At 48.7% G+C, this 144179-nt stretch overlaps 2 protein-coding genes across 4 annotated transcripts; one reads left to right on the top strand and one right to left on the bottom strand.

Moving 5' to 3' along the window:
• The first annotated feature begins 13027 nt into the window (after window positions 1-13027).
• On the top strand, window positions 13028-73841 carry LOC144152899 (solute carrier family 41 member 1-like). 3 transcript variants are annotated; one of them, XM_077684445.1, is made up of 9 exons: window positions 13028-13145; window positions 44165-45030; window positions 48658-48802; window positions 61193-61339; window positions 63317-63461; window positions 66251-66324; window positions 66720-66854; window positions 68950-69098; window positions 72601-73841. In XM_077684445.1, the coding sequence occupies exons 1-9, from the start codon at window positions 13109-13111 to the stop codon at window positions 72856-72858; spliced, it is 1956 nt and encodes a 651-aa protein (XP_077540571.1). In that variant the 5' UTR covers window positions 13028-13108; the 3' UTR covers window positions 72859-73841. The 3 variants fall into 3 exon arrangements, with proteins under 3 accessions (XP_077540571.1, XP_077540572.1, XP_077540570.1); XM_077684446.1 differs by lacking the exon at window positions 13028-13145 and adding an exon at window positions 23539-23946; XM_077684444.1 differs by lacking the exon at window positions 13028-13145 and adding an exon at window positions 43326-43520.
• Window positions 73842-111216: 37375 nt separating this feature from the next.
• On the bottom strand, window positions 111217-114696 carry LOC144151613 (uncharacterized). The gene is made up of 3 exons (XM_077682726.1): window positions 114619-114696; window positions 111534-111753; window positions 111217-111313 (listed from the first exon to the last, which is right to left on the bottom strand). The coding sequence occupies exons 1-3, from the start codon at window positions 114643-114645 to the stop codon at window positions 111228-111230; spliced, it is 333 nt and encodes a 110-aa protein (XP_077538852.1). The 5' UTR covers window positions 114646-114696; the 3' UTR covers window positions 111217-111227.
• Window positions 114697-144179: the final 29483 nt, after the last annotated feature.

Here is a 144179-nt window from a genome sequence, read left to right on the forward strand (position 1 = left end):
CACTTAGCCTACCCTAAAGTGCTGCGAGTGCAATGGCTGCCGGGTACCTTCAGATTGTTTTGCTAGGCACCGCAGAAAGCGGAAATTACACTGCGGGTCAATGTCGTGCAGAAGCGAACACACGTGCCGCCAGCCGTAGTACCAGCTCTTACTCTGATACTTAATGACACGTGCTCCATTAAGTAAATGTTCTCCCATCGAACAGTTTCACCTACATATTGCCGTCAACACAAAAATGAAAAGCAATTGCAGCAGTTACTAAGCTCTATCGAAACATATAGCGTTCGGTTCTCTTCGATGAACTACCGGAAATTCTTTCAGAATGAACGATCGACTTAGTATATTATAGGTGCGGCTGAAATTTGTAATACCTCTGATGGCTCCTTTTAGCTTGTCTTTACGGTTGCTAAAATCCACTACCCGTCTGTCGAAACGAAAACGATGGGGAATTTCAAAACCGGTCTATGTCGCGTGATCTACCGTGACGATGTCCTATTGGTGGAGGGTACTGCTATGTTCATACTAACGGCGCAAAAGCCATCGTAATCTATGGACGTAAAAAAACGGCGCGTCACGCATTTTGGTTGGCTGAGACGTGAAATGACGTCATTCTTTAACGTTATTACGACAGTTGCGGCAGCAGTCTGAACCCCGCCTAAGACGTAAGGCTGTGCGCTCTTTATGCGAACAGCTGTTTCTTATCCGGACGTTTTAATGCATTGCGATTGTGCTGTCTAGTGCCTTACTGATACGGGCATTTCATGACTTTCCCTAGCATTCAACTATCGCCGTCGTTAGACGGAGGGGTGAATTTTATCTCTAATTTTGCGCATGCGGGAACGGCGCAATAGGATAGAAGTCGGCTTCTAACACGAGGGACGCAGGTTCGATTTGATTGATTGATTGATTGATTGATTGATTGATTGATTGATTGATTGATTGATTGATTGATTGATTGATTGATTGGTTGATTGATTGTAGGGTTCAACGCGCCGACGCAACGCAGGCGATGAGGCGCGCCGTAGTGGAGGGATCTGGATTAATTTCGATCACCTGGGGATTTTTAACGTCCGCCGAAATCTCGTACACACGGGCGTTTTCGCTTTTCGCCTCCATCAGAAAAGCGGCCGCCGCGGCCGGGGATCGAGCCCGGGACCTCGTGCTCAGCAGCGCAACGCCTTAGCCACTAAGCCACCATGGCGGGTCCAGGTTCGATTTTGATTCCGACCAGTGGAAGCTTCGTAATTTTTCTCACCTTCAACCACGACCATCATCATCATCATCGTCGTGAAAAAGAGGTGCATTTCCTTCAGTGCGTTTAGCTTCCCTTTAAAAACCTTCTTCTTTCTGACCTTTCGGATCAAATGCCACTGTCACCGTAAGGGGGTGACCGCCGAGAAAATATATATCGTTAACTATGCCGCCCACCGGTGGCGAGAGTAACTCACCGTTCAGGGTGACGGGGGGTCGCCGTCTGATGCCCAGCTTTCGCCGGCAGCAGCGAGAGAATGAGTCGAGCCTTGATTGCACAAAGCAAAGAAACGATGTTTATATTTTACTAGGCAAGGTACAGCACGTGTGAAAAATTCACGCATCTCCACGAAGTGGATCATGACGAGTGGGCGAAGCACTGGGGATCGTTCTTACCGTAAATCACCCGTGGCATTGCCCACTCGCGCATGTAAATGAGTGACAACGCGTGTGTACAGCTTATACAATTCCCATCCAATCCAATCCAATCCAATCCAATTCAATCCAATCCAATGCAATGCAATGCAATGCAATCCAATGCAATCCAAATCCAATCCAATCGAATCCAATGCTCCTCACGCATACGCAACACTGTGTACACGGACGCCAAGGTACAAGCCACGGACAAAGCGAGGGTCATAAGGTGCTGCGCCCCTAAAATGCGGAATGATGCGCAAGGGGCAGCGTTGAGGGAATAAACACGTGCGATCGGCCGCGTTGAACAGGCCACGAAGACAAAATACAACCTTGTTCAGTTTGAAAGAACTAAGCCTTTGGCAACTCACGCAGCTCTCTTCCATCCACAAAAGACGTTTTTTTTTTAACCGAAAGAAGCACGAAATAACGAAAAACTTTCAAATATCGCTCTAAACTGGCGTAATATGGGCAGGAATGCCGTAATATGACCGAACACTAAAACACAGTTACCATGTATGTTGCGTGCACGTCAGCATTCTAGTGGTACGATCAAACGGAACTGGAAGCCCCCCTGCAGTCGCCAAGTCATGTTTCTTGGCGGTGGTTTAGTGGCTATGGCATTGTGGTGCTGAGCCCAAGGACGCGGCTTCGATGTCCGGCCGCTTTTATGATGGAGGTCAAAAGCGAAAACGTCCATGTGTTCGAGATTTCGGGCACGTTAAAGATCCCCAGGTGGTCAAAATTAATCAGGAGCCGTCCACCACCGCGCGTTGCCTGCGTTGCGTCGGGGCGTTAAACCCTACAATCATCATCATCGGCCAGTCATGCTTCTTGTATAGCTAGTACACTATACTTCTTGGCTGTGGCTGACGTCGGCGGCCGCCAATCGCGCAAACAAGATTATGTGACGTCACAGAAAAATCACCACAAAGTGGCTGAGAAATTACTAGTGATTCTGATGTTTTATTTATTATCTCTGTTATTTGTATGATGTTTGTGACAAAATCGGCGTCGTTGTAGTCCGCACAAAGCAGTTTTTATGTGAGCACCTTAAGACCTCGCTTTGTCCGTGGCTTGTCCCTTGGCGTCCGTGCACACAGTATTGCGCATGCGCAAGGAGAATTGGATTGGATTGGATTGAATCGGATTTAGATTGGATTCGATTGCATTGCATTGAAACGTATTGGATTGGAATTTGGATTTGGTTTGAAATGGCTTGGATTGGATTAGATTGGATTGTATCGGATTGGATTGCATTATAATGGTATATACTCTACACACGCGTTGTCATTCATTTACATGCGCGAGTGGGAAATGCCACGGGTGATTTACGGTAAGAACGATCCCCAGTGCTTTGCCCACTCGTCATGATGCGTTATTTTTTTTTAATGAACCAGCCTTCTGTGTTGCCTTCATAGCCCCTTTTACGGAAATAACACAACTGCTGAAGTTGAAGAACACGACAAATACCATTCGTTGGATATTCACGTTAACTTGAGTCCGAAAATATTCACTCTGCCGGTGCACCACTGACTCGTGGTGCACTGTGACCGCTCTAGAAAGGGGTGGTTTCTTAGCAGGGCTTGCCTTGCGGCGAAGAAAACGGTCATTTACGGCCGAAAGTTCACGAAAAATTCGTGCAATGCGATTAAAATACTGTCATTTCACGACAAACGTCCCTGAGATTTTGCTCGACCATCTCCGATTACTCTAAAAAAATTCACGGCTGATTCCTTCCGTACACTATTCGTTCTCGTAGCCGATTTTTGGCGACTTTTTTTTTTCTCTCTTAGAGCAATTTGAAAATCGCGGCGTTGATGAATACCTACGTAGCGCAAAAAAATCGCAAAACTAAAATAATATACAAAGCACAGTGAAATAAATCCAAGTGATAAAAAAAGAAGCCCGCTTTTTTGCTACACTGCACGGACAGTTGCTAGTGTGCTTGAAAATTCGCTTTCTGGCGTAGCAAAGCGACGTTTCAGAGCAATTTTTTTACATTTTTAGAACTGTTAAATCCTCTTTAGAGACAACACAGCGGCATACATTGTCTATATTGTTGACGGTAGATGTGGAAAAAATGCGGTAGCCGGGACGCGGGTAGGTTCAGCGCGGTAGAGACACGAACTTTGAAAGATTTGAAATTGTTCATAATCAGACGCATATCGCACTGTGTGGCGCTACATGCAAAAACACAGCCTTAGGTTCATTGGAAGCGGTGTTCAAAGGACATTGATTTCAGGAAGTTTAATTGGAGTACTTTTTGTTTTAAGCGAGAAAATGATGTTTATACTGAGCTCCCAACGGCCCAGATTGCCGGGCCGCAAGTTCTCCTCACTGCAACGAAAATACCTGCGCGGCAGTGCAGCTCGCGTGCGTTTTGAGTTTTCCCGCGGATAGCTGCTTTAAAGTAGTGCGGCTGGCTGGTACTGGATTTTGGAAGGGCGTCATCGGCAGATGATCAGTTGTTGGCGCTCCTAAATGGATTCCGCAACGCTGCGTTCATGCAGGTGATACAGATGCAGAAGTCACCCAGACCACGGATATACATTTAACGTTCGTTTCCGCACATGTAAAAAGCTCATGGGGTGCGAGTATTTGTCCCTGGTAAGGTCTCTGAAGACTGTCCCTGGTCGCCAATAGCTTAACGGTGCAGCCAACGCTGCCGCGAGCGCTCTTTCCATGTGTCGTTGCAAAAAAGTTACACTCAGTCGATAAATTGAAGTCGTTTTCATGGTAGCACAACTTTGGAAAACTGTTCTTGTTGTTGTACTGTGACGATGGCTCCTCAGATAAATAGCGAATTTTTCGGACAGAGTGGAATTCGTGTTTACGAACTTTTAACGCCTCAGGTTGGAATGTAGCCACCGCCGCTGTCGTGTGGTCAAGACAGTCCAAAATGATGGCAAGCGATTTTACACAAAGATCCACAGTCTCTTCTGAACGATGGTATGCCACGAAGGAGTGTGTGGTGGCTGGCGTATTTACCGAATGGTGCCATTGTGGATCATTTTGCACGAGGAAGCTACAGTTCTCTGCGAATTCTAAAAGAAGAACCATCGCCTCATCTTTTAGGCTGCTTTTTAGCTTTAGGAGGTACTTTGCTTGCTTTTCGCTTATGAAGTGGTGCTTCTTGAGATTTTCCACAATGCATAAATTTTTCAGAAAATTCGGCAGGACTTCAAATTATTTTCTGTAGCCTGCAGCGATCACCTACGATCCAGTGCTCAACATGGAAGTCCTAAACTTTGTACACATCCACAGGTTTTCCCGCTCAATTTAATCCAAGTGCCATCTAATTTAATCCAAACGCCATCTAATTTATTTCCAGGTGGCATAGAATTTAACACAAGTGTCAATCAATTAAATCCAGGCGCCAACCAAATTAATCCAGCTGTAAGAAGGTTGTTCAGGTTGTCAGCTTCCTGAGGGGGTGCGGACCCAGTCAAGCCGATCCTGCAAAGGCTTTTTGTCCGTGCTCCCAACATCTTGGTGAAAGATGTTGAATAAATATGATTTGATTTGATTTGATTTGATCAGGAGTGTTTAATGCGAAATTAGGCGCAGCTCTGCGGAGATTGTCGCGCGTGGTGTGGTGAAAACATGGTGTTTATTGATTCATTATGTGCAAAATACCTAATGCGCACAGCTTGATGAACATTTACTAACACGCGCAGACCAGGAGAGCGGTATTGTTTGATCCGTTGGTGCCGTGTTCTGATCGCCGACGAGGTAGTCGGAATTGACGTCTGCTCGCGTATTGTCACGCCAGCAGACTTGCCGGCGTATTTTTACGCGAGCAGACAATACTTCTGACGCGAGCAGACGATATTTATAACGCGAGAAGACGATATTATAACTTGGAAATAATACTTAACACTTCAGAAAAGCATTCATTGACTGAAAAACAGAATGCAGAGGCCATTTAAGTAATGTACCTTTATCAAAAGAACTTCTGAAGGTATTGTTACGCGAGGAGCAGACGATGCTTCTGACGTGACTTACCGACGGTGCTCTCGCAGACAACCAGCTCACAGCGCGCGGCACCAGCGGATCGAAACGGCCTCTCTCTTGGTCTGTGAGTGTTAGTAAATGTCCATTAAGCTGTGCGCCTAAGATATTTTGCCCCCAATGGATTAAAAACATTGTGTTTTCACAACACCACGCGCAACAAAGTCCGCAAAGCTGCGCCCAAGTTCGCAGAAAACACCCCTGAACAACCTTTTGACTTCTGGATTAATTTGGTTGGCGGCCCGAATAAGTTGATTCACACTTGGATTAAATTCTCTGGCATTAAATTAAATTGTTTGGCAGCTGGATTAAATTAGATGGCAATTATTTGATTAAATTTAGCGGGAAAACCTGTAGTACGCTCTCCAAAATGCTCGGAAAGGCATCATTGCCGGCACACGCCGGACAGCGGCTGCACATGCAGTCTTCGTCGTCGGTGTTGCATACAATTTCTGACATCCGTTTTTCTGTAGTTTGTCTGAAACCCGCGCATTAAAGCGTGAGTTTCAAGTTTTGGTGCGCCATGCACACGCGAAATATGTGGGTGCCACCTCCGCCGACCAGAACGCAGTGTGGCGGGCGCAGAGCTGCGAACGAAGAAAACCCGCACTTTAATGGGCACGGTTTTTTTCTTTTTTTCCCACTTCTCGTTCAGTTTTCTCAGATTTATCAAAAGCTATCGCTTTTGGTGAGCGCGTGGTACGTCTTCTCTTCTGGGCAAGCAGTACTAAAGGGAATCGCCCTCATAAAATCCTCTCATGGAAGATTTCGCTTCTTCGCTCTAGGGGCTTCCTGCTTTTCTTGGAGGTGCGCCAAGGCCCAAGAACCACGTTCTTGCTTCTAATCTGCAAAGTTTTGCGCGCCTGTCGCTCCAAATCTCAGAAGTAAGCCATATTTTTTTCGCATCACCATGAAATAGGAGCTAGTGTTAAAATTTGTATTTTTCTCTTTCTTCCTTCCCCACTGGCATACTTTTCTTTTATTTTTCCATTAGAGTTTTGTCTTTCGCCTGTCGGGAATTCGTCCGTGCATTGTGCAGAAGAAGTTGATGGTTGTTATAGGCCCAGGTAGGAGTATACCCGCTTTTATGTGCTTTTAAGTACAGAGCACTTTATGGGCTCGCCTTGTCGTCGTAGCTTGCTAACGGTCGATGTCAAGCGACTGCCGGAATCAGGCGGCGCAGCGTGATAACGGACCGAATTCGTAGAGAGCCTTCTGTACCGTCACCAGGAAGTCACGCTAAGGCTTCGAAAACCACGCGGTTTAAATAGACATAACCGTTCAAACCTCGTGAACCGCTCGCGCTTGTCACATATCCCCGTTGTTCAGCGCAAAGAAAACTGCAGGTACATTTCAGGCAAACTCCGCCTATATAACCGGCAGCCCCCGCGTTCATTTAGTTAGGAACGCTCGTTGGGTCGGTTTTTACGATAGTAAGCGAAAAAAGCGGCAGCTCAAGAAAAAATGGCGCATTCCAAATGATGCAGAAAGGCTCCAGCGGCGCAAGAAAAAAATTACGCGTTCAAAATGACGCAAAACGGCTCCAGCATACGAAATTAAAGCAAGCACAAAAGGCACAGAACTCCGGATGGCGCAGTTGCAAGCAGGGGGCGCGCGAGTGCAAAGGCGGGAAATTTGAATTGCATATTAATCAAGAGAGGAGTGAGACACGGCGGCGAAGAGCGTGATGGGTGGTAGCAGTGAGCGGATAACGGCGGCACCACCCATTATGTCGAATCACTGCTCTGCACTTCTGACAGCTTTCACATTGAGTGGAGCGGCTTTAATTTCTTTTTTTTTTTTTTTTGGGGGGGGGGGGGGGGGGGTTGCGTAGACTTCCGTAAACGCGAACATGACGCTGTTTCGCCGCCCTCTCCTGGTGCACGCTTAGATTGTGATGTGATTGCCTGCAGCAACCCTCGCCGCTGCTTTCTTATATATTTCTTTTTTCTTCTGCCTAGACACTCCAATAAAGTCAATCTGAAAACGGAACCCAGCGTTGAAGCATCTTCTGTTTAAGGCTCCTGCACGCATGGCGTTTGCACTCCTGACAATGCGTGCATCAAAGTCGTACCTTCTTTGCAAAAAAGAGTGTACCCCAAACAGGCTCTCCATACGTTCGTAATTCAAAGAACTGAGTGAAAAGACAACAAAATATTAACAGCCTTCGCCTACGGCACCTTTATTTTACCACTTTTTTTACCACTTCTTTACCACCTTTTTTTAATCACTTTTACCAAGCCGGCAGAATCATAAGAAATCATTAGAAACCAACCAAACATGCGGTATATCGACCTGCGCTGCCGCCGCACCTCTCCGCTGCCGCGCAGGAACCGTCATTGCAGTGCAGCGGACTTACGACCCGAGATCTGCGGCCGTGGAGTGCGCTCAATATAAAAATTATTTTCTCGTCCTAAACAGAAAGTACTCCGATTACACTTTCTGAAACAAAAATGCCCTTTGTACACCCTTCCAAATGAGCCAAAGCCTGTATTTTCACATGGACCGCCACACAGCGCGATAAGCATTTGAACCTGGGCAATTTCGAACCGTGCTGGAGCTACTCGCTCCCCGAGACTCATAATTTTTTTCCGCACTACCATCAACAACACAAACAAACTATGCAGCACGTTTTAACACTGCAAGCGTTGTGTAAAATTCGGCGCTTTGCTTCATCGCAAGACCCATTTTCAAATGCACTAGACACTATTAACGCACTGCACCAAAATAGTGCGCTTCGTGTTCTATCAACTGCAATTATTTCACTGTGCTCCGTATATTATTTTAATTTTGCGATTTTTTTTTGCAACGTAAGTTTTTGTCCCCGCCGCAATTTTTAAATTTCCCTAAGAGATAGAAAAAGTTTTTCGCCAAAAATCGGCTACGAGAATGAAGAGTATAAGGAAGTGATCAACCATGAATTTTTATAGTGTAATCGGAGATGGTCGAGCGAACTCTCCGGGTGGTTTGGCGTGGAATGACCCAATAATGAATATATTAGTGCGACCCGCCGCGGTGGCTCAGTGGCTAAGGCGTTGCGCTGCTGAGCACGAGGTCGCGGGTTCGATTCCCGGCCGCGGCGGCCGCTTTTCTGATGGAGGCGAAAAGCAAAAACGCCCGTGTGTACGAGAATTCGGCGCACGTGAAAGATCCCCAGGTGGTCTAAATTAATCCGTAGCCCTCCACTACGGCGCGCCTCATCGCCTGCGTTGCGTCGGCGCGTTAAACCCCACAATCAAATCAAATCAATATATTAGTGCGCCCAAAAGCAACCGTGGGCCCTGGATCTGTCACAAAGAACATTTTAGCAATAGAACAAAAAACACATAACCTAATGGCGGATGCCAAGGATAAAAAAACGAAGAGTGTTCGCGCATCACCACATTGTAACCATAAAATTGGCCGGAAGAAAAAGTAAGAAAGAAAAATAAAGTGCATATGCATAATATCTATACGGGATTCTGCAAATGTGATAAGAACGTGCGTAATGTACACAAGAGAGGCTATGCGTCCCGGTACTGGTGAACATGAAAATATCTCACATTGTCAGAGTAAGCAGTTATCGTTGAAATGAAACTGGTTCTATTAACGGGAAAACTTCATTGCGAACGTTAGCGTCTTTCGAAGGCAAGAGGCTACTGCGAACCTAGCGAGCGATGAGCAAGCATGGTAAGACTGCCCTCGGTATAGGAAGAATACTCACCGTTCGAGCGAGCCTGAGCCGCGAACAACACAAGCATAAAGTCTGGTCGCGGTGTGCGGCAGCGGTTGTTTTGGCTGCCGATACGTAGTATGTATATTTCAGTTCGTCCGTAGCAAAGAAAGCTTCGCAGCCCCTGACCACGGCCGTGCCCTGACAATATCTTCATAGCGGGATTGCTACCGAAAAGTGACTGGCAGCATTTTAGGAGTATAAATTTTGGACACGAAGTACCCACAAAGAGTAGTCGACGCACGACAAGTACGAAATAAGCGATCGCCATGTATGCTGCGGCGTGCGATTGTCTGCGCCGTCTATTGCGGCCGCGCACGGGTGTTTAAATTCCGCGCGTGCACGCATGCCTCCTGCATAGGACAGGCATAAGACAAACGTCGCTGCGAAAGAAAAGGGCCCATCTCCCCGCGAGGGGGACTCGAGTAAATGCGTCGCAAAGGGGGTGGGTGTATTGCGTTAACGTTTAGTGTTTGGAGAGTTGGTGGTAGTGAATGCGTTGTATCAGCAGCTTCTTGATGTAGTTTGAATGAGTCAAGGATATAAGGCGCGTTCGTAGCCTTTCATTCTGTGTCGGTTTTGTGGCGCAGTGGGAAGAGCACCATGTACCTCGCGTCCCGCCCACAGGTAGTGAATGCGTTGTATCAGCAGCTTCTTGACGTAGTTTGAATGAGTCAAGGATATAAGGCGCGTTCGTAGCCTTCCATTCTGTTTCGGCTTTGTGGCGCAGTGGGTAGAGCACCATGTACCTTGCTTTCCGCCCGCAGGGTCGTGGGATCGAAACCAGGCGCCGGTAAGTATTATTTTTTTCTATAGTGTAGGGGGAGGGGTGCGGACCTGTTGTTGAGAGCGAGGAGGGTAGCGTGATGCGGGAGAGGAGGAGTGGGGGAGAGGGCGCACCTGGAACGGCTGTTGCGGACGCCGATGCACGCCAACGCCGGGTGACATCCTGAGTTAAAGAAGAGCTCTGCATTTAAAAACATCCCCCTCGCGAGGGGCACGGTCAAATGCAGAGTATTTTCGGGGGGCGCACATACCCGATTTTATCTGGTTCGAAAGAAATTGACAGCGAGAGCGAACGCCGCGAACCGCCCCATCACGGCACGACCGCGCCACGACCACGTCACGACTACGTCACGATCACGCCACAACTGTTGTTGCTCCCGCGCCAAACTACGACGCATGCGCGCCCCACCTGTTGCTGAACGCGATCCGAGCACGCAGAGAACACGCGAGGAGCAGCGAAGAGCAGGCGAGGAGGAGTGGGGGAGAGGGCGCACCTGGAACGGCTGTTGCGGACGTCGAGGCACGCCAACGCCGGGTGACATCGTGAGTTAAAGAAATGCTCTGCATTTAAAAATGGGACGATCACAAAGCTGGAAGACCAAACCACAAAACACATAAGCCGCCTGGCATGCGGTCAGAGCGGCGTTAGTTCTATTACCTGCATTATATCATCTTTCCCGAAACTCGCCGATTTTTCCTAGCCCGTTGTTTTTGCGGCACTCCCTGTCACGACCACTACACCCGACTGACATATACCTGCGCGTATTACGGGTACCTGTTTTCTTCGCGACCTCGGAATATTTGTCAATCATACCCTCACTATGGTGGTGGTGGTTATGACGACGACGACGACGACGACTTTATTTTGTCCAAAACTGGGGCAAAGGACTAAATCAGCACTGACCTTGTGTGTGACTGTGCATACGAGTAGCTCGCGCATGGCTGAGTATGTACAGGTTTTTGCTCCTCTCTCATTTCGCGCGGTTTCTCGCATGCCACGCTTCGCCGCTCGTCCAAGCCTCTCGGGTCGCCGTAGCCGATAGTTGTGTGCCGCGCTCCCCCCGCAATATTACGCAGCTGACAGTCGACCTCGTATCCCGCGGCAAGCAGCAGTCTGGTTGTTTTTCAACTGCAGGTATTAACCTAGACATCTGAACAACTTGTAGCTCCACAAACCTAACGCCGCTCTATCAATGCAACGGTCTGCCACTTCACGACGGGACACAAAAAAAAAAAAAAAATTAATCTATCAATCCACACAATCATCCAATCATTAAATGTTATTGTATATTTACAGTGCCCATGAGCAGCTGGACGCCTCTTTAATAGTATATAGGTATTGCAAACAGGACGGACAAAGACAGAAAGGGGGAACGGAAGTCATGTTTGAAGATTCACGGGCTCGAAAAGTTCAAATAAATCTGAAGGCAAAAACCTCGCAAAATGTAAACGACGAAACTAATACAATTGATACAGAACCCGCAACACATAAGGTAACATATCACTCTGAATACATCAACCACAAATTGCTTTACCGTTCAAGATACGCATTAAACTATATTGTCACACAGATGAACAAGTGGTTATACATTTATGAGGATGCAAAATACGGGTTTTCCTTCTTTCTAAAGCGCTAAGTTGTGCAAAGAATCGTGAAGAATATGAACGGTACATGTCGAGAAGCTCATTATTTGAACTTCACAATTTATTGGCGTGACAGAGATTTTTCTCGGTGCCTCTAGCTGCAACATGGTAAGGGCAAGATACTGCTGTGTCGTTACGAAAAAGCACGAACGTAGGGCGTTCAGCAATTCTGCCCAACCTTTCGTAGCATGAAATACTCTAAATTAAAAAGGAGGTTTATCTTTTTGCGGAGGCAAGTCAGAGATCCTACAGCTGGAAAACTTTACAGCTTAGACTACAGGTTACAAGTCCTGTTTGACAACCGTTCTTTGCCAAGCGAAAGGAGATTCATCTCACGAGCAGCCGTTCTCAGTTCAATCGACAGGCTCCGTCCTGCGAAGCACGGCGTATTTTACCAATGTAGGGCCCAAAATTTAGCACTTAAAGTTTCATCTGGCTATTCTAGTTCTTCCGAAATACATATTTGTTTGCAGTGGCTGCGCTAACAATTTCTTGTTACTTCTTCTGCCTGCAAAATGTCAACCAAAGTTTAGTAGAAAAAAAGGCCACGTATCTGCTTGCTCCTTGCAAATGACGTCGAAAGCCGATATCATATCTGCCGCTTCCAGGTAACGCTTCAATTCCTAATTGGGTTCTCGATTTCATAGTTCGCAGAGTATACCTAGTATCAAGATTTTCTTCGAACTTCTTGTCTTGGCACATACTAGTGCAACAGCATTGCAACGCCCGCCTCGCTGTGCGGCCACAAAAAACATCACTATGTTTTCAGGGGAAAACAACTTTAATGTGCATGCACCCTTTTATAGCGCTCCAGAATCCCCGCTGCCTCTGTGCGTTTGATGGAACGCGGTTCTGCGAGTGGCCCCGACTCGGCTGACGCCAGTGACTATACGGCACGATGACGTTCACCCCAAACACCTGTATACTATGAACGCCGTGCAGCTACGCACGTGCGTGACTCAATCGACAGTGCTCTCATTTTCCACGCGTACGGGGCGTGCGTTGTTCGATTCTCACCACTGGCTGTGTCGAAATTTCGTTTCTGGCTGCCGGTTATTCGAATGACAGGTCTCATATCTTCAGCCTTTATATGAAAACATTATCGCCATAGAAATGACAGTGATGCCGGTCACTTCATATTGTCTGTTGAAAATATTGTCACGTGTGCAGCAACAGGCGTGGATGTAACAGGTTCTATACGTGTGTTACAACCTCAAATTGCGGGTTCCCGTGTCGCTTCTGAAGCTTCGTCCGTCCCTTTGCCTCCCTGCATTGGAACATGCTACCATGGTTTGGAACACCAATATCATTCACAATCCGGAAGGTAAGTTCTTGTGCATCTACAAACGCCACTTCTCCGATTAAAGTTTTACACGATCTAATTTATTGCTTAGTTTGAACTCCTCTGCATTGTGTGAGCTTTGAACGAACTAAAGTTGTTGTTATCGCTGCTTTTATAATTGTTCAAGCACTTATTTGTTGCTCCGACCCACCGCGGTGGCTCAGTGGCTAAGGCGTTGCGCTGCTGAACACGAGGACGCGGGTTCGATTCCCGGGCGCGGCGGCCGCTTTTCTGGTGGAGGCGAAAAGCAAAAACGCCCGTGTGTACGAGATTTCGGCGCACGTTAAAGATCCCCAGGTGGTCAAAATTAATCCGGAGCCCTCCACTACGGCGCGCCTCATCGCCTCCGTTGCGTCGGCGCGTTAAACCCTACAATCAATCATTTGTTACTCCGACATGCTCGCAAAAGATTGCCTCGCCAAATTCCCTCGCACGGTCCCCTTTACCCCATGACCATGACTCATGCAATCGACACTGCCCTTTGTTCCACCGGATTTAATTGCTATTAGCTATTACCATAGCCTTTATCCTTTCGATTTCTCATCCGAATCTCTGATTCGCCATCCCATTTATATATTCTCTCCCTGACTCTGTTCCTCCCACATAAAAAATCTGTTGTCGTTATATTTTTTATTTGCAATGTGTTCGGTCTGACACGCCGCTTTTAAAACAAAGCATGTCGGCTCATATCCATCTGCCTGCATGCTTTGGCTAGCTCCTTTGACCCTGGCATACATGTATCATGTATACACATCTATGCGATCGATCACGCTATTTAGAGTCTAAATCACGTGATCTTGGTTTGATGTTCAATCTTTTTCTTCACCAGCATTTTTGTTTGACATTGTTTGCTTACTTGCTGTTGTATTTCATTTTGGTATTCCTTCCTTCCTTTTTTTGCCTCAATATGCCAGTGCGAAAACTTGGTCACTGGTTAATGGGTACCTTAACAAACATTGATTAATTTATTGTTATTAGTCGCTATTATTTTTGTCATTAAAGTTTACCAGTAAAGCGGTCATCACAACTCAAAGGCAAAGTGTGCACGAAGCTTTGGGAACGTAAGACTTCGAGCGAGGTCTCGGCGCCATGTAGCAATGGCAGCTCAACTCTCGGTGAACTTCGCCGACTCTCTTTCCTCCTCGCACGTATAAGAAGAAAGACAATGGTCCTTCCGCTCATTCGGCTGCAACTGTCGTTATTTTCGCGCGCTCGAAACCCTGGCACGAGCGGAGACCCCTGCCATCCGGGGCCCGCGCCGCTCTTGCAGAGCCCAGAATAGTTCGTCTCCAAACGCCAGGCGTGCACTTCCAGGTGCAAAGAAGCGGAGGACGCCCGTGTGTTTCACATACATGCGGCCGTAGCTATAAGCTGCAAGTGTAGCGGCATATGCGAGGCACAGGCGCGCTGTTGCCGCGCCTAGCAGGTTACTGTTTCCACAGAGCCCCTGCGCGGGTAGAGAGGGAGCGGATATTTCACTGTCGCTGCGTGACAGTCACCGAGGTGAATGTATACGTTACGACCGTCGGAAGCGCTGTGTGAATGATCGCTCGAGCGAACATTCAGAATAAAGTTTAACGCGGAAGACCTAGGTGTCTCATGAAACGCGAAAAGTGCCCGTAGTCGATGGCGGCAGCACGAATGGTACCAAAATGGCCGCCCCCGTAAAGAGAAAAATAAATAGGGTCCTTGTGGGATTTGAACACTGGGTGCATTAAAAAATTGGCCGCTTATCTGCTCCTTTCGTTGCAAATGTCGACGAAAACGATAGTCGACTGGCGCCACACCTATCCCCCGAGGCTGCCCACATGTGGCGGATACTCCAAACGCACACGTTCCCTCATCGTAATCAACTAATACATACACATCCACATCAATTCCACACACCCCACTGCCCCAAGTGCGGTCAGCTGGATACTCTGTATCACTCTCTTTGCGAATGTCCTGCTGACCCATATTCCCCACTCCCCTCCTCATCCCACTGGGAGCAGGCCCTGGGCAGCTCCGAGGAGTCCAGCCAAGTGCTGGTCACCTGCCGAGCTCTGGCGGTCGCGGCGGACCTCTGGTCCTCCGCCACGCCCCCTCGCTAACCCGGTTTTCTTTTCTTTTTTAATAAAGTTTTGTTCTCTCTCTCTCTCTCCCTTCTCTTTCCCGCTCACCTCTCATGCTGCTCCTCTCTCGTCTCGTTCCTCCCAAGATAACGCGCTAGAGGGTTTCTCAAGTCAATTTAAATTAAACCGCGTTCCATTGCTCGAAGTCGGGTGCCTCGATGCCGGCGCAGCCATACGGCGGAGACGTGCGTGAATCGAAGCACCTATACTACAACGTTTATAGAACCACGTTGCCGTGCTCCACGAGCGTTCCAAGCGGAATGTGAAACCTATCTAGTGGAACCTTTCGTTGCTGTCGCCGCTTGATTTTTTTTAAATGCCGCCAGGTAGCGCGGGAACAGCAGGAAACAGTTTTCTACAGTTGACGTAGCATTTTATGTGCTATCGCAAAAATCCGTGAATTTTTTAAATAGTGGAACACTGCAAATACCACTTATGTATTGATTTGCTGCCTTATATTTGCATAATGTGTTGTTTTTGTTCAACAATGTTGACAAGTATTAACATTAACACCAGACTTAGACGTTTATATTTGGCTGTGGGTATATAAGACTATTGCGCAGTTCGTGTTTCACTTTGGCCGGATGGCTGAATTGAGTCACAGACAGACAGACATACAGGCAGATAGACAGACTAAAATTTTTGAGTTTAAGTAGCCCAGGGAAGACTATCGTCTTTGACCAACAGAGCTCTAAACCGACACCCTGCAATAAGTGGAAAAATATTTGTGCACGCTTGGGACAGGTGCACGTGGCGACACTTTGCGTAGACGGGAGCACGCGGAAGAAGGCTCTGCCCGTGGGGCGGCTGCGGCCTGAAGTGCGGGCAGTATGCCTGTCGGAGTTATTCGCGTCCTCCGCTTCTGCGAAGACAGCCTGACAGCTTTTAAGTGCGAATGCACTTTATAAGCGACCCTGAATTCCGTTGACCGCCGTCCGTCCACATAGCAACAGCTGCGGGTGCGCGCGCTCCTCGTCTTCCTTGGCAACGGGGGGAGATGGCACATACCCACGTGGGGGATTGGCCAGGAATCTCCTCGTCTTCCTTGGCAACGGGGGGAGATGGGCGCGCGCTGCCTGGCCGCTGACATGGCACATACCCACGTGGGGGATTGGCCAGGAATCGGGCGTGAGAAGGGCTAATGCACCCGCTTAAAGGAGTACTGACACGAAATTTCAAAGCTGAGGTCCGCTCTAGCAATCAAGTACAACGACAACACAAATAGGTGTCTGTGAATAAATGCATCTTTCTTCCTTTGTAGTTGTGTGTGTGTGTGTGATCTCTCTTTCGCGAACATTACCGAACCGCGCAAATTCAACTCCTGCATTCGCACTTTCACATTTTTCCCCTCGGGGAAATGCGGGGAAATTTTTTGCAAAATCTGTCCTCTTAACGAGTGCCACAGTTAAGGCATAAAGTTGGGCTAGTTGGTTATCTGACTGCATTTTACTAGCGAAAAATAGACACGGACAAAGAAGAAGTACACATGACACTCGCTAACGAGTGCGTTCTTCCAATATGAGCATAGCGTCCTTCCAAGCGTTGCTGACAATCTAGGTGCGATGCCATTGCGCAATTATTCAGTGTTCGGCAGACCGCTGAGGAAAACATTAAGGGCGGCACGCTCAGAGCCAGCGGAGCTCGTTTTGAACACCCGAAGGTCAGACTACAATAGACAGCCCATTGTGATAGAACGCGAGTAAAGTTTCCAGCGCGACCCGCCGCGGTGGCTCAGTGGCTAAGGCGTTGTGCCGCTGAAACCAAGGACGCAGGTTCGATTCCAGTCCGCTGCGGCCGCCTTTATGATGGAGCCGAAAAGCGAAAACGCCCGTGTGTTCGAGATTTCGGTGCACGTTATTAAAGATCCCCAGGCGGTCAAAATTAAATTGGAGCCTTCCACTACGGCGCGCCTTATCGCCTGTGTAGTTTCGGGGCGTTTTAAACCCCGTAATAAAGTTTCCTTCATGGGAACAGGTTACGCGCCAGGCACAACTGGAGGAAGGAAAACTAGCTCGCATCGACACATTAATAAAGTTTCCAGCGCGTGTGATCTAGTGCAGGGAGCCGTGATGTTAAAATACATGTTGGACTTATTAAAAACATTGATTGGTCCTAATAACGGTGCCAATCTTAGCGCAAACTTCGCACTAATAATATTGATTTCAATGAAAACAAACCCGCCACGGTGGCTCAGTGGCTAAGGCGGTGCGCTGCTGAGCACGAGGACGCGGGTTCGATTCCCGGCCGCGGCGGCCGCTTTTCTGATGGAGGCGAAAAGCGAAAACGCCCGTGTGTATGAGACTTCGGTGCACGTTAAAGATCCCCAGGTGGTCAAAATTAATCGGGAGCCCTCCACTACAGCGTGCCTCATCGCCTGCATTGCGTCGGCGCGATAAACCCTTCAATCAATCAAACCAAGGAAAACAAATGGAGCTGGGGCGAATAATCGATCACTTCCTCTCCGTATACTCGTGGACGTCACAGGGACCTGTTTTCGCTATTGGGAGTCACCGACCAATGCCATCACCACGAAACATGAGCGTGCGGACTATAGTCACAAAGTTACAGACTGGAACATCTTCCGACAACAAGCAACCGCATCCACTGTAGGTGACATTGATCAGTGGACCAGTGACCTACTTAAAGCTGCCGATGAAGCCACCACGACAGTGGTCACCGACAATACCATCCGAAGCGTCGATTCAAAGCTCGTCCACATGATCGAAGCCCGCCAATCCCTCCAGCGAAGATGGAGGAAACGCCGGCACCTCCGCTCCTTGCGGAAAAGGATTGCGCAGCTCGGTAAAGCGACTGAGTTGCACAGTCGACAACTCAGCGCACAACAATGGCATGCCCTATGCAACGAAATAAATGGACAATTACACAGCAGTAAAGCCTGGAGGTGGCTTAGGCATTTAAAGGACGAAGCGCAAAGCAAAGGCTACCAGCAGCACAGGCTCAACCAAATTATACACACAGCAACCAAAACGCTTGGCGATCAAGAGCTACGAAGACGACTGAATAATCAATACCTGCCAGTCACCCCGATCGTCACCCACCCTGACCCCCAAGGTCCGCGGAATCCTGAATTGGATGCAGAGATCCAAGAATGGGAAGTTCGCAATGCGGCACAAACGCTAAACTGCCAGTCAGCAGCAGGACCGGATCGAATACATAACAAGATGTTACGAAACCTCAACGACACGGCCATAACGGCACTAACGGCATACTACAATAAGTGCTGGCGTACCGGGGTACTACCCAAGCAATGGAAAACCGCCAAGACAGTCCTAATACCGAAACCAAACAAGCCTCCAAGCATCGACAACCTCAGACCTATCTCCCTTACATCCTGCGTCGGCAAAGTCCTGGAGCATATCCTTAACAACAGGTGGCAACGCTACCTAGAGGACCATGACATGTACCCGACGACCATGCTGGGCTTTAGAGCCAAACTCAGTACGCAGGACGCAATACTACAACTATGGCATGACGTCATCGAGACGCCAAGCAAGGTGGACTGCAGGGCCATCCTGGGCCTCGACCTTAAAAGCGCCTTCGATAATGTCCAACACTCCGCCATCCTCAAGCAAGTTAGCAAGCTGGGACTGGGTGAGAGAACATACAATTATATCCGGGCTTTTCTCACGGATCGAACCGCAAATATACAAATTGGCAATACACAACTAGAGGAGCGCAAGAGAGGGAGCACTGGCACCCCACAGGGATCTGTCATCTCCCCGTTCCTCTTCAATCTAGTCCTCATCCCAGGGGCAGAACGCCTAATCCAAATCCCAGCAGTCAGACATTCAATATACGCGGACGATATCACCATATGGATGACCGGAGGTACCAATGGACACATCGAAGAATCGCTACAACGAGCGATAAATGAGGTCGAGGCCGGACTGGCAGACACTGGACTCAAGTGCTCACCGCAAAAGTCCGAGCTCCTAATACTAACGCCGCCAGGCTCGCGCAGAAGAGAAGCCGCTGAGAGCGCCTCTTGCATCGCCCTCCACGCGCAGGACGGAACACAAATCCCACACGTCAAAAGTATAAGAGTGCTCGGATACCACATCGATGAGGGCCGGAATACCAACCGCACGGCCCTAAACAAGCTACTGACGAGCATCGACACCACCACACGGTTGATAAGGAGAATATCCACGCGCAACGAAGGCATGCGCGAAACCAACCTCCTTCGCTTGCTACAGTCCTTTGTAGTCAGCCAGATCTCCTATACCGGCTCCTACCACGCATGGCTGGCACAGGAACGCGGCAAGATAAACGCCGCAATCCGGAAAGCATACAAGGTCGCCCTTGGACTGCTACAATGCACCAGCAACAAAGCGCTTGACACTCTGGGAGTCCATAACACCCTGGATGAAATATGTGAAGCTCAGAGATCTGCCCAAATCGCACGACTCCAAGCAACACCGACTGGAAGAGAAATACTACGCAGGATTGGACACCACACCCCGAACCACACTAGAACGCATGGGAACCAAAGTACGGAACACGGGAACGAAGCCAAGCTATGCGAACGGGTGCCTAGATCAATGTGTGAACAACTAGTCATCACTCCCCTGCCTAGAAACATGCACCCGGAGAGGGACAAAGAAAGAAGAAAGGCGAGAGCCAGGACGCTGGCCGAAACCTACAACACTGACAACACTGCCGTGTACGTCGACGTTGCCCGCTACCCGCACAGGACCCAAACTTACGTGGCGGTGGTAATTCGAGCTAGGGACGGTGCCACCCTTAATGCCGCAAGCCTCATGGCCCGGGACGCCACACAGGCGGAGGAGGCAGCGATCGCGCTAGCACTGAAGAGCGATCCGAAAATCGCCACTATAATAAGTGACTCCAAATCAGCTATCATCAACTTCAGCAAGGGCGTCATAGGGCCGCCAGCCCACCACATCCTGCCAAGTCAGAAAACGAATACCACATACCTCAGATGGTTCCCGGCCCACGTCGGCCCCATACCCGGCGGAACGGCCAACCAAAACGAGAGGGCGGACGCTGTCGCGCGCGAGCTTACACACCGCGCGGCGCCCCCCCGCCCCTCGAACTCTCAGGCCGCAAGGGACGACCAGGAAGCGCAAGGAAAAGAAGACGAACACGAGCCTCTCCTAGAGTATGGAGACATACTCAGACACTACAGAGAACAGCGAAAGACACAGCCCCCGCCGCATCCTGGACCCAACAGACACGAACAGGTACTGCTCCGACAGCTACAGACGAGATCGGTGATCACACCCGTTATGTGTGATCACACCCGCTGGCTCGTTATGTGTGCCCAGGACGCTTTAAAGACTACATGTGCAGTGTGTGTGCGCGAGCGCCCGCCACCCTCTCCCACATCTTGTGGGAACACGGGAAATCAGGTGGCGGACAGGTGAACAGTGGTGCAGTGCGCGTGTTCAAGAGCAGTGACACCTTGAGTGACAATGTTACGCCGTGTGGGAACGCTACCCCGTCCGATCTACCGCCGGACATAGTGACAATGACTACAGCGTCGGACTGTGAATCCCAGAGACAAGCCATCCAGCGGCTCGAGGAAGCCCTGGCCCGGCAAGAGCGAACGGAGAACTCCGCTGCCGTCGCGCCTTCCCCCCGCACTCCGAGGGTGCCGGGGAGGGCGGCGCGGGTGGAGGAAGCTTAGTAGCTTGAGCTGGGCCACCGGCCGAACACCCCTCGAGGCCTAGACTAGGCAGGAGGGGGGAGAATACCCCGAAGAGGGTTTTCCTCTCATCCCTCCCCACGCAGGATCACGTAATAAAGTCTTTCTCTCTCTCTCTCTCTCTCTCCACTTGAGCGTACCACTTGGATGTTAATGGTAACTGCTTTTAGTATTCTCCGTATTGTGTCCCCGCTGGCATCTCGTAGCGCAAAACTGGGAAGTTCTTTCAATATTATTTACCGCTTTTCGGATAAAAAACGCCCTTCCGCGCTGGAGTGAGGTTACCAACGGCAAGTTCTTTAAAATATAACAAGGTTGTATTTTTTTTTTCACCAATCGTCACTTTCGCATAATCGATTGCATTATCGGGTGCAAACGCTGCAAGGGCAAAAGAGCAGTAAGCGTGCAACAAAAAATCTGCAGAAATACAGAGAATTTTCTACTAATGCGTAGCATTGTAATGCGCTTGTCCGGAGTGTGAGTTTTTTGGTTTTCCGAAATCCTGTCCGACCAATTAAAGTAATTCCTCGTTATAACGAAGCCAGCGGGACAGCAAAAAATTTCGTTATAAGCGGTATTTCGATATAGGCAACCACAGGAGAAAACTACAGTAGTTGAGCTTTATTTGCGGCACAACTGCGAGGAATCAAAGCACAATGCATTCAGTGAAGCACAACTTTTTTTCAGGTGCAAGAAGGCAGTGAGATGTTGCTGTTTCATGTTCTTGCCGGGCGCGAGCAAACCCGCTCCAATTTTACCCAGCAGTGACTGGCGTCCGAACACCTCGCAGACTGCAGAACGAATTAGGAGAAGAAGGCAGTGGCTGCTTTTATTCCACAGCTGCAATTTGAGGTCGTGTTTGCTGAGCTAAAAAAAACGATTACACACTTATTGTGGGTACACAGCACAGTCATGAAAACTGACCTTTTCTGCACTACGGCCGTTGCATGATTACTGGGCAGTTTTGTCCCGCGGTGTGCAGCCGTGAAGTTTGCAAAACGACTTTTTGGGCGTCCCGCTCTCGACAACACTTGTAATTCTACGCTTCGAGTGTCAGTGTTCGCGCACCGTCGCGTCCACGCCATTGAGCAATGTCTAGGAACAAAGTTCAATCACAATAACACGCATTTCGACCATTTGTCTTAAATCTCATGGCGCAAACCGAGTATGACCGGCTCGAGAAAATCGCCGGGGAAACACCAGCTTGTCAACTCGCCAATTCACTGCCTGACTCTCCGCTGGGTCGTCGCCGCTCGGCGGCGCCTCCGCTCTCCACTTCGCTCTAAGCGGGTCAAGCTCTTCGTGCGCTTCGAGTAATGCGGCCTAAAATGCATGCGTTTGGGTTGGGACCAAAAGAAATTTCGAATAAAGCGATATTTCGAGTAAAGAGATTTCGTTATAACGAGGGATTAATGTATCTTCATTTACGCTATTATAACGATTACAGGTGGAAATATTGCCCAATCTGCATTAGTGTGGAAATGCAGGGCGTTATACGATTTGTCATTGTCCGTATTTTTCTATATTTTTCTAGTTTTTCAAAAATTCGTTCGACCAATTATCTCAATTTACTCCAAATATAACGATTACAGGTGGAACTTCCGCGAAATCTGCATTATTGTGGAAATGCGGGGCGTTACGCTGTCCTGGTTGTGGGGGTACTGGGCAAACGATGCTACGCATTAAGAGATAGTTTGACCAACCGATACCTCGACCCCCAAGCGGACTAACTGGTGGAATCGCGTACTTCCAAACTGGAAACACGTTACCATGGATTTGTGTGCTCACATGGAAACTAGTGTGCTCCAAAGAGGTCGAAGCCAACGGCTCTGTACATGACTTCGGGAGATTTACTGCGCCCCCCCCCCCCCCGACCGCTGTTGTTAGCGGAGAGGAGGACAGAGTATCGGTAAGCTGAAAAGACAGAAAAGGTGGGTGAAGTAGATTCCAATTTAAGCAACACACGGGCGAAGTGTTTCAGGCTCGTTTTTTTTTTTTTTTTCGTTTTTCCTTGCTAGCATGTTGGGTTAGTTGGGCCTTGGGTGGGACAATAAAAGTAACTCATATAGTCACACAAACGGGGTGCACTTAAATGTGAATGGGAGTTTAATTTAGGTTGCCCCAAAAGCTTGCTTTTTCTCCTCGTTTTGATAATGGAACACGCAGAAATAAATACTGTTTTATTTTATAAGTCTGGTTTGTGGACGGCACCGCTACTGGTCAAAACAGATCAACAAAACATATATGATGTAGCACGAGCATAGTTTTCCTCTTTCGTTCGGCCTGTAATCAACACACCCGATTCCTTCGGATCGCAGTCTGCTGTTTAATGATACAATATCCAATACGCGCTCTTTTTCATAGCACAATTAGTCTCACTTCTACAACTCGCAGTCGGACAATTTTAGCACATCAACACCGGGGCGCCTCTGCGCATGTCGCCTCCACAGCCAATCAGCACGCATCACAGCACCCACGTCACTCGGACGCGGCCGACGCACCAGGGGCCGTAAACAACTCCCTCACACCACTACCTGCACCCCACCTGCGCTCGCGCGCATACACCTCGAGCTCTCGCCTTGAAACAGCACCGCTGATCACTTCGAGCGCGTTCGCCCAGCGGAGGTGAAAGCGATTGCCCGTCCCGAGGCAGTGCGACGTACGTCCAGGACATATCTGCACTGACAGCTGGCGCCTTCCGGGGATAGCAGCAGCCGCTGCGCGTTGCACACTGCGTTCGACGAGGCCGACTGACTGCAGCACTGTTGGAGGCGTCGTTCGTTATCGCGGGGCGTCCTCCGCCGGCGGCGGGAGCAACTGCAGCAGCACTGGCGAGCGGCGAGCGCCGTCGAGCCTGCAGCAGACTCACCTTGGCTCCCATGAGTAGGACTGCGCCCTCGACCCGACCAGCGGCGGAACAGCGGCGTTCGCCAACGGACCCGCGAAGGCTCGGACCGTACGCCCGGACGGGGCGGAACGCACGGTACTCCCGCCATGATTAGCCACTCTTGTTTGGCTCCTCCTTCTGCCTTTATTGGTGAGGGTGTGCGAACTAAAGCGGAAAGTCGGGCAAGTTGGTTGCCGACCAAGATGTTGAAAGCACACTTGCTAGCAGATTCTTCAGACATTCCGTTTTGCCAAATGCAACGTCAGCGGGCGTGACAGTGAAAATAGGGCCCTCTACAATTCTTTTAATCTGAGCACAGACTAAGAAATTCATCATGCTAGAGAACATCGAGCAGGACTAAGTGAGGGAGAGACGAAACACGCGTCTTAGTCCTGTTAGACGTTCTCTAACACGATGAATTTCTTAGTCTGTGCTAAAATGAAAAGAATTGTAGAGGGTCCTATTTTTACTGTTAGGCACATTGACGTTACATCTGGCAAAACGGGATGTCTGAAGAACCTGCTAGCATGCGTGATTTCAATATGTCGCAGAAAGGCTGGGAAGCACGATTTTGTAAAGCTTCAATTTTAGAAAACTCGGTTTTGCGCAATTTTGTCCAGCTGTAACGATAATACGAGCTTAAAAACCTGCACCGAAATAGCGAAGTGCGAAAGTTCGCGCATATCTATTTGTGTGTGCGGGAATGCGGGGCGGAGCGCTTCAACCGAGGCTGTCTGGCGCTGCCGGCCATAAATTATGTGGCCTGTCTGAGGCCGGCGGGGGAGACTACGATGAATAATTGTGTCCACACCGGACAGGGGAGACTCTGTCCTCTCGAAACCGAGTCTACGGCGTTAGTGTGCACTCCTAGGAAGAACCGAATACTGGCAACCTACTTACACAGCTATCCACTTTCCCTGGAACGTGTTCACGTTCTGCGTTATGAGGGCTGAAGGGGAGAGTTAATGTCATATGAGTACGGTACAGCTTACGGTAATTGGTGCAAAACCGCTTTCACTTATTGCTGTCGTCAATAATCTTGAGGCTGTTTGCAACACCTTTAATTCAGCTGCGGCCTTCCCGAAGCATGCGACACGTTAAAAGCGTCTTCGAAGTATTACAGATAGCGGTAAACAGCTCAAACGACTCACTTGCACTGGAGGTTACCTGTCAGTGTACGTATTCCTTCAGACGTGTCAAATGAAATAATCCGTCTGATAAAAGCTTCACTTGGTGCGTCATCTAATGGCTTCGGTAGCAAAAATTTCCACAAATTCCGCGGAAGCATTCCCACTCACGCCTCCACAATCCCATTTTTATCAGTCAACAGATACCCTTGCATGCAGTGTCTGCGCTGACGCAGGCAACTTCGGGATCAGTTATCAGCGATAACACGAGTGCATCACAACAGTCTACTCCATGCTGCGCTTTCCAATGGGTCATGAGTCGAGCACTCCGTATGTTGAATGGCTTGGTCAGAGTTGCTCGAGTCACTGAAAGGCAAATGATGAAAGGAAATGTACGGTATAAGTGCAACTTGATCATTTGAGCTTCATCAATGCTTATAACCATGCCAGCTGTTAGAAACGCTCTATCTTTAATTCAGACATATCTTGACAAGAACGAAGTTACGTGCGATATTTTATAAAAAGTCGTTTCAAAGGTCACGACTACGCCTTTATAAAAAGTCGTTTCAAAGGCCACGACTGAGCAGGCGTCCTCTGTCCTTCGCACTGCTTGCTCCACAAATGATTGGCCAATGAAACCAAGGCCCTACGCTTTATAATTCGTTTATTAAACTCCACTTGCGCGTGCATTGCTTTCATGTTGTGTGTTGCCGCAGGTTGCGCATGCTGGGGGGGCTCATTTCTGTTTTTTAGAAGAAACTCCGCCGCAAACTGAAGATGTTCATCGGTAAATTTTACTATATTTCTCTTAGCTGCCCGTTTGCGTGCAAGCCGCGATCTGTTTTCCCACACGAGAGGCTCATCTGTGTAACAAAAGATTTGTGTATTTCTTTAAAAAACACTGCCGACCTTTGAAACATTGTTTTTGGCAGGAGTAAGCGGTGCAACATACCAATGATATCGAAAAGATGAGAATATGAAAACAGCAACTGTCTGGGGCAGTGATGGTGGAAGATGCCGGGCTATTCATGCGAAAATACCCCACAATGAGCTACAAAAATATACAGAAGACAAAAAAACATGTAGCAAAAATGTTATGCCTGCTTCAACAACAGTGTAATAAGCGATGTTCCAAATCAATCAGTTTCGAGAAGTAATCTCGAAACACGCATACAGCAGCCACAAACGAGGCGACGTCATGGGGATAATGTAAACGGGGACTTATAATGAGCAACATTCGACTTCTGCACTCAAAAATAATTTTTTCACTTGAGTTGGAAAGAACGAAGGGACTTATATTTCGCAATATCTCTTCGCAGTTTGTTCTACTCACGGTTGCCTCTCACTAAAACAACATTATTAAAAATATTAATTGAGCGTGAAAAATCTTTCAACCTTTTCTATCTTCACAACGCGTTGACCGAAAAACTAAAAATGAAATCCAAATTAATTTTTCTATTTCGACATAATTACATGTGCCCACAAGGCAAAGCAAAAGAAGACCCAAACGTCCCCTGACGGGGCCAATGCCTCGAATTTGCACATTAAACAGCAGCGTATACAAAACTATTGCCAATCAACCTGATACATTCAGTCTTAACAACAGTGGTAAGGAATATACAGACATATATACAGTGCATCTCTTGAAACATGCACAATATTGGAAATTTGGGCTAGTAGACACAAGAAATAAACCACACCATTCGTATTAACAATAACTTTCATGAGTTAATTGCCTTTTCGAAATAAGGCTTGTTCGATCACAAAAAATGTGCATTAATAAAGAATTTTGTTCGATTTTCTATTGTCTGATCGCTATAGTTTGTTCAGGGCCTCAGTTCACAAAGGTAATTGTACGCAGATTGTATATTTTTGAGTAAGCAGCGCAAAGTCACATTTGATATTATGGCAGATCAACATTTCCAACGAAAAATTGTAAAGCTGAGAGAAAGTAATAGTTTAAAGGGGCACTGACACAAAAATTTTGCATCTTGTTTTTTTTGTTGCGATAAGTAGCTAGTGACCTACTTATAACCTGTAGAAACCTCATTTGCTTCAGCGTGTGACGGTTGTTTAATTAGAGGCATTTTCAATGCGGCCAGTCGCAGTTTCGGTTTCAGCGAGTGCCGCGAAACGATGGATTTTGTGGATTTTGTGTGAACTAAGCTGACCACGTGACCTTCGGAGGGATATCACAGAGCAGAGCCGCCGTAGCACTGTCGAATCCGCATCGACGGCAGTTTCTGCGAATGCCCCCACGTACTGATCTCGTGAGGCGCTTAATTAAAAAGCGACCGTGGATGTGACGCAGGCGCTGCGAGTGCAAATGCTACCGCGGCTAAAGAACGACGCGCGACGCTCGAGACGGTGGGTGGCAAGACGCGCGCTGGGAGCAGCCGGCCGGTCTGCCTACCGTATAAACCGGAATATAGGTCGAGTTTTTTTCCAAAAAAATCCGCACAAAAGTCACCCCTCGTCTTATATAGCGGTCATTGGCAGAATGTAAATCGTTGTCTGGCAACAATGTGCAAGCGTAGTCGTCGCCAATCGCCATTCGTGTCGGACTGCTCTCTCGCTCTGTCAGGCCTTTATTTGATTTCGCTTTTCTCTAGTTTTTCGTCTTTTACTCGTATATTACGCGTGCGTGCGTACATTTCTGTACGTTCCTGTTCCGAGATGAGTGGCGGCAGTCGACGCCAGTTCACCGCGGCGTTTAAGATGACGGCGATTGAGTCACCGAGCAGAATGGGAATATGGCGGCGTAACGCCAGTTAGGCGTTTCAGAGAAAAGTGTGCGGTACTGGCGGAGCCAGAAAGCTAAGCTGTGCGCGTGCAACCCCCGAAACCGATCGTTCTGTGGACGTCAAGCGGTGCACCCCGAGTTGGAGAACAAAGTGGCGGACTTCGTCCGTGAACTTCGCTCACGATCGCTTCGGAGGCCATGCGCGGACCGGCTCCGCGAACTGTACAATGAGTGGATAGCCGGCGACAACAAAAAGACCTATACGGGCCGGTTGCGACCGTGTCAAGCTGGGTGTCCTTCTCTGGGCAGTCGCTGCCCGACGACATGGTTACACGAGCGTTCAGGAAGTGCTCCATCAGCAACGCGCCTGATGGCATGGAAGATGACAGTGCGAAGCAGTCATCTTCGGACGACTTTGAGAGCTCGGACGAGTGACTTCGGCAGGCATAGTGAGTGGCAGTGACAGACGGGCGTCGAAAATAAATATCGACATTGTGAGTGCGCTTCTCTGCCAAATTATTTTTTTTGTCAACTTTTCCTACCTCAAGGTAGGGGGTCGACCTATATACCGGGTCGACCTATAATCCGGTTTATACGGTACATGTCCGCCTACAGATGTGTTCGGCTTAGCACTGCGGCGGATATTCGAGTGCTGCTCTCGTAAGCGGTGCAGATGACAATTTTTAATGCAACCCGCCATCGCATCATTAACTCCTTTCTCATGTAAGCCACCATGGTAGGGACTTGGGGACAATTTCGTGCAGCGGTAACAAGCTATCACTCGAGCTACCTGCGCCGGCCTGGGCCACTTCGCGGCCGTGGCCGCCGTCTGCATAGCGACCGTGCGGCTAGCTCAGTGGGCTTTTCGTGCCTCCGCCGCGTTTTCGCATCCAATGGTAATAAACAGTAATAGAAACAGAGTGCCTGGAATCGCTGTAGAACTTCGGTCGCGGCCAGCTGCCCGATGAGCTGACGAAATCACGGCGCCTCCGCCGCCAACGATCGGGTCGTTCGTTCTCGAGAGCAGAAGCTCCGCCCTCCGGCTCTCCGATTGGAGCGGCGAGCCGGGCGAGCCGGCGAAAAACGCCGGCAGTGCGGAAGCGGCAAACACAAACTCGTGACGTGTTTGGACGTTGTTTATTTACACAATATCCTCGGGATGTCGATTGCGCGTGGTCCTCTGCTGGCTGCTCGGTTGCGTTTCGCACACTTTAAAATTGATTTTAAATATGTTCTAGGCTGTATTCACCGCTGCTATTTTGCATATGGTGTATATGTGTTCCCACCAATCTATCTCCGAAGTTATCTCGCCTTCAAAATTTTGTGTCAGTGCCCCTTTAAGAAATTCGAACATAAAGGTTTTCGTATTGTGTTTGCGGTACACTGCAGTTCTTAAAGTTTTTTCTGAAGTGCAAACAGCCGGTCAGCATCTGTTGTGTTGCACAAGCCCCAGACCAAGTGACAATATAGAAGGCGAGAATGCACCAGGAAGAGTGTAATTCTTTTTTTACATGTACTGGTGCAAGGTGCCTAAGACGATATATGAAGGCTACAGATCGAGACATTTTCATACGGATAGTTATAACGTGTTCGATTCATTTTAGGTCCGACCTGAAGTGGACACTTAAAAATTTACAAGAGCTTACAAGGATTTACAAGGGCATGAAATGATTCTGATTTCAGCCTAGTTTGATACGACCGATTAAATACAATCGTTTTCGCCTGTCCTAATAGCATGTGTGTTGTGCATTAAAAACACTTAGTGATATTCTCCAAACATGCCTGTTATATACAAATCGAATAGCCTTTCTTTGACTATTTCCTGATTTAGTGTCATTTACCTGCGTGTTATGCTCCACTATAACCGAGGCGTAATCTAATATCGGTTGGGTGTAGGTTTCGTGGGCCGTATGGCTCGCATGAGCTTGTTTTGCATTTACAGTCTCTTTAAAAGTTCTAGACCGCGTCAAAAGTACTGTAACACAAAGAATTCAATGCATAAGCCTAATTTTCTAGTGTCACCGAATTACTTGATCTCAGTAAGAAAGGGCCGTTATTTGTTTAAGCTTTTCGGCCTAACACAGCCTGGCCTCACCAGTGAGGAAAGCTATTTTAGTTTCTGTGTGTCCTATTAACCTGCAACATAGCCCTGAAACCCCGACAAATACTGTACGTAACATGATCGTTCCATCTGAAATCTCAAGAAATTAGTACGCGAAAATATTTACAGGTATTTACGGATGATAATGTGCGATCGTCGATACAATACAGAACCTTTAAATTTCTCGCTTTCACTTTGCGCTCATAGCTACTGTTTTATTCAAATTAACTTTCACCTGCCAGGTTGCGAACCATGATTGCAATTTGGCGAGCGCCGAATTGAGACGAGCCAGGTCAGTATAATTTTCCATTTTCTGATAACGTGTGCAGTCACCAAAAACACACCCCATTTTAACCGAGACGTCATTCGTAACGTCATTAATATGCATGAAGGAAAAAAAAATAAGGCCAAAAACGGACGCTTTCGGCATGCCAGACTCTGAGCTTGTCGTGCGTTGGAACACTCGCCATCACTGACGACGCTTTTTTTTTTGGCGTCGAGAAGACACGGTCTGGATACAACTAAGCCTTCTTTAATTATGACTGGCACCCTAACAATACTTTTACAGGTGACACACAATCAAAAGCTTTATTTTTTTTCAAGATCAGGGGAAAGAACGTTGAATTGGTCTCATTTATCTCAACAGCTGCAAAGTCATGAATGGCTTTGACTAACTGTGTTAGACTAACCTTTCCTGAAACCGTGTTGGCAAGTGCTAATTGTGTAATTTTTCTGTAATAACTGTGGTAAGCGCTTCGAGACTACTTGCGCGAGAATTTTCGCTTTAGTGCGTGATAACAAAATTGGTCTCTGTAAGACAGAATTGAGTTGGTTGGTGTTAGTTTTTGGTGCTGGTGCAAATTTTCAAGGCTTCCAGGCTTCAGGAAGTTCTGACTGTATGTAATAGTCAAATAATGTGAGCACCATTTGGCGAATATTACAAGAAACTCATTAGGTAAATCATCGATTCTAGGCAATTTCTGAATCAAGATCGAGGTACACCTTCTTGATATATAGAAATATTGATAATAGAAACGACATCTTTAAGTGAACGAAATGGTGCTCCAATACCGTCATTACTGCTGAAGAAGAAACAAAAAGATTAATGAAAGACTCCAAAGCTGGTAGATTTAGCACTTCAGTGCAGGAAGTCACCAACCTCTCAGCGGTGCCACAGAAAACTCTGTGCTCAGTCGGGGACAAATATAAGTGAGCGCACAAGCAGCGGCGTCAGTGAATATTGCCGTTGAACGGATGCTCAGCTAGTAATTTTTATGTGCATGGGATTTCTTCATCCTCGGACGAAGTCCACCGTACAGCAGAAGAATCTACCATCGTCGTCAACATAGAGCTTGGTTTACATTTGTTCTCTCTGGAAATCTGCGGGCTAACTTGGGAGTTCTGACGGAGTCGTCGCCGTTTTCTGTTTACCTCGCTGCACGTTTCCTCGCTTCTCGAAGGCTTATAATCAATTAGCTTTCTCAAAAGCTGAGGATCAATTCTTTTGAAATTAGGACGGCCATTGTTCTGTAAAATCGCTTTATGCACACCTGCTTTCACACATTCTCTTCGTGGACAGCTGACGATTTTTACGGAGTGTGGAGGGCCTCTTTCAACTCGACACGAACTTGACGGTTATATTTTATTGCCGACTGCTTTCTTCGTTTATTTTCGTTATAGCGTGGAGACGTGGTCAGAAGGCGATTGAACGCTGTACAGATTTCCCTCATCGTAGTGGCGGAAGCATGTCAGTTCAAGGGAAATGACTAGCTATATCAGCCGCCGCCAAAGATCAGCCGCGATAAGATATTGGGGTAGGGAAAGTGATGCAGAAGCATGTTGCCGGTTGGGGCGTAAAAGCTGAAGCATTGAGATAGGCGTGAATCTGAGATGGACCACTCAATCAAATGTATATAGACTGGTGCGACAGGGTTTCTGGCAAACGCCGGTGGCCTTTGCCACATTACACGATCATTGATTTGATTATGAGATTTAGCGCACCCACACCACACAGGCGATGAGGCGCGCAGTAGTGGACGGCTCCGGATTAATTTTTACCAGCTTGGGATATTTAACGTGCGCCAAAATCTTGAACACACGGGCGTTTTTTTTATTTTTGCCTTCATCAGGAAAGCGGCCGCTGCGGCCAGGAATCGAACCCGCGTTCTTGTTCTCAGAAGCACAAACATTACCCAATAAACACTCAGACGAGTCACGTGTATTTGCTGCCGCAAAGAAATAGAACGTGAAGTTGATCTATTTTGTGAACATCCACGTGTGAACACCGTCGCAAATACACGGCAGCCAGAGAATAAAATGACGTTTCAGAAGAAAACGCCGCGTCGCCGTTTTCTTCTTTTGTCATTCTGTACTTGCACTGGCCTACAAAAAAAAGGCCTACAAAGACGGAGAAACAAGACACGCGCGGTATTTGAATGTTTAGACAGCTGTACGAATATATAGTCTTCATCGATTATCAGAAAGCATTTGACTTGGTCGAAACCTCAGCAGTCAGTCAGGCATTACGGAACCAGGGTGTATATCAGCATTATGTAAGAATACTAGAGGATATTTACCACAGCTACCATCATCTTCCATAAGGAGAGCACTAAAATACCTATAAGGAAGGCGTCAGACAAGGAGACACAGTCTCTCCAATGTTATTCACAGCATGTTTGCAAGAAGTAGGAACAGGTGCGAGTAGGGCTTAATAGATAATACCCCAGTAACCTCACATTTGTTGATGACGTTTCCTTGCTAAGTAACTCGGGGGACGAATTGCAAAGCATTCTTTCCGCGCTGGACAAACAGAGTAGAACCGTGGGCCTGAAAATTAATATGCCCCGCACGGGGCACCTTGAGTAATCTTGGTGATGGTGAGTGGCGACACCGCGTACCCCGAGCCCCCCATACTTAAGCTGTCACCTACCGTGGCTAGAAGTTGAAAGGTGAAGGGTTAGAAGCCGTGAACGGTGGCCGTCGGAGCCTTGGTCAAGCTCCGGCCGATGGGCTCTCTGCCTGTCTACCAGGCAGGGAGCTCCGTGACCTCTTTGACTACCAGGGTAAGGTCAAAGGAGAAAGTACCCCCGTCTCCCTGCTTTCCAACGTATCATATGGCATTTTCCAAACTCCCCCAGACGTGATCGGCCCCCGAAAAGGGGCCGCACCGAAGTTTCTTTTCCTCCTTTGCAATCGATCTCTCTCCCAAAGCCTGATAATTTCTCGCAGTTTTTGATCATGGAATCTGTTGACAAGACAAAGCCCATCACTTCCCAGTCCGTGTTTCCAATCTCCAAGTTTCTTGAAAGCCTTATCGGAAAGTCGTACAAGGCTAAGAAACTCACAACGGGAGAAGTTTTGATAGAAGTAGAAAACAAACAACAATCCTCTAACCTCCTCAAGCAAACGCGCATGGTAGATGTTGACATCAAGATCACGCCCCATCGCACCCTCAATAGCTGCCAGGGCGTGATCTCTGATCGGGATCTAATGAATGAGACTGAAGCAGATCTGCTCGAGGGCCTCTGAGATCAGGGCGTGACAGCAGTGAGGCGAATCACCATACGCCGAAATGATGAAATAATTCCAACCAAGCACATAATCTTGACACTTGACCGCTCTAACCTTCCTGAGTCGGTCAACGCAGGTTTCTTGAGATGTCCAATCCGACCCTACGTGCCGAACCCACGCCGCTGTTTCAAGTGTCAGCGGTTTGGGCACGGCACAACGTCTTGTCGTGGTAAATTGACGTGCGCAAAATGTGCAGCACATGATCATCAAACTGACAATTGTAAATCCGAGAACTTCACCTGTGCCAACTGCCAGGGACCACACGCTGCCTATTCTAGGAGCTGTGAAAAGTTCAAACAAGAAAAACAGATCATTGCCTTGAAAGTCAACGAAAACATCACCTTCCCAGAGGCAAGGAAGAGGTTCGCCTCCTTCCCTCTGGGCAGGTACGCCGACGCAGCTCGCCGGGGGGCGGAGCGGTGTCTGGTTTCGGCGGGTACCCAGTACCGCGAGTCGGACTTGGTCCCCCCCCCCCGCCCCCCCCCCCCCCCTGGGTTGCCTATGGCAGCCCAATCCGCCTCCGCACCGCTCGCTCACCCAGCAGCGGCTGTGGTGGCAACGTCTGTTGGGGATGCCGCTGCATCCACTGCTTCCTCTCCACCGGCCCAAAGCACACGCAAGGGCACGGAGATGGAGACGGAGGCAGTGGCAGCGACCCCCTCCCCCGCCTCACTGCCTGCGCCATCTGTGGTGCTCCCCACGCCTTCGGCACTGGTAGCGCAGGCGAAGAACACCCGAAAGGGTACCACGTCTAGGGGGCCCAGTCCGCTGGGCACCCCTTTGCCTTCAGATGACGACATGGACGTCGAGCCCTTCCGGCTTTCATCGCAGCGGAAGGAACGGGCTGCGACGTCCAGGTCAGTAGAGAAGGCCAGAAAACCCCTTCCAAGAGTCCAAGCCCCGAAAGACCCTACATAAATAGTCACACTCCAGTAGCTCCGAACACATCATAATGGGAAGAGAAAACATAATACAATGGAACTGCAGAGGCCTTCTGAATAATCTTGACGATGTATACGAAATACTGCATGCTTATCAGCCAAGTGTAATGTGTGTTCAGGAAACACATTTAAATTTAAACACACAAATTTCTTGAACAGTTACTTGATATACAGAAAGGACAGGGATGGCTGCACGCACTCTTCTGGCGGTGTGGCCATAATTGCCCAGAAATCCTTAGCCTGCCACCCTGTCACTCTGAACACTGTCCTTGAGGCTGTAGCAATTCGAACAATAATATTTAATAGGTTGATAACGGTATGCTCCATATACATTCCTTCTGATGTTTCACTTTCGAGCTCTGACTTCGAGGCGCTGGTTGACCAGCTGCCCGAACCGTACATCCTTACAGGCGACCTTAATGCTCACAACTCTCTTTGGGGCTCTTCTCGCACGGATGCCCGAGGTCGCCTGATAGAGAAATTCCTTACATCTTCAGGAGCATGCCTTTTCAACAATAAACAGCCTACATACCATAACATAGGACACAACACATACTCATGTCTTGACTTGGCTATTGGTTCTGCAATTCTCTTTCCATGTCTTGAATGGGGTGTGGGCACAGACCCATATGGTAGTGACCATTTCCCCACTTCATTAACGCATATAGGTATAGGCCCGAGCAGTCCATCTTCCCATAAAAGGTTTAATGAAGCAAGAGCTAACTGGAATACATTTACAGAGACATCCAAACTACACTACACGTCCATAACACACCTACACGTTGAAGAAGCTACCCAACTGCTCACGGCGCACATCCTCGACGCCGCCGATAGGTCCATTCCCCACGCCTCTGTTGCCCCGCGCAACCAGCGGAGGCCGTGGTGGAATGAGGACTGTAGGCGGGCGCGAGAGGCCCAGAACAAGGCGTGGGGTATCCTTCGTCGGTACCCCACGTCGACTAACCTCCTCTTGTTCAAAGGGGCCAAGGCGTTCGGAAAACGTGTGCGCCGTGAGGCAAAACGCGATAGTTGGCGTACATTCATAACATCAATTAACTCCTACACAGACACACGGAAAGTATGGACAGGAATACGCAAACTCAAGGGACATCAAACACACAGCCTGCCTCTGGTCAGTACAACAGGGGACACACTTGAAGACCAGGCTGACACACTCGCACAACACTTCCAACACGTTTCCAGTTCAGCACACTACACAAACACCTTCATGAAACACAAACTCGCGTCCGAAAAGAAGCCTTTACATGACAATGACAGGTCAGCCACCTCTTATAACTCCGAGTTCACGCTTCATGAGCTGAGGGGTGCTCTGAGCACGTGTAAACCCTCAGCTCCAGGCGCAAACAACATTACATATACAATGATAAAGAACTTACACAGACACTCTTGTAACACTTCTTCACCTTTTCAACAAGATATGGCTTTCGGGGCACATTCCAAAGACTTGGAGGGATGCCATAGTTGTAGCATTCTTGAAAGAAGGGAAGGACCCTTGTTCTCCCGCTACCTATCGACCCATTGCCCTGACCAGCTGCCTGCGCAAGCTTCTCGATAAGATGATAAGCCGGAGGCTCCTGTACTTTTTGGAGTACAACGGCCTTCTCGAGAGCTGCCAGGCAGGCTTCAGGGCGGGGAGATCCACAAACGATCAACTTGTGGCACTAGAGTGATACATTAAGGATGCCTTCATAAACAAACAGTTCTGTTTACTGTGTTTTCGACCTCGAAAAGGCCTATGACACCGCTTGGTGTTATGGGATCCTTACAGACCTCAAGTCATAATACTTTGAAGCTATGCTGGCGGCGCGCTGTGTGGTGGTCATTTGTGGGCATGCCTTACACCGTGGTTTGTTACAGGGCATGCAACCAGTAGTGTGTGGTCGGCTGGTACTGGATTTGGTGAGAACGTCACCGAAATATTTGTTCCGTGTATAAACAACACGTGGTGGCTATGGAAATATTCTTTTTAGGCGCTCACTTTCAACAGGGATATTGTGATGTTTCCTTAGTACGGATGCAACTTTCGGAGAAGAGGCGGAAAGGGTCAAAACAAGGTTTGTTTGTTGATTGGGTTGTGGAGCTTTTTTACGGTGAATGTCGGTGCGGTTCAACTGGTTAGCTCGTGTAAACGCGTCATCGATAACCTGGTCTGGGTATTTGTGATTCAAGAGCGCGGTTTTAAGTTCTGACCAACCCTGACCAAGTCCTACACCTCAATATCGCCAATACGATTCTTGAATCAAGAAATGGTACCATCAAATTACTTGGCCTCCAGATTAGCAGCTGCAATAGCCCCACTACATGGATCCGTCATCTTCGGGCAACATGGCGCTCCACCTTGCACCTCATTATCCGTCTATCAAATAAATACGGCGGCTCACACCAAGACGCCGGTCTCAAGCTTGCGCGTGCCGTTGCGCACGGCCGGCTGTCTTACGGATTCCCTGTATATGAATTCCGTCCCCGGAATCTCAGCGAACTAACCATATTAAACAGACACCTGATTCGTACCATAACAGGCCTACCACGCCACAATAGGACGGACATGCTGGAACAAGCAGTGCCACTTCCTCCGATCACCAATATAGTGGAAGAAGTCAAGCTGCGATTCCAGAAGCATCTCGAATACATGCCACAGGGACGAGCCATTCTTAAATGGGACACCTCGAACAGCAATTTCGACCCTGCAATCTTTCCTAAATCCATCCCACCTTGGGAGACACCTGCAACCGGCCCTATCGGACGACGACCCATTCCCCGACGTCAACGAGCAGCTAGGGAACAGTATACGTCCGCACTCTGGCCAATGACAAAGCCCACGATGAAGTTAATGTTTTCATCGATGCCGCTATCCAAGGCATAACAACCGCTGTTGCTTGGACTTTCCCCGAGGTTCCACAACTAGGTGGTTCTCGTAACATTATGAACACCTACGGCCTCTCGGATAAAGTGGAACTTTTTTATTGGAATTCTGGGTGCAGTTCAAAGCATCCAGACCCATTGTTCAACCATCCACACAAAGCAGTTCCGCATCATCACTTACTCGCACGTTGCACTCGGGGAACAGAATAGGACCTTCACACCTAACTCTACGGCCACAAACATCCTCTACATAGTACGGGACCTGTCTCATGAAGGAATCACGATACGCACTGTCTGGACATCTGCCCACACGTCTGGAGCGGACGGCACCCGAACGGCGCACAACGCTGCCCGGGAGTGTCTACTAAATCCTCCTAGTGTTCTCGACACCACTCCAGCGCAATCTGACCCACCGAGCACATCTGAACAACACTGGCAACAAAAACGTCGTCAAGCTAGAGCCCTCAGCCGGCACCGGCTAGCCGAGGCCTCACCTCCTGGTTTCCTCGCCCCACTAAAGACCCTTCCCAGAACAGGAGAGGTCTTCGCCAACAAAGTTTATGCCAACTCGGCCTATACCCCTGATGTGATATCGATGTGGACGAACCCAAGGCGTCCCTCCTTACTAAGGTGCCCCCACTGTAGCAGCAACGAGAAACCCAACCTTTTCCACCTTATTCGGTCATGTGTAGCCTTCTCAGACGGCCTTGCGCAGTTGCTAGCAAGCGCCACGGTTCCGACGTCGGCGTTAAAGCATGTCGAGTATTTTAGGGTGAACCCCCAAATGTCAGAAAAAATTACATACTTTTCCCTAAGAAATGCCCCCTATAAGATGGTTTAATGGCTGACCGACTACCTGTTCAAGTTCACCAGTCACAAATGGACACCGGTGCGCATCCATCTTGCCCCACCAACCGTAATGTGCCATCAAGAACTATGCCGCACACCCCCTCCCCTCAAGGGAAGTCCAGTGTGTGTGTGTTGCTCCAACGGAACCTCGAGAGACCGCTACAGTGACAGCTACAGTGAAGCTTGAACAATACTTAGATGTACTACAACTACTTAGTGGTGTCTTTCCCAATCCTCCTTTCCATTCCCTACCCACAGGGCTTTATAGCCTCCTCTCTGCAATAAAGTCATTCATTCATTCGAACAGTTTTTCATTTTGCGTCCCACGAATGTTGTGGAATCCGAGGTTTATTCACCGGTTTCGCCACTCAAAGTCGTCAATATCGAGTTGCAGATCAGCGAGCGCTTTGCCGTGATTCTGTGTCTCGATTTTTCTGAAACTGCTTTTCAAGTTCTTTATCTCGTCTTAGTTCTTCTTGTCAGTGGCTGGTATTTCGTCATACTTTTTGACAGCGTATCCGCGAACTTTTCAAAGTTGTCTACAGTTTTCTTCATGATTAAAAGGTCGTCTAGCTTCGTTAGTATTTTCGCGAGTTGCCTGTTGGAGGATTTAATCGTTCAGCTACAGAATCCTTAGCGGAACCTGTGACAGTTTCCTCCATTTTACAGGCTACACAGCCCCATTCTTTTATCTGAGGTTCGGACATTACTCTGTGGGACGCAGGCTACGAGCCGCTGCATTTTCCGAGGGTGGTACGAGCGTGAGCACTTGGAACATCTGATTGTACATGTATAAGGCTTTATTTCCTGCTCGCTTTCCGGACTTTCATCAGTCTTCGACATTCTCTCAAAGCAAAGGAAGTAAAAGAAAGGGCGGTCTTCGAGCTAGCAGACAACCAGCAAACAGCAGCGGCTGCAGCAGTGCACGCGAATAGCGCTAATTGAAAGATGCCAGAATTAGGACTGTAGCTAACCTCGAACCGATAAAATAGTGTCCGTACACGGAATGGCACGCCGCCGCCGCTGCCATTTGCTTTGTCTTAAGTCTTCTATTCACCTTGATATCGTGGTGGAAGGCTCGAGCAACAAAACGTTACCTCGGGCTGGGTAGGGGTGGTGTAGTTTTTAAACACGAAAGTGTTTTATTCCCGGATACACGAAGATTTCGCTGACGTCATATCCGTCACGGAAGTGACGCCAGTACAACGAAGCAAGCGGCCCGCACACAGGCTCTCCTTGCGGGGAAGCCACCTTTGGTACTAAGGAGTACGTTATGCTTACGGTTGTTCTTTTTTCGGGTTTTATATTTTAAACAAAAGTGGTTTATGCCGCGATTTCCCTAGATTTCATCGACATCATATTCGTCATGGAAGTGACGCCAGTACACCTTTTCCGAAGCGACTCGCCAGCAGTACGTCGCTCGCCCAGCCCACCCACAAGACAGCCGCCGACCCGCAAAGAATGCTCAGCTGCAGATGTCGCTCCACATGTTACTTTCGTGTTTTACCGATGCCTATGACAGAGGAATCAACCACAGTTTTTTTACGCACTTTAAATAACACCATGCGGTTCCATGCAGCTAATAATTAATGGGAACGATGTTGACGCGTCTCATCCTGGAACTAAGACACGCCACTGATGCTGCCCCGATGCTGCCCAACCGGATGTACTATTAGGAAGCCTGAAAACGTGAACGGTTAGGGTTGAAATAATAACATACGAAGAGAGTGAGAGAAAGCGTTCTTTCAGGGACCGAACTTTCTTCAGAGCCGGGATGTTCTGTTTGTGCACAGCGTGTCTCCAGAGTGATTGGCGGCTGAGACGTATTGGTTTACGTATTGTTCTTCCTGGAAGTAAAAGAGCAAGATTGCGTATTGGTTAACATAAGGTGTTTAACTCTAAAAAAAGTAGGGTTGAAGCGCTTACCGTCTGCGTGTCGCCTAAACTGTCTTCTATTCTTTTCTTTCTGGGTTTGGTACATGTTTAGGGCTGTTTAGGGCTGTTTTGGGTTTTGTACATTTTAGGGCTGAATGCCTTATGCGTTTTTTATTCCCATTGTTTCGTTGGCTGGAACGAGCCAGGAAACCGGGAGGCTAGCGAAGTCTACAAAACACGTTTTTTTTATTAAAACGTGGCTACGGTGCTAACACCTGGCAAATGTGGGGCCATATTTTTGAATTCGTAGATTTTTTTTACCTAGCCATACTTTATGTCAGCAGTCAGCGACGTTTGCACGTGAAGGTCTGACGGGAACATCGTGTAAATGAGGTTAAGCGAACTTAAATCACCACGAAGCTATCTGATTTTGCACGTATTCTGAAAATAAGGGCCCAAGTTAACGCTGACAAAGAAAATAAATGTTTTTAGTTGAAATTGGTTGAAATTGGCATCAGTACCACCATACCAACGAGTAACGTTTCCCCAAAAGCGAGCGACCCAGCGTTATGGGGACCTCTTCTCGACTTCGTTAGTTCTCCGTGAATTCGCCACATCGACCGGAAACGTGCTTCCGGCTGGCTAAGTGGCTGTGTGTGCTTTCGTCATTTTGACGTTTCGTGACTTTAACCTCACCAGTTCGAAGGATTTCTTTTCTTTTTTTCTTAATCGCCACAGGCGCATAATTTATGAAAGACTGCATGAAATGCAACGAACATGAAAACGTAACTTGCTTTTGGAATCGAATAAAAACGTACTTTGTAGGCCATGCCCTCTGTGATTGGCTGAGAGGACATGACATACAGTAAGCGTGAACGTCGCGAACGTAAAAGTCACACGATAGCAACTTCCGCCTGCGTAAAATTCGCGTGATTTTACTTAAAGTTACTCTGCAACCCTTCCTATAAACACTTTCACAGTATCTTTCGCGTCTGAAAGAAATCACTGCGAAAGCTATAGTTATCGCCAGCACGGAGTGGCACTGCGTGATTTGATTGTTGCAGCAAATACGCCTTCCGTTTCTGCTCTGCTTTTGTGGCTTTCTTTTCAAAGTGGCTATCGAATGAGTTCATTGCTGCAACGGAAGGAAAGCCAGCCAATAGCCGCTACACCGCTGTAATGACGTAATTCCAGTGGTCGAAGAACGCCAAGACCGGAAAAGAGGAGACGGCGGGCAAGGAGGAGGAACCTTTATGTAGGCGTCACATCGAGCTGGTTAGTAGGCGGGGTCCTCAGTCCAGGACTCCGTTGGTGCGGCTTGCGTCTTCGCCATTTCAGCAAGCCAAAGCTGCTTACTTAGGTCCGATATGGCAAGTTCACTCTCCCACTGCTCGTATCTAGGATTAAAATTGGTCATTTGAGCAATTTTCTAAGCTATCTGATGCGCATACAGCAGTAATTCCTGGCTGATGTACTGTCCGACCCCCTATTCTAAGTGCTGGGTGTATTGGTTGAATACGTTCTGCAAGAATTTAACATTTCAAAAAAAAATTGAAAAAAGTGTTTCGGGGTACCTTTAAGAGCTTCACATGGCGGCTGCTGTTGCCCCAAACTGTATAAAAGAAATTTATGGGCCTTCGGTGCCGTGAATGCCCCGGCAATTTGCACCAGGCACAGTTTCGCACGAGCGTCTGTTTAAAACGGTTTTCTATCTAAAAAAAACCATCATTTTGACAGTGTCTAAGCCGCAGATACGGGGGCATTAAAATTACGTTTCCTGTTTTGTTTTTACGAGTAAAACTGAACCATTGCTGGCGCTAAGCGGGACACGGACGAAGAAGTACACTCACGAGTGAAGCGCACACTACCAACTGTTTTTTTAATCGCGACAACATAACTTATACGGAAACATTCAGATGATGTGACAGGAAACATTAATCATTCTCGAAGAACAAACTAGAGGATGTACAATAATTAATACTGCGTGTGCGTTGGCCTACAAACTGTCTAGTAATGCTATTTCCGTTGTCGTCAATGCAATCGATGGCTTACCAACACAGCTTTTTTTTTCTTTTGGAATTGCGGAGGCTTGCCATATCTCGCGGTGTGTGAGCTATACCCAAATAGGATTGTAGTACGCTCAAATTTCGCAGAGCAACCACATCCTTACCCTTTACTGTGTTATTCGAGAATGATTACCCTTTCCTGTCACGTCATCTGAACGTTTCCACACAAGCTATGTCGTTGTGATTAAAAAAACCAGTTGGTAATTTGCGCTTCACTCGTTCGTGTACTTCTTCGTCCGTGTTCCGCTTAGCGCCAGCTATGGTTCAAGTTAAAAACCAACTAGCCCCATTCCAAGCTCCGATTAGCAATAAAATCGCAGTTGTTGGTTTTGTGTGACATCATTACAATGGGGGAGTACGAAAAAAAAAGTCGAACCGCCTGTTTTATTCTTTACCGTGCTGATCGATTTGCAGTATGGATAGGGACCAAGGAGTTGCTTCATGAACAGTGGACATTCTTGTGCGTGAAGAAATGTCGTCGCTGCTGGTTGATTGCCGATGCATAATCGCGAGTGTGTGGGTTATTGTAGCAGCGAAACAATTTAAACAGCGTGGTAAAGACGAAACTAAAGGAAGACTACACGTAGGACGAGCGCTGGACACAAACCGGAATTTTTCACTCGCACACAAGATACAGAAACAGCGCAGGCGTTGACACGGGAGAAGTAATCAGGGGAGATTTTGGGACCAGTTATGGTTGCTAAGTATCTTCAATGCAGATGAAAACTGCTGCAGCACAGCAGCCATGCATAACAATTGCCGAAGAAAGAAATGGATTATGTGAATCCGCACTTGCGACGTGAGCGAAACTGAGCTGCCCGACTACTTTCTCATGAAATTCCCCCTGACTATTTCTCCCGTGTTTGCGCTTGCGCCGATTCTGTGTATTTTTGTGTGTCAGTGAAAACTTCCAGCGGATGTCCAGCGCTTGGTATACGTGTTCTCCGCCGCGGTGGCTCAGTGGCTAAGGCGTTGGTCTACTGAGCACGAGGTCGCGGGTTCTATTCCCGGCCGCGGCGGCCGCTTTTCTGATGGAGGCGAAAAGCAAAAACGCCCGTGTGTACGAGATTTCGGCGCACGTTAAAGATCCCCAGGTGTACAAAATTAATCCGGAGCCCTCCTCTACGGCGCGCCTCATCGCCTGCGTTGCGTCGGCGCGTTAAACCCTACAATCAAATCAATCAGTTATACGTGTTCTCTCCCTTTAGTGTCGTCTTTACCGAGCTGTGTTATAATGTTTCAGTGGTGGGTGATTGTTTAGAGCTGGGCTCGTTTTATTCTTTTGATTGCCATTACGTTTGCAGCCTCGTGAAAGTCAATTGCGCACGTAGCTTACGCATTTAGCTGTCGCTTGTCTAATATGCGCTGTTAACGGCCACCCATCGTATATGCGCAGAATCATGCCACTCTGGTAGCTACCACCACAGCTTTACTCAGTGGCGAACACGCTCGCAGTTGACATGACCTCGATCACCGTCGCACTTCAACACGACTCGAACATTCTTCCCGATGCTAGTAAGTGCATACCGAAAAACATTTGCCTTGCTTTCGTAATTTATTTTCGCGCAAGAAAAAAAAGAGCTGTGTACTCATCCTATTTTCGTCCGTTGATTCGACTTTACTGGGTCTGAGAACCCTGTATTTATCTCCGCTGTTTCTGGCATTTCTAGGCGTTTTTTTTTAACTCGACGACCTCGTTAATGAACTTTGCTTGATGGTTAAGCTTCCTGTACGCTTTCGCTTACCGACAAAACGACGCGTGCATGACAACGCGGAGAGTTCTCGCCGCAGCCGGCTGTGTACGGTGCCAATAGCTGTAGGCACGAGTTCGCTAACGCGAACAAAGTGAGCCGACCAATCGCGGGGCCCAGAACGCGGGTTTCGCCACTCTGCCCCCGTGGCGACATCAATCAACGCCGCTTTCGACGGCGTGTCGAAACGGCCTTCTTCCTTTCGAACGGCGTCCCCCGCGCAGTAAGGACGCCCGCCATCCCCGCAGCCTAAGTGCGCGCGCTCACGTCTTTTATCTGTCTCACGAAGCACTGTTAAGACAACAGACGTCCGACACCGCACGGCGCAGCGCTTGCGAAGCGGTCATTGATCATCCCAGAAACGCGGAGTGACGGAAAATTACAGCATGCGGCTTGTCTTTACTGCAGGAATCCGGGCGGCTGAGCGACGCGGAAGCGCGTCGCCTGCAGCGATGAACTCCGACGGCGCTTACGTCAGTGCGGACTACGAGCTCGAAACTCGGCGGCTGTCGCACGACTTTGACAACGACACTCGCGACGACGACGACGACAGACTCTGCAACGGCAAGATCCACGACGCCGCGCACGAGGCGACGCGACACCAGCATCAGCATGGCCACGGCTTCAGCAACGGGAACGTTGTGACAGACGGTTGCGACAAAGACCGCGTGTCCCGCAAAGGGAGCTTAGTCTGTTACAAGGAGTGCTTCGGCCACGCAGCGGAAGAATGCAGTAACAGTCGCTGTTCCAGGAGGGGAAGCGTTGTCGGCCACGTGGACGGGGGCGGGGAAACGCCGGAAAAAGGGCACGTGTTCTGGAAGGGCGGCCTTGTGGGCTACTCGGAACACGCCGCTGACATAACGGACGAGAACCTGAACAAAGCCGGCAGCGTGTCCCTGAAGCCGGACATGACGGGAGACACAGAAGAGGACGATGAAGACACGTCTTCCGCCGAGTCGGGCAAGAAGCGGCGATCTTTAGCAGTCGTCTACGACCAGGAGTCTCTTCTAAGTATCTTCAAGCAGGCGGCATTGCCCTTCTTCCTGGGCGGCCTGGGTACGGTGTTCGCGGGTCTCATTCTGGACACTGTGCAGTTCTGGCCGGCGTTCCAGAACGTCACCGAACTCTTCATCGTGGTTCCTCCGTTGCTGGGCCTCAAGGGAAACCTGGAAATGACTCTGGCAGCGCGTCTCTCCACGCAGGCCAACTTGGGCAACATGGACACGCGACGGCAGCGCTGGGGCATCGCACTCGGCAACATGGCTCTTGTTCAGGTAAGCACGAACCACCGCTGTAGATGCGGGTAGATCATGGGAGCACATCTTCAAAACAAGATCGGTGCTGTGATGTTATACAAAACTGTCAAATCATCAAAATCGCCCAAAATTTAACGCGAAGCTAAAGAAGACGTTCGCAATCTTCATGCACGTCGGCTAACATCTGTGTGTGTGATGCCAGACGGCCAAATCGTGCTGTTGAAGAACGTTGGATACCCCTGATATAGACCTTATTTCAACCTTGTCACTACCTAGATTCTATTTCGCACCTTACCATTGCCTAATAGTGGTGCGTTTCCTTTTTTTCGGTTCCAGGCGCTTGAAAATATAGAGGCTGCTCTCCATAGCAACCATCCTATCACACACATCATAATTCCTAATCACTTAACCATTCCACCCTGATTTTCACTGTTAGCAACTTAGGCGCAAGATAGGTTCTGCATGGGCTGAAGCGTTTAGTATTCGCGGCGGAACGTATGCCGTATGCGCCTATATAATAGCTCTTCGTTTTAATGCACTTTGAAACGGTCGCACCAGACTCATAAATGACAAAACAGTGAAAAAAAGAAAGCAAAGAAGAAACAAATAATTCTTCTCCAAATGACTGCGCACATTGCGGCCGACATGCGTAGCCTTTCTACGTGTTCTAGGGTATGCGAACAATGTATTGCTAGAGGCTCAAACGAACTGCTGGCAGCACGAGGTTGGGCTACTTGGTTCATTACTCGTTGTATTAAGCAGCGCGAAAAACGGAGGCAGCAAAAGGCACATACAGCACAATCCGGGACTTTCAACTACGGTATTTATTGAAACGGCGCCAGTATACACTTGATAACAACGATAAAAAAGGAGAGGAATAGGAGGAGCCGGGAAGTTATGTGACGGACTAGGCGCAATCAATCCAAATGGCATGCTTGTCGCAACGTGCCCGCGCCGAATTTAAAATGCTCGATGTCAAAGGTGTCAAAAGGGAGTAAAGCAGTTATCAATAAAACATGCAACATCGTTTTTTGCCTTCATGTGCCCAATTTCGACGCCAGAAAGTGCTAAGGGCTGCTGACGCAAGAACGAGCCTTTCTTGCCGTGGCAAAGGCTTCGATGACTTACCTCGCGGCGATATACTACTTGTTTCGTTTTAGAACAGCTAACTTGTGCAAAGAGGCTGAATAGTGGCGCATGCCTCGCAATGAATCTCCAGCTTACTTCGCGTGTACACCCGCCCAATTTTTTACCAATATCACGGGAGCGTCGACCGTTCGGTCGATCAGCGCCGCGTGACGGAATGATACGGCAAACTCGGCGAGAGTCGCCGCGTGCGCACTAAGCAAAGGCCGCTGCTGCCGTCGTCTGCTAGGCTGTTCCAAAAGCAGACAGCCGCCCCTGATTTTTTTGTTCCCTTATCACACTGCCTGCTATACATGAAATTTTTCTGCAAGACCAAGCACGTGGCGCAAACAGAAAACCGAGTAATCAGCGTTGTCAAATGAACCTTGCGTTCAGCAACGTTGATTACTGTTTTCTGTTGGCGCCACGTGCCTGGTCTAGAAGAAAAATTTCGAGTTTAGCAGGCAGTGTAATAAGCGAATAAAAAAAATCGGGGGACGCTGTCTGCTCTTGGAACAGCCTAGCAGACGACGGCAGCAGCGGCCTTCGCTTAGTGCGCATGCGGCGACTCTCGCCGAGTTTGCCGTATCATTCCGTCACGCGGCGCTGATCGACCAAACGGTCGACGCTCCCGTGATATTGGTAAAAAATTGGGCGGGTGTACAATCGCAGGGAACTACCATGCTCGCGAAGGCGATCGTTAGCCCCGCGGTTGGTCTGTCCATGTATGTCCGGCCCCACAAGCGTATCTCGCATACCACTCCTCCTTGGCAGGAAACACAAGGGTAAAGTGCTGCACTGCGTGTCATTAAGACAGGAAAGGGCCGTTACCATTTACTTTCTTGCAGAAGCCGCCGTCTAGTTTGGTTGGAGCTGAAAATATAACTTCGACGCTTGCTTTGGCCATCACTGTCTTGATCTTGTGCGAGACACCGTGGACGCACGATATGTCCGCTCGCCTGAACCCTTTCTATTTGGTGCTGTTACTTGGGTCTTGGAGCTTCGCGCCACCAAAAGGTTGTCTGTGACCCTGCGCAGAATGTCCACGGGGAAACCAGCGGCCAGCAGTCACAGCCCTTTAGTTTTAAAGCTTGGCTTGGTCACGTGGCCGAAGAAGCGTTGCAGGTATTTTTCTAAAAGACCGCTTTGCAAATTCCACGACTGACCAGGCGGACTACGCTGACGTGTAAGGGAGCTGCCTTTCTACTTGAGATAAGCGGTACGCGAGCGGTCATCTTGTACGTCTCGTCATGTCTCGCACAAGATCAAGAGATTGCGAGGGCAGGCTTTTAAGTCATACTTTCAGCTCGTAACAAACGTGGCAGCCTGTGCAAGATAGTCAACGGGGACTGGCCTCTCCTTCAAGATGCACAGTGGCATGCGGCTCCTATGTTCCTTGCCAACGAATGGTTTACGGCATCTCTTTCGTTGTGGACGGCCACACACGCACTGCAGACAGGCCGCTGTGTTAACGATCGCCTTCGTCAGCATGGCATTCGCTGCGATCGTCCACGGCGAGCAAGCTGGAGGCTCATTGTCAGGCATGCCAATATTTGCACAAGTTCGCTGTTTTAAAACGATGCAAGCATGCCACAACGAGGTGAATTTTCGAAGCCTTTGCCGTTTACAAGAAAGGCTCGTTTTGCGTCAGTAGCCCCTCTGTAGCACATTCTAACGTCGGGATTAGGTAGTAGGCACACGGATTCAAAGAACGTCGTTCTTAGATATACAGGTTTTACTCGCGTCCACATGATTTTCGTTTGTATTTTTGGTATCGAACAGTTCACCTTTTGGTGCGTGAGCTGCCATTTATGTCTATCGTTTTCGTGGACGTGAGAGATAGTCGACTAAGCTAAATATAGAAAACATAATCGCCGCAACGTCGGCAGAAGTGCTCAACAGCATTACGGGGCGGCCAGATGCGTTAGAATGCTGGCTTCGGACGCGCAAAAATGTTGAGCGGTGAAGTCAACTTCAAAACTGGGTTTGTGGCAAGGCAAATTTTAACGGGACAAACAGACAAATGGGAGATGCAAAGCAGATACTGTAATCAATCAATCAAATAATCAACCAATCAATCAATTCATCAACTCATCAATAAATCAATCAATGAGGCCAGGCGTGATTGTAAACAGCATAATTGGCCCATAGGCAAAAGATCCAAGTGTGGAGCCGCGCTGGCACTAAGGTCAGTAGTGCGCTGACAAACCAATTCAAGTAAAAACGTTTTCCCTTGACGTGTTTTCACATAGCACGATAGTCTCTAACAATCAGCAAACACATCCTGTGCCTTAAATATGTGTAAGCGCAAAAAAACCAAGATAATACACAAGAAAGAAGAGACAGGACGTGCGCTTGTCCTGCCTCCTTTCTTGTGTATCGTCTTTCCTATTTTGCGCTTAAACATATCTGAGAACCATGAAACAACTAGCCCCCTAACAAGTTTCGTTAAATTATACATCCTGTGCCCCTTTCCAACGTCGGATCATCCGCTTTCGGGACCCCCTTTCCCCCTTGCAGCTGCAGGCGTGCGTGCTGTCCCTGCTGTCCTCGGTGTTCGCCATCGTGATGGGCCTGGCGTCCGACGACGCCTTCCGCTTCGACCAGGCGCTCTTCGTGGCCGCCTCCAGCATGGCCACGGCGGCAGTGGCGAGCTTCCTGCTCGGTGAGTGCCGCATCTCCCGCTCGTGTTAAATATTGGCGAAACTCTTGGTACTGCGACTCGATATGCGAAACCTTGGGACCATCAGCGGGGATTCATCCCCCATGGTTGCCTGGCAGTGACTTGTTCCTAATGCCGGCGACCTACAATCGTGTAGCTGCTCTGGTGTGTGGAGAGAGAGAGAGAGAGAGAGAGAGAGAGAGAGAGAGAGAGAGAGAGAGAGAGAGAGAGAGAGAGAGAGAGAGAGAGAGAGAGAGAGAGAGAGAGAGAGAGAGAGAGAGAGAGAGAGAGAGAGAGAGAGAGACATCTTTAATGGGCAAGTGAGGTCAGCCAGGCTGGGCGCAAGCTTCTGAATTCCCCACGCGCACAAATTGAAAAGGAAATATGTATTTATTTGACTAGCCACCGCATTCGCTAGTGTGTCTGAAAGCTGGCGATCCATTCGTGAAATATTATTGGAGCATTGTGGGCTGACCTACTTCATATCAGCCACTGCTCATGAGAAACGTTGTTTAAAGTTAGCTACCGTAAACAAAAACGTTTCTTCATCCAAGGGACGTTATTTTTTTCAGATTCGGCAGATACGAACGTGATGTCAATAGAGCGTCTATACTTGCGCAGCCGTTCGCTCTCTTTGTGAAAAATACACTGCCACTTTTTCTATGTTATAGAGAGCTCAAATGAGTGATAAAATTGGCAATGTTTCATTCGTAAAACGAGTTCAAGAGGGAGCCGCTCGTTGCGACGACATGTTCTGCACGTTGAACGGGTTTGAACATATGGCGGACAGCCGAATACGTAGAAGTAAGACACCATGAGGGGCTGCTTATTTTGCACTCGTTATTTTCGCTGTTTGTTTGCACTTCCGTCATGCACCAAACGGTGCAGCTCCACCAATTTTTTTAAAGACGATAGTCTTTCTTGGGCTACTTAAACCCAGAAATTTTGGTCTGTCTGTCTGTCTGTCTGTCCGTCTGTCTGTGACTCGATTCAGCCACCCGGCCAAAGCAAAACAATGCCTGCGCAATAGTCTTATATAGTCACAGCTAAATCTACCCGTCTATGTCCGGTGTAATGTTCATACTTGTCAATATTGTTGAAGAAGAACAAGACATTACGTAAATATGAGACAACAAATCAATACAGAAGTGATATTTGCAGTGTTCCTTTATAAAAAATAAAACATGCTTGACTTGCGAAATTAACTACTTCATCAACTACAGAAAAAGAATTCACTCCGTCGTCACCTGCTGTCGCCCGCGCCACTATAGCTTCTTGCGACATTTTAAGAAATCAACCGGCAACAGTTACGCAAGGTTCCACTAGATAGGTTCCACGTTCTGCTTGCAACGCACGTGGAGTAGGGAAACGCGGTTCTATAAACGTTGAAGTAGAGCGCCTCGATTAACGCGCGTCTTCGCCGTACGGCAGCGTTCGCATCGAGACACCCGGTTTGGAGCAGTGGAACGCGGGAAATTTAAAATGATTTAAGCAAACCTTTGGCGTCTTTACCTTGGGAGGAGCGCGACGCAAGAGGAACAACATGAGAGGTGAGCGGGAAAGCGAAGGGAAGCATTTACTTCGCAAAAGCCGATAAAGACTATCGTCTTTTGACGGCATTTGCAACGAAAGGAGCAGATACGCAGCCAATTTTTTAAAACTGAAAGATCGTACGTTTCGTAGCTCCCTCGGCTTTTGTTCGACGAGCAACGATGCGTTATTTGCCGAGAAATCGGTAAATAAAGGTGACATTTCTTTTCCCCGTTTCCTTTCATTTTTTCGTGACGTAGCCTTCGCGCCATAAAGTGGGAGTCCAGGGCGTAAATGGTCGGCGCTAGGCGCTCTCACGCTGTCAGCAGTAGCTTTTACGTTTCCATGCCATGGTCGACCCCAGAGACCATTTCACTGGCCGAGGAGACTGGCTTAGACTTATGATTTGTCACCGACGGAACGCTTGCAGGGCGGCGTGCCCACGTACACCGGAAACAAACACCCCATGAGGCCGGCTGCGAGCAAAGCCCCTTCAGAAGCAAGAAACTCCGTTTCAAATATAGCCTGTATTCAATAGCGAGGCACGCATGCAGGCAACCATGTGAGTGCGCCGTCACTGGTTACGTCGGGCTCCGCGGGATGGCGGTACTTGTCTGTGCTAAGCGCATGATATGGGTTGGACATTCCAAGCTCTAGACCGCCGAACGCAAAATAATGCCTCGACTCCAATTTCACTGCAATTAATAACAATTCTGTTGACACCGCCGTTGAGAATCGGATTGAAATGGAGCAGACGACGCATGCCGGTGTTATATTTTTCTACGGCCTGCGGCTGCAGTGGCACAAGCAGCGCCATGTCCGTTGCAATTTCGGTGTTGCCAAACGAAGAAATTGACAGCTAAACGTTTCAATGAATACCACCTATCGCACTAGCGCGACTGCCCTGCTAGGCGTCGCTCAGACGGGCGCATTCATCTCACCTCATCTGGCGGTCATGACCATCTCATATTCGCATGCGAACAGCGTGAAATACTCGCTTGCTGAGCCGACCGGGCCCAAACATACCGAGGGTAGAGCTCACTGATCTCCACTAGAGTTGCTGGATGGCGCTTCGAGCTCTCCGGCGCACGGCCGCCGGAAGTTCGAGCGCTCGTCCCGGAAGTCGGGCCGTTCCAGCATAGCGCATGCTACGCATGGGCTGGTTTCGCACGCATTCCGCCAAAAATGCCTGCTTGTTGCGCCGTCAACTGCACAAGCAGACCAGAGAAGTCGTCTGGGAAGACGTTCTACTTGGAAGTATTACAATATTCTGTACGACGTGCGTGATAGGCAGCGAAACGCTAATGTCATGTCAGTGTCGTTTTTAAGCTGTGGCTCTTGTTACGCTGATTCCCTCGCTCTAAGCCGGATTTATACCGGCGTTGGGTGCCAAACTAGGGTATAATACCCATGTTACACGGCGAAAGTAACCGCAGATAAGTTTAACCGCGGTTACTGAATTTTAACCGCGGTTATCGCCAACTGCGGTTTTGGATGTTACACGCGAAATTGCAAATTTGGTAACCGCAGTCCCTTTGATTATGAGCGCAACAAAAATAAATTACTACACTTTTAACTTCACGATAAAAACAAAAGAGAAGCAGTGTAGACAAAAAGAAATATCGTTAAAGCATTCGCTTCTGACACAAACGCAACGCACTCGTGCGCGGCGAGAAGAGGGGCTTCCCCAACAGCTCGCAACCGGCTTGGTTTGCTGTTCGGTGTTGGGAACTTTCAGCTTAGCATCGCGGTAGATATTTGACCACCGCTATCTGTACAACTGGGAATTACAATCCGTAGCACAATTTTTCACCGCACTAACATCCATTTTCTCTAATGCGGAAGTTCTTTTCCGCGATCAGATTGATTTCGAAGAGCGGCGATGCGATAAGCTGTTGCTGCCGTGATCTGGGCCGGTTCGGGCCGCAAGCAGTGCCGTGCGGGCAGGCGCGCCGGCGTGTTTACAGGCACGGCCGACGCGCGCGCCGATCGTTTCCGAGTGCTGAAAACGCTTCAAGATTGCCTGCTATATCCATTTTTGGCGGACGACGCGCGGAATTTGCAAATTTAGCACGGATTTTGTCGTAGTTGATCGGGCGGATCGGGAAACGAGCCGCTGCTGACGGGCAGTCGCGCTGATTGCGAGAGCGATGCAAAGAACGCAAGCGCGTCTTGGGGACAGTTTTCGGGCGCCCGCTATTTGAGAACCTTTGTCTCTTCCGAACGCCAGGTTATTTTTTTTTTCGCCTCCACTGATGCGCCGCCACTTGCGTCCGAACTGAATTGTGCGATTTTGAGCACTGCGGCTGCGGAAACTGCGGTTAGCGTGACCCATGGATGGCGTGACCGAACTGAGGTGGCCAAGCTCAATTTGCGCTAACCATGGTTAGCGACGTAAGCGCAGCTTCGTCTGTCGTGTAACGCAGCAAACTGCGGTTTTGTCTAACCGCGGTTTGCTTAACTGTGGTTAACTGTGCCCGTGTAACTATAGCTCTCCATCCCCAGGCAGCAGGCTCTGCAGTGACCCCTTTACTGACAACTGATTTGACAGAACGGGCGCACGAACGCGGCTACAGCCTGACGCCGTGCCCACGTTGTTTTCTTTCTAGCATAAATCCCTAGCATAAATTTCTTGCATAAATCCCGTTAGAGCTGCGTCGTCTCTCAAACCAAGACCCAAGTGACATTTTCGTTCTCCTTTGCAATTAAATTCTGCTTCATATTAGCGTCGCATATTTCGGTATAGCATAAGTTACGATCTGAACGCAATGTGTATGGCCAAAATGTAATAAAGTTAGAACAAACTGCCAAAATGCTCCAATGGGGACGCTTATCAGCGGTTGAGAAGCGTAGCAGACGCCTGACTTCCGGGACGAGCCGTTGAACTTCCGGTGGCCGTGCGCGCGCCCGGCCGCGACAGCGGCGAAGCGCCATCCAGCAACTCTAGTGGAGATCAGTGGTAGAGCTACGTGACGCAAGATTGGTTGGTTGGTGAATACCTCAACCACCGGCAGTAAGTACCCTGGACCTTTCACGGGCGATTAAGGTTTGAACCGGGCGCAATAATGCTTTACCGATAGCAACATCTGCGGAGAACGGAAGATCAGAAGCTCAGAGGGGCCGCTTAACCACCTTCAGTGCATCTTGTTCCTTTTGCCGCTTCGTGCCGGGGAGGGAGAGAGAGAGCGAGAGAGAGATGGAGAGAGATGGAGAGAGATGGAGAGAGATAGAGATAGATAGATAGATAGATAGATAGATAGATAGATAGAGAGGGAGAGGGAGAGGGAGAGAGAGAGAGAGAGAGAGAGAGAGAGAGAGAGAGAGAGAGAGAGAGAGAGAGAGATTTATTACGCAATAATGCGAGAGTGGTTCCTCAGTCCAGGTGACCATGTGCTGTCAAGCTGCCGCAGCCCTGGTCACAAGCAGGAGCTGGTCCTCAGGTCGACAGCTGGACAGCAGTATCTCCCACTGCTTAGGGGAACGGGACGGGTTCAGGGGCGGAAGGTGCGAGTTTTTTGTGCAGTCGAATAATATGTGCGTCCGAGTTCTATTAGGCTTGGGCGTTCACGTGCACAAAGGGTTTTCGAAAACGAAAATGAAAGCATGATGGGTGGCTGAAGCGCGAGGGAAGCAGCCTGTCTCACAATATATAAATTTAATTTCATTTATTTGATTTATGGTTTCCTGTAGTCTGTGTAGTCTGCACTGTAATTGATTGATTGTGGGGTTTAATGCGCCGACGCAACGCAGGCGATGAGGCGCGCCGTAGTGGAGGGCTCCGGATTAATTTTGACCACCTGGGGATCTTTATCGTGCGCCGAAATCTCGAACACACGGGCGTTTTTGCTTTTCGCCTCCATCAGAAAAGCGGCCGCCGCGGCCGGGAGCTCGAACCCGCGACCTCGTGCTCAGCAGCGCAACGCATTAGCCACTGAGCCACCGCGGCGGGTAGTCTGCACTGTAGACTAATGCTGTAGTCTACATTGTAGAGTATTGCTGTCGCCTGTTTTTTTAATTACATCAGCTCACGAAAACGTTTGATTTACATTTGTTTCACGTGCCCAATTACGTAAGAACTGTTTACTTGAGGAAAGCTAAATGTATGAGCTCTCGCCGTTCGCAACACTTGTGACGTCACAAACGGTAGTACCCAGAAGCGTACGGTGCGTCGACACCGGTTTTCACGTTTCGGGCATTTTATGCTTTATTAAACTGCTGCTGGTTGCGAGAACCGTCTGTTTAGATTCTAGGCACTGAGATTTACAAATACAGGCCAACTTGTTCCCACCCTTTAGTGTCATTTTAAGCATGAGGCGAGACGTGAATAAATAACTTTGTGAATAAAAAAAAATGGTGGCGAGGACTTCTCGGTGGAGGCCAGATGAAACTGGAGACAGCTGATATGAGTCGAAGACGCGGAATGGCAAACACTGTACAGTGAACCGAAAGGGTTCTTTACAGTGCATACAAACCTAGCCGTCCCATTCGACCGATCTACCTTGTACGTGGACTGCTGAACGAAGAGGAATGTCGCTGGTCCTACTAGGTCTGTGTTTGAGTCTGTGTGCATGACGACCCTGTTAAGTCGCAGGTTCGGAGTCTAGCGGTAGTGATAGCCTTGATTCTAATGAAAGATATAACTGCTGCGACTTCTCTGTCATTCGTTGAAAGAGCAGTAGGCTCTAATAGGACTGTTGGAAAAGACTACGAAAAATTATACGCAACCCGAAAAGTCTGAGAGCGTAATCCGATCACGCCACGTAACAAAGCCGGAGCGGTGAGCGCAAAATATATCAACGCACCGGAGGTGATACCCTAATTACATGGCGTTACGCAGAGACTTGAGAGTGTCGGAACGATGTATGGCGACACATCGTATATATTCTCGGCCATAAATAGGCTTGGGAAATCGACCGCGGTTATTGAAAGAAGGAATTCATTTCAAGATCCTTGTGCACGCCAGTCACCTTTCTCTGTGAAACACAAGAAATAAGAAATAATTCGTGCCTTGCTACGTCGAAGTGGTATACGTAACCCGTCTACGTTACGACCATGTTTATAAGCCAGATAGGCAGATGTTTCAACATTAGATTGTGTGAGTACAATAGTTCTTTGACAGGAAACCCGGAGACGCACTTAACCGGGTACCGCAGAACTTGTGCATTTACGCACGTTTTGAGCGCACAAGAGCAGTGTACCGTGTACACGCACTAAAACCAGCGCTTGCGCGAGATAGCTGAAAAGTTTTTCATCGGAGGATCTCCCACTTTTTGTGTTCGACAAGCGTCGGTTGCCTTCTTAGAGGGCGAAGTTTCATTTCTTGAGAACATTTTTTTTCGGAGTGATAGTAGTATGATTTTGAGCAAAGTTTTGGTACATGCGCGGTATGGTTATACTATGTATAAAATAGTTGTTTTGCCGGTATATAAATACGGCTGTTTGTGAGCGCGGGTCCCGTGCCTTCTTATCTCCGTGTTCGTAAAGTTTGGCGTAAAATGAATATTGTAGATGTGCGCCCTAACCGTGGAGCATTATTGCGGTTGATGCACACTCAAGTCAATTGCAGAGGATCTCCCGGAAATCAACAATTGAAATCAAGTATCCAGGTGACAAAACGTGCAAGCTTAAGGTCCAAATCGCGTTTTGATCGTAGAAATGGCACCTACTGATAACTAATCTACTCAAAATCTATATCCAACAGATGAGACGAAAAACTTGAGGTCCAAATAATGTTCCCATCTAGAGTCCGTGTCCACGTCCTGAGAACGCATGCGTCGGTGTCCTTCGTTGCGTAGGGACTGGAATATCTGACAAGGACGCTCGTGAACGCCGTACAGTCTTTGTCAAAATTTTGTGGGACACGGCGACCGTGGCCGGAGCAGGCGCGCGGCCGAACGGGGGCGCTGCGCTTGCCGCTGTCGGCTGGTTGCGTGGCTAAAGAGAGCGAGGGGAACTTTTGCTCTTGCTTTTGTAGTGTGCCCGGCGCGACAAGTGCTGCGCGAAGTGCCTGCGCTGAAGCGAAGTGGACTGCTCTGAGAAACCGGCGCCGCTGCACTTATCGCACCAGCCATACTACGAAAGGGAGCGCGAAAGTTTCCCTCCCTCTCTTTAGCCGCGCAACCAGCCGACAGCGGCAAGCGCAGCGCCCCTGCTTGGCCGCGCGCCTTCTCCGGCCACGGTCGCCGTGGCCTACAAAATTTTGACAAAGACTGTACGTGCCAAGAGAGCCTATAGGTACGAACGGCTCGCCGACTCGTTTAGAAATCGGTAACGGTGACAGTTGTATTCCAAGGGATATCGCACCATCTAGATATAATCGTTGCGCTATACGGTGCAGCCATACAAACCAAGAGCCATATAGTGGCATCAATTCCACAAATATGAACGTACTTCATTACTACGCACTCGCGGCCCGCGGCAGAAACGCGGCCCAGTTGGTTATGGCGACAGGTGGTTTGAGAGGGCGACTATTATATATCCATACTAATTATATTGCTGCATGAGGCTCAACGTATAGTCCAATAAAGAAAAGACGCGGGGGGGGGGGGGGGGAGTGAGTCTGTTTCTGCAGCACTCTTTGCACAAACAGCGAAAGTTGGGACGTTTACTTAGCAACAAGTTTTTGCTGTTTTTTTCTCGGAAGTGGTTCATTTCGTCACGCCAGATCTGCAGATTGTAGCACGCGTCCGTTCCTGCAGCTGCATCCGTACTGTGTTTTGAATGCGGAGCAACAGCCGAGCCGAGAGAATGTGCGTCACATTCGAACGCGCACGCATGTTTCGTCCGTTATTTTGACTAAAGTGGGTCGCTGGCGTCATTAATACAAAACGCGAACGTGCACGAGGCAGCCGATGCGTCTCCAGCAAGTTCTAAAGAGCGGATGCGAGCGGAGAAACAAAACAGGGCTGACGCAGAAGTGCATAAGCCGGCGCAGCGCAAACATAGCGAATCACATTGCAAGGTTCCACTTTGCATGCCTTGTGATGCCCGGGCATTTCTTCTTCACCGCATTCAAAGTTGTGAATGTTACCGGCGGCGAGCAGTTGGCTTACCAGCTGCTTTTGTGGTACAGGTCGAAGCAGCAACAGAACATTCCTCGGGGCATTTCAGCCTGCTTACGTGGTTGGAATGCGAAAGCATTTCTACGTCCCCTGGCGATACTCACCAAAATCTTGTTTACTGATCGTGTTCGCGTCTCTTCACTTTCGCTTTTTCGTCTTTTGAGCCAGACCACACTACAAGCTAAACCCTTCCCAGAATCAGTTTTCTGTTTGGGTGAATCTGCTCAACTCACGTGCTGTCTTCGGTCTCGCGATAGGGCGTCAGCGCCGCACGCTCTAGGCTATCTCGTCTTCCGCAGTTGGCAACGTGCTGGTGTGGTGGGGTGGTAAAACACCAGGCTACTGCTGCAGGGCCCGTGTTCGATTCCCGTATCAACTTCAATACGAACCACGAAGAAAGAAGTATTCGAGGAAGGGAATCCGCTGGGCTGGGACAGCGCGGGCGGGCTGGCGAGGAGGAAATGCAGCTTGCGCAGCAGCACAACAGATGGCGCATCAAGCGCGTTGCCCTAGTTTACATGTTCCTCTACGGACGCGCAGAAAAACCGCAATATCATCGAATATATTGTAAAAATTCTCAGATTTCTTCCTGTAAAATAAATAGAAGTGCTGGACATTTTAGCAGCAGTTATTAATAAATACTGCCCTAGTTACAAGCCCTACCACGCTTGAAACGAAGGGCTATAAGGAATCCCGGAAAAGACGACGTCTGCCGACGCCGCCTTCCCACCACGAGTGGTTCACTCTCGCCTCTCGCGGGCTTCTCAGATTTGCGCGCGCTTTTCATGTTGCACGGGCAGGGCGGCGAAGTTAGGACAACCTAATATGAACTAATGGCATAGAGGATAACAACCATCATTCACTAGAACTAATCACACCTAGATTCTCAACCACATCTTTTAAATGCATAGCATTTTAGTAACTCACAATGTCACGCGGCGTTGGCGTGCCTTGTCGTAGTCCGCATGCGCGTCTTGTCGTAGTCCGCATGCGCGCCTTGTCGTAGTCCGCAGCCAGGAAGAAATAAAATAACAGTTTCCGGCGCCCGGTTTCGAACCCATGACGCCGCGGGCGGAACGCAAGGTGCCCGGCGCCCTACCGACCGAGCCACGAAACCGACACACATTTCGACGCACCGAACGCGCCTTATATCCTTCACTCATTTCTCGTTTGTTTCGAAAGCGCCACAAGTTGTCCCGCGCCTCCAAAAGATGGCGACACGGGTCCCGCAATCAAGAGATACGACTTGCCGGCGCACCCCCTCGGAAATGCTGTGCATTTGATCGTGCCCCTCGCGAGGGGGATGTCTTTTTTATTGTAGGTTTCGTGTTCTAAAAAAAAAAAAAATCAAAGCCCCTTCAATGATGTTTGAAACGCGAAGATTTCTACCGCCGAAAACCGACTCCAGTGAAAGTCCAGTCGCGCGAGGGATTCGTCGGCGTCGTCTGCCCACGACGGCAGCCGGCTATGCACTGACTGACCTTGAACCGGCGAGCCTTTTCCCTTTGGCGCATCGCGACAGAGGGCGCGCAGTGCCATGCCCCCGCCGTGACTTTATCGCGCCGCCGGAGCAAACCCTGTTCCGCCTCCTCAATAATTCTTGCCCCATGATACGAACTCTACTTATTGCCTTTTAGGAGTACCCTACTTTATCAAAATTACTCCTTATACACACTTTTCACAAATTCTGACATTCTTGTGTTTCTTTTTTTTACCTTTTATAGCGGCGGCCATTTTTTTTCTTCACCCGACAGCAAAGCCAAATTTTTGCATAGTCGAGCACTTAGGGCTTTTACCTAAAAATGCACCCTGGTACGGATGTTCTCTTAATAACCAGGATATTTTAGTTAGTCTGATTTCACTGACGTAAAGGTAGTAGTGGTGGGGGACGGGGTCTCGCAGCGCAAATGTTGGTACAGCACAATGAACCATAAGTGTGCTGTTGTATACACAAATAACGAGATAGCACTGCAGCATTAGCGTTATTGAGAACAGCGTGCAGGAATGTTGTTACGGCTCCGAGGAAATGGCCGACTCGAGGATGCGGAGCTTTGAGTCTGAACATTGAGTAAATGGCCGACTCAAGGTTCAGATGCTACACTCACGGTTCTGAACAATTTTCGACGTGAATAACAGTCAACTGATAGCGTTTTGCTTGAATAAGAAACTCACTGTTGGGTATATGGTATACATTTTTTATTGAGATAACGGCGATACGAGGTGGTTTTGTTATCGCGAACGTTTTTGCACGAGCCTGCCACTTTAAATTGGAGCCTGAGATGCATTATCGTGCCGCGCTTCTTTGCTTGCGTCCCCGAAGAGCTTTGGTTCATTATTCTGAAGCTGCTATTCTCGGGTAGTGGCGCTGATTTCCTTTGCTGCACAAAGAAACGTAACCAAAATGGCCCTATAGATTAGTAAATGACCCACTTCGCTTCGAAGCTGAGATTGCCGCGGAAGGACTCAGAGCTGGCTCATGTTCCGGAAACCAACTCTGACGCTGCTGTTACCCACGTGCCGATGTAGTTTTACAAGTCGTATTTCAAACGCATGTTAACTTTGTACACCACACGCAACCTTTATCGGTGCTATCAGGGTAGCAGCGCTCAGTTATGCCATAGTGATAAAGTCAGTGTTCAAGTCTCGCTTCAAAAAGCCGCCGTTTCGACATTACCTCGTACTTGGCAGCGTGTACCTCATGTTGCCGCGAAGCAGTGTGGAAGCGTTGGTAAAAACTCCATGGATGAGACAAATAATTAAAGCAGTTGGTATGCAGTCGAAGCAGGATGATTACTGAGAGGCGCCACCTTCGTCTCGCGCATGCGCGGTACGCACCGGCGGTTCCTCAGACCTCCTGTGATCACTGCCAAAAAGGCAAGTTTTATTGGAGTGGTGCTACGACAAGCTAGGGATAGTACCGTCTGCTCACGGACAGAAAAGAGCGAATTTAATTATTTATTTATTTATTTATTTATTTATTTATTTATTTATTTATTTATTTATTTATGCCAGTCTTCTGTACAGGATTAATTTTCTGGCCAATCTAAGCACGGCGTGCTTGTAAAGTGACCAGGCAGTGGGTGAAACAACACATTTCAATTACATTTCATGAAAAGTAACACAATAATACTTGCGTATGTACACAGAACACGCCCGAGAGCATGAAACAAAGCAAGAAATAAAAAACGCACACACAAAATGAGTGTTTTCTTGCTCCCGAACATTCATCAAAAGAAATTTGCACCAATAGCACACTCACTTACAGGAATACAATTCAATGCTACTTCAAAATTGTACAGGCATAAAGGAACATGAAAATAAACACATTTAAACAGTTCTTTTATTGGTTTCATAACCAGGGTTCGGTATTTTTCCTTTGTGCCAACGCTATCCAACGCTCTACGGTGGGTTAGCTTCTGACTTTTTTTTTTTAATTACTCAATTAATTTCTTGTTTTTCTTTTGGTTTCCGAGCAAGTGCAGTATATTGTGATCCCATACGAGAGTAACGATTCAGCTAGCGCCTTATACACTGTAAGCTGAACTTGAATCGTTGGATTAATTCCGGGGTAATAAGTGGGCCAACGCCACCTGCTGCAAGGCCTAACCACCTCGGAGACCGGCACTACCGGAGACCAAGCTTTACACCCACTACCGTAAGACAGGCTGCCAATATTTAGGGCACCATGAGTTTGCAGGTACTGTAGCGTATCCACGCAGCATTTCTATGTACATTTCTATGTACGTGTCTTGGGCAGCATATGTGAGGTTCTGGCTCACTCTGCATCAACTCCACCACGCAGGTACGGTGATGGTCGTGGTTGTGGCGTACTCTGGCCGCTGCCGCATCAATCCGGACAACGTGGCCACCTCGGTCGTGGACGCCCTCGGAGACATGACCACGCTGGCCATCCTGGCTGGATTCTCCTCGCTCCTGTACGGACACATAGGTACGCACGGGCAGTCTCGTTTCCGAAACACGTTGAGGTCAAGAAAAACTCAACCTGCCGACGAAGAAACAAGCAGGATTGTCAATTGATCCGTCACTTTTTTTACATGACTGTCCCGCTCGTTTCTAGTGAGAGCGGTGTTAAACTATATTTAATGATTGTCTCCTGATTGGTCCTATATCTTGCGTACTTAATTCCCCAGGGGAAGTCTGGGGGCCTTGCTGCCGACCAAGGGGTTGTGTTGTGCGCTGCTGGAGGGATTTGGTATTCCGATCCGACCCTGAACTCAACGTGTAAAGATATTTTCCCCATCTTAACCACCGTCGGCCTCCTCACCAGTGTTTCGAAGTCAGCCATGCTACCGAAAATGGAGGCCCGAACCCGTCTCTGAAATGTACGCCGCGGAAAGCAGGTCAGCTCGCTCATTCCACTCGTCAAAGCTGTCCCCGCTCTCCCCCGAGCGCGCGGCTTTCTCTTTGCGGCAGGCAGCCAGTCCCGACATCGATGTCTACGCGCCTATCCCACCTCATTGACCGAATGAAGACGGCCGCTTCCAGACGCCATCGAGACCGTGACCTTGAGGACAGAGCGCGGTCTGTGGCGTCCGTCCTTTGGCGGCGGCCCACTGGCCCATCAGGCCGCGCACACAGGGCCCTGCCCTCCCTGTAGCAGCGCCTGCAGCCCGGCCTTGCGCAACATCCCGTTCAGCCAGTGGCGCCTATGTCTGACCGTGTGCATACGCAGCCGCATTCGCGAGGTTTCGTGGCTCGAATTCGTGCCGCTGCCCTTGATTGAGCTCCACGCTGGCCGGGAGCGGCACAGTTCAGCCGGGCGTCCCTATACGCCTTATCAACCAGGCTGTTTGCGCGAGACCTTGGGAAATGCACTGAATTGACCCCATTCGTTCGTAGCGTCCTCTACACTCGTACGTCGGAGCAACTTCCGAATGTGATTTGCCATACGTACGCGTCGACAGGAAATGCCCCAGTTTAATGTTATTAGAGAAACGCGCGATAATTGCCTTAGCGTCGTCATCATGTCGAATTCGTATTGAAACTATATAGGAGAGGGAACCAGATGCAACTACGTGCGGTTGTGGGCCACATTCTAACCGGCGTCACGTGGTCTGTGGCTACAACAATCCACTTGTTCCCGGATTGTGACGTAAGCAACAGACCTAGGAGGTTCATTCCGACGTTTTGGAAGGGTCTCGTCGGTACAGCTATGGTCTGAATAAGTGCGGCTGGTTTCATCGACGTAGTTTTCCGTATCTGGCAATCACGGCTGCACCGGACGCAGTGGATGACATCGGTTCGAAGGCGGGCCAGTAGCACTTAGTCTTAACCTTCCAAGTGTGCATGCTGTGCCGAGCTGTTCGGGAGACGGGTGGTCGTGGCACACTTCCAAAATTTCGTCGCGAAGGGCTGCAGGCATGACTAGAAGATCATTCGCTATCGTTTATGGGTTCGAAGTTTTTCTTGACGAGTAGGAAGTTTTTCAGGCTGAATGCAGGTAACTTTCGCTTGAAGGCCCTTGGGACGGCGAAACATTTAGTGCATTGTGTTCAGAGCACGACCAAGCTTTTGATCGTAGACTGCACCTGGGCTTGGAGGCGCAGCTAGTATATATGGCTGCAGGCTAATTTGCATCGCCCTGTTATTTTTTAGTCTTCGCCAACAACTCGTACGCACGGACGTTTTTACATCAATCTTTAGTACACAAAGTACCAGTAGTAGTAGAACGTTTTACAGAAAGGGAGGACCACTGGCCAAGGAAAGAGGAGGGATGGGGAGGGGGGGAAGGTAAAATGCCGGGAATTCAAGGCTTAGTTCGTCAGCTGTAGATTAAGGAATGGACGAGTTCTTGACGCCTCCAACGGGGCAGTGCAGAAAGACGGATGTGGCGTAGCAAGAGGCTGACCAGAAGAATCCACGTTGTGCCGCCGCCGTCGTCTCTCACGTGTGTGCATCCGCGCAGGTCAGCCGTGGATCGCGAGCGTGTTCGCGGGGAGCCTGGTGGCGCTGTGTCCGCTGTGGGTGTACCTGGCGCGAGGCCACCCAACTTCCCGCAAGGTGCTCGCCGTCGGGTGGTGGCCCATCATCGTCGCCATGATCATATCCAGGTGAGACCACTACGCACGCAACCACGTGCGAGAGTTCAGACCGATTATCTTGTTGTTGTAACCAGGACCATTTTGAGAGGCATCACGCAACAGAACTGGCTTGTCGTTCGATTCCTCTTCTATGTGGTTTTACTGCATAAATGACGCAAAGATTGGCTCATAAATTTTGAAACGGTTCACTGGGCGCATTCTGTAATCTGTTTTTTTTTTTCTCTTTTTGTTGGCCTCGTGCTTGCTCGCTTGTAGGGCGAAACACTTCAGTTTTCTTGCGTGTAGCGTATTGTGTTCAACGTGACGCAATACAAAGACGAAAGCTAAGCGTCAAGCGCGAATTGAAAATAGCTGTTTCCAGCTATCACTGAACACAAAGCCGTCCGGTAACCCGTTAAAAATAAATCAATGACGTCACAGCCAAAGCAATGAGTGAATTAGTGTAATAGTAATGGTTTATTTTCCATAAACTGTACAAGGTTATGGGGAAAAAGGTGCACATAAGCAACTTGACTGGCCCTAACAACCCGTGCAAATGGCAGCACCAGTACAGAAGCGCAACGATAAACAAAATATACAAAGCATAACGAGAACAACTGCACAAATATACATATATATTGTGGTCTCTACCTCACAATATGCACCACCCTAGCATTGCACAAGGCATGCACTCATGCACATTGCGAGGAGCCACCGCGGGTTCGAGCTATTTGAGAACGCTCACGGAACTGAGACGCCGTCGCGCCAGCTCAACACCGCCTCTGTTGGGCAGGGGTAGTAGGGGGCGACAAAGGAATAAGCCCAGTGTAGTACATCAAAAGAAGGCGTTTATTCGCGCCAACCCCTTCAGTTACATTTCAACATCCCCGTGGGTGAAAAGGGGCGATGGGCGATCTGGCGCCACGCGCAAGTGTGCGTGTCATCAGCGCGCTGAACCGGTGGGCTCAGCAATAAGGGCAAAATCTGGGGTGCTGGCCGATGGGCTCGCAATAGAAAGACACTGTCCTTCCGTTCCCAGGCGCGTATCGCACGGCGTGATCGTCGAGTGTCAGGTACGGCTAATATGTGAGCGAACGGACTGAGGGTCAACCGAAGGCACGGGCAGGCAGCCGGAAGGGCTAGCGGGCTTAGAGCCGGCGCAAAAGAGCTGCGACCGGGCGGCGAGGAAAATAGTTACGCTCCTTCGGCTGTCCTCCAGAGCGTCTCCCCGGACTATCCTCCGCGCAGGGCGCGCGTTCGCGTCCCGGCGAGGGTGGGGTTCGGGAATCGTTCAAACGGGCCGATGAGGTGAGGTTAGCTAAAACACCGGGGCGGAGCCCCCATTTCGTGAGAATGTTTTATCGCCGCAACGGTCGCTGCAGCCTTCACCTCAGGCAGGAGTTGGAGATGACGGCTCGGCTCTACACAGTGGCACCGAGACGAGCCGGCAACTCGGAGGAGAGAGAGGGAAAAGCGCCGCGCAATGACAGAAACCTAGCGATCGCGCAATGGCTCGGGCGCCAGGATCCCCACAATGTACATGCACAAATACACAGAAACATCAATACATGTGAAAGTGCACATTAAAAGAAAACACGCATTACCACCGTTGGACAAATGGAACTTAGATTATCAGGAAAAGTACGCAGGGTTGTGCGTGTGCAATGTGGTGAAATAGTGGAAGTTCGTCATAGTATTTTAACAAAAAATTAACTTGCACCATAACATAGTAAGCGCTGGGATTGTGACACAGCCACAAGCATTGGTATCTGGGATTGTAATTTAGACTGCCCATGTTTTGTTTAACACAATATAGATAACGTATACAGGTACTGTGTCGATGACGTTTGTTTAGTACCTTCGTTATTGCTTTAGGCTGAATAATTGCCGGAACAGGTGGATTAATATCGTTACGCGGCGGCAGGGCAGAGGACACGAACCATGACAGATGAGGCGATGATTCAATGGGCAGCCGTGACTCTACGAACGCCGGGACTATGCTACGGGCGACTATTCGTCTTTTCCGGACTGGGTTGCTGCCGACTTCTCTCTCGTGGCAATAACTTTAACCTCCTATGAAACGGGATAGCACTTCTAGCATCAACAATAAAAGCCAACAGAAAGTGTTTGGAGGGCTTGCGAAGTGTGGTTTTTAAAATTACATAAAGTGACCTAAACATTGTGTAATTACCTTACCAGGACCCTGGTACCATGGTCCGAGTTTTTTCGGCAGGTTTACAGAATTTTTAGGCTAGAAAAGTGCGTTCGAAAGGTTCCTTTCTCTCGCGCGCACTCCTAAACGAAATTTGCTGAGATTAGTAGTCTACGACGACACATTTACGACGACGACGACACAAATTTAGCGGATTGCTAGCCTGTTTAACTCGTGCAATCTAGTATAAGGACTGGCTCTTTTTTTTTTAAATTTTCATCTAATACCTTGATCCGGAATTGGCTGTTGGAGTGTGCTGTTTGGGAATAACGGCACAAAGTGCGCTTGAAGAGCCAGCGCTGCTTGTACAGCAAATTCCATATCTCCCGCTCCATGAAGCTCGCTTTCGTTCATGTGCGCATTCCTTCCGAGAAGGAATATCTACACGAAACTTTCGCATTGGACAGCAGTGCAGCATTTGTAGCCACCTTCGTAAACCCCCCCCCCCCTACCCCCCTAAAAGAAAAAGCCTCTTCTGTATATGCTAGGCAGTTTTCTCCCATCGTCTACGTCAGGCTTATATTAGTGCTGTGGGTTCTTTCTTTCTTGTGTGTGTGTTCTGTGCGTTAAACACGTATGTTGGGGGCTTCCAAATTCAATTGCGCAGTGCCGGCGGATACATCCTTGATCTGGCGGTGACTCACTTCAGAGGACTGGCCGTCTTTCAGCCCGTCATCAACGGTGAGCAAAACTTCTTTCTTGCTTGCTTGCCTGCCCACAGCTTTGTCGGCTTGTGCGTGCGTGTGAGGAAAAGAGAGAGAGAGAGAGAGGTAGGGAGGAAGGAAAGGAGGGAGGGGGGAGGGGGGAGAGAGAGCTACTTTATTAGAGAAGGATGACCACTGGTCACGACGGCCGAAAGAAATGGGGAGGGAAGGCAAGGAAAAATAAACAAATGCTGACCGTTCTCAGTCAAGTGAATAACTGGACCAGTTCTTGGAATCTGCAGTTAATGGGTCAGCTCATGGTAACCGCAATGGAATCAGGAGTTCGTACAGGTTCGACGAAGGTAGAGAACGCGAGATGCCAGCACGTGCCGTGTGCGCAGCGTGACAGCAACGGAGCTCTTTTGTTCGCAGGCGTGAACGGCAACCTGGCGGCCATCCATGCGAGTCGCCTGTCGACGATGTTCGCCCAGCGGTCGGAGCTGGGCCGCCACCCCGAGCACGACTCGCGCTACTGCGTCGACCCCCTCACGGGACTGTGCAGGCGCAGTGAGTAGCGGAGTCTGTGGGAGAACGGCGTTCGGTTAAACGTACAGCCTTTTTTGCCTGCTGGTTGCGCGGCCAGAGAGAGTGGCCAGAAATTCCACTCTTGCTTTCGTAATAAAAGTGCGGTGCGGGGTCGGTTTCTCGGAGAGGGGAGTCATGTGGCGCACTGGTGGCTAGAGGTATGGGAATCCGCGCTCTTCACAATGCCATTTGTACATCTTTTATGAAGCTGCTGAAGTTATTTTTTGATATTACCCGCGGTCAAATAAATACCAAATTGAACTTCAATGTCCGCTCTAAAGATCAGAGCTAGCGTCGTGAATAAATAAAAAATACACCATCCCTTCCTAAAAAAAGTTGGGAGGAGCGCGAGAGCTTTCTAACATCAAAAGTGCGACTTTCGCGGAGAGTGCGGCCAACCCTTGTTGGGAGTGCGTCCAGTCGATCGTCAAATCTTCAAAGGCCGAAATCGCGAACGACGAACGAACCCGTGCGGCGATTTTTCGCGCACTCAGTAAACGCATCTACGATCGATCTAAATGTATACCCCATACGTTGTTTATAAGATAAATGTGTTGTACTATTGTACTCCTTCATTATCGATGCGTGTGTTGTATCTAGAACCGTTCGTTGTTCGCGATTTTCAAGTAACCGGTTTGATACAATGGAAGCCCGGCTTCCCGCACGAACCGTGTGCCCAAAGGCCTTATCAGAGCTTTCCGGTCACCCAACCTGTTTTTTTTTTTTTTTTTTTTGACAGAATGCCTTCGGTTCCATTAAGAAAGCTTTCGCTTTTTTGCGACCACACGCTCCGTACACAGCAGCGAACCATGCAGCGAAGCTGCAGCATGCGGCCGGTGCTTTACGTGTGATGCGTGTCCTACCCATTTCAACCAACACATTTGGGCTAGTTGGTGATACGGCTTCGACATGATGAAAAGGCGCGACAAAATGGGGACTAAAAAAAAGCCAGTTACACGGGACGAGTGCTAGCGCTCGTCCCGTGGAATTGTTTTTTTTAGGTGCGGAGTACCTTAGGACCACGCAATGCCCGTCCGCGTCCGTGCGCACAGCATTTACAATCGCAAAAAATCACACAGCTAGGCACCGGCAGGATTCGAGCCTGTGTCTGCTAGACGAGACAAGGTTAGTGTCAGTCGTCTTACCCATTGGGCTAGGACCGTGAGCTAGTACCCGAGAGTTAAACGGCTTACCCTCTCGCCTGTTCCGGTGCGGAGTACCTTAGGACCTCCCACTGTCCGTCCGCGTCCATCCGTGCGCACACCACCATCATGCGAAAATCAAGCGAAATTGGATTTGAGCCGTGAGTTGCAGTTTCATTTATGGAATAATCCAGGTGCAACTCACGGCTCAAATCGTACGACGATCGAGGCGCAAATGGGATGTCACTCGGTGCGCAACTTGGACGTCATTTCGAGTCACCGTACTCCGCACCCTCGATCGCCATCATCCACGGAGTGGAGATGCTGCCATTTTCTAATTTTGTCTCCGCTTTGTCGCGCCTTTTGCCATGTCGAAGGCCTACCTACTTCAAAGCGCGCGCGCTCTGCTGCGATACACCCAACCAGTAACTCTACCCTTACCTCTAACTCCTATGCAGCCGTTTTTTTTTTTTGCGCATGCGCATGGGGTTGCGCCCGAGGAGGTTTTTGCGTACATGGGACCGCCGGATTTTTTTTCGCCTAGCTATATAGAGCTTCACTTTAAAACAAATGGCTGCCTGTCTGCTTGCTTTGCTTCTGATGACGTGGAAAGGTTTGAAGGTTTATTGAAGGTTTAAAGACGGTGGCTTTATTGCCGCCCCTGTCACGTGTGTGCATGGGTCACGTGGAGCACCAACAGGCGAGGAAACGATAGCGATGGAAAGCAATAAAAGACGCCGTGTTCCCTACTCGGTAGAGTGCGATGTCCTGTTCGGGCTGTGATGGCACTCGTCGATGACACCATACACTGGATGAGCTCGCGCGTGGTGCATTAATGATATATTGCAATTACATTTCTTCAGAAAACCAATTACGAATTTTGTTAATCGTCGGGATGACATTCACCCAAATTCGATGCGTGCTGTGGCGTGCAGACCGACAGGCTCGGGTGTCCCAGCTGCTGCTTCTGCTGTCCATCCCCGGCCACGTGCTCTTCGTGCTGCTCGTCTTCGTCATCAGCGATGCCAACAGCAGGCTCACCGTCGGCCTCATGCTCTCCTACCTCGTGGCCTCCGTCGTCCTGGTGCGTGTATGCATGCACACTGAGAGCAACTCCTAAAAAAAAAACGGGCTCTATCCTTTCGTTCTTTTTATAAAAGAGATATCGAAAGACGCGCGAACAGAAGCAAATAATATGCTCACAATATGTGGGGTGAGTGGTCCTCAGGACCTTGTACTAGCCCGGACTAATCTGTTCCGAAGCATTCGCACACAGCAGCAATCAGCCTACCAACATATTTCTCTACTTCATGTTAAAGGAGTACTGGCACCAATTTTTGGCATTAATGTTACTGCACAGTTCGCTTCCTTTAATCAACAGAATACCCTGGGTGAAATATGAGCGGCCTGCGACGCGAAGAACATACTTCATTTGGACCTCATTTATCGCGCCGACGGAACAGCGCGCGGAGTGGCCCTCACCAAATGGACATCAGTGTGGCATCATCCCGTGATAGCCAGAAGAAGTGACGTGACAGCGCTCGTCAAAAACTCGTGACGTCACTTCACGCGCGCGGCCCCGCGAGCGGCGAGCGGGTGCCGGCGCATTCACAAACGGGTGCACGTAGCCAGAGCTATAGGCATGGAGGAAAGAATACTCCATGGCTATAGGCATAACCGCTGCCCTGAAAGGCACTGTTGGCAAAAATAAAGTTCCACACACGGGAAAGGGAGAGATAATATCGCCCGGAATCGCAATAGAAGTCGCCATCAGGATTTTTATTGAAAGCAGTCATCGAATTTCCGCCGCAGTGGCAGGCCTAGCACCATCAGGCAGCTCAGCCTTTCAGCTCCAGCGGCGGCGCGGTCGAAACAACGCCCCCACCGGCCTCCGCAGTGTTTTGACGTCCACACAAAGCGGTGAAGTCATGCCGTGATTGTGCCATATGCGCCTTTCGGGATGAAAGCGCAGGAATTTGAAACAAACGATTTTCAGGCCGTACAATGTAATTATTTATTGCGCGCTGAAGTATTTAAAGTGCTGTTTCGGGTTCGCCAGACCATTAGGCACCGATTAAAGCAATAAAAGTGGAACATAAAATTTTGGTGTCATTACTCCTTTAACGCTAATATCGCAAACAGGAACGTAACCTCAGCGTTGTACACGTGAAGTTGTAATAAACTCGGCCGATAACATGGAAATACAGGGGTAACACAAAATGCCTGCATAGAAAAAAATTTGTTCGCGAGGATGAAGTACCCATCACTGGACAGTTTGCTGCTGCTCCCAGCTTACACGGCTGCAAGACGGGCTGAATTAAAAGTAGGTGACTTGATTAGACTATTCAACTGCCCATTGTGCGCGTAATTGAAGTTCTAGGATGAATTAAGCTAAACGAAGTGCGTCCATTTTGTTATCTGCGTCAAAAGAAGCGATAGAAAGCGTACTTTCAGGAGAATTTTACGTTGAAACAGACGTCAAATGTGATTTAGGGCTGGATATTAACGACGCAGGCCAATTAGCGCCGCAAGTTCGATGGAAAGAAGCCGGCCACGGAAATATTCGCATAAGAGTAGAGACTCCGAAAAACTACTGAATCTATGGTTCGCATATAATAACGTACAACCATGCCAAATTTCACTATGCTGGGCATACGTCACCAATGTGTTTGACGGTGTAGTTTGGAGATGTTTGCGACGCTCCGATTTTTGCACACGCAAACGGTTTTTCTAACAACGGTTTTAAAGTATGGTGTCCCCTATGAAAAGTCAAATTTTGACGGTAAGTGCTAAGAAATCTACTCTAAAGCATACGTCAGCAAAAGAGTAAGAACTCACTCATACTCAATCACATTTTTTTCCATTTCCGCTGTGCTCACTCAAACTCAGACTAAAAAAATCGTCTATACCCAAACCCACTCGTACTCACTCATCGCATACTCATCTGTAACGTTGATGGGGCGAAAAGCGAAAACGCCCGTGTATACGAGATTTCAGCCCACGTTAAAGATCCCCAGGTGGTCAAAATTAATCCGGAGCCCTCCATTCATCACCTGCGTTGCGTAGGCGCGTTAAACCCTACAATCAATAAAATCAATCATCTGTAACGTACTCACGTGAACTCAAACTCATACTTCATCTGTACTCATTCGTACTCAACTCACATGTACTCACTTGTACTCGTATTCATTCTCTACGTACTCGTACTCAACTCATCTGTACTCACTTGTACTCATAGTCAATCCATACTCTCGTATTCGTACTCAATCTGTACTCACCCGTGCTCTTCTGTACTCAGTTGTAGTCGTACACAATCTGTACTCACATTTAGTGGTATTCAAAAGTGTTTCTACTTATTTTGTTTTCGCAATCAACCACTTGAATTCACGCGCTGCACTGGGTCTATGGGATCTACTACGCCAGAGCCGGAGAGGCATAGAACGCTTCCAGACCACACTAGTTGGTTCTGGTTTCCCTGTAACCCTTTTGTCTAACTGAAACAGGCGAAAGCTTTTCTGTTTATTGAGTGTAAAGCGGCTTATTGAGCGGCTTCAGCATGCGTAGCGCAGGCTAGCAGCCTTCCGCATCCCTCCGTTCGAACAATTTGAACGAAGGAAGTGCAGCGAAGATACTCATGCTTCCCTGGACTTTCACTATGGTAACCCCGTGACCAGCGGTTTCCGGGAGGGGCAACACCGCGGAAGACGGAATGGAGAGAGAGGCAGTACTCCCCTTTAACACCTCATTGTACCTTTTTGCAAGGGGCCGCGAAATGCGCTAACCTCGTGCATGCACGTTGCGACTCGCGTGCGGGATCAAACTCACAAGTTCGTACTCGTGAGTACAGTATTCATGGGTACTACTCGCTAGTGCAGGTATTCTCGAGGACAGCACTCGCACGTGCAGTACTCATGAGTACTACTCGCGAGTACAGTACTGTAATCTCGAGTATTGAACTCACGCCCATACTCACTCATCACTGTACTCACTTTTTTGGGTCTGTACTCACTCATCATAATGCTCACACATGAGTTCGAGTGCAAATGAGTACAAATGAGTGCACTCACGCGCGAGTACCCCGACCTATGCTGTCAAGTATACTACATACCGCCAGCCCTTAGAAAGAGTTTGTGAACGCGCAAACAATGGCTACTGTGCCATAAGCTCCTTTAATTTTCGTTCGAAAACGACATTTATTTCGCATTGGACAACTAAGTCGTGGCGACGGGCGACGTTGCGCTCTGAGCAAGCCCTTTTTTGGGGGGGAGGAGGAGGGTACAGAAAAGACTGTAGTTGTACCACAATGCAGATTCACTCGTGTTTATTTGAAGCAGGAAAATAATCGGTTTTGGCGCTATTCAGTCATTATCCTTTCCTCAAAAGACCCCGAGGATTTTTTTTTTATAACGCTGCCCCGCAGCCAGAAATTTGAAAACCATTCAAACCAACCCATTAAAACAGACACCAGGGCACAATCTGTAGTATCAGATCCAGCTCGCTCATCAAGGGATGTCACAATAAGAGAGAGCAATACGTGAGCAGACGTTTCGTACGCTGATTTGCTAAACAATCTGTTGTCTGCGCAGCTGACCTTGCTCCTTTACCTGGCCCGTTGCGGAGCCTACTGGATGTGGCGGCGTAAGATCGACCCGGACAACGCTCTCATCCCACTTCTCACTGGCTTCGGAGACATGTGCGGCACCGGCTTCCTGCTGCTGGCCTTCGTCTTCCTCGAAAGCATCAACGATCCCAGCGTCGTCGGCTTCACGGGGGGCCACCACGGACCAACGTTTACAGACGCCTCCTTCAACGAGACTTCCACCGCCATCCTGCCCGCAAGCTGAAAGAGAGGACGACGGCCGTGCCGGAAAGAGGGACCACTGAATCGAACCAGGCTGCAGACACAGAGGCCTGGGGCCTGGCTGACAAACCGCGCGAAGCTGGACTTCACCGCGTTCATCCACATAATGGCAGCCGCGTGTGGACAGTTCTACTCCCACACCCAGACATCTGGAGCAAGGGATGGTTGGCATCGTCTGTTAAACGACGTTGAGTTGCCACTATTTGCCGCTACTCGCTTCGGACGAAGCAGCACGAGCTTCTCGCAGACGAGCAAACATTTTACGACGACTTTCCGGATGAAAGAGAAGTTCAATTATCATGAGCGCGTCTCAAGAACACTGCACAGGAGCGTAGCTGTGTTTGCACTTAGTCTGCCCAAAATATTCTCGTCTGAATTCGCGGCCATATTGTAATGGAAAAATCAGAAAAAGGAGGTCAAATTATTCTGTTCAATCGTGCCAGAATGGCAACGGCGAGTCGTGCACATGAAGTTCAACGTGTGGTGCATAAAGCTAAACATAGTATAGCCCGGTTATTCCTATCTCAGAACTACACCTTCACCGAACAAAATAGGCAGCGAAAGACGCCGAGCACGCGAAGAAAAAAAGTAAAGTGGTGTGTTTAGGTGCACTTGTCGCTTGCACAACTGTGATCTCCACTTGGGTGTGACTGTGGGGTGGACAAAGACGGAACACTTACACTACCACCGCGATGCTCTACGATCAAGACAGCTCGCCTGCCTGCCGCATCGGGTGAACGTTTCGGGAAATCATGTTAACGGCCACTTCGATTTAGAAACCGAAAATAGTTTTTTTTTCGATAACAGACGTCTTGCTGTGTCCATTTTAAATGAAACGACACCCCTCTAAAGGAGTGGCCTTGACTTGTACAGTTTTAAAAACGTTGACAAAGCAACATGCTGCTTGAAAGAAGAAACCAGGAATGTACATTTGAGCAACAATAAAGACAAGAATTCGAACGCTCACCATACGTGGCTCCTACTGTCAAAGCTGCAGGTCTTTAGGTACACTTGTGGTACACTACCATGGGATTCGCGAATTACAGCTAAAGGAAAAGCACTGTGTTGTTTTCAGAGAACTTTTAAGCGATGCCTCTTTTGTGACTTTGTAGCATGACGCCCCTTAGCAGTGGGCGTATGCAAGTGCACACCACATTTGGTTAGCGCCAATCTAGACCAACGCAAGACCTCTTTGACGGATTTTATGTTTGGAAAGTATCGCACCCAGGACGTCCCACAAAGGTAAGGAATCCCGTCGCTTTACCCCAGCAACGGACTGTTACACCCTGGAAGAAACTGAGGTACAACAGTAATCAGAAAAACTTCGTAGCATGGGAACGCTAAGTGTGCGGCAAGCTGTTTCCGAAGATCAAACGGAAGGAGGGAACTGACACATCGTTCATTGCGCGAAAAGGTTTTAAAGAAACCCAGATGAATTTTTTTTAAATGAGAAGTGGTGACGGGTGCCTTCACTTCTGTACCGTCAACGAAACAGAATGGCGCCACCGGGACGGGTTGGGACCGAGCAAATCATGGCTTCCGTTTGGCTCGCTGCCGGCACTAGTTTCCCTGGAGTAGGTTTAGAGTATTGGCACTCTTTTCTCCGATTGTACCGTGCCGCCGCCGTGATCATTGGTCAGCTAGCATCACGTGACATTTGTTTACGATGAGACGGTTCATGGGCGCCGCCATTTTGTTGTTTATGCGTTTTAGTCGGTCAACTATGTTAATCTTAGCTTGCCTTCCTTGCTTTGAGGCTGCGTGTGACTGGCGTCGTTCCGAACGCGAATAAAAGATACTGCGTCTCGCAGCTTTTCGGCTGCAGAAGTATGTCGGAAGATGCCGTTTTGCTGCGCCTTCGGTAGTGTTATTTACAAATGACCTCGTCAAGATTGGTGGTGAGGCCGTAGAAGCGGCAATCCGGCAACCCTGATAAACACCAAAATGGGCGCCGTTGCTCACTTGAGTGTCTCAGTGACGGTACTCTGTATTAAATGCAGAGCATTTCAGTAACTCACTATGTCACCCGCGTTGACGTCCGTAGTCGTAGTCCGCACACCTCCCCCTACACTATATAAAAAAAATACTATCCGGCGCCTGGTTTCGATCCCTCGACTCTGCGGGCGGAACCCAATGTACATGGTGCTCTACCCACTGCGCCACAAAGCCGACACAGAATCGGAGGCTACGAACGCGCCTTATATCCTTGACTCATTCAAACTACGTCAAGAAGCTGCTGATACAACGCATTCACTACCACCAACTCCCCAAACACTAAACGTTAACGCAATACACCCACCCCCTATGCGACGCATTTACTCGAGTCCCCCTCGCGGGGAGATGGGCCCAATTTTCCGTTGCCTCAGTCCTCAATAATGTGCGAATAACGACGCAGGCAGCGTTGATTCCCTTCCTCCCATTACCGTAACGTATAATTTAACATGATGTAACGTAGTTTTGAGCATGATGTGACGTAATATTTAAACATCGTCGCTTCTCATCGCTGTATCATAAGGTCCGCGCATGGTAGAGGTTTTCTCAGTGGTGCCGCGCAACAGTGATTCCCCAACAGTTCTAAACGAGTGCGCATGCAAATAACGCTACTACGGTACACGTGGCAGTATTACCGGGAACATTCGTGTTGTGTGCTCAAGTTGGGGATCGCGATCGCGAATGACTTGGAAACGCGACTTGTGTCCCCTCTTCCGTTCATGCCCGTACGCTGGAAGCCGTACAAAACAGCGGACGTTTATCAAGCGCAACCAACGCGTTCGAAGCCTGGCGATCATTGTGAATTCCAGCAAACAGTGAACATAGAATTCCGTATAAGCGCCAGACGTGTGTCACAGGCCGACGTCACGAAATCGGCATATGCGAGGAGCTGATTGTAATTCCACTGCCCTGAAAATTACTAACAGTATCTCAGAAAGCAGTAATTATTCAGATGACCGTGCTACGGCTGTAAACTACGATGTAAATCTGTTTTGTGTGCTTACATAATCTAGCAAAGCACTCATGCCTGACCACGCCAGTTGCACTTGCCAATATCCTACCTCAGATATTGATCACTACCCTGGAAAAACCAATGTGGCCTGAATTTTGCGAACATTCTACGAAATAAGTATGATCGACAATGCCAAATTCTACGCGGAAATCAGCCCACGACGAAAAATTTAATGATGGGTCCTCTTGTCGCGAGGTCAGCGCTCGCGATAGATCATCTGCTTCATATATTTCCGAGAGCAGCGCGGATGCGCGCTTATATAGTACCCGCCGTGGTAGCTCAGTCGCTAAGGCGTTGCGCTGTTGAGCACGAGGGCGCGGGTTCGATTCCCGGTTGCGGCGGCCGCTTTTCTGATGGAGACGAAGAGCAAAAACGACCGCGCGCGATAGATTTCGGCGTGCGTGAAAGATCCTCAGGTGGTCAAAATTAATCCTGGGCCCTCCACTACGGGGCGCTTCATCGCCAGCGTTGCGTCGGCCCGTTAAACCCTCCAATCAATGAAAGAATTAAATCGCATCAACGGGCTTATACAGTAATCAGAGACCGCGACTAAACGCTTCTTCGAAGCATCATGTGACACAGGGTGCTCGCAGAATCTAGCACAAACTGAAATCACAGGGCCTTATCAGATGTCACACTCTTTCAACGATAGCGTTTATCGCTTGGGAACTAACTTATTACTTACAACTACTACTTACTTCCTTACTGTATACTTCAAAAAATGCCTCCTTGAGTGATCAGCTGTTCGTTAAAGTAAAAAAAAAACAAAAACAATAGGAAGGTGAACGCGCAGCTTGTGTGTGTGATTACTAAAACGTTCATTCCTTGATTTCGCTCCGCATTTGTACACGATAGTTGATCGTCTCCCTCCCTCCACCCTTTTCCCCCATGTCTTGCGAAATTTCAGTGCATTTCGCATCCAGTTAGTCTGCTGAGTACTATCTTGCTTAAGTTTTGGCAAACATCCTTGGAATTTCCGAAGCTGCACTGGGTTTTTTCATTCCAGTTTGAGCTGCTCTATTTCTTCCGGACTTGGAAGTCCATTTATTTTTCCGTGGTTTAATTAACTTTACTTGGTCCTTGCTGTAAGGCGTGAGTGGGCACATATTTAACCAAACACAGCCTTGGAACATACTTAAAATTTTCGCGGGGCATATATTCCCATAAAACGAAGAAGTTATTGTCAAGTATTGGGTAATCGCAACCCCGGAACATATTTTTCTACGACGTATATATTCGAAACAAAGCCGCTTTCGTCGTCCGCGCTGCAAAACGAAACCAACCTCTCTCTGTGCCAATACCATGTCTAAACGAGGCGACAATAGAATTCACTTGTTCCTGGCTTATTCGGAGGTGACAGTGGTGATATGCTGCTGCCGTCGCCGACGCCCGTAAGAGCGGCCTAGAAGCGCGCAGAACCGCGACCTCGGGTAGCTCTTGGAGTTCGACCACTCTACCAAGACGCAGCTGTTTTTCTAAGGGCTCTAAACGTACTATTGGCTTACAGACATCAGCATAACAAGTTCTTTAGAGCGCGGAAAGGCAAAAGGAAGCGAAAGAGAACCAAAACACTACTTGAGCCCCTTCAGACACACAACGTTCCTCCCGTAAGTGCCGCGGAGAAGGAGCGGCAGGCGGCGCAGCAATCGCGAAGCTCGAGGCGTGTACACTATCCTCTTCAGGAACAATGGTAGGCTACCATTAATTATCTGAGAATGCCTGAAGAATGTCCTGCATTCCATTCATATCCGCCTCATTATCTCTGCAGAAAACTAAAGTAATGCTCAATAGCCTCGGGAAAGCAGAGCGGTTTGAGATGGGTGGTGAGGCAGTGGAAGTGGTAGGCGAATATATCTATGTAGGACAAGTAGTGACCCCGGATCCAAACCATTTGGTGATGATATACGAGGCTATAACTTGGCGCTTTACTAAACAACTATAAAGCAAACTTAGGTAGGCTCAACGGGTCATGGAACGAAAAACGAGTAACACTTAGGGACCGGAAACGAGCTTCCTGGATGAGGGAACAAACTCGAGTATAGATGATATCATGGTTCGAGTATATAAAAAAAACTGTGGTTTATTCCTCTGTCATAGGAATCGGTAAAACACGAAAGTGAAATGTGCTGCGAAATCTGCAGCTGAGCATAACTTGCGGGTCGGCGGCTGTCTTGTGGTTGTGCTTTGCGAGCGACGTCCAGATGGCAGGTCGCTTCGGCAAAGGGGTACTGGCGTCATTTCCGTTACGGATATGACGTCAGTGAAATCTTGGTGTATCCCGGCATAAAACAATTTCGTGTTAAAAAATAAAACCCGAAAACGAGCAACTCGAAGCATAATTTACTCTTTAATTCTAAAGGTTGCTTCCCCCCAAGAAGACCCTGTTTGCAGCGGTGCACCCTTTACAGGCCACTTGCTTCGCTGTACCGGCGTCACTTCCGCGACGGATATGACGTAAGTCAGATCTCCGTGAATCCAGGAATAAAACACTTTCGTGTTAAAAATGGACTTGGGCTGGCCGTGTATGGAGACGAACCCACAACCGGTGGACAGTTAGGGTAACAGAGTGAACACCAAGAGAGAGAGAATCAACTTCTATTGAGCCCATTAAATGGTCAGTGCACGCAGGCGCCAGACGGGGTGGAACCTTCTTCGCGGGTCTCATATGCGTCCAGCAGCTCCTGGCCCCTGAATGCAAGCGCGAGCTGTGTTGTCAGGTCGGGGCTGGACAACAAGGTCTCCCATCGCTCTCGGTTGTTGGGGTTGGGGAAGTTGGGGGAAAGCGGTGGTGGGGGGTTCTTGAGGTGAGTGTACTCGGCTATGACGTGTGCCAGGGTGCCTTCCTCGCTCTTGCAGAACGGGCACTTGATATCGTACTCCACCGGGTACATTCTCTGTAAGAGGGCGGGATGAGCCAGCGACCCCGCCTGTACTCTGCGTACGGTTGTCTGTTGGTTCCTGGTGAGGTGCCGGTGAGGTCCGGGGAACCTACACCTGGCTTCCCTGTATAGCTCGGTAATGTCTCTGCAGCTCGTGATGGGGCGCGGCAGTCTCGGCTCGTCCTCGGCCCAAGAACTGGGTCTAGAAGAAGGGGAAGGCCAATAATGCGATGGAGGAATGAAATACGGAACTTCGGGCGTAAACTGTAGGCTCGAGTAGCGCAGGAAAAGAGCGGTTATAGGTAAATGGGGGAGGCCTTCGCCCTGCAGTGGACCTTAGCGCGAGCAGGGTGATCAAGATGTAACTCCGGTTTAATGAAGTCACATTGATCGAATAAACTTCAAGACGGCAAGCGCGATATCAGTGCGCCCGCCTGGTGAGAGGCGTCCTGCTTTGGTTAGGTTACATGTCGTTCAAATGGCCTTTTAAGTGCGAATGTACTTCTTAAGCGACCCTGAATCACGCGTCCACCGCCGTCCGTCCGTCCGCACCACATACCCACTTAGGGCGATTGGCCAAGAAGAGTTCCTAATTTAGCACATACCCACTTAGGGCGATTGGCCAAGAAGAATTCTTTCGCATCACCCGTGCATTCCCACTTCCCCATGTACCTCTCCGCTCTGAAGGACCAGGAGCTCCGCAGGGTGTGCGAGGGCGGCCGCAGGGAGTTCACGCTCGCGCTCCTAAAGGTCCGCTCTCTCTCGGCGCATGCCCTGGACGTCGCCAAGGACCCCGTGCTGGCCAGAGTGGATCTCCTCTGCTTCACCGAGACTTGGAACAACTCCGGCTCGGACGTCACCCTGTGCGGGTACGACTTCGCGGCCAGGGCCTTCACCGAGAGGAGAGCCGGCGGAGTGGACGTCTTCCTCAAGCGCTACCTCCCCTTCAGCGAAGAGCTCAGGCGACAACAGGACCGGTCCCCGTTCCTAGTCCTCCAGCGCGCCACCGCGCCCGCCGCCCCGCCCCGAGCCTGCCCCCAGGCCACCGACGCCATCGACGACTGCTGCTTCGCCAGGAGCGGTAGTCGGGGCGAGTACTGCGGCGTCTACCTCGTCGGTCACGTCTACGCGAACCTCGTGTCGCACGCCGTATCCACCTCGCCGGTCAGGGACGAGTCGGCGTACAGTGCCGTCTACACCGACGCGTACTCGGGCGACGGAATCGTGGTCTTCACCCTCTACCTCGCGCCAAACATCTCGCGCGACGACGTCGTCGAATACGTGGACGCGGCGATGGAGAGTGTGGCCAGGCGCGTAAAGCCCTCGGACCCGGTCGTGGTTGTTGGGGACTTTAACGTGGACGTGCGAAAGGGCTGCGAGTGGTTGATGGAATACATGCTCGCCAACCACTCCATGACGTGCCTACCGCTAGAGGCTCCCACCACCATCAACGGCAGCTACATCGACCTGGCCTTTGCGAGGAACTGTCTGATACGCGCGGTCTTGCAACAACTCTTGACCGTACATTTCAGTGACCACAAGGCGGTCATAATGACCGTCAACTACAACGACAACACCAACAAGTGCTGAATAAAGAATACTGCCGTTTCACTTTACTTGCGTGTGTGTGTGATCTCCACGAACATACACTTTAATTCACCAAGATTTCCAGAGAACGACTAACGGGGTGTGTGAATCCCCACTTGATCACGCGGGGGTGTTAAATGCAACTAACGGGCGAATGCCAACACAGTTCAACATAACTCCCCCTCATAGCATCACCCGTGCATTCGCACTTCCCCATGCTCCCCTTCGGGGAAATGCGGGTGAATTTTTTGGAACGTGATGCCGCGGGACGACCTCCACACTTTTTGCAGTCCCCAAACTCGGACACTGTTACTTACCCATAGAGTACCACACAGCCGCAGTGCCGACATTTCCCCGGGTACTGTCATTTCGTGCGAGCTCTGAAACTCGTACAGTGAGATCAGCACAAGCTTATATCCTGGCTGATGCTGCAGCAAAAAGACCAATACCACCGGGTGCGCGGATGTCATGATATACACACCAGTAACAAAATGCTAGTCCTGGCAATCTACATCACTCCTAAAGAACTCACGACGCCTTCATGAACAGGCACTTTTCATTACAGACGATAGCGAGACACGCAAGTGGACATCGTGGACAACTTTAAGTTGATATTGCGAAGCACCACAAAGACTGGTTTCCGACATTTGACTCAGTCAACCTTGGACTAGCATGCTACAACGACCTCGATAATCGAAATACACGTTACAGGTGGTGCCGTTCAAAACAGCAAAAGCGTAACAAGCGCACAGAGATTTGAAGTGATAACTAGGCTTCTTTTCGTACTTGCCGTGCAACCATAAAAGGCACGGAGAATGAGACAAATGCGAACACAAGCGCCGATTGTACCTAACTTTTACAACAATCTCGATCGCCAGCCAGTCCCATTCTTCGCCAGCCTGGGGTATTTTTCTGGCAGAACTATACCGCGATGTATGACAATGCAATTAACAGGAACAGAAACAAGTCAACTTGTAGTACGCAAGGGGCGGGCGTCCACAACAGCTTTGGGGTCCCGACCAGGGCGAAAAGAGCATTCAAAACTGCCCAAAACGCAACAGGGTCTCAGATGTCAAGCGAGTTCTCCGACACAATGGTGCTCCCGAACGTGATGACCTCTTCCTCCCCGGCCGCGCCGTACATGGTGTCGGACGCCTTCGGGAAGAAGGAGCGCACCAAGGCGCGGCCGAGCGGCTCCTCGGCGAGCTCCTCGGCGGCCTTGGCGGCCTTGCGGTCCTCTTCCTGCACGGCCTCCATGGCGCGCTTGGCTGCCATGATGGCGCCCTCGTCCTCCACGGGCTGGTCGTCCTCCAGGGTGGACACGTAGTCCTCCTTGGACTTCATGCACGAGCAGGTGACGCACACGAAGCTCACCACGACCAGCAGCAGCACGAGGCCGCACAGCGCCAGGCGGAGCGGCTTCAGCAGGTCCCTGGGCCGCAGCGACGAGGAGCCTACGCAGGCCGGGCCCCGGGGCGGCTGGTTGCCCGAGCAGGTGCACATGCCGTTCTGGCAGTCCGACGACGTGGCGTCGCACTCGTCGCCCGCAGGGTCGCACGAGACGCGCACGCAGGCGCGGCCAGTCGGCGCGAGCACCATGCGGTATCCGCGGTTGCACACGCACAGCTCGTTGATGCAGTGCGAGTTGTTCACCGGGCACTTAGAGTCCGGGCACGCTTGCACCGCACCCTTGGTGCAGAGCGCGTGCACCTCGTCGAACTCATGGTGGCAGACGCAGCGGCCGCCCAGGCAGCGCAGGCTCTCGCCCAGCACGAACGCCCCGGCGGGCTGCCCGATGTTCTCGCCTACGCAGTCGTCGTTGTGCAGGCACACCGTGCGCTCGCACGCTCCGTCGCGGTACACGTAGCCGGCCAGGCACTCGCAGTGCAAGTTCACGCACCGCGACGGCCCGTGCTTGGCCTCGCACTCCTCGTCGCTCGTGCACTCGCCGCGCCGGCACTCCGCGCCATGCCGGTAGAAGCCGCGGGGACATTCGCAGAAGGCGTTTGCCTTTGCGCACGTTGCGCCGGTAAAATTCGGGCAATCGTCTGCCCGAGCACACTTGAAGGAGCACTGTCCCTCGTCACCAATGCCGTTCCATCTGGGGAAATGTTGTGTGCTGCCGCACTTACAAACGCTTGTATTATCGCACGCAGCTCCGATCGGGGCGCAGTCTGAGTCGTTGGTGCACTTCATGGCCTGCTGGACGCGGTTCAGTTTGATGTGCAGCGACAGGGAAGCGGTCTGGTTGGTGCCGCGCAGCTGGGCCCTGAGCAGTCCGTCCAGGAACGTGTCGTGACTGGCGACGTCGTCCTTGGCGATGCGGAACGGTATGCGCTCCCAGTAGGTGACGTACGTGTCCGTGCTGCGGTACAGCGTCGTGTGCGCGTGCACGAGGTGGCCCTTGACGCGCCACGTCACCTGCGTGTCGCCGTATGTGGTGAGCTCGTAGTAGATGGCGGCGCGGCTGCGCGTGTGGAACACCAGGTGCGTGGCGCCCGGAGTGAGCTTCAGCCTCAGGCTGAGTCCCAGGTGGCGCTCGGGGAAGCACTGGTACTTGCGGTTCTTGCCGTAGAACCTGCGGCCCGGCGGGCAGGTGCAGGCCTCGCACTGCCTGCCCTCCGTCTCGTTACAGGTGTACGTCGGCGAGCAGGCGTTCGCCGGGACGGCCTGGAGCTGCCAGCGGATGGAGCGCGTCGCGGTGGCCGTGCGCGCCCAGCAGGCGTACTCGCCGGAGTGGTCGCTGGTCGCGTCGAAGATGACCAGCGCATGCTCGAAAGTGCGCAGCGGTGCGAAGCTCGCGCGGGCCGGAGGAACTCGCACCCAGAAGCGGTTCACGGGCTTCCCGTCCCGCGTGCAGGTGACGCGGGCGTCCGAGGACGTGCGGATGACGTACGGTAGGCGCACGGCACTGCCCACGGCCCAGCGCTGGGTGCCGGTGTGCAGCGGGTGCAGCGTCAGCGCACAGCCGCGTCCGACCAGCAGCAAGATGAGCTGCACAAGCTGAGAGGCCGGGCCGAAGGCGGAGTCGGTCATTGCGCTCCTCCGGTCTCCGAACGTGGAAGGTTGAAGGTTGCCCACGGCTTGGGGCTGAGACCTGGAATGAACAACCCTGACTGCTCGAGATGCGCGTGCAGTTGTCTTCTTTGTCAGGTTGCGCCACGTGACGTGCAGGCATGCGCGCGCCCAAAGAAGACAACAAAAAGCGGCAGACTAAAGAACATCATGATCATCACCACCACCATCCTCATTATCATCATGATTACAAGCAGAAACATTACATGGAACCATGGTACGAGCGGAAAGTTGAAAATAGGCCAATTTCCAGCAACATTTTTGTCGCATATAAAATTGTACATTCTTCAAAAGACAAGACTAAACTAAACATCAACACACGAACTAACGTAACAGTTACAGTAAGTTACAGTAAACTTACCGCCACGGAGAAGTAAGTGGCCAAAACATCAAAAAGAAGCGGGGCATTTAGTAACGTTACTCCAGAGCTTAGGTTCCTTGAAGTGGGAGGAAGAGAGAGAGAGAATGGACAATGGACATTTAATAGAGCAAACGGTGGTGGTTGAGCCGTCATTCGGTGGGGTGGGTTCGCCACAGTCCAGGTACCCCTGGGCCTTGGCTGCAGTCCTTACACGGGTGACCAGAATGATCTGGTCAGCGTGACGGGAGCTGGTCAGCAGGCCCTCCCACTGCTCTAAGGAAGGGTTGGGATAGGGGGTAAGCGATGGGGTGCTTTGACAGGCACAATTAAATTTATGGGAGTTCCAGTTCATAAAATACATTTTACAGTATTTTCGAGACATGGCAAAATCGATGTGAAGAAATTGGGTACATTGTGATAGCGCAAGTACGGAAATCAGAAGGAAGAAAACCACAGGACGAACCCTAGACCTCAATTGAAAAGTTTCCAAAGTACATAGTGCTTGTATTCACTGGCGAGGCGTACATGCTGGCCTCCGTGTGAGTGTTCCGTCACTCGTTACGTCGGGCTCCGTGGGATGGCGGTGCTTGTCCGTGCTAAGCACATGACTGTGTTGCACGTTAAGAAACTCTACCTCACCAAACGCAAAGTATTGCCTTGAGTCCAATGTGAGTGCGATTAATAACATCTGTGTTGACGCCACCGTTGAGAATCGGGTTGAAACTGAGCAGAGGACGCACGCCGGGTTTTTTTTTCGTCGGCGTGCGGGCGTATTGTTGGTAGAGCCGCGTCATGTCCATGGCGCATCGGCCATGTCTGTGGCCGTCTCCCGTGTTGCCAAGCGAAGAACGTGACAGCTAAACTATTAACGAACACCACCCATACACGCTACGTCGTCGGCGCATGCGCCAGAAGGAAGAAAAACCACACTTCTGCGGACAATGCCACAGAAGGTGCACTGATAAACGCGCCGCCTTCTTGGCCTATACAATATGCCTTGTATATTTCGCGTTCACGTTGCCTGCTTGACCTGCGCAAAACCTGTGTTTTTTCGTATGCTGGAGCGCATTTGCACCTGCGACACTGGTCGGCAAAGTGCCCCCCTCGCATTACAGCCATTACTGCTGACCGATGCTCTATCAGTCCGTCGTTCGGGCATCGCCCCGCTTGTCCAATGTAAGGTTAACGCCAGGGCAGCGGAATGCAATGCACTACACCAGTACTGCAGAGCACAAAGCGCGTGGCGTGCATCTTTGAGCACTCAGGTCTTTTCGTTTCGCAGTTGCCTTTGTGACAAATTTGCGCCAACTTGTGCGGGGCCAAAAACTCGACGGACACTCCGCATTTTCCCGCCACCTTTTGTACCGTGAACTACACTGGCCGAGGTCAAACAGTTTCCCGTGGTTCCTGGCGAGCCGTGCTGCGCATGCGTGAGGAGCAGTGACGTCACACGACGCACACAACGTTGCTCGCTGCCCGGCGTCTCTCACAAACCCCACGCGTCCGGCGTCTTCGCCGAACCGATGGCTCGTGCGTCGCAGCAACACCGGCGTGCGCCTGTGAAACCAGCTTAGCTCTGGGGCAATTGGTGACGCTTCTCCGGAGCCGCTTGATAAATATACATGTGTCACATAATACGTATTAACGTACACCGTGTGTGTATCATTGAAGCAATAGTAAGCATGGTAATCAAGCTAATCCTAGGCAACCAGGAAAGCTAAGAATAACCAGCTGAACCATAGCTCACGGTACTTATATCCTGGCATAGCCGAGCTAAGCCTCTGCTAATTTTTTTGAGGAGATGCAGAGATGATGAGTGTAAGGAAACACCGCTGCCTCACTCTTTCAGACTGCTCATTTCGCTCGGTGATGTTTCTGACGCCGTTTATTTCAGCGACAAGGCTCTCCGCCGCTCTGGCAGTGGTTTCTTAAGGGAAACCAGCACTTCTTAAGCGCTTGACCTGTGTCATGACGCTATCGACAACCTGGTGTTCCCTGTAGTACTTATCTAGATCGAGGCGCAGCCAGTTTTCTTGCTATTTTTTGCTATAATTTTTCAGTGGGCCGAATTATAACTCAAAATTTCCCTTTCAGATCGCGGATTATACCTCCAGCATACGTTTTCACGGTTCAAGCATATGCATATGTAAAGTTACGGGAGACACCCGTTTTCTGGCATTTCATACGTGAACCCAAGTCCTTCCACATTTGTTCTAAAAACGTCAAGAAAACTGCCGACAAGACTTTTTTGAGGCTCTACAACTTTTTCAAAAACCAAAACCGTTCCAAACCTTGGCAACAGTTGCTGGGTCTAGGGGAACGAGGCAATACGCTTGTGAAAAAAGGCTAAAACTAATTTACTTAAATTCGGTCACGCCATACAAGAACCTATACACATTCCTTCCCCCTGAACAACGTACTCGTCACTAAGATGCACCGCAGTGGAGGAAGGATACAAACTGGGCAATTATAAAAAATTCTCAACAGATAGCCGTACAGAATTGTGGAAGGCCACCGGCCCGGAGTCGTCTATGCAAAGTCTGACAGCACATGCATAATCGCATTATGAGGCGGTTAATAAAAAAGACCCTCGACGTCCAAAAAAGGCAGTAACCGATTCCCCGGAAAAGTGCTGCTCAGACAAAAATTCAGACACAAGTTGGCGCAAATATGTCGAAAGTCAACTGCGAAACGAAAAGACCTGAGTGCTCAAAGAAGCACGCCACGCGCTTTGTGCCCTGCAGTACTTGTAGTTCATCGCATTCCGCTACCCTGGCCATAAATATTACATTGGACAGACGGGGCGATGCTTGGACGACACACTTAGAGAGCATCGTTCAGCATTATTGGCTGTAATGGGAGGGGGCACTTGACCCACCAGAGAGAGAGAAGGCTCTTTATTAGAAGAGAAAGCGACCCACCAGTATGCCACCAGTGTCGCAGCTGCAAATGTGCTCCGGCATATGAAAAAAAAAACAGGTTTAGCGCAGGTCAAGAGGCCATTGCGAGCGCGAAATCTACGAGGCATATTGTATGGGCCAAGAAGGCGACGCGTTTATCAGTACGCCTTCTCTGTCATTGCCCACAAAGGAAGTGTGGTTCCTGATTAAAAGATTAATTTGCACACGTGTAGATTTTTAAGCCCTCTCTTTTCTCGTTTTCTTCCTTTTGGCGCATGCGCCGACGACGTAGCGTGTATCTATCTGGTAAAAATTTCAGTTGAAGTCTAGCGTTAGTCCTGTGGTTTTCTTCCTCTTGTGTTCCGTTCCTTCGCTATAGTTATAATGTACCCAGTATCATCAAGCCAACTAGCCCAACTATCCGGCCTTATTGAGAAGAAAATAGTATTGAGAACCCGGCCGCGGCGGCCACTTTTCTGATGGAGGTGAAAAGCAAAAACGCCCGTGTGTACGAGAAAAAAGATCCCCAGGTCGACAAAATAAATCCGGAGCCCTCCACTACGGCGCGCCTCATCGCCTGCGTTGCTTCGGCACGTTACACCCTACAATCAATCAGTTTTGAGAACCATGAAACTCTAGGATATTCAAGGGTCGCGAACTATTAGAATTACAACGAAAAATACATGGACAGAGGCGTAGGCAGCGATACCAAATATTAATTTGAGCCTAGCTGCTAACATGGTATCCTTGCTATGCCAGCACGGGAATCTATGTATGAGTTCAAGGAGGGAGGAATAAACGTTTATTGTGCACACCACGATGTGCTCAGCCTCCCAAGTCCAGGAGGCCGCGAGTCCGAGCTGCGTCCAGAGCTCGTTGCACCAGGGCTTGCTGTCGCTCTGGTGCTGAGCTCAAAATTTTGTTAATTCAACTAGATACTTCGCTGAAGTTTTGGCCTACTTACAAAAGGTTTGTAGGAAGATTGTGTTGAAGCGTAGAATGCGCCTTTTCTGTGTACACGTGCGGCACTGCGGCGTTAGCGCACCGTGTAAGATATGGCGGCCTACCCTGCCGCCGGCTTTGTGTGGCGTAGTTGTTGCGCGGCCTTGCCGCCGTGGTAGCCGCAGTCGTCTGGAGTGCTGGTGGTGCCGGCGTCACTGCGCGGGGTCGTTGTGGGGACGGCGTCGTCGTAGGGGACGGCGTCGTAGGGGACCCACACGTCCCGATGTGGGTCGCCTATGGTTGCCTTTGAGGTAGCCCAGGTTGCAGTAGGCAGCAGCACAGATTGACGGGCGTAGATGGTGGACGCGGGCGCCCGATCGTCACCGCGACTCGGAGGCTGGGACCGACGTGATGTCGGCCCGCCCCAGCCCAGGCTTGCGTGGCGTTCTCGATGGCCTCACCTCCCCTGGCTTCCTTCTCCGGGACCGTCCGCCTCTCATGCCGACTGCTCCTGATGTCACCTCTCGCTCCTTTTCAGCACGCTACTTTATTTCTCCCGGAGGTCGCGGCATTCTTGCAGTGGCTGTTCTTCTGTCTGCCACACGGGTCACTGCCCCATTCGCCGCTGCCTGACTTGTGTTATTCGAAGAGTTTTTCGATTGGTCACCAGCTTGGAGGCAAATTTAAACTTCGTCGCCTTCTTCTTTGTCGTCCATTCTTTCAAAATGCATCGTCACCAAACCGATTCGGGGAATACCTTCTCAACCGTGGCAGGAATTGCGACAAAAAAAGGCTTATTTCAGATGCTGCGACCAAAACGCTCAACAAAACATGATATTCTCCTCGAAGAAAAACCCACGCATACCACACTGCACTTCATAGAGCAGCACCACAGGCACATACATGAAACGTCGCACCCAGCAGGGACTGTTCGCCCACTACCACTTGTTTTAGTTTAGAAATAACATCACGGCCCTGGTAACATCCTGCAAACGTGAAAACCAGGCTCATCAGATCGGCACATTTGCGCCAAAAACGTACACTTGTAAAAGGTGGCCCGGACAGGCAACTGATCAGTATGACCACGCTCTTGTAGCAGCATCCGCCGCAGAACCATCGCCATCGGTAGTCTGTGATAAGGAAAGAAGAAGAACCAAGTCGGTTCCCAGGCTCGAACACCAGCACAGTGTCTGAATTTCTCCGTGGCCCTGACCTGCCGGCCACAGGCGCTGCGTAACATTTGTGGGTGTGGGCTTCTTTACGCTACGGCCGGCCCCGCAGCATAAAAAAAAACTGTCGTTGATTTTTCGGTCATAAGAATCGGTAAAATACGAAAGTGAAATGTGCAGTTAAATCTGCTGCTGATCATGATTTGCGGGTCGGCGGCGGTCTTGTGGGTGTGCTTGGCGAGCGACGTCCTGCTGGCGGGTCGCTTCTCCAAAGGTGTACTAGAGTCATTTCCGTGACGGATATGACGTCAGCGAAATCTTGGTGTATCCCGGCGTAAAAAAACTTTCGTGCTAAAATATGAAACCCGAAAACGAACAACCTTAAGTATAATTTAGTCCTTAGTACTAAAGGTTGCTTCCCCAAAAGAACACGCTGTGTCATAGAGTTTCATACAAATAACTAGAGGGGAAACTGGCGCTAGTGTCAACGCGAACATGGCAGCGGCGCTTACGCTTCAATGGGAATGATGGGTAGTTTTGGAACCGGATTGCGTAGGATCAAAACGGGCTTATGGCTGCGCAAATTGTGTTTTTTGACAAAAAAAGCTTGTATTGCCCGGTTCTTCGTTTACAAATTACATGGTGAACAAAAAAGTTAGTGACGAAAAACCGGTTTTGTACGAAATAAAACTGCGCGTTTAAATAAAAAGCAGACGCGGAGTCGAGAAGGTTTGTGGAGCAGGTTTGCCATTTTCTGCCAACTACAGCAGGACGCGGACTTCCTTAAAAACTACTTGTAAAAGTTTCGGCGCTGGTGGTTTGTAATAGTAAGAGAAGTTTTGTGCTCATAATAAAAAAGAAACCGATTACCTTTGGAGAAGTTATTCTTGGGTAAATTAGTGACTCCCATCAAGCTGCGTTCTATCAGCCGCCGGTGCTGCTGTTCTACGCCGTAGGAGCCGGCGTTCCCATGAAAGGTCTGGTTGTTCCAAGCGATTCGCAACCGTCGTCAGCTTTGACAATACATTGCTGTGCGGAATGAGCAGCGCCGCAACTCCTAATTAGCAGACAACTTCGCCGCACAGGGCGCCGTCATTTGTGTTGTCATGATCGCTGTGCGGCAGTGCATTGATAAGCCACCCAATTCGCAACTCTGGTTGTAAAACATTCCACTCAGGGCAGCGTCAGCGCACGCGAGGCATGCAGTTCAAGGAGAAACGTATTTTTGATCACTCCTTCAACACCCCGCCTAGGCAAATGCGTTCATGCAAATCCAAAACGAAAACGAAACTGCCTGCAATCTATAGTAAGTTCCACGAGCCATCAAGCGCCAATCCGAATCCACAACTACCCATCACGCCCATTGAGGCGTACGATCGCAGCGCCAGTTTCCCCTCTAGTTATATTGTAAGAAACTCTATGCGCTGTGTGCACGGGTGCACCCTTTACAGGCCGCTTGCTTCGTTGTACTGGCGTTATTTTCGTGACGGATATGACGTCAGTGAAACCTTTATGTATCGAGGAATAAAACCCTTCCGTGTTAATATTAATACGTATTTGAAACCCGGCAACAACACCCGATAGCAAGCTGAAGAAAGAGTGAATAAACTTGTTTATTGCTTAAAACGGTTGAAATAAATCTAAGCCAGCCTGGCCAATCCCCCACGTGGGTGCGTGCCATATTACATTAAGGAACATCACGAGACGCACGCTCACGTGCACTCGCCATTGGCTTGGTATTTTCCCGCTTCAGTGACGGCACAACCAAGAGCTTAAACAGCTCTGCTTTTAATAAATTTGCGTATAGCTTAAAGCAATTAAAAAATCTAAGCCAGCTTGCACAACAGTGCAAGCCGGATGTCCCAGCAGAGCTGTGTTCGTCTCACTAAGCTAAACTCGACGAGCGCCATATAAGTTATACAGTAAAGCCCGCTTATATTGAACACAGATATATCGAATTATTGCCTATGTCGAACCCTTGTGTATTTCTGGTAAAAATGACATGCATTTAAAACCTTTTATATCGAACGCGATTTTGCTCACAATGGATATATCGAACTCTCCCGCGCGGGATTTTTCGCTCTCCTTAGGCATGCGGCAGGTTTTCCCGCAATACATCGGCGCGCAGCGGGGGTGCGTGTGTCGCTTGCGACTCGCGCGCCAGCTCGGGCGCGTCCAAACCGGCCTTGGCTGAGTTGACCAGCTCCACGCATGCCTGCCGTTGGCGCCGAAAGCGCCACATTGGGCGCTGCGGGCTGCGGTGTTACCGAACTTCAAGTCCGCGCCAATCGCTGTCCGCATTTGCTCGGTTCGCTGGGTTCACCGTTATTCGCTTGTATCCATGCTTGACTCCGCTCTGTCGAAGACGCCGAGGACTCCGTACCACTTCCGAGCACGAGCGAAGCCGTCGCTGCCGTGGCCCTGGTAGGCGATACTGCAGTGCCATTGAGGGCAGCGGTCTTGTGCTTGTCGACTGATTAGATGCCGTGGAGCAAGCAGCCACCAGCAACGCGTTGCGCTCCAAGACGCAGGCTGCACTCACGCAGTTCTTTCGCCCCAAAAATTACGCCCACCTCCCCTCGCGGGAACCCTGGTGTGATGCGACGCTGAGGGGGGTTCAAGCGCAAGCGGAGAGCAACCGTCGACCGAAAGGCCACCGGAGAGCGGCACACCGGTTATATGCGCAGCGCGCACGAAGGACAGGAGACCGCGGAGAGAGAGAGTACTGCACATGCGCAGCACCGCGCGCAGCGCCGCCCACCGGCGTAGTGAGAGCGCTCTGGGCCGCACACGCTCTCACCTGGGCACGCGCCGGCGCCAGTGCGTCTGCCGCGGCTATGACGCAACACAATCCACTTTAATCCAATCCAATCCAAATCCAATCCAATCCAATCCAATCCAAGCCAAGCCAAGCCAAGCCAAGCCAACCCAAGCCAATCCAATCCAATCGAATCCAATCCAATGCCCCTCGCGAGAGTGTTCGCTATCGGGAGGAGAGGGGGAGAGTGGCTGCGGACAACGGACGCACGCGGACAACAATGGACGCACGCAGGAAGGACAGGGCCACCGACAAGAGATGCTCTGAGCGTCGTATCTAATAAATGATTGTTTTCTTTCCGAGAAAGTGTCGTATCAATAGTTAACTGCAGGGTGGTAAGAGCTCAGAGTTCGCTGGTGACTCCGCCGGCAAGATTGCTTTCATGTAAGTTTTTATTGCTTCACTTTCTATATTGAATTTTTGCTATATCGAACTATTTTACAATCCTCGCGCTGTTTGATATTAGCGTGCTTTACACTATAAACCACATAAGGCTTCGCGTAAAACTTGCAGGACCAGCTGCTTCCGCTCAGCGTTGCGCACAGAGCTCGTGGTAAACAGATTCACGCCAAACCAAAGCCGGTCGCAGGCGCGGCAGCTGTGCCCGTACTCGATGTCCAGGAATTTTCGCTGAAAGCGGCCGCTTTTGTCAGACGCGGACGCGTATATATAAGGCTCCGTGCGCTGGTGTTTCGAGCGCGACCGCAGCGCCACCGAATAGCGGCGCCGTCAAAAATCGGATGTTGGTCACCCCAAAAGAGCGGCTTACCGGGCGGAGATTCCGCAGTCGTTGTGAAAAAGTCGAGCTAGTAGTGTGCATTTCTGTACGTATTGCTGGGTCTACGGCTCCGCAACATTTAAAAAAGGTCGCGAGGAGGCTGACGAAAAAATAGTTTATCTGGGTTCCCTTGAAACGAGGCGGAAAGGCGACAGCGATGAACCCGCGCAGTGCGACGGGCAATGTAAACAACGCCGATCGACTTCTGGCCATAAGCGTTCGTTTTGCTGTTTTGTGTGAATGTGGATTATAGCCTAGGATCTTGTTTCTGGGCACGCCCGCCATCAACTTCGCAGGGGACCTGCGACAGCCGGCGCCCGGCGAAACTTGAATAGGCAACGCGAACTTCATCGGTAAGCAAAAACAGCGCGCCAGCATACACCCCACCAATCTTACCTAGTGCTACGCAATATGACGCACAGTAACGGTTGACACGAAACTGCAGTGATCCCACAGGAAACCACCGCAGCTAAACGAATGGACCATTAATATGCGCGTCAATCATTTTGAAGCCGTGGCGGCATCGGTCGTTTTCTTTTTTTCTTTTAGGGGCGAGGCTCCTAAAGCCATGGGTCTGTCCATCCCTTGTGTCTCGTGGTACGTGACCACCGCATGCTTTCGGAGATGTCGCAAAGTGGGCCGCGTTGCACGCGCAAGAACCGGCTGCAACCGGCAGCGCAAACTCGGCACCGGGAGCGCGAGCTTGTCTGTGTTCGCCAACGGAGGCGCGAGCGCACGTGCACTGCGAAGGGGAGATCACGCAAGAGATCACGCCACGAACGCAGGCAGTCGTTCTCGGAGATCGAACGAGACGCAAGGACCTTTGCTCGCTTCCTCTCGTCTTGTTCGGGCACAAGTTCGCCCTAAATGAAAGTTCTTTCTTTACCGTTGTGTCCCATCCAACGTGACAAATTGTGGTCGAGGTGCGGGGTAGTCCTCGATGGCGCGGGGTCTTTCACCAGGTCTGGGCCTGGGAGCATTGACTCCGAAAATAAAAGTTGATTTACGCACACAGTCTTACGTCTTTCTTAATGATGTAACGGGCGAACTTTCACGGGAGCGTTACGGTTACCGATGATCTCCCCCTCTCGAGCTTCGCCCCACTAATCATCATTCATTCCGTGGATATGGCGTGATTTTTTTGTCGCTGAGCTTATGCTTCTCCGGCATTTTAGCATTACCTGTTGCTTATGCTTTATCGGTTATTCCTCTTCTGTATTATGGTGCTCATCGCTGCTTACCCCTTCGTAGGTGTACGCGCGGAGGTTCTGCCCGTGCGGCCTCGGCGGCTGCTTTGACGCAGATATCGCTGCCAACTCCATACGACTAACATTTCGTTGATTCGGACAGAGCTGCAACACCGGCGTTGATACCGGCGCTACAATTTGGCAATAGTTGCCCGGTGCTCACAGTTATGAGTTGACGAACATAGCAACTGCATCAGCATGTTTACGCGAGCCGTGGCACCCGGCCTTGCGCGTGCAGCTTCCCCTGCCTACCTCGCTTAGACTCACTGAACTCATAATAATGTGCAGAGATGCGTGAGCCGCGTGCTTCCAACAGAACTCATAACCATTCACTGTACCCGCCTTTAACTAACAGTCGCAGCCCAGGGTCACGCCCGTTATGTGCCCAACGCCATTGCTGAAAACATCGGACGGGTCCGTTGATTTGATTGATTGTGGGGTTTAACGCGCCGACGCAACGCAGGCGATGAGGCGCGCCGTAGTGGAGGGCTCCGGATTAATTTTGACCACCTGGGGATCTTTATCGTGCGCCGAAATCTCGTACACACGGGCGTTTTCGCTTTTCGCCTCCATCAGAAAAGCGGCCGCCGCGGCCGGGAAACGAACCCGCGACCTTGTGCTCAGCAGCGCAACGCCTTAGCCACTGAGCCACCGCGGCGGGTGGACGGGTCCGTTGCGTTCGCTAGCTCCTCCCGGACGCAGTAAACATCGTTTGAGGCGTGTAGCTGGCGACCGCGTTTTGAGGTTTTCTTAGACAAAAAATTCCCCCGCATTTCCCCGAGGGGGAGAATGTGAAAGTGCGAATGCACGGTTGTCGGCCCGCTTGCGGCGCTTGCGCTCGGCCCCCGCAGCCCACCGCCTCGCCGCCTTCTCTTCCATCTCTTCCATCGGGTTTGTAGTATCACGTGTACACCACGCAGTTATCAAGCCGCTATAACGCCGCTGAGTCGCCAACGCACGCCGCTGACGACGTAGTTTGAATGCGTTAAAGATATAAGGCGCGTCACTAACACTGATATCAGCGTCGCGTCCGTGGCTTGGTCGGTAGAGCGTCGCGCTGCGGCCGCAAAGTCCTCGGATCGAAACCTGGCGCCGGATGCTGTTTCTTTTTTAAATATAGAGGAGCACTGCGGACGCCGCCGCCGCCGCCGGCGGTGGATGGTTTGGGGTCGCTTATAAAGTGCATTCGCACTTAAACGAAAGCGAGCCAATATTTCCCCCGTCTCTAAAACCGTTAAACCGAGCGCGCTCGTTTGAGCAATCAGTCATCGGAGCGTTACACGGGCAGTACGGGGAAGGGCGCAAGCGACAACCACAACACACGGCCGGGCTGGAGGAGCGGCGGGCGCGCACTTTCATACGGCCTGCGCTTCGGGTATAGTTCCCACCTTTCACCGCCGCTAGTTCGTGGCGCTGCGGAGCAACCCTCGCTAGGGTGGGCTGTCCCTATCCGCACGCCTCGCGCGGATTATTTTTAAAACTGTCCGCACGCCTCGCGCGGATAACCTTTAAAACTGTCCGCACGCCTCGCGCGGATAACTTTTAAAATTGTCCGCACGCCTCGAGCCCGAATGCAGCCAATGCAGTGCCGTGTGCCGAGTTTCTTTTTCCGGGTGTTATTATGGACGCCCCAGTTTCTTCCGCACTCAACTTGGATGCTATCCCCGCGTGTTACGTTGTCGTGGCTGGTTACTTTAGTGTTCGCTAGTACGATGATTTCCTTACCAAGTGCAGCGTCGGTCTGACGCTCAGCTTCGCGTTGTGTGCTGTCCTGAGCAAGCCAGCTCACAGGTGAAGCCGGCGTGCTAAGCCCTCGTCGGAGAAACAGCGACCACGACGACACCGACCCATCTCCTGAAGAATCGAGGACGAAGTTTGCCACCGCTAGTTCTGCACTTCCTATCCTACAAGCCACGTTGCAACAATGTGCCAGAGATCACCACACGAGCAAATGCCGTGCTGCGATATGGCGAATACTGTGAGGTGAAGATGATTGTGTGCATCGGGGCGTAGAGCTCGACGTACTACCACATTCGGCTTGTGATTGCGGTGACGGCGTAGCACACGGTAAATGCGCGAATGAGGTGGGGCCGAGTGCAGGGTGCGTTCTCTGCGCTATCGCCCTTCATGTCGGCGCATTCGGCGGCTGAGTTCGATGCTTTCATGGGCAGCGATTGCTGCAGGCAGCCGTTGCAAGCAATGCGCGGTTGCACTAGTCAGCTACGGTCGCCTTGGCGTTTGTTTACCGCCCGAGGTTCTTTCTTTCAACGAGGTTCTTTCTTTCTACCCGCGTAACATTGAAGGGGAAAAAAACGTGATTATCGCACGGAACTGATAACCTGAGCATGCGTGTGTGGTTATATTCTGTGCAGACATTGAGTGCTTAGTATTGTTCTGCTGGTGCTTGCTTGCTACTGCGCGTATTAGTTTTCAGGCTAGAGGAACAGGCACAGTGCCAAAGCGATACTGAATCAAGTGGTCATGCATTGGTTTTGAAAACAACACGAGGGTACGTAGAATAACGCTCACAGCACAAAATAAAAACTACTAATGGAAAAAAAAAACTAGCGCTGTTTGCTGTCCTTTAATGTGCCCGTTTTTTTTATTGTGAGCATTATGGTTTACCCACTAGCTGGCCCCCTCATGTCCTAGCTGTGCTAGATGTGATGAGGCGTCAAAGACCCTTCGAAAACACTGCGTATGAAAAATCAGTCGACTTCGTGCCTATAAAAATTTAGTTCGAAATTACAGGCGCTCCATTTTAAAGCACTCGCTTTTGTGGAAACTGCTGTTGTGAGAAGCGAATCTGATGCATTTAAATAACACACATCATTGCCACATTCTTGCTAGGTAGCGGCACATTGTATGCACTGCTATTATGAGCGCGTTAAAGCATTATAAATGTAGTATTCATGCCGAGAGAGAGAGAGAAATCTGTACTATATAGGCAGCCATAGTCCAGGTTGCCTGGCCGTCTCTTAATCTTCATTAGAAGACGGCCAGTCTGCAAATCGCACAGAGTTCCTCACTAACCCAAATGCCATGACCACCAGAAGTTCTTGCATCGACTTCACGTCCACACCATGATCCGCGCTCAGCCAGTCTTCCCAGGAAGCGTGTGGCGGCAGGTATAGTGGATGGCACCCCCAGAAGAGGGGTAGTACTGGTGGGGTGTGAAGGGCAGTTGGTTGTCGGTCAAGTGGGGCAGGAGGATTACATTTATATAGTGGACACGAGGCTGGGCAAGAAGGGAAGGGGTTTGTGCATTTCGGACCATAGATGCAGCTTCACGAGACAGGGTGAGGTGGGGGACCTGGAAAGACTGCCTGGTTCTAGCACATGTGCAATATGTGGGCTTGGATATACAAAGCTTCTCAGCAAAACTGTACACAACTCAGGATCTACTATGATGCCAAAGAGGGCACTGGCAAGCATTTCATCACACGAGTTCTTGGTGTGTTACGTCTTTCCTTTGTCATTGTTCCAGCCATGCTGTTTTTTCCTGTTGTGCAGAACCAACACACTGCCACTGTTGTATATATAACCACATGATGCGACATGTGTTGACCCCTAGCCAAAAATTTTGTGTGCGTGCATCATGTGTCGGTCCAAATTTTTCTGTTCAATATACTCTATATGGTAATAGAGGAGCTAGAGCCAAAAGCAAACACTTCAAAAGCTAATTCCAACCTGTGCCACCAGTGTATACATTCACTCTTGAGAAGGGGAATTATATCACAGTCATCACACTGTGTGCCTTTGAAAGTTCTTTCCAGAGAGGATGTATCCGTTAATCTTTTGTATTATGAGTGCATGAGACGGCACACAAATTAAAAGAGTAGTTACTCATAATGTTCAGTTCTTCCGACGAGACTGATCTGGGCCAGTCTTGTTAGACCATAGGCAGTGCAAGTGTTTCAAGATATGTACTCGCTCGTGTTGTGGTGTTCATCAATTTCCTTTTCTTGGGTTGGTGTTCTGCCTTTTTTTTTGCACCGTTTTGCCTTTTGAATTCGTGCGAAGCTTGAAATTGTTTTATGAAACAGTAAAGTTCCAACTTCTAAAAGATTACACACAGAAGAAGCTATTTGCATAGTTGCTCAAATTAGAAATTTCATGTCAGTAGTCCTTTAAATCACCTTTATTCTTCACAGGGGCAAGGAAGATGAGAACAGGGCTGCTTTCGACATAGGTGCCTTAGTAACACCACTCTTCACTCAGCACAAAGGAAAAAGTAAACACAAAATTTCGTTTCAGGTTGCTATAAAAGGACCATTACCTTGTTCATAATTTTGTAATGAAAAGGGAAATAGGTGACATCAGTGCCAGAGAAAGGTGCCCGGAAATTGTTTTCATTTATGTCAAGGGCAGGTAGAATGCAGCAGCTTCTGGTGGTATTATGCAAAGGGAGGGGTAGTAATGTGGAGTCATATGCGTGATTGTTAAACACATTATTGTTGCATTTTATTGAGTGCCGGAAATACCACAGTTGAAACACCTTACATGATACAATTTTAATGTCGAGGCAGTGCTGTTGCCTAACTCACCGTGCTTGTGATGTCAGCTTGTGAAATGAGAGCAGCCTTAGTAAAACTTTACTGAAAGAAATGCTGAAGATAAACTAATTTGAAATCCACTTTCACTCGCTAGTAACTTTTTTCCGAAAGAAATTGAGCACAATAAACCTTTTGCCCAAACAGCATCATATTGTTTTCATTTTTTTTCTGGATCATGCTCCTCACCTTTTCACCCACAGACGATAACTCCGGGTGGTTGATGTTAGCCTCAACTGTAGCTCATGGTCTAGTTTTTAGGTGAAACTGCAGACATTTAGAGGGTGTTTTTTGGATGGAATCGGTGCAACAGAAACGAAGAGAGGGGAAGAAACATAAAGACTGTCGCTGGTCTAACAACTCATGTTACACATGTTAGATTTATCACGTAGCCATAGCTTTAGCCATGAAAAACATTATGGCTTCTGAGTGCACGACAAACTTTCCCACTGCACTACAACTAACCTGAAGTTGATATTTGAAAGTGTTCGGTATTTTTCAGCAGGCTATTCGACCGAAAATGGTACCCTGGAGAGCCAATGTGCAGCGAGTTCATATATAGTTTCACTATGCCTGCCTGTGCAGAAGGAGCTAACATGAGGCCAAATGTGAAAAATATGCAAGATTTTTCAAGTGACAAAGATTTAGTCTCATCTATATGCATTAAGTTGACTTAATTCCTGAACCATATACTGGGTCTTTACAGTGACATTTCACCCGTTGTCCACGGGTAGTCACAAGATTCTCCACACCACAGGAATACATGTGAGCAAGAAATGCCAGATTCCCTCTCGGGGAGTTCGTAGAGAGTCCAGGACTGATAATTGAAAACCCCTACCGTTGTTGCATAACGACTTCTGTTGAGCACTTTTTGGCTTCCAAGTTTTTTCTACTTTTCTACATTTTTTTCTTCCTTTACAGGTTGCCTTTTAGAGTAAAAAAGGGAGACCTAAATGGGATTGAGAAGAAAGTGAGCGAAAGGCTGGGAAAGGCAGTAAAGGAAAGGACAGTGAAGAGTAATCATAGCGGGAACGGTGCAGTGCTATCAGCAGTCTCTCACACAGGTCAACAACCAATAGACTACCTTCACTGCACACACTGCCAAGAATGGCCTTGGTCCCACAGTGGATGATCAGCACCCTCCTCAGCAATAGGTCGGCCGGTCAAGACTGCATTTGTGTGAGAGGAGCTTCCTCCTCCTGGAAACAGCGCAAGGCAGGGAGCAAGACATTAGAGGGCAGAGATTTTTGAGCTAAAGAAAACAACAGAACCTGACGGCGGTAACTTGGCAAGGATTCACATAAGGCGAAGGGAAAATGTGGTCGGCAAAGTGGTTACAAACATTCAGGCTGTGCTCTTGCAAATACCTGTATAGAGATCTTGAACAGCGACCAACGCGACAAACTCAAAGCATCACCAAGCTACTTCAGGTGCTTCACTGTGTTGATTGAACTAGCATACACGTTATCTTGGGTCGTACAATGCTTACAGCATTGACAGCACAACATACGTCTAAGAGTACGAGTACAGGTGACGACGTCTGGGTGGGTGAGGTTGCGGGGGTGATTCCCCCTCCTCTCAGTGGAATGGCTACTTCTGATTGATTGATTGTAGGGTTTAACGCGCCGACGCAACGCAGGCGATGAGGCGCGCCGTAGTGGAGGGCTCCGGATTAATTTTGACCACCTGGGGATCTTTAACGTGCGCCGAAATCTCGTACACACGGGCGTTTTTGCTTTTCTCCTCCATCAGAAAAGCGGCCGCCGCGGCCGGGAATCGAACCCGCGGCCTCGTGCTCAGCAGCGCAACGCCTTAGCCACTGAGCCACCGCGGCGGGTATGGCTACTTCTGTGTGCAACACAAAGTGGGCCTGAGAAATAGTAGCAATGGCTCTACACCACCACGAGGGAAGGTGTTACGGTCAGAGAAGGCTCGCTGTGAAAATGAGGATAGAGCACCAAGGCCACTAGCAACTGGAGGAACTTCGCTCTTTTTTGCTCTCATTTACAAAGTTTACGCCGTCACCGCAATCACAAGACGAATGTGGCAGTACATCGAGCACTACACCCCGATGCACACAATCATCTTCACCTCACAGTATTCGCCATATCACAGCACGGCATTTGTTCGTGTGGTGATCTCTGGCACATTGTTGCAACGTGGCTTGTAGGATAGGAAGTACAGAACTAGCGATGGCAAACTCCGTCCTCGATTCTTCAGGAGATGGGTCGGTGTCGTCGTGGTCGCCGTTTCTCCGACGAGGGCTTAGCACGCCGGCTTCACCCGTGAGCTGGCTGGCTCAGGACAGCACACAACGCGAAGCCGAGCGTTAGCAGACCGACGCTGCACTTGGTTTACGTAAGGAAATCATCGTACTAGCGAACACTAAAGTAACCAGCCACGACAACGTAACACGCGGATAGCATCCAAGTTGAATGCGGAAGAAACTGGGGCGTCCATAATAACACCCGGAAAAAGAAACTCGGCACACGGCACTGCATTGGCTGCATTCGGGCTCGAGGCGTGCGGACAGTTTTAAAAATTATCCGCGCGAGGCGTGCGGACAGTTTTAAAAGTTATCCGCGCGAGGCGTGCGGACAGTTTTAAAAATAATCCGCGCGAGGCGTGCGGATAGGGACAGCCGCTAGGGTGCCTGAATGTTCCTCCTCGCCCGCCGCTCCGTGAAGGGTGGAGACATTCTTTGCAGGGTCCCTCGCCGCCTCGACCGGTTTTCGAAGCCACCGACCGCCATTACGATTCCCGCTCCTGCGGCGGAACCGCCGCGGCCGACGTGCTGTAGCTGTCTGGCTGCGATTAGCGGCTCAAAATGCCTGGTTGCTGCGTGCCTCTGTGCACAAACCACTGCAGGAATGGCTGGCGCATGTTTAAGTTTCCAACAGAGCCAAAAAGGAGACTGCAGTGGACCGTAAACGTAAGACGCGACAAGTGGACGCCTACGAAGGCGTCGTGCGTGTGCAGTGTGAGTATTGCGAGCCTCATTTCGCTCTATTTTACTTCGTTCGCATGCATGTAGTGACAACTATTGCATTGTAGTAACACGTGTTGCACGTTTGCGTTGTACAACAATGAACGAGGCTGGGATGTCTCTGTTCGCCCCGGAATCGTAAACGCATTAGTATGTGATATGAGCGAGAGAGCCATGTGCTTGCATTATGGGGCTACAGAAAGCCATCATTGTGCTTGCGCCATAGCTAAATATTTTAGAATTGAGCTAGGCATGAAAAGAATCATACGTTGAGGTTCGCTTTACGTCTATGTTATAGGCTTCACGCATTTTTTTTTTCTGACATTTCCCACAGGCTCACTTCGAGGAGAATTGTTTCGAACAGAATCGTGCAGACGGCTGGAAGAAGTTAAAGCCAAACGCTGTGCCGACAGTGTTTCCGTTCAGAGGTAAGTCGTTGTAATATTTGGCATTATAATTACGCAGGTAAACTTGCTGTCCTCAATTCTTATATTTTGTTTTATTTCATTCACACTAAGGCGCTGGCACTTTCGGTCACCATTCTGTAAAGTATTTCGTACTGCGCACGCACTGAAATCAATACAAATATAAAAAGTTCCAAACAGTAAAAACTGTCTGGTAGACCTCGTTAATAACACAATGAATGACAAAAATTTAGCAAGCACTCAAAGTGGTTTTTTGAACATTAAGCAGTGATTACACCATCACAAACATTTAACAATAGCTATCAAAGAAAATTTATTAAATGCATATGAAAAAATACTCAGCAGCAGTGATACAAAGGAAAACGGGATTAAGGAGTTAGTGCAATATTTCGTGTTAAATTCGGGCATATTTTAAATATTTAGTTCATGAAGTGAATGAACCGTAGAATTTGCCTTCGTTTCACCGGGCATAGAGCTCCACGCTGGCACACCAAGTTATTTTGCAGTCAGTTTGCCATTGCTAGTGCTTGCCTTATCCAGAATTACAAAAGTGAAGCGAGCAGAGAATTAGGTGCGATTGATTGTTAAGATGCTCCCGTGCAGACCCCCTTATAGATAGGTTGTTTTGAACAAATCAACACATAAATACACAGATCTTTACACCGAATAGTTTGTTTACGTAGAGCACACTTAAAGTACAGGGGCATGAAATTAGATAGAAAGGAGAAAATGCTATGAGCCAGAGAGCCTCATTTAAAAAAAAAGCAGGTTCTCAATGGATAGCGTATGTATTTAGCCGTGATGAAACGCAGTAGGAAAGGCGACTCTGAATTGTTGCATAGTAGAATAATAGAATAATGCATAGTTGTTAATAAAGACATGCTTTGAATAGGACTTAAATTCATGAACTTTCATACAATCGAGAACCTTGAACACCTTGTTGCTGTTTCGGCAGGAAATAGTGATAGTTCCTTAGATACGAAGCTTTTTTTACTCGAATGACATAGTCTAGATTCGGTTGTTTTGGTGTATGTGATTGCATGGTAATAGTAATTAATAATGCAGAACAATATCATTGCCATATGTTTATTTTCGTATCCTCGGTATCTTTATCTTATTTATTTTGGTTTACATTGTTTTAGCTTCTCCAAAGCCGAGGAAGCCACCTAAGGAAAGAACAAGACCTGTGCAATCTTCCGCCTGTCAAGGAGCCTTGCCGACTCATGACGAAACATCTACGACTGGTGCCTCATCCCATGCAAGCGGGGAAACGTCAGGATCGCTGACAAGCAGCACCGGAATGCCTCCAGAACAAGTTTGCAGGCCATCAGCATCGAGCCCAAGCAACACACTGGAGGACAATTTAAGCTATGCGGAAGGTTCGTCCCCTGCCCCGCTGTGCATTCATGTACGCGACGTACAATCGGCTCACAGCTCATGCGCAGAGCTTAATAAGCAGCTCGCAGACGTGACGAGAAAATACGGCCAGCTTCAGGACGCTCACAGTAAGGCAAATGCAACCATTCAGGGCCTTAAAAAGAAAGTTCAGAAGCTTGAAAGTAACGTAGAGAACATGGGAAAGCGAATGAAGTTTCTGAATGAGGACCAAGTAGAATCCCTTTCTCGAAAAGGCAACCAGGGGAGCACCTGGTCGCCGCAAACAATCCAGCAAGCGCTTAAGATTAAGCTGTCGTGTGGAACGACTGGGTATGAAACCCTAAGAAAGCTTGGATACCCCCTTCCATCCAATAGGACCCTCACAAGGCGCCTCCACGGACTAGAGTTCATGCCAGGAATCCTAACTGATGTAGTGAACCTGCTCAAGTTAAAAGCTTAAACCATGGAAGATGTGGAGAAGGACTGCGCTTTGTTTTTGGATGAGATGGAGATTGCAGAGGGGTACGAGTTAGATCGATCTGCAGACGTTGTGTTTGGCGGGACAACTTTGCCCTCAAGACCAGACGAACCCGCACAACATGCACTGGTGTTCATGGTGGGCGGCCTCACGCAGAGGTGGAAGCAGGTAATTGCGTACCATTTCACTGGGAGCCACGTCGATGGCAACACCCTCAAGGAGTACGTTCTCCAAATTGTTCGTCTTTGTCACGACATTTCACTAAGAATTCGGGTTGTGACCTGCGATATGGGATCGTCCAACCGTGCGATGTGGCGAGAGTTGGGCTTTTCGAGTCACAGAGACTCTCGCACTGTCTGTTCTATTGCACACCCCTGCCTTGAAGATAAGGAACTTTATTTTAGTGCGGACGCTGCACATGTGCTTAAGAATATCAGGGGCCAACTTCTGAATTCGGAGGTCTTCACTCTGAGTGAATCAGCTGTAAAGGAGCATAGTTTGCCCTCCAATAAAGTAAAAATTAAGCACGTACGCGCTGTCATAGAACATGACAGCGACAAAGAACTGAAAGTGGCACCGAAGCTGTCAGAAGTTCATGTTAGTAAGGGCCACTTCTCAAAAATGAAAGTGGGAGTAGCCGTGCAGTTTTTTCGAGACGCTCCTTCTGCGATCAGATACCTGATAAAGCAGAAAGTTTTGAAACCAAAAGCGGAGACTACGGCATGGTTCTTGGAGCTCGTGTCGAAATGGTACACCATTATGTCCTCACGACATCCGTCTACCGCTCTAAGTCTCCAAAATATGGACAAGTACTACTCGGCTATCGACACTCTGAAACTGGCGATTGAAATCATGCGAGGGATGAAGGCAGGAGGTTCGGCTCAGTGGAAGCCGTCTCAAGCAGGCTTATTGATAGCCACTACAGTCGTCCTTCAGCTTCAGGACATTCTTTTGAAGAGTGAAGGCTACGAGTACTTTTTAACGAGTAGAATACTCCAGGACTGCCTCGAAAACCTGTTCTCGGTCATACGCCTAAGGAAACCAGTGCCGAATGCTTATGACATGAAGTGTGCCTTGAAGCTCGTTTGCGTTAGCCAGTTTCTGTATACGCCAACGACAACAAGCTACGATGTCGACGATGGTCAATTTCTGGTTGACTTGCTCTCAAAGGGTCTGCAAGAGCACGCCGAAGCTGAACCAGAAGCCATTGACGACAATGAAATCCCTTTCGTCGAGGAGCTGTCGTCAGTGGACTGTGGCATCCTGTTTCACATCGGCGGGTTTCTTCTAAAAGGCATCATAAAGGCGGTTGGCGCATGCGATCATTGCAAGACTGCAGTGTTGGGGACCAGCATCAGCGAGCATTCCTATCTGACCGCGCTGAAGGAGTACGTTCGCGATGGCAACAACCTCCACTATCCAAGCGACGCTGTTATGCGCACGCTGAAGTACTGTGAGGAGCTTTTTAGGGGCATCATCACGTGGACGGACAGCGTGCTCACAATGAAGTCACCACTACAGGCCGTGACCACATATCTCAGCAAAATGTCGCGATGCAATCTGCAAACATGTGAACAACACAAAGAAACCGTAGAGAAGATGCTTATAGCAAGCTTTGCAAGGCTCCGGCTGCGCATACATCTTCGTCAAGTTGCCAAAAGAGTAGTGGATGGCAATGCAAGCAAGACGTGCGCAGGAGTGAACTTGCCCTGAACTTTCTAGACTTCTAACTTGATTTGTAAATAGAAAACTGTAAAGTTGTGCGTTGTACAGTTTTGCGTATATATATGTACCCTTTAAGTATTTCACGCTCTCTTTGATTTCCTTCTAATTATTGTGTTGGTGTCTTATTTGTTGCATTGACTGCATTCAACAATTCATGCTGCGAACCATGGTTCTGCTGTCAGTCTGCGACACAGAGCCCACGCGCTGGTAATAAACGTGTTCCCCCCCTACCCGAACGATGGGAGATCTTGATGTCCAGCCCCGACCTGTCGACGCAGCAAGAGCTCGCGTCCAGGGGCCAGGAGCTATTGGACTCATATGGGACTCGTGAATAGGGTTCCACCCCGTCTGACGTCTGCGAGCGTCACCTGAAATGGGCTCAGCGAAAGTTGTTTCTCTCTCTGTTCCCAAGCTCGTTTTGCTTCGTCGGAATGGTTGTTTTGGTTTTGTATCGCATGCTGCACTGCTCACAACTGGGCACTGTATACCTGCCACTGAATTCATTGTTTAAAAAACCCCATGTCTCTGTGGTGGTATCTTGTGCAATATTTTTAATTGATCAAGTGAAGGTGCTGAACCAGACACCTTTTGGGATTTCATTCCATCATTTTGAGTATTATAACGAGATGTGGCTGTGTGTAGCAAACTGGGAGACTTCCTGTCGTAATCAGTTCCCCTTGAATTATATTTCATGACTTCTTGCTTTGTTTGCTTGTGTTTGTTTGTTTTTAACTTTTTACCAAATGATCCCCAATTCTTTTACTTTTAATTATGAATCGATTGTGAATTGATTTTCCTTTTTTCTGATAGTTTTCTTTCAAGTTCCCCCCTCTATTTTTGAAGGTAGGTCCACCCCCTCACCCAAAATTAACTTCTGCATGCTGCGCCACTATTTACTGTACCTATTAAATGCCTTCGCCGATTACGCATTTTTGTTGAGTTACAAGCGTACATAAATAGGGCTTCTTGGCAGATTTTTCTTTTTTCTTCATGTGTTAACCGCGGTGCTTTAGATAAGCCTCTGCTATTTCGTTCATTCACTTTTAGCTTTTGTTTTCCCCTTGGAGAAACAACTACATACACTAATACAACAACTGAGTGTCCTCGCTTCGGCATTTGCGCATTATCTTGCATATACAAGGCAGTATGCTTTTTGCGACTATGATTTTTGGCAAAGAACGCTCATGAATAATATCAGTTAACTGCGAAATCAGACAGACTTAGTGGAAGAACAGAGCGATTCATGTAACATGCCTGTCCCGCGAAGTCTTTGCACAATACATTGCCGGTCGAACGCACTATAAGACGCAACTTTTTCGCAGATGAGATTTAACACCAAAAATAACTACCAAGAAGCGAGCCTCATTGATGCATTATTATGCGTGTTACATTTAAAAGTGTAGAGACATTGCGCTGACTGTAGTTTACAAAAAAAAAAAAAAGGGAGACGCACGTACGCGGTAGCGCACGGATGCGCCTCTGTGCGCCGTGTTTCTCCCGCTATTTCATCTTGTCGACTTAGCTAGCGCAGTGTTTTCACTGTGAAGACGTACAAACAAGCCCACAAATAAGTTCTCCTTCACTCTGGAAGCGGTTTGTGGCCACGGAATGCGTGTGCATGTAAGAATCCGATTGCACATCCCGTGCTTGCAGCGCGCTACCCCAGCGGCGGGGTCCAACATGGCGGCTTCCGTAGCAGACGACGCAGTTGTCTCCACCCGTCACGGAGGGGCGGCGAGGAGGAACATTCAGGCACCCTAACCCTCGCTAAGGTCCCTGAAAGAACTAAGGTAGCGCCAACTGCTCCCTCCTTCTCCGCTGCCCTCCTCTTTTTTCTCTCCCCTCACCCGCGGCGCCGCCGTCCCTTTAACTCCGCGGCGGGGCCGCCATATTTGTTGGCCACTTGAGAGCAGACGCCCTCGCTACGCTTCAGGGCGCTCGCTGCAGTTTGCTCTTGTTTTCGCGCCGAAATCGCTCTTTGGTAGCATTTATAGGATTTCTAGAGCCCCGTTTTACCAACAGACACTGAGTGATAGTGTTTTGTTTTATATTTTTGTCTACAAGGGGATATTTGCGGGGCGGATGCCGCTGGCGCATACGCACAGCGCGGTTTTTGTTTACGTGTGCGGCATTCTGTAACACCTCAGGATAGCTCGTGAATGCGAAAGGATCGAGCGTGGACATTTCAAACTGCTCTGTTACGGTAGTTCCGTTCTTGCATTCGCGTGACTGTGGTCGTGCAATCACTGCACAGAGGTCTTGCGCACGGTTCGCGGCAGTATACAGTGCGCTTCATTCGCAAATGCCGTAGTTCGAGCGCTGCGCTGGCGTCCTTGCACTCGCCTTTCTTGCGATAATTGTGTATCCTCAGCGGCGTTCACTCTGCGCCCGCTTTTACTAACGACCTACAGCCTACCTTAATTACGCGCAGTTTAGAGTGCTTTGCCGTTTTTGTAGAAATGTTTCCTTCACCTTCATGTCGTTATAGGCTGCTGTGAGTAGACTAAAAACATACACATGCTGTTGTGCGTGTGTGCACGTACAGCGACGTGAAAAGCCCCTGCTTCCCCGACTTCGCAGCCGGATACACTAAACTACACTCGCGGCCGTACGTTCATGTGCGAACCTAGTGAACAACGCAGACTTGTAATTCTGGGAATACGCGCCAGAGAAGACTGCGATCAATCGATCGGGTAAACTGAAATTACAGTCCCTCTAGGTACAAATTATGTAACTAGTTACTGCAGTTAATTAATCATGCAATACGTTTTTTCACCGGGCGCGGTCGTTTACAGCCGTTATTAATGGAGGCGCCTCGACAGAATTGTTTTGTGCTGGGATATATTCTGGCAGATTTGTACATTGCACTAACACAGGGATACACCCGAAAGAAATTCGAAAGAGGACCAATGTCACGATGATTATCAAGAGAAAACAATAAATCACAAAAATGAATTGGTGCCAGCAAATAGATATTTTATTGGAACAAACGTCCGTAATGACGTCGTGCAGGTGGCTTGTGCTGCTGACGTGGCTTCCCGTGAGAAAAAATGTTGGGAGTGGCTTTTGGGTTTAGTTTTTTTAACGCCAAGCTTCTCCAATATCCGTTGCTCAAATTGATCCGTGAAATAATCCTATTGAGAAGGGAAAAGAAATGTCGCCACCGAGTTTGAGATGCGCCACAAACACTCCGCAAATATAGGCAATAATGCATTGCAGAAGGGAGTTAGTGACTGTTCTACCGTAGCATGGTCAAATTCGTGTTCGCGCATCTGCTCAGTGCCGCGTCCGCCCAACTCGCTACACTAAATCCGTTTAGCAAGCGCTTTGCTGGACAAAAATACGTCTGCTGAAAATAATATAGTCGCCCAGTGTGTTTTGGTTCAAATCGCAATGACTGGATACGCTGCGCCATTGACTACTAAGATGAAGTAAGCGCGCACACTGCAAATGTACGGCATCACGTGTAATGCAAACGTAAGTCGTAATTAACGTTCCTCTGTGCATACACGGAAGAAAGGGCGTACAGCCGTTACGGTGCGAATATGCATTTGAAGTGCTCATTCAAACGTGCGCGAATTTAATAAAGCGATAACAGAAATTGCGCATCAAACGTACGTCAACGGCGCGGTCACTATATATTAGCTGACCTTAAATTGTTTTACCTAGCCGCAATTTTTTTTTCTCGCAACAGCCTCAATTTGCGCCGCACCGACCAAGCCCATATTACGCAGCAAATCACTCCGATGTCATAACAACGGGATTATAATACCACCCGGGTAGCTAACACACAAAACATGACTTCACGCCAAAAAGAGCGTACACGCACTCGGAACGCACACGATACATGGTCAGACGCAAGCTGCCGTCGGCCAAAACAAGTATGAATTCAGGTGAACAATTCTCGCGTCACGAAACCCTTATGACAACTGACTGAACATGCTACGCCGCTGATATTGATGCTGGAAGTTAAGCGCGCACATGACAAATACACGGCCTCTTATCCAAACCAAAGCTTACGACGGGACGAACTCGGCGCTGCGCGCAATGCCTACTCAGAACAAAGCGTGGACGACGGTCGCGAAGGGAATAAGCATTTCTTCGTAAGTGACCGCTCAAGCTCGCGCAGAATTTAACAGAGCAAGAACAAGCATTCAGAAACTTACCTCGCAAAAGAGTGATGGTAGCGTCGGCCTGAAGTATGCCCGTTCAAATCTATGCAACCAAACTTTTCTCCTTTCTGCATCGCGTTTCCCGGACGGAATAACGAAGTCTTGCGCCCTGCCTGACGATATTCGCGCTGCCTAAGGCACAACACATCGACACCGAGAAGCAACCTAAAACGACACCGGTGCGACATTTTTTCGAAGCGAGCAGCTAATTCCGGTACTGAAGCACGGTGGCGACGGTGGCTCGGAAGCCAGCAATGGCGTCGCAGCGGCGGCGTTGCGCAATGTCCCAGCCGGCGAGGCATCGGCGAGGCGACCCGGCGGCGGAGCAAAAAAAACAAAACCACGTGACTTTTCCCTTGGCCAATGGCGCGTGGCGTTCGCCGGCGAAAAAGAAAATGGCAAAAAACGAAGTAAGAGAGGAGCGCGGGCGAGGGCGAAAGGCGGCGAGATCTAAAGATGGCGCTACCTTAGTAATTTTAGGGACCTTAACCCTCGCCGGTTGACCCTGACCTACAGCACGGGATGGGTAGAGCGGCGGCGCGCGCGCATTTGCCACCGCCCTAGCCCTGCCGTGGCTACACGTGATACCTGTCCGTGTAAGTTTACATGTGCGTCATTAAAATAGGCGACTCCTTCTCCCCTTCTGAATTTTCGGTGTAATAGGGTCAAACAGCCTAACATTACCACTCGGAAGCGCCTAATCAAAAAATTGAAAGAAACATTTTAACTCGGGGCACATGAAGAGAAATATGCGAGGCCTTAGACTGTATTTTATGAAAATGGTGAGGCAGGCAATAAAAGCGGCATTTTCCGTGACTGAAATATCAGTTCTTATTTTTCCTTTCAGATGATGCCTTGGTTTGCACACGCACAGGGCACGACCAGTGACGCGAATGATTTCCCGCCGAGGGAGATGTTTATCGCTTAGCTAAACATGTTTCTGCTGCTCACGCTCCGGTCGGGCTGAGCGGACCGCTGGCAGCTAGCGCACTGTCAAAAACATACAGCTAAAACTCTTAATCATGCCACTGAAGTGCACAACGAGTCATCTTTTTGGTGAGATATAGCAGCGAAGGCATTCATTGGTACCGGTGATATTCCGCGGCAGATCCAAAAAATTTCCCCGCATTTCCCCGAGGGGGAGAATGTGAAAGTGCGAATGCACGGTTGTCGGCCCGCTTGCGGCGCTTGCGCTCGGCCCCCGCAGCCCACCGCCTCGCCGCCTTCTCTTCCATCTCTTCCATCGGGTTTGTAGTATCACGTGTACACCACGCAGTTATCAAGCCGCTATAACGCCGCTGAGCCCTTACAAAAATGATTGTTGAGTTTCATAAGAAATTTTGTTGAATTCACTCAACAAACATTGTTGAGTATCCAAAGAATTTCTGTTGAGATTGTGTTGAGGATTTGTTGAGTTTTTCAGGAAAAGTGGCCACCGTGGTTTCATTGATTTTCCGTTGAATTTCTTACGTCGAATTCCCATTGAGTTTCTGTTGCCTTTCCGTTGAGTCTCCCCTGAATTTCGTATTGATATTTTGTCGAGGTTTTTATGAGTGCCCAATGTGTTTCTGTTGATATTTTGTTGAGATTTTTACGAGTGCCGCATGCGTTTCTGTTGATATTTTGTTGAGATTTTTACGAGTGCCCCATGCGTTTCTGTTGATATGTTGTTGAGTTTTACACGAATGCTCAATGTGTTTCTGCTGCGATTTCTTTCAAAGGTTTTTGCGATCATTGTAGGTTGAACAAGAATCTACATTTTATCGCACCACCAATACACGAGTTTATGGTGTGGCAGTAGTGCATGTCATGTGACTAAAAATTCTGCCTCATGCAGACATGCAAAAAGAAAAACAAGGTGTTCAGCGTGCACTTCTTACTTTATTTCCCGATTCAAAAGCGATGATAGGTTATTTTTAATGTAACTGGCGCTCACACCTGGAAACTTCTGGCCCGTGTAGCCTGCAAGAGATAGAATGAATTTATGATTTACTATAAAAAATGAAAACGTGGTTCTCAGAATTAGTAATAAAAGTGTGCAAAAATAGACACTTTCCCAAAAAGCATAAAAGGGATGCACTGATCTCACTGTACACATGAAGAAAAACGGGTGATTAGCTACAAGTTGACAAAGATGACAGCTTTGTTCTTGGCACTCTAAATGCAAATCATGTGCACTCACCGACCACAGCCTTCACCCGCACCTGGTCCAACCCTGGCTTTGTAGGAGCGTCGCCCTGGGCTTTGCCTTTCCCTCCAAAGAGAGTTTTCCCCTTGAGCTCCTCCGGAGTGAAGACATGGCGCAAAAGAGCCCTGGCAAATTTGCCAGGGCCACTCGCACACGCATGCACCAGCTGATCCAGGTACCCCTTCTCAATTAGCACACCGCCCCCAATGTCAACCTGCGAGCAGAAAATAAAACCGAAACAGTTGAACCAACATGCACTCCAGGATCGAGACAATGAAGAGTTTGAGTACCCATGAACAATTTCTCAGAATATTACAGTAATTCATTTACAGATTTTGGCATTGATCTACTAAGAATTCTTTTTGAATAGATTTAATTTAAATGTATATTTTTAGTTTTTATGGGTGAACATGCATACCTCAACATGCTTTCGGCTTGTTTAAACAAGCGTTTCAAGAATTCATTAAAGTGTTTGCCAAGTGCCCACTGCAGTACACCGTGGGTGTATTGCTTTGTGGTAGAAAGGCCAAAAAAAAACCATTTGGGTGCTGTTAGGTCAATCTGGATGAAAGGTTATGTGGCTAAAATAGTCAGATGGCTGTGATGCACACAAAGTAGGCAGTACGATGCCTTGCCCTGACTCATGCAACTATCCATAAAAAACTGACCTTTTTTAGCACCCGATTCAGCAAAATAAAATGAGCAGACTGTTATTGATTTTTTAAATTATTTAAATTGAAAAGAGTGAACCCTAGTTACAACTAGGCCAATTTGCTTCATTTTTTCATTGGCTAGTAGTGCACGAGGGTCATACGCGAAATGTGGTTTGCGGCGTGGTGCTAGCAGGAACTTTTTGTGTGGCTGGTGTTCTTTCTGCAGGATTGTGGGTTTGCGAATGCCTTGTCGTAAGGAGTACCCAGCATTGTTTTTGGTTCGAAATTCCGCACTGCGCTGTTCACGCCTCCTACAACCACAGACACGAAGCAGGCTGCACGACGAATGCTAGCACAGCGAGTTTTTTTTTTCTCTTGAAGCAAATGCTAGGGCAGTGCTTGAAGATGGTATGACTTGGCGTGACAATTGGACAGGTGTGGACAGCGGCTCAGATAAGGTAATTTTGCACTGTCTGTGTCATCTCCGTGCGCTGATTGCCTTATTTTTTTTTCATTGCTTCAAATGACTGTGGCTCGAATAAGGAAAATTTATGCACTTAAAGCTGCAACGATATTTCATGTGGTGGTGGCGTGTGATAAGAGGCACTGTTTTTACTGTGCCCCCCCAGGCATGCTGCGCACTTCTTGAGGAGTACGAGAGTTTGAGAGGTGCTCTAGTGACAGTATTCTGGTATGTTGAGCGCATGACCATCCTCCGCCTGAGCTTCCAATGCTGAGCGATTATGCACAGGATCTGGGTGGAAACGACTGCGAGGTAAGAGTGCAATAAAATTACATACAGTGGCGGTACAGAGATTCCACCTGGGGGACAAAGATTTTCAAGTGTTTTCTTTTCAATGTAGATGAAGCATAAATTATAATTGATTGATTCTCGGGTTTAATGCACCAACGCTACACAGACTGTGAGGTGAGCCATAGTAGAGGGCTCCGTATTAATTTTGACAACCTGCGCACCTTTACATGCGCCGAAATCTCGACCACATGGGCATATTTTGCAGCAGACATGATAGACAAGAATTTCCATCCTGCACTGGGCGCCACCAATTCTTTCGGACTGCGGGGCGAGCAGACGACGCTGAGTCCCACGCTGTTGCTCCGTGCCATGCGTGAATATCAGACGCCCCGAACGGCATCGAAAATCGGTGTAATTTATTTGGCATTTCAGCAGCAACAAGTTTAGCAGTGCCTAAGGAGAACGTTTAATTCTTCCAAGAAGTGTCCCGTTTGCCCATCAATTCTGTTCCTAACCCGCTAAGGTGGCGGGCCAGTCCACACCACTTTGTCCTGACAGGCATTGCCTGTGAGGCCACGTTTCGTCCTGCCAGCAGGACGCCTGACCTTTTTATCCTCAATTGATGTTTACTTTCGGAATTCTGGGAAAATTGCCGTCATTGCCTTTTACTTGGCGATGTTCAGAAGCTACTTGTCCGGGCAGGCGTGATTACGTCGTTACTGGCTGCACCAACAATCAGCGTAAGCGCAAAGTGCTCATGCAAGAACCGTGCGAAGTGCACCATGACAAAACAAGTGTCTGCATGTGCGGAGTCTATTTGCTGCACAAATTTCCTGCGTCGCTTGAGTGTCACCGTAAATGGGTCGTCGCGCTAAATCGCAGACTTAGAGCTTGGCAAATTTGCCAGAATGAGCCCGGTGGTACGCTGCTTTTGGAAGCGCTGTTTAATCACCCTCATGCTCAATCCTTATCGCACGTTTCTGTTCTTTGGAGGTATGTTTGGTCCGTTTCATCCGACGGGAAGCCATCGAAAATCAATCAGACACTTATGCTGCAGCTTGGGTACGCGAAAAATTCTCAAGTAACCCTTGTGAAAACCGTGCTGATATTCGAATGTGATATTATAAATAATTAGCAACTTGAGAGTGGATGAAATGTTCCCTGACCTAGCGTATGGTGCTTGTTAGGAAAATTTAATGGTGAAGTACCGTCCCTGATTTAAAGACTGGTGCTACCTCGGCTATCCTCCAATCACTGAGAGTAGTGCCTGTCATGAGAGACTGCGAAAAAAGTGCCGACAAAATCTACAGACTGCGGTATGTACTTTTCGGTATAGTGTGATTAATAACAGTATGATCTGAAGTAGATAATATTGTAAGCTTACTTAAAATGGAAAGTAGCTCCACACCAGTTTGTATTGCAAATTCTAAACCATATCGAAAATCCTAAATGTTTGCTTGGCTTGATTACATACGGATACTTGCTTCAAAGTCAGTTCAATTTCTATTCTTGCACTTTAGCCATTGGCCCCAGATTCGCTTCAATATCCCTGCTAAGCAATGACACACTCAAAATGCACAACACTGCTTCATGAAACTGTTTCAAATAACCAGGGGCTAGAGCACTGCTAACATGTACACATTATGACAGGTTCCAACATGAAATAACTAACCTGAAAGTACATAATCAGTGGGTGCATTGATGTGGCAGCGGTGCCTGAACCGATGCGTTGAGCAAATGCGCTGGCTTCTGAATGGGTGGTCCAAGCGGTCAGATGATGGATGAAGGATTGACTATTCCTGGCGGCAAAGCGTACCCAGCACCAAGGAAAGGCCAGGCAGTACTTGGGTACAGCAGGTGCAGTGTCAGTTGGCCATGGAGGGCCCTGGCAAAGCCTTTGAAACTGGACTGAAAGCCAGCCAGCCAACCCGGACAGCCAGCAGCAGCACCTGAAAGTGCATAATCTGTGAGTGTGGTGGCACTTGATGAAATACAAGAAAAGCACACACAAACCACGAATGCTTACATTAAGCAGATTATTAATCGTTAATGAGTAACCTCCAAGGCCCTAATAAGAACATTCCCGCAACACCCAAACTGAAATTTAGGTCACAGTAATGTATTTATTAGGCACGCAGGTTCTGTGAGTGGGGTATGCCTGATATATGCAAAGCTCACTGCTATGCTAATTTGCATGGAACGCTTGCTAGCAGCCCATATGCATCCCTAGCTTTCAATCGGAACTGGTGTGTACTAGTTGAGGCTCCTCCATTTCAATGCCTGGCTTGCCTTTGCAAGTCCGATTCTCCAATATGAATAGAGTTGCGTGGGCAGGCGCCCCTGCGAGACCACGCGCGCGCATTTCAACTTCAATTTCCACGTATGTGAATGTGAGCTTCACGAGTACGGCACGCATACCACGACGCATATCGCGGCCCGAAGACCACGAGACGGGTCGCGACGGCGGCAGCCGGTCTCGCGAGCGTAATAGCTGCGAAGCGCACTGCACGGAATTAACAGTCGCCGCAAAGGCACTGTTTGAGAGACACATGACAAACAAACGCCCCGGTGTTTAAGAGCCTTGCGTGATGTCAAATAATTAGCTGCCGCGTTCTACAGCGCGAGCATCGCAACAAAGGTCTAGCCTCAGCGTAAATTGATGCTGACGGCTGCGGAAACGGTAGACTGGTAAATCCAAGGCGCCAAACAAGTATGCTATATCGCATAGGCTCTGAGAGCAAATGAGATGGGGGTCTACCGAATTACTGACCCATAAGCACCAGAACTCGTTCCGAACAAGAACAGAAAAACAAAAAAATGCGTACTCACCCCAGCAGAAACGACGTTTCCCGCCTAAAATCCTTCTTCACGCTCGTCTTCCCCTTCAAGGACACCGACACTTAACGCGCGATGATCGTTGAGGCGATGATCGTTCTTCCCGTTCCCGCGTGTTCAACACACGCGTAGGTTGGAAGGACAATCATCACCCTATAAAGCTTTTATAACTCTGATTTAAGCTTGAAATAGATAAAACTGAACAAATCGCCCCAGCTACCACTCCGCACAAAACCAACTCCATAAACAAACACACAAAAAGGGAGTGATAGTTGCCAGACTGCAATAACAGCATTTCTATGTTTGACGAAAATTGTGTTATTGGTAATTAACTTCCTGCTTTTAAAGTATTAAAAGTGTTTATAACTTAAATTTGAGGTTATTAAACGCAAAAGCGAATAAAAGTAAACTAACTGACATATATACTTAAAGGTTAAGTCTCCTGCCACGCGCGTGGCACGAGCTGCGCCCCCCTGGCAACAGCTGCTGCCACGCAGAAGTGACGTCAAGCTAAAGTAATCACGTGACTTCCTGTGACGTCACAAAACAAACGTCATATTTACGTCATTTGATCATGCCACTTTTTTGTGTTGACGACGGCAGCCGGGTGTTCGCGCCTTGTGTCCCGATGTTCTCCGCCCGTGGTTCGAATGGCAGGCCTGACGCATCGTTACGTCCTTATCTCCCTGTACAGCGGCTGCCTCGCGGCGCTTTTTTCTTGTTGGGAGGTGTGCTTGTAATTATTTAGATTGGGTATTTTTTGTGAACTTGCTGTTGCACGTCTTGGTAAGCCTAACGCATTGTTTTCTGCACGCTGCTTCGCCCCGCTTTTAACATGCTCCTAGAACTGTACTGTTGTCGTTTAATATTTTGTAAGCTTCACGTTGTTTTGCAGTTCGCGTGCTATTTGCTTTACGCGCCTGCATTTGTTGTCTACTTGTGCCTCGCTTCTTCCATGCCAAGCCTTGTGTTCTGATTCTGGAGTGGTGGCTCAATTATAAAACGTAATGATCAGTATTTTCCATCGCGTCGCGCCGTAGCGAGCGACGTAGTGTCAGCGTGTGCACGAATCGAGTGTCGTCAGGTAGCGCACGGCATCATCGAACGCAATCCGATCTCGCATGTAGCTTCTGCAATTTTTCCCCCGGGGCAGTAGTACTGTCGCCGAGAAATGTATCCTGACTATTCCACAGAAACGATCTGTGCACGTAGCGCTGCAGAATCCGTGCAGGGAGCGCAGTTGCACTTCCGTGGGTGGAGCCCAACTGCCCGTCCAAAGATATATCTATTCAAGATACCACTGAAACCATTCGCTGACTGGCTGGCTTCTTGTGCAAGGAGGCTCAAGCTCCAACTGTGCAAGCATGGGAGAAGTGCAGCCGATAAGATCGCCGTGTGAGCCAAGTTTGGAACTTCTGCTAATAGTCCTTTAAAAGTCTGGTGTGCATAAGGTTTAACAAGTGACAATTCAATTATTGTTCATCTATGCTCAGATTTGTTGCTTAGTACCATTGTGCTTTCAACTTAGGAAGTCTTAATGAAATGATAGGCAAGGCTTAAAATTACTGCTTGGCTCTTATTTCCCTTTCCTTCGCTCCAGTACCTTTCGCCTCCTCTAACCTGGTTAGGCAACAGAACTTCCTCCTGCATCTGCTTTGAGTATGCATTTTGATAGGCTCGTTCCTTCTTTACTCTTGTGTTTGGCTTGGTTGGAATTGAACATAACCAGGCACAATACTTTCATTCACTCTCAGCAGGATGGGCTAATGATGATGAGAGCTTATCTCGGAGGCTTGCAGTCTTTGCACAAATTCCAAGTGGCTGTGACATCTATATGCCCATCCCAAGCACTCTGCGGAGTTCAACTTGACACTAATGTTTGTATTCGCAACTGGTGAAGCGTGCTTAAGCGTCTACTGTCAAAGCCTTTGGGGTAGTGAACAGGAAGAGTTTCCAATTGTGAGGGGACGTTTCACATTCTATTGCTTTTTAACTCCGCACTGTGTAAACTGTTTTGGAAAATTGCTCAAGTGAATTTACTTAGTGGTAAGGGGCTTTATAAAATGTCCCAACAATGATGCAAGTCTCGTCAGAAGCCAGCTGCTAGAAAACACATTCACGGGTTGTGTGTTGTGTGCCCATTAGCTGTTTCTTTTTCTTCCACAAAACGGGCACTGAAACAATCCTTTAAGCCAACAGGCGTAAAAAATAGTTCATCAAGTACAACTTCGGGGTAATGGTTGGTGTCGAGCGTGACATTGCCCACTCCCAAGAGTACTTCCTAATTCCTTGTGCAAGAACTGGAGCCAAGGCCACGTGCGTAGATGTGAATGTCTGTCGGTGTTTGTGAAAGTTGCAGTACAGCTGGAAGGTGTATGAATCACGGGTGGCTTTAACAATAAAATGACTGCTGAACGTACTTTTGCTCTGGTATCAATGAGCAGCATGTGAGCATTGATAAGTGCTTCACTGTTGACATTTTTGTTACACAAAAGCAGGCCATGTTAAGGCCCCCTGGCAAATATTCATGAAAAACACTGGACCAAAAAGCTGCCAACACATGGAAACCATGTTGATCACGGCACCTTTCCTAGTACTTCAGTACCGTTTATCAGTGCTGTGTTTTTTCCCCCCAGCTAGTAAACTATCCCAGCGTTGCACCTTAAGCCAGAAATCAAACACTTGCTTGTCAATGACAAGTGATCTGCCAAACTTCCGTGTCTATGCAAAAAGTGAGTAGCTCTACTTTCTCTGCACTGTTTGTGCTGTGAAGTTCCATTTCTAAACAAAATGCCAGGGTTCTTCTGGAAGATGCACAGCATTAAAACCTCAACAAAAAAGGAATAAGCAAGCGATACTCTCTTGCACTACACTAGAGCCCTGCGGGAAAGCCAAACCAGCAAGTGATCTTTTTCTACAAAGCGCTGCAGAGGAGCCAAGAAAAAGATTCCTTTTTGCGGACACCAAAGCTACGCTGGAAGGCCAAAATGTGTGGTGTCTGTTAATGCAGATTAGCTGCAAGACGGGCATGTTCACGCAAAGATTTATGAACCAGGCTGGCGGGGTAACAAAATCATTGAATGAGGTTACAACAAAATGTGTTATGAAAAATGATATAATACTGTTTGCTATAAATAGCAATTAAAGGTATAAAATGGTTCTGACACCAATTAAATGGCCTGTTGGAAATCATTGGCAAAACCTAAAGAGCAACATTTCATACAGCTGCAATTGAGAAATAGTAAAGCGTGGTTGGGGCCTGAATTCAGCAGGCATGCTCCAGCTGAGAATGTATAACTGCAGAGCAAAACAATTATAAAGGCCTAGGGAAAAGGTGAGCTTAGTTGAGTTTACCACCAAGGTATTTGGTAGAGAGAATAGTTACAAAAATAAAGAAGCAACATGGGAAGCTTTATTTTCCCTGATTTAAGTTTATCAGCACTGAGCTTCATGTTCTGCATGTCCCATTGAAGAATGTTACACCTGCATGCACTCGGCACATCACATTTTACGGTATAACACAGTTTACTTCGAACATAGGTAAATAAGAGAATATTGCATAAGCAGTTCATTTATACGTGAAATAGAAACAGCAGGGTTTTTAAAACTAAGCCCGTAAGTGTGCTGAATGAAAGGGACCAATGATGAGTTTATGTTGTCACTAATAACAAATTTCAACGACCTTGTCAGAAACAAACCCCTTCCATGGAGGGACTGTGTGTAATCAAGATTTTTTTGATAAAAGGTTGTAAATGCCCTGTAAATGTATGTCAAAAGGTATTTTAACGCCCTAGTCGTGGCCTGTGAGTCATCGGCGCTTTTTTCTGGTGTTTAGATGATCAAGGGCTGTTGTACGGGATCCACCTTCTCTTCTCACTTTGGTCACCATCTTTCATAGTCACTGCATTCATGTGCTTGGTCAGGGAGCTAGCAAGCGAGGACGACAGTCGGCACCAACTATCAGCTGAGTTCCTTCAGGCTGGGACAATTGCTGGAGAGGCTAAACAATGTTTTTAAAATCCCTGAGAGCTTTCACTTTTTGTTTTGTTAAAGAACATTTAGGCAACCCTTCAACTGTCCGAAATAACAAAAATGACTATTGTGCCCGTTAAATAGTTAATCTACGCACAGTGAACGATGGCACAAAATCTATCAATGCGAACCTACCCTTTGAACCTGCTTAATATTTAGCAGAGACTCACTCCATTCATTAGCTGTTTTATGGCACTGTGGGTGGGCTACTGGTTTCCACCTATGGAGCCTGTGGGCCGCACTAGTTTCCAGTCGTCCTGGCAAATGTTTTTGGAGACTAGCACTACCCTGCAGTGTACGAGCCATGGATTTCTTGGGTTGGCCATGTGAAATTCTAGTGAATTGTTACAAGCCACCAAAGAAAGTGAGCATTTGTTTATCGACCACTGTTTTGTGGCCATGAAAAGTTTCGTTCATTAATTAAAAAGACTAACAAATGAGATCAATTTTATTGCAAACTTCAAACAAATAACTGGTATTACAGAAAATGTGTAAAGCAGCTGGAGCTCCATAGCCACTTTCCAGCTATTTCTCCATGCCATCAGAGAATCTTGTTTGTGCGACTAACAGATACCGACCTATTCCACTGCAAAGAAACATAACTGGGCGATTGCAGTGGGGCCTCTAGTTCCGTTTGATCATATCACTTGAGTGTTTACGTACAGTTAACATACTGATGACTGTGTTTATAGTGCATGCACATATAACATCAATGTAGTTTGAAATTGGGATCTTTTGCACCATTTCTTTTTGTTAAATTCGCCCCATGATAGCCTTGACGTTTGCCTATCAATTACATTTGCAGCATGCTCGCTGCTTATACCTGTTTACACAAACAATCCGTAGATGCTTTCACGTTCCAGGCACATCTTAAGATTCTCTTTGACGTTGCTTATTGAGCCTGTGCAGAACCCATAGGTTTTCATATGCTGGAGTGCATGTAGGTGTATTAGACATGATGGCCGGCCAAGCGTATACCCTTCCTATTGCCGTCTCTACAGCCTCTTCTCTGACCCTATCGTCTGGGTGTGTGTCCTGAATTAACTTCCTTTGCATGAGGGACTCAGTCAAGTCTGGCCAACATAGCGTACACCACGGTACAGTGAGACGTGAAAGTTATACCAATGCAGTGGCTATGAGATGAAGCGTCTAGCTAGTCTACCTTTTGAAGGTCGCAGGTCCTAAACTGTTGTAGAATCATGTATCCTACTACGAAATATTTGGTTTCTACTAGGAAATCTTTTTAAGCGCTGAATATCACGCAATTATGATCCTTGTGGCGCATGCTCACAAGACTTTTCTGCTCATAAAACGTATCGTGGGTGTAAAACAAATTTTAAGCTACAATTTCGCCCACTAGAAAATAAGAACTTCCCGATTTTCGAGTTTTCCTTGCTAATATTTCAGAAGAGGAGATCTACTGTAGTGGTACGTACGTGGTACATGTGTGGGGACACCAAAGATTACCTTTCCTATTCTCGGCGCAATAGACCCTATGCAAAATGCGCCCCGCCATCTCACGTCGACTCCGGTAACTAGGTCCGCCATTTTGGTACGGTCGTTTGAAACCGAAACCAATTAGCAAAACATAGAAGGCGGGCATTGACCGCTCTTGGTGATGGACTACAATGCCGGAGCATTGCTTCGTGCCGCAGAGCACGCAATGCGGAAATACCGGTTCAAATGGAGAAAAGGTACGTGAAGTTCCACGCTTTTGAACGAACTTTGTGACGCGAACTGTGCCGGCGCGAGCAACCTTTTTGACACGCTCGGCGCGGTGCGCTTGGAGCGAATATTTGTCGTTGGTTCGCTAAGCGCGGGGCTCCGTAGTCGCTGTCCGTATGAAAAATACAGCTGTGTTGGAGGTCTGTTGTCCAGCCTTTGTATTCTAAATGAAGCCTGAGCGTGCGCCGCCTATTCACGCGACTGACAGTGGCGCTCGACCGGGAAAACAGCACCACACGTTGCCAAAATTAGGCTGTTTCTTTACTCGTCCCTGTGGCTCTGCGCCCGCTTCATTTCATTGTTAAATGGTACCGCCTAGCCCCTACACGAGCTTTTATCTTACCTAGGGCTGTAAACAAACTTTTCTTGCCGCACTATGCCGTCACGGCGCGGTTGAAAATTTCCTCTGTGGCGGGCGCGCACGGTATGGGAGTGTTGTTGGTTTCTTTACGTTGCATTTTGCCGCGTGTCGTTGCTGAAGTGGCGAACTCTGTTTTATGATGATCTAACGGTGAAAAATTCGAGCTTTTGCACTTGGTTCCCGATTTGCCGGGCTGAAAGGTTTGTTGTTACGTCAAGTTAACTTGGTGCCCATTGTCATTCCAGCAACGATGTATTTACTGTCGAATATTTTGCGACTAAAATACACACTCACTCCTCTAGTTTGTCACATGCTGCATGCATGCCTCCGACGTAATGATAGTGGCCATTGATGTAGGTAGCTGAGACAATTTTCAAGTTTTATTCAAAAAGAAAACGGCCACAGTTGCATCAGGCCGCCGCGCATCAGCTTGAGTGCTTTTGCGTTTTTGTGGATATAACTGTGGATATAAATGGAACAAAAAGAAGCATTCGCGCACCCCTGCATGTTGCGGTCTAGTAAACAGGACGTTGCCCAGCCTCTGCGTGCTTGCGAGATGACCACGGCGAAATGTGGCATGAATGCTTGCTGGTAGCTCATAGGTGACCCTTCAGGTGCCATGCCAGTCCTTGTTTCTGTCACTGGGGGGGGGGGGGGGGGGGGGGGGGGGGAGGAGTGGGAGGCCAGCACAACTGGGGCAAAAAACTAATTCCCAAGACTACCAAGTTTTCTCCCAAGAGCCTGCACGGCACTTTGTTGCTGCTCGCATTGATCCTGTACTCGACGTGCATCGAACAGACGCATTGGCAAGGGAAGGGAGGGGCCATTTTATCGCGGGCTTCTCCAGTCAATGTTTTGGACACTCGCTGGCTTGATGCCCTGCTGTCTCGGACGTCCCCACTGTTGTGGCAGCTCAGTGCACGCAAGCTCCGGTGGCGCCTCTTAAAACCTTCGGCTTGCAAGAGGGCGAGTAGGTGCACAGCAGCCAGGATGTGACTCCATGCTCCACTGCAACCCGCCGGGCACTCGCACGATGCCTCCCCAATCGCCCCACTGTCCGTCTCAAAGGTGATGCACACAACATAGGGCCGGCCACTTTTCGTCTGGGAGCAAAAGCAGCTGCTGAGCACATGGATGAGGCCCAACCTGCAAGAACAGAGAGAGTATCAGTAAATAACACCCAGGGAAAAACAGGACTAGTCCGCTACAGTTTATGGTAAAGGGACAGAGCAGAAAGAAGTGGCCGCAAGGAACAGACTCAAAATGACCAGATTTTGTGTCTTGCTTAACACTGTTGCAAGGGCAATAACAGACTCAAAATGACCAGATTTTGTGTCTTGCTTAACACTGTTGCAAGGGCAATAATCTACACCTCAAACAGCAATGATGTCAAAATTGTTTGTCAAGTTCGAGCGTGCAAGTATCTCTGCATGCTTTGTTAATGCATTTTTCAAGAGAAGGAAGTTTAACATTTAAAAAGCTCAGCGTGGGTAATGATACCAGTACCCGCATAATCGTGTTCGTCATAACTTAAGCAAGCAATAATATGATTATCTGGAACTCACTTCCAGAATCTTTCGAGATAAGCAGGTACACATTCGGGCTATACCGATGACCCATCGAATTAAAAAAAATCTTCTAGCTCAGTGAGTTCGAGCTAACGAGGTTTTACTGTATTATCTATTCGTGCACACCAAAAACATGCGCTTTAGAAACAAACACAACCACCCCACCACCAAAAAAGGAGAAGAAAGACACACAAACAGATTTTTGCGCAGAACATGCACAATAAATAATGAACACACACAAAAAAAGAAAATTCAAGGCGTATGTGCGCTTTTGTAGTTGACTTCGCCGCAAAGCACGATTGCTTTGCGGCAAACGCGCGGGCGGACGACCGTCACGGAAAACGGCCGCAACCTTTCCGTAAACATCTTCGCCAAAACTCATCCCGTAAATTCCATGTACAGCATTTGAAAATACCTAATCCACCCACTATCGGTACGGTCTGGCGATTGTCGCTCTCCTCTTTCAGGGTTACTGCAACAGGGTCGCCGCTACGCATTTGAGTGGTAAACAACGATGAACAAAGTGCTCTACAAATGCTCATACCGGTTAACTCGCGTCAAGTAAAAACAAAGAAGGATTTACTTACTGCGAGTCGCACGTGTTTGTCCGCACCGATGAAGGCGAGCAATGCACCTCGGTGGCTAGGCGGCATGCCCTGCTCCGCTGCCGCTCGGATGGGTCTTTGGCGCGGCACCCTGAGTGGTATGAGTCTTCAGACACAGTCGGCAGCGCAGGCAAGTCCTTCGTCCACAATCCGCGGTCGAGAGCCGGAAAACACTGTCCAGTTTGAGCCATACCGCGTTACCGTCACCTACTCTTCCACAGTAAACAATACGAGACTTCCCGATCGGCGCCCGTACCAATATGGCCGACGGTCTCGTTTACATCAGTGTTGCTAGATCACCAAGCAATTTCGCATAGGGTCTATTGTCTGTAATTGTAATGCGCACATGTGCCTAGTAAAAAACGGTAGCCGCCACTACCCTTCGTCCTCGGCACTGTACATGTAATTGTAATGCGCACATGTGCCTAGTAAAAAACGGTAGCCGCCACTACCCTTCGTCCTCGGCACTGTACATTCTGATTATCTTTTGGCGCTGCTAAGTTGTCTTCATTTCGAGAACACACACCGCGATTTCAGGTCGCCCATTTAAGCATTCTGGACTTGCCGTGGTGCAAACTGTTGATAGCAGATGCCGCCGCGCCGACATGCGTCGGAAGGTTCACAGAATTAGCTCGGACGGTGTCTTTTCTTGTGTGGAACGTAGCTTGTTCGAACGAGGCCAGTCGGCTGTGCGATGTCGTCTCACGTACGCTGAAACTGTACGCAGGTACCATCGGCGTACACCAAGCATAACCAAGCGGTCACAGGTCAACATTACTCGAGAGCGGCTATTTTGCTGCGGTCTGGAAAGGCTGGCTGGGTCCCCACGCAATACATAATCACAAGCAACTTTCTCACGTTTTCAGATAGTGCTTCTAACAATATGAACTCCGGTTTATCTACGTTGTCGGCCCGAGAAAATCGGAGCTTCGTCACGCTTTCGGATACGCGACTCCATGTGCGCGATACGGCAGCTGGCAGCAGCAGCAGCATCGCCGGCTGCTCCCGCAAGAACAAAAATTGTTTGTTTAGAAAAGTTTTAGCAGTTCAATGGTGCGTTATTTTGTACTGCAAATAAAAAAAAATGTGTATTTCGGACTACACTACACAAAATAATGACAATTATTAATGTTATGACGTCATTATGACGTCACGCGTGGCAGCAGCCGTTGCCAGGGGGGCGTGGCTGCTGCCACGCGCGTGGCAGGAGACGCTGCCATACTTAAATTGTAAAGAAGGTTTTAAAGTTAGTTTTGGTTTTGTTTTCACGGCGGGTTTCTCTACAGAGGAGGTGCAAGAAAACGAACTACTTTGGGTTTAGGAAGAGGGTGGCAAACGTCGGTGTGATTGAAAGCAAGGAACAGGCGCTTACTATGGTTTTAAAAAAGAAGTGGTAATAAAACCTTCACTAGGAAAAAAAAAACGTACGACGAGGATTCGAACCACGGACCCTCAAAACAGTAATCGGAGGCGTAACCACTCGGCCATACAGGCGGGACTTCAGCGGGCGTCTAAAATGATTATATAACTACGCAAGCCGGCAATGAAAATTGTCGTTTGTGTTTAGTCAATGCTGCATTTTTGGAATTCTGGCAGTTCTAACGCTTGTTTCTCACGCACCGATCTTGCAGACGAGGTCACATTGTTAGTACTCCGAGCGATTGAGCCGGAGCTCCCTTATTTGACTCAAGCAAAGCTATCGCAGGTCACCCGCGATCTTTTCTTCGCAAGCCACGGTAGCCACGAAGGAAATGGCATGCGCCGTTGGAATTGTGGCGTTGGTAACGCTTGTTTGTCACGCACCGATCTTGCAGACAAGCAACATCGCGCTAAAACTACAAGCGATGTCACTCCTGGCATGTCAGGCGCATACAGCAGCGAAAACCTCTGAGTTTGTAACAAGTTGGGGATAATGCAAGGCAATATTAAAGAGACCGAAGCATGTGGTGGCGGCGACGTAATAAGTGCAGCAAACAGGTACTGTGGGCGGCAGCGACGAGCGAAAAAGATGAAACATGGGCCGCCCCCGCCGGCCTGCGCAGAAATGGAAACACGCAATCGAAAAAAACTGTCCGGCCGATTCAGTTTGTTGTTGACGAAGAGCAACCGAGGCTTCAGCAACAAACGATTGTGCTTGCCGTGGTATGAGTCAAAGCATATCTTGACATCGTTGTCGTTATGCTATCGTCCGTCTAGAAGGGAAAAATCAGAACGCAAACGTTTTCGTCTAGCGTCTATACCAGATATAGACGCTGCTGTTTAATGATATCTGGAGACAAATTTTTAGCTGGTGGTGAGCAGCGGATATTTTGTAGTATGGACAAGTGAATTTTATGGGTTAACTGAATGGCTGAAATTGAAATATGCACTCTAGAAACATTGATAAAACAACAGTATAAACAAGAATTTGAATTTTGTTCGATCACACTGAAAGTGCAAGTTACCAGAGTTTGTACTGTACTTTACCTTGTGCTGTATCTTGTACTTTGCATGCTTCCAATGCTGACAAGGCAGAACATATATTGTCTTCGAGATGTTACACAAAGCATCAGACATGACGCGCTGATTTGTGCGATATGTGACATGTTGTAAGAATACCTTGAAGACAGGTTGCAGAACGTCTAGGACTCATCGTTGAAATCTTTATATCATGAACATGTTGTTGATCTTCGACATGTTGTTTGACTCTTTACGATATCAGACCTTTATAATCTTGCAGTATATCGACATCTAGTAGAAGTCCTTACCATTAAAGGCATGTCGTTATACTTATTCGACAAGTCGTTGAAATCTTTGCGATATTGGACCTTCATGATGTTGAGGACAACGAAATGTCGTTGAATTCATAAGGTGTCGACAACATGCCGTAAAAGTTATGTGATTTTCGTTGAAATCTTTGTGATATTGAAGACATCTCGAAATCGTTATGATATCATGCATGTCGTATGGATATGTTGCCATATTTTCAGCTGGGATATATACGTACCGGTACAAGAAAGCGCTGAGAGTTGCATTGTGAAAGCTGGCTACCTGTACAAAATATGCTAAGATGCTGCCTAATTAGGCTCATACATCCAGGACAGTGGGTATTAAAGTTTTAGTGCACGTGGCTGTCCATGTCGAAGAAGCATGCAGATAGTATTTGGCATCAGTTGCTGATGATTTGCCCACAAATAATCACCATGAGTCACTGAAAATACAACAAAAAGTCAACAAGAACTCCACAATAGAAAAATCATTGTGCGGACCACAACGAAAATTCCGTTGTGTTCTCAATGTGTAAACTCAATGAACATTGAGTTTCACAAATATCACCATGAGTCACTGAAAATACAACAAAAAGTCAACAAGAACTCCACAATAGAAAAATCATTGTGCGGACCACAACGAAAATTCCGTTGTGTTCTCAATGTGTAAACTCAATGAACATTGAGTTTCTGTTGATTTTCCGTTGAATCAATGAGAACTCAATGAAACGTCAACAGAAATTCAGAACCCATTTTTGTAAGTCGCCAACGCACGCCGCTGACGACGTAGTTTGAATGCGTTGTTAAAGATATAATGCGCGTCACTGACACTGATATCAGCGTCGCGTCCGTGGCTTGGTCGGTAGAGCGTCGCGCTGCGGCCGCAAAGTCCTCGGATCGAAACCTGGCGCTGGATGCTGTTTCTTTTTTAAATATAGAGGAGCACTGCGGACGCCGACGCCGCCGGCGGTGGATGGTTTGGGGTCGCTTATAAAGTGCATTCGCACTTAAAACCCGTGCGGCAAGCGTTGTCGGCTCGCTCGGCCAGAGGCGATGCGTCGACTAACAAAAAAGAGGGTTGGGAGGGTAGAGGGTTGGTTCGAAGCGCCCTCACTCTGTCAATAATCTGCTGTATGGTTTTGTTGTTGGGTGCGCAGGCCGTATGAAATTGCGCGCTCGCCGCTCCTCCAGTCCGGCCGTGCACAACATCCGATAAATGCCTCCAGTGGCCGTAGATGGCACTAGTTGTTCAGGCGCTTGTATCGCCACGATACCAGCGCACGGAGCCTATTGGCGTTTCCTAGTCAGCGCAGCCGAGGCACTGGTCGGCGACTTTGGCTATTTCGGTTTCCGAAATTGTGGCGATCCTACCGGCACGGTGCTGCGGCGTGGCCCTTCCCTTTCCCTCAGCGTTTCTTTCTTTCCCCACCGTCAACGTTTCCGCGTGTCCTCACGCATGCGCAACAGCTCACCGGCACCAATATTTTTTTTTTTCTTTCTCTCGGCGCGCACGGCGGGCCAGTTCGGTACGTGCGTGAGCGAGCCGGCGTGCGAAGGGTTGCGCGGGTTGCCTAAACGCCTCCACAGGCTGAAAGCTTCGCTGCATTATAAAATACATTCGAATGTATTCTAAATATGGGGCAGCGGAGGAAGGAGCGTTACCACTCCTGCGCAGCTCTGTGGTGCAGCAACACAGGGCGGTACAGTTCGGCCAAGTTTTTCGCCTTCTCCAAAGACGACAGGTAAGCAAATTAACTTTGAGAAGTAAACGCGTTTTAGAAGTAAACGCGCCTGGCACGCACACTCTTGCTCGCAAGATCAATTTGTGGTGGCATTGCCGTTTTTTGATTACCTTAGTAACTGCTGGAACGTCGATTCAGTATACTTATCAAGGTATTTTTTGTTGTTTCGTGCAGCAGGTATGAGTCTAGGTTTAGGCCCCAAGTCGAGGACGGTTTGCGACTTCATTGGACGTTTCCTCCGGTGACTCTCCTCAATCCATCCAATGTCATCACGACGCACCTGCTCACAAGAAGGCAAGCTCAACTGTACGCGCTTCTTGCCTTTCACGGCATACCTACTAACACAGCGATTGGTCGCGTGGAGGTGCTGCGCCCCAAGCATTTTTTCCTCCGCCGTCTTGCTCCAAAACGTCTATTTGCGGCGAAACTGCTGCCAAGCGTTGCTTCAGTGCTCCGAAAAATTTGACGTAACACCGCAGTGTTCAATGCAAGTCGATTTTCACATTTGGAAGGCCAAACCGAAATGCATGCGTTGTCTGCTGCCACCATTGCAAGCGTTTCGCTTATTAAAAATAAATAAATAAAACCAAGCACATTTGCCCGCTTTGCTGTTCAATCTAAACTGCGCGCCTGCGCCTTGTCATCTTATCGCGAGTGGGTTTGGTGTTTCATAGTTCTGAAGTTAGAATGGTCATGCCGTATCGGACAGGATGAGATAAGAGGCGCTGCCCAGACACGAGCTAGAGGGTATAGCTTGTAACAACCTGGCCGATATCTGCGGCTTACAAACAGGAAAGCTTTTTTTTTCTGAGTGTGTCCCCCCCCCCCCCCCCCCCCGCCTTCCCTTCCACCCCCGGTAAGCAGACTATTCATTCACGCGCCATTAAAAGAAAAGATTGGTTGCGTTCGATTTGTGTTCTGTGTTCTACGACGTGCACATGGTTGCGTATTGTTTTTTTTTTTTTTTTTTGCGTAGATATAATCCAGCAATGAGTGTCTACAGTGCAATCATTGTGTTGCAACAGTTTTTTACGGCTGCATTTTGTTGGTGTGAACATGATTTCTCCGAAGTGTATGCAGGTTAATGGGCTGTTCAACGCTTTCTTTCAGAGTTTGCGTTAACTCACCCGAAAGGCAGGGCTTGAAATACGCGTGCGTGCTTTTGTTTAACATATAGGCTCCCAGTTATTGTTTCTCTGAACTGAAACGAATTTTTTTAATGTCTAAGGAACATTCCTGTCTCGAGGTGAGCCCACGAAATAAGTATACACTCAGTGGAACTTTCAAGTTCTTTTCTTCTCCCGCCGATGTGTGCGCGAAAAAAAATCTGTGTAGGGACTAGAACTTTCGACGTTCTTCTTCCGTAATCAAGTATTGTGTACCTAAATGTGTATTCATGGCTGTAACTTTTGCGCAACTCTAGACGGAGACAGATACAAAAAGGGACATGAAGACCTGTATCTGTCTCCGTCTAAAGTTGCGCAAAAGTTACAGCCACGAATTCAGAATACCAACTAGCCCGCCTAACCGTGTTATTGTAAATGTGTATGTAGCACGTTTTTTTTCCTATTGTACAATATTGTATGCCTAAATTTGCATATGTCATATTTTTGCTTAGCACAACACTGTGTACATAAAATGTACGTGCAATATATGAGTGTAGTACATGTGTTTTCATGACTTCGAATCAAAGACGTCCTCGTATGAATTTTGAATAAATGCAAAGCAAAAAGAATGTTTGTATAACACTCCAATTAATGTCGCCACAAAGACAACAATTCGACACCAGAAAGCATACTATTACCTACATGTTTTCTTCGTTCAATGATTAAACGCGTAATGGACACATAAGAAACGACGGGCGGCGGCCATTTCCAGTCATCGCCGCCGCAGCCGCCGCTCGTCCAACTTTCGCGCCTGGTGCCATTGCCGAGCGGCCCATGAGGCAGCGACCGGCGGCAGGCGGAAAGTTGGCCGAGCGTCGGTTTTTGGGGCCGGCGCGCGGCGGCCCGGCCTGGCTACCGTGGGAAAAATGACGTCAGCAGCGTCATCGACGTCACCCACCTCCTTTCTCCCCTCGCCACTCGTTGCCATGACGATAAGTGCAACGTTTTTTCAGACACCAGGTACCACTAGGGGAGGGTTTGGCGCTGTTGTTGCGAATTACGCGGGACCACGGTGGATGCTGCAGAGGCCGCCCCGTGGCCGAGGGACGAATGGCATCGTCTAGGGGCATGTTTGAAGCTATGTCCACGTGCATGTGGCCCTCAATTTAATCCCACAGAACATGTTAGTGTAGTGGTTCTGCTCCTGCGAAGCAAATATCCTAACCCCGGGTTCAAATCCCGTTACCGTTTTTTTTTCGTTTTCAATGGCTTTTCTTATTTGATACGTATTAACATTTGATATCACACATATAATCTATTTATGAAATCTTGCCGCCGATACGGTTTGCTCTGTCATCCCATCCCTGTCATTATAAATTTAGCATTAATATTTAGCATTAGATTTAGATTTAGCATAAACTTAGCATTAGACTTAATAAATAGGAATAAAATAGTCACAGTAGCCGCGGAGTTCTATACAGATCTGTACAGCAGTCGGGACACCCAGGATAATGCCGAAGAAGGAAGTAGTTGAGAGGAGATAGACATCCCACCAGTAACGACCGAAGAAGTAAGGAAGGCTTTGAAAGAAATGAAAGGGGGCAAAGCACCTGGTGAGGAACAGATAATAGCAGACCTCTTGAAGGATGGCGGGCAAATTGTTCTGATTGTGATTGTAGAATTTAACGTGCTGATGCAACGCAGGCGATCAGGCGCGCCGTAGTGTGGGCTCCGGATTAATTTTGACCTCCTGGGGATCTTTAACGTGCGCTGAAATCTCGCACACAAGGGCGTTTTTGCTTTTCGCCTCTATCAGAAAAGCTGCCGCCACGGCCGGGAATCGAACACGCGTCCTCGTGCTTAGCAGCGCAACTCCTTAGCCACTGAGCCACCACGGAGGGTCAACTAGTACTAGTAAAACTGGCAAACCTGTACACGCAATGCCTAATGACCGCGAGTGTACCGGAATCATGGAAGAACGCAAACATTATCCTAATCCATAAGAAAGGTGACATGAAGGACTTGAAAAATTACAGCCCGATCAGCTAACTGTCAGTCGTCTACAAGGTACTTACCAAGGTAATCCCTAACAGAATTTCTGCCAGCTTAGCTTTCAGTCAACCTAGAGAACAAGCAGGGTTGCTTAAAGGCTATTCAACAATGGACAATATTCACACGAATAATCAGGTGATAGAGAAGTGCGCTGAGTATACTGGACCCCTATATACAGGGTGTCCCAGCTATCATGCACCAAGATTTTAAAAAAGAGAAATTGTGTAACTCGAAGAAAACCTAGTGCTTAATGTTTGCAGTACTGTGAAGAAGCGGAGAGTAATTTTTTCGTTAATGAGACTTAATTAATTCATTGTAATTAATTATCTAACTCGAGAAATCCTGTCCTATAACTAAAGTGTCAATGAGGCACTTGTAGGTAACCACGAGGGCCATCTAACTGCGCTATTTTCAGTGACGAACTAATTGCGTACTCATTTATTTTGACTGATAAAGGAAACCCGCGAAATATGAAAAATACCACGTGACGACGCTTACGCGCGCATTGTAAAGCAGCGTCCCCTAACAAAGCGGATTGAAAGCAACTGCTTCCCGTGTTACCCGCCCGAAGAGACAGCGCATCACCTTGATAATACTAGCATGCATGGAAGGAGCAGCAGCAAGATTCGCGGGACGCGTGTGCAGATAAAGAACAAACTCGGTCGCGATTTCTTCTTTCTTTCCTTTGTCTATTTCATTCTGGCTAACTCAGAGGCAGCCTGTTTGAGGGCGTTGCTTTACGGTGCGCGCAACCTATCTAGTAACGTTGGTGCGCGCGGAGGCGCCGTCACGTGGTATTTTTCATATTTCGCGGGTTTCCTTTATCAGTCAGAATAAATGTGTACGCAATTAGTTCATCGCTGAAAATACCGCAGTTAGATGCCCCTCGTGGTTACCTTCAAGTGCCTCATTGACACTTTAGTGATTAGGAGAGTATTTCTGGAGTTAGATAATTAATTATAATTAGTTAATTAAGTCTAATTCAAGAAAAAAATACTGTCCGCTTCTTCACAGTACTGCAAACATTATGCACCTGGTTTCTTTCGAGTTACGCCTTTACTCTTTTTTTAAATCTTGGTGCATGATAGCTGGGACACCCTGTATAGCCTTCATAGATTATGAGAAAGCATTTGACTCGGTCGAAACCTCAGCAGTCATTCAGGCATTACGCAACCAGGGCGTAGATGAGCATTATGTAAGAATACTAGAGGATATTTCCAATGGGTCCACAGCTATCATCATCCTCCATAAGGAGAGCACTAAATTACCCATAAGGAAGGGCACCAGACAAGGAGACACAATATCTCCAATGTTATTCACAGCATGCTTACAAGAAGTATTAAGAACATTGGATTGTGAACAGGTGGGAGTAAGGGTTAATGGAGAATACCTAAGTAACCTCAGATTTGCTGATGACGTTGCCTTGCTAAGTAACTCGGGGGACGAATTGCGAAGCATGCTTACCGCATTGGACAAACAGAGTAGAACCGTGGGCTTGAAAATTAATATGGGGAAAACTAAAGTAATGATCAGTAACCTCGGGACAGCACAGCGGTGTGAGATAGGTGGCGAGGCAGTGGAAGTGGTAAGCGAATATATATACTTAGGCCAAGTTGTGACCCCGCATCCCAACTATGAGGCAGAGATAATTAGAAGCATAAGAATGGGGTGGAGTGAATTCGGCAGGCAGTCTCAGATAATGAATGGCAGCCTACCATTGTTCCTGAAAAGAAAGTGTATGACAGTTGCATCTTACCGGTACTCACCTACGGGGCAGAAACTTGAAGGCTCACTAAGAGGGTTCAACTTAAATTGAGGACGACTCATCGAGCAATGGAACGGAAGATGGCAGGTGTAACATTAAGAGACGAGAAGAGAGCGGAGTGGGTCAGGGAACAAATGCGTGTTAAGGACATATTAGTAGAAATTAAGAAGAAGAAATGGACGTGGACAGGGCATATAATGCGAAGGCAAGCTAACCGTTTGTCATTAAGGGTAGTAGAGTGGATACCTAGAGAAGGCAAGCGCGGCAGGGAGAGGCAGAAAGTTAGATGGGCAGATCAGATTAAGAAGTTTGCGGGGATAAATTGGTCGCAGTTAGCACAGGACCGGGATCATTGGAGATTAATGGAAGAGGCCTTTGCCCTGCAGTGGGCGTAGACAGGATGATGATGATGATGATGATGATGATGATGATGACGGTTTGCTCAAATGCACACTTGCACGCACCCGTTCGGGGCCGTCAGCTCATCGCCGCCAATTACATTTTCGCTCCTCGACGCTCCATCGCTACCCAGGTACCGAGTTTATTCGAAGGCCCCGGCGGCGTACAACGGGAGTACGGGGATCTGCACGATTGTCCGGAAGGGACTCACGTTCGTGGAACACGATATCGCGGCATGCAACATCGAACACGCGTTCGTTGAGATCATCCCGGGGATGAAACGCAAGGACAGCGTGTTTTTCCTCAACGTATACAGTAACCTCTCGCAGCATAAGCACGAATTCAAGACGCGCCAGTGCAAGGTGCTCCACGAAGCCACTCACTCACGGTTTCACTCACGGTGTACACTGTAGATGGCGCGGCGAATTTACCCAGCGTTCCCCACGCGGAAGTGCCTGCTCGCCGGTGGCGGCATCGGCGGTACGGCTTTGTCGTCTGCTTTAGCGATGGATGCTTTGGGCCTGTTTTGGCGTAGCTTCGCGTCCATTGCGTGCTGCCTTCGCACGGCTTGATTAACTTGTTCGACAGCACCTTCAGGGTAACGGGCACCCGACGGCTAACATACGTTAATGTTTGCAGGGCGGGAAATCAAAATGTACAAACCACACACAGACATCTGGCCGCTAGAGAAGCGCTACCTTTTGCGCACTGCTTGCCACGAATGGGCCTCCGTTTTCTAAATTGCTGAATACCAATTCGGTTGTGTTTTAAAAGGTATTACAAAAGGCGAAAATAGCAACTGGTTCTGATAAATAGCGACTATAAAAGTTCCCTCAGCTTTCTCGCAATTTTCAAACTTACTAAACTAAGTAGCTTAAATCGGTGTAAAATGGGAATCGCTAAGCTCACATGCCGAATTGTTTCGGTGTCTGCGATTGTGTCGCGCGGTGGTGTAGCCCCGGGCGAGCACATCAGGATGGCTAGGTTCCGCTGTATCACCCTTCGAAAGACGCTCCACTCCGTTTTCTGCCGACGCACGGCCGGGCTGCGCTATTCTGTTTCGTCTACTTTCCAATGGGGGCGTGGCCTTCGGGGCCTCTGTCTATAGAGGTAATACTACTGACTCCTCTGACCATAGAGTTAATACTCTCTGACATCTCTGACGTCGACGGCGCGCTGCCATCACATCCGCTGCACGCTTTTCCGTGGCAGTGGCAGCTCGGAGCTGCCCCAAATAAATTTGACGATTTACCGGTCAAACTTCTAAACTACAAACGGGAACATATGCGCTTTTGAGATGATTACGTTAGGCGCCGAAAAACTTTCGAATCCACGCCCGCATCCATTGCGAAGTCACGCTCTAGCCTAGCCGATCCGCTGAGCGAAGAACAATGTCGCGCACTGTGTGCAATAACAAGCTGTGCTACAGTGTAGCTGCTGCGCCCGTAAAGTTTCTCTTAGCTGTGCTACCACCTAATCCCTCACTGGGTTGGGTGGGTAGTGGTGACTGGGATGAAAGTGCGCCGTGTGCTTCATAAGCCGTTGTATTGTGAGAAACCGTGCGAAATTCCCAGCCCAACTTTCCGAACCTGCGATCTTCTATTTCATCGTCAGAGGATTTACTGCATGACTTGATGTGTTTGTTTCTTTTTTGCTTTTTATTTACGCATTACGGTGTGCTCGACACCTGAGCGAACATATTTCGTATGCCCAAACGCATCGCCGCTTATCTTTTGGTTTTTGTACCGACCAAGGCGGAGTGGCACTGTGTTCGTGTATCCGCTCTGCAAGCATCAAACAAGGCTTATCATCTCAGGCTGATCAAGCGTACAAGGCTCCCACTGGTTGAATACGTTCAATAATGCCTTTGACAATGCTTTTAAGACGAAAAATAGCGTGTAGTACTACCTAAATTAAAAGATAATGGCGACGCCAGCGCCGCTCTTTTTCGTATTGTAGCAAACACTTGTTTAATTCAAATAAATTGCACAATTTTGTAGTTTTGAGTATGATGTTGTTTCCATTTTAAATTGCGTAAAGTTTCTAATAACAATGTATTAGTAGCTTTTTGCGAAACTGGGGCTTGCGTTAACATGCATGCTACGAGGCTTTTGGCTGCGGTGGCATGCCTGCGGTGGGAGCCGCTGTGTCGTGCCACTTTTGTTGCTACAGGGGCCCTATTCTCGACTGCACAAATTGCCGGCAATTTAGGCAATTTTCCGGAAGTCTTTTCTGATTGGCTTTCAATTTTGGTCACGTGCTTCCGGCTGACAAAGCGGTTGTGTGTGGTGTCGTCATTTTGACGTTTCATGTCGTCAACGGACACCAGTTCTAAAGTTTGCCTTATTTCTCGTTACTAAAGGCGCATAATTCTTGGCCGGCAATGAAAAATCAGACAAAATGCGGCGGACATGACAACGTAAGCCTGTCTTTGCTATTCAACAACAATACTGCTTGTAATACACACCCCCTCTGTGATTGGCTGAGAAGGCGTGACGTAATTTAAACAGTTGGCGGGAACGATTACGTCATGCACTGGCAACTTCAGCCTGCGTAAAAGTGACGTAATGCTACGTAACAGCATGAAAATGGCGGTTGTTTTTGTCGCAAAATACAAGCAAAATAGGGCACAATATTGCCCCGGCTTACGGCGCCGCGAAATGTGCGGCAATTTGCAGCAGGCGCAGTTTCGCATGCGCGCTGTTTAAAGCATGTTTCCTACCGAAACAAATTATAGTTTCAACTGCTTCCAAGTCAGCGATCATGCGACATACAAATAACATGCAGTATTTTGCTTTTATGTTTGGCAATGAAATAAAAAATATTTGTTTGGCGTAACGGCAACATAAGAGGGCAGTACAAGCCTCTCCATGACAAAGAGAACCCAATGCATGGCATTTGTCCACACTTGTCCTAGTAAGCTGTTGGGTCACATGATCGAACTCAAGAGAAAAATAACAATGAAAAGTGACTATTTAGTTCATTACAGCCCTGATTGCAGTCGAGCTTGACGAATGAGTGAATCGGTGACATCGGTGTGCTCCGCGGTTATCAGGCGTAGCGCTTCGCTGCTCTTATGTGTCATAGAAGCGATAGTCGCGGCCGTCTTTTTCTGTGATCACGCCATAAACTTGTAACATAGCAGCAGACGATGGCGTGGCGGCGGTGGCGGCAGGGAAGGTGATAACGCAACAAAGCTTGCATTGAAGCAGAGAGCCCAGCTATGTTAATAAAAGCGATTGAAAGAAATAAATAGACACGGTAAAAAAATTGTGTGATGTTCTTTAGCTCGACATCCGCCTTTCGCTCGCTTTTGGATCAACGTTACTCGATCGCCTTGTGGTGTTGGCGCCAAGTCTGACCTCCAGAAATGTGTTTTTCTTGTCAGCCTCAGCTACCGTCTTAATTTTTATAGTACATGCCAAGTGTTTTTATATCTTTCTTGCACAATATTTGATACCTTGGTAGCGATCTTTATCAATGACTCGTCAAATTACACTGCATGTCGTCATAGCTATAGGTGCAGCACGTCACTGATTGCTTACGTCGTGCTTACGCAAAAAAACATGGGCGAAATGCCGGCAATTTGTGCAGTCGAGAATAGGGCCCCAGGCTTGTAATTGGACTGATTGGGCCCCTATTCTCGACTGCACAAATTGCCGGCATTTCGCCCATGTTTTTTTTGCGTAAGCACGACGTAAGCAATCAGTGACGTGCTGCACCTATAGCTATGACGACATGCAGTGTAATTTGACGAGTCACTCATAAAGATCGCTACCAAGGTATCAAATATTGTGCAAGAAAGATATAAAAACACTTGGCGTGTACTATAAAAATTAAGACGGTAGCTAAGGCTGACAAGAAAAACACATTTCTGGAGGTCAAATTTGGCGCCAACACCACAAGGCGATCGAGTAACGTTGATCCAAAAGCGAGCGAAAGGCGGATGTCGAGCTAAAGAACATCACACAATTTTTTTTACCGTGTGTATTTATTTATTGCTATCGCTTTTATTAACATAGCTGGGCTCTCTGCTTCAATGCAAGCTTTGTTGCGTTATCACCTTCCCTGCCGTCTGCCGCCACCGCCGCCACGCCACCGTCTGCTGCTATGTTACAAGTTTATGGCGTGATCACAGAAAAAGACTGCCGCGACCATCGCTTCCATGACACATAAGAGCAACGAAGCGCTACGCCTGATAACCGCGGAGCGCACCGATGTCGCCGATTCACTCATTCGTCAAGCTCGACTGCAATCAGCGCTGTAATGAACCAAACAGTCACTTTTCTTTGTTATTTTTCTCTTGAGTTCGATCATGTGATCCAACAGCTTACTTGGACAAGTATGGACAAATGCCATGCATTGGGTTCTCTTTGTCATGGAGAGGCTTGTACTGCCCTCTTATGTTGCGGTTACGCCAAACAAATAATTTTTATTTTATTGCCAAACATAGAAGCAAAATACTGCATGTTATTTGTATGTTCCATGATCGCTGACTTGGAAGCAGTTGAAACTATAATTTGTTTCGGTAGGGAACTTTAAACAGCGCGCATGCGAAACTGCGCCTGCTGCAAATTGCCGCACATTTCGCGCCGCCGTAAGCCCATAGAGTTTCTTATACTAAGAAACTCTATGCGTAAGCCGGGGCAATTTCTTGCCCTATTTTGCTTGTATTTTGCGACAAGAAGAGCCGCCATTTTCAAGCTGTTACGTAGCATTGCGTCACTTTTACGCAGGCTGAAGTTGCCAATGCATGACGTCATCGTTCCCGCCAACTGTTTAAATTACGTCACGCCTTCTCAGCAAATCACAGAGGGGGTGTGTAATAAAAGCAGTATTGTTGTTGAATAGCAAAGACAGGCTTACGTTGTCATGTCCGATGCATTTAGTCTGGTTTTTCATTGCCGGCCAAGAATTAGGCGCCTTTAGTAACGAGAAATAAGGCAAACTTTAGAACTGGTGTCCGTAAACGACATGAAACGTCAAAATGACGACAGAACACACAACCGCGTTGTCAACCAGAAGCACGTGACCAAAATATAAAGCCAATCAGAAAAGACTTCCGGAAAATTGCCTTAATTGCCGGCAATTTGTGCAGTCGAGAATAGGGCCCTTGGTAAGCTGTCAGCTTTCTGTCCATGAATTGTAATGTAGTGTGCCCACTCTGCGAAACAACTATTGGTGGTTGAGCATCTATATTATCTTTCCGGCAGTTGTGGAAGGCCAAATATTGTGCTTCGTAACTCGTGAAAAAGTTGTGCGCAACATTGCTATCTTTTGGGAACGCTTTTTTTTTTTCTGGGATAGAGGTATTCAGTGGGCAGGTGCCGTGCGTGACGTTGACTGTTCTAGATGACGAGCGGCTGTATTGCTTTCATTGGCCGATGTGCTTCAAGCTGTACCCAAAAGGTCGACATGTCAGCAGTGGACCTGTATCGTCTAACACTAATTGGCACAGCCTGTATCTAGGCCAACCCACTATGTTTCTCCGTATTTGTCTCGTGGGTTAGCAAACACATCCCAGTGGAGCGATTTAAATCAAGTCCTGTAAAACCGGCTTCACTAAGCCCAGACGCATTGCTAGAAAGTCATCTAATAAGGGGAAATATAAGCAGTGTGACAACAAAATGTAGGGTTCAAAAACCTTTTTTAAACGCCCAGTCAGTGCATTACGTCACTTTTTTTATTCTTATCGAGTCTGAAGGTACGAGTCTATCATAATTACGCATGTTAATTTGTCTGATTATGTGTTTACTTAGCATGTATTAGGCATTGCAGTTTTTTTTTCATTAAGGGCAGACTTTGCGGGCAGACTTGCCAAAGAATGCTGACACATTAATATGGTTACACTTCTCGTCATTGAATTTTTTAGTAAAAAAAACTACTGAAATGCCCCCTTAAATGCTGCTCATCCGATACCGTTTTCACAATTTTCACAACAGTTCTTGCAGTGTCCACCATGTGCCCTTAGCAGACAGCGAAAGACTTGTGGAGGCATGCAGAAAAAGATTTGATGCATATCAAATAATTGGGTACCACTGCGTAGTTACCTGTTTTCTGAGCATGCCTAGACTGGAGCTATCTATTACAAAGTACTGCTTTGGTGCATAATGGTGTTTATTTTGTGAGGCATCCAGTTTCGCAAAAAACACTTTATTTTATGTTAGCTGAAAGTGATTAGCTTTTTGCCTGATAGCCCTTAGACTGCAGTTCTCTGAAACTTAAAATCTGTCCAGATGTACATTGTTGGTAGCTGTTTATTTTGTGTTACTCTCCAATGGTACATTTTAGGCAACTGTGTGTTTTGTATGACTCATTGATCTTGTTAGTTTAGCTGGACTTGTCCTGGCACCAATGATTTCTAATATTTTAAGAAATTCAGTTTCCATTTTTAATGTTTAGTTGCACCGCCTCTGATCTGTGAGGTGGCAAATGTGGCTATTAAACACAGAATTCCTGCTCACATTATTCTCAGCATATTGTAGATAGCATGTTCTTAGCTTATGAATGAACCTATGATTCCAAGCTATTGCCTTCACACCTACCTCAAAAACATTAGATTTTAAAACTAATGTAATATCGGAGTGTCACCTCAGACCAAGTTATGAATGTATGTGGTACTGAGGGTTTTTTCAGGCATGCCGGTTGTTGCATTTTAAGATGTCGGATACATAGAGATAACCCAGATGAGGGGCAGGGCGGACTAAGGGGCAGCCTTGGTTGTCTAAACAAGGAAGACAAGCATCATCAAAAGCCATGTACATTCTTAGCTATCTGATGTAAGTACTGCTATTCTTTGTTATTATTAGTGCACTTGGCCGTTTTTCATCATCTTATGGTGGCTGGAAAGCGGAGAAGGAAGAAGTCAGGGCTACTAAGCCGGCGTATCGTGTCCAATCGGTAAGAGCGACGTTGGTGACCACAAGGTGGAGGAGGCATTATTATAATCCGAAAAGAATAATGCACTAGCTGAAATTAAAGCACAGCTCGTCAGCAACAAAACACAAGGCTTGTAAACGAAGCTAAGACGGTGTTGGATACTCCTGACGTGGAAACTTCAGGCTCACTCACAGAGCGGCTGCAGTCCAACAACGATGAGTTGAGCAAGCTGAATGCCGAGGTTAAAAAGTTTTACCCGAAGACCAGTTCGACACAATTATAAGGTACGATGACGCCACGAAAGGCATGCTGGGCCAGCTAAAGGCTAAGAAGAGAGCGCTACGGAATGGTCAACGCCTGCCGAGGTCGACAGCCCCAGCACCTTCTGTGGTGGATTCTCAGAGTGGCGAGCGTCATCTCTATGGAAGCTCTATGAAGCTCCCAACGCTTCAGCTCCAAACATCCAATGGCGAGCTGTGCCAGTGGCTCAGCTTTTGGACGCAGTTTAAAGGAGCCATGAAGACAAAATACAAGTTTATTTTATTCGAAAGATTTCGTGTTTTATGGTGCCGCAGCGCTTGTCCGGATGCAAACGATGCTGTATTCACTGAGAAATTAATCAATGTAAGTTAAAAGTTTGATTTTCCCGCTTAATCGTGCGCTTTCGTGGTCTGCAATAACATCACAGGAGTCGACCTCTCTGCAGCCGATTGGGAAGCCTTGTTTACCGTTAGTGAACCTAGATGGCGCCACCATACCGTGGCAAGCCGTTTTCTGCCTTTGGTTTGTTTTTGACCGCATTTAAACCTGGCTTGTTTTTGTTCAGGGAGAAAAGAATCGTTCTGAAACAGTGCTCGCTCGACAGATATGGCCACGTAAGACACGGTTGCTTGCTTCAATCGGCCAGTGTCGTCTGAGAGAAGTCCAAAGCTTCGCAGTCCTCTGCAGCTAAACCAAGCATAGTGCGGACAGTACCAACAGCAGTACGCATCGGTACTTCTATATTTACGTGTGCTTTCATAACTTGCACTGTTATTCCCACCATTCTTACGGCTTCAAAAAGGATGTGCCCTAAATTTAAGCGCAAATAGCTCATTCAGCAAGCTTACAAGCTCTGCCTAATTTGCGTTTGCTTTTACCGGACTCCACCAATTGCAGAGCTGGCTGGTATGACATCGAAAATGAGCTAGTGGGTCGCATGGCCATTCACTTTTTCCTAATTATATAGCTTATTTGAGCGACGTTTACGTTAAAAGTGGCGTCAGTATGATTCTAACGAGGCAATCTATTGAATGAACGAAACTTGTGTTTTCTTTTCATGGCTCCTTTGAGGCAGCCATCCACTAAAATCCCAGCCTCAACAATGGACAGAAGTTTCATTACCCTTGGTCGCTGCTGGATGGGTCAGCTGCTGCATCCATTGCCAGGCTGCAACCGACGGTACCCTGATGCCGTGATACTTCTATTTCAACGCTTTGGTGGCACGCCGGATTGTACAGGAGGTTTCTTCACACACGTACTCTGGGATGATGACAAGCGTGATTTTGACATTTGAAGGATCCCCCTTCGAGCGTAAAGGGTTCGCCAGCCCGAACCCGCCCGACGAAGTAACACTGCTCCGCATGAGAACGAATCACCGGTTTATTCCGGAAAAAATTCCCCCGCATTTCCCCGAAGGGGAGTATGAGGAAGTGCGAAGCACGGGGTGATGCTATGAGGGGGAGTTTGTTGAAGTTTGGTGGCATTTTGCCCGTTAGTTACATTAACACCCCTTCGTGATCACGTTCGGCTTAACACGCCTCGTTTGTCCCTCTGCGGAACCGCTATTTATACGGACCTCGACAAGCGCTCGACCGCACCTGCGCTAAGCCTGCGCTCGACTAAGCCTACCGCGGTCGCACGTGGAGCCCGCCGACACAATGGGAAGGGAAGAGGAGGAGCGCACCGCACCGCAGCGCACCGCAGCTGCGAAGCGCCGACCGGAGTGAAGGGAGAGGAGGCGCAGTCACGTGAGAGAATGCAGAACTAGCGGGTTTGTAGTATCAAGTGTACACCACGCAGTTATCAAGCCGCTACAACGCCGCTGAGTCGCCAACGCACGCCGCTGACGACGTAGTTTGAATGCGTTAAAGATATAAGGCGCGTTACTAACATTGATATCAGCGTCGCGTCCGTGGCTGTCTCCTCTGTGGAAAACGCGAGACGGCAGAACACGTCCTCACAGATTGTAACGCCGCGGCCGTCTTCTGGGACGAGCTGCTGACCGCGTACACCGAGCGATGGGACCTGTCGTGGTCAGGCCTCCGGCACCTGAGTGCGCCCACAGAGAACAAGGCGCTTCGGGACTGCGCGCTTGTCCTGGGGCTCCACTCGCTGTGGAGGGCTCGAGTGGATGCAGTGGAGTGCGCCAGGAACCCCAGGCCTACCTGGAGGCACTTCACGGCAAAGGCTGAATGGACAGTGAGCGTGTTGGGGGCATCAGATTCTGACACGGAGCTCCGCGACTCACTGCAAAAAGGATGCCAAGCACTGCAGCGCTTTAAAGAAAAAGAGATGCAGCGCTGGCAATGGCTGTGATCTTGCCTCACTAGTACTTTGTAGAGACGCTTTTCCCCTCTGAACAGGCTTTGTACATCTTTGTCCAGAGTTTACACTCATATGTGAACATGTTACCTTCACACGATTCCCAGTTCATGTACTCTGATATTACACTGCCTCAGGATGTCATATTTTCCTGCTTGTTTGTTCGTTGTTGCCACCGCAGTCCACTACGTTGCTTACTCTGCGGCTCAAGTGAAGGCACGCCTAAAGGTGATTGGAGTCCCTGCGGCGACAGTACGTACGCGTACCAGCATTGGTCACCGCATCGAGCGTGCCAGTGCATTATGTATATATGTATATCCTTGTAAATAAAAATTGTGTTTGGGAAAAAAAAAAGCCGCGTCCGTGGCTTAGTCGGTAGAGCGTCGCGCTGCGGCCGCAAAGTCCTCGGATCGAAACCTGGCGCCGGATGCTGTTTTTTTTATATAGTGTAGTGGCCTGGCTGGCGCGCCGAGAGAGGGTGTTGCGAGCTGGAGAGTAGTAAATGGGCTTTAGGAGAGTAGGCGAGGGGGGAGAGGAGGCGCTATGCGAGCGCCCTCACGCGTCGGAAATCCGGCGCCGTTGCTAGGCACGGTAGCTAGCTCTGTTGCTAGGCTGCGGACGGAGGACGGCGGTGGAAGCAGGAGTAGGCCCGACTAAGAAGTGCTTCGCACTTAAAACCAAGGCAGGAAAAAATAAACAAAGCATGTTAGGAGGCAATGTAAAAAGAGTACAGTAAGCAAGCACGGAAAGCGCGTAAAGAAAACCTTGCGGCGGTTGAAGCACTGCTTGTCCAGAAAGTTACAGCATGGTGCTGTACGCTCACGACGACGTCTT

This window comes from Haemaphysalis longicornis, unplaced genomic scaffold (assembly GCF_048455015.1).
Source record: "Haemaphysalis longicornis isolate Haplotype H1 unplaced genomic scaffold, Haemaphysalis longicornis Haplotype H1 scaffold_9, whole genome shotgun sequence".
In the NCBI taxonomy this organism is placed as follows: Eukaryota; Metazoa; Arthropoda; class Arachnida; order Ixodida; family Ixodidae; genus Haemaphysalis; species Haemaphysalis longicornis.

Bases quoted from the DNA above. Each gene is read 5' to 3' on its own strand.
- LOC144151613 (XM_077682726.1), bottom strand. From the start codon at position 114,645: ATGCACCCACTGATTATGTACTTTCAG. The intron at 111,754-114,618 runs GTTAGTTATTTC...TTCTGCTCGCAG, and splicing joins CACTGATTATGTACTTTCAG to GTTGACATTGGGGGCGGTGT. The intron at 111,314-111,533 runs GTGAGTGCACAT...TATCTCTTGCAG, and splicing joins GCGGGTGAAGGCTGTGGTCG to GCTACACGGGCCAGAAGTTT.
- LOC144152899 (XM_077684444.1), top strand. From the start codon at position 43,466: ATGACCTCGATCACCGTCGCACTTCAACACGACTCGAACATTCTTCCC. The intron at 66,325-66,719 runs GTGAGCAAAACT...TTTTGTTCGCAG, and splicing joins CTTTCAGCCCGTCATCAACG to GCGTGAACGGCAACCTGGCG. The intron at 69,099-72,600 runs GTGCGTGTATGC...TTGTCTGCGCAG, and splicing joins TCGTGGCCTCCGTCGTCCTG to CTGACCTTGCTCCTTTACCT.